Here is a 144179-nt window from a genome sequence, read left to right as displayed (position 1 = left end):
ACATCGCCCCTGGTCAAAGGCCTCAAGTATCACAGCCAATTAGCTACAAACTTCACGATAAACAACACGTACAAAAAGTCACACGGTAGCATTCAGACAAAGTCGCCTGCGGGGGCTGAAACATCAACTCTACAAGGACCAGAAATGTGTTGAAAACATTTTTAAATTTCTCAGAAAATGAACTTTTTGTCACAGTTTCAAAGTCTTTTAGTAAAAATGCATTCAAGTAATGGCACGTTTCTTCTTAAGTGCTTTTACCTAACCAGTGAGTTTATCCAGTGACATTTTTTGTAGCGCAACTACTAGAGCTACACACTTTAGAGATTTGATGCTTTTCTCCATCCCAAATCATTGCAATTTGAGTATATACTTTGTTTTAGGGCTGTGCAATTAATCGTATTTTAATCGCGATTACGATTATGGCTTGCGACGATTAGGAAAACAGCATAATTGACAAAATACGATTATTTTGCTGGGTGCGCTTTCGCCCCTCCCTAAAAGCCCACTCGGCCACGTGGGAGTGACATGTGTTGTGAGTGTTCAGCGCAAGCGAAGATGTCAGAACAAGAGCAGCAACTAGTTAAAAAGAAGGGTCGCGGGGAGATTCCCCAGTCGATCGCGAGATGTGTCTAAAAATAGAACAACAATATTCTGTTTTATCGTTAATGTCCTATAACATAATGTTCCCGTGCCAGAATAATGCACTTGAACGCATCAAAGCTTTGTGATTGGCCGGCCTCACCCCATGTGTCCGGGCGTGGCTGGTGAGCAGTGCACTAGTTCGCTGACGTTGTCCGTGTCAACAGGAGTGACAGTGCGCACGCACACAAGACCGCAATTATGGCAGAAGCAAAAAAGCCCAAAATATATAATTTTCACTCCGAGTGGGAGGATGATTATTTTTGTATCTATTCCAATTCAAAGTCCATCTGTCTCTCATCTGCAATGCGAGCGTGGCTTTACCGAAGAAGGGTCATTTAGGAGCGGCATTTCAAAACAGTGCACAAACGCTACGAGACGGAATTCCCTCCTAATTCTGCCCTACGCTCCAAAAGGGGAGGGGCCTGAGAGGACTGCTAAATGCACAGCAGTCCATTTCCACCAGGCCCAACAACAAGAGCAAGGCTGCTACCAGAGCATCTTATCGTGTCAGTCACGTTCTTGCGAAACACATGAAGTCTTTCAAAGACGGCGAAGTTATGAAAGAAGCATTCTTGGAGGCTGCCGACGCGCTTTTGTGGGACAGTAAAAATAACAGCAGCATTTCAACAGGTTTTTGATATAATAAAAACTCAATTTAGATACCGTTATTAATCTGCTGTAAACAGGCTGGTGTTTCTTGCAAAAAATCTTTAAGAGATGACACGAGCAGCCCTACCAGCATTTGCCATGGTGGCCTAAACATTTTTATTTGGTCTTAAATTGTAGTTCAACATTTATTTCCTGTTACTTCTGGACCATGACGGTTGGCCAGCCTTCAACGTTTAACTGAGTGGAATAATGAATATGTTTTACCAAAATGTTGGCTATATGTTAAGGAGTTTTCAGTAGGTTGTGACAGTGCACTGCAACATGTTTGATTTCATTTATTTTGGTCTAATTTATTTTTATTTAACATATTAATATATGTTTAGTATGGTTTTGGAAGTGCGCTCCAACATATTTGTTGATCTTGTTTATTGGTAAAATATTATTTGTTTTAAAGTTCAATAAATGGTCAATGAATAATCGTCAAAATAATCGTGATATCAATTATTGACCAAATAATCGTGATTATGATTTTTGCCATAATCGCACAGCCCTACTTTGTTTATACTATTACTTTAAGACCAAGTTCCACTGAAACCACATCTGAAACTAAACAGTGAGAGGGACTCTGCAGTTTCCTCCAGCTTTCTGTGAATCAGAAGCAGCTTTGCATAATAACATGAACAGTGTTCTGAATCTCACACCAGACTAGTCTAAATATAAACTATGTGAGCATCTGCAGCCATTCCCGTCTAATATTAGCCGTGATGCGTTCACTGCCTGAAGCCTCTGTGGCTGGATGGGGTTTATCTGAAGAACAGTTGATTATTATTGCTCCGCAGAGCTGCAGGCGGCTCAGATCAACTCTGCAGGGCTCCTATCTGCGGCTGGCAGCGACGCTCTGCCTTCCTCCTTATTCTCTGCTCATTAACTCCTGCTCCGGCCTGAAATGGGGAATTAGGAGTGAGCGGAGCTGCCATCAGAGCAGCTTATATCTGCTGCAGTGCACCCTCACACTCTTCTCACTGCAGACTGGACAGCAGCTGTTCTGGATGCAGTTGACTTCTGCTCTGATCAAGGCTTGCTGGTCGCTATTGTAACGGCTCGGATACATTTAATTGGAGGTCTTTGTTGCTTTAATGAATCGACTACTTGCCAAAACAACGACAAATGGCTCTTGCAAGAGGCCAAAGAGATGTATTTAAATTACCTAAGTTGTTTAAATGACAGTCCAAAACACAACACTTCATAATTAGTAATGGTAAATAAGAGACGTTCCTCACATTTCAGATAACACTTAACGTAACCAGCCAACAACACCTTCTATCAAGCTTGGATGTTTGTTCTTTTAACAAAATGCTCCTTGAAAGTGGTAATTACTTTCTTACTCAGTTGCTCTGGAAATTAGGATGGTTTCATTTCTATATAACAGCGGTTCCCAACCTGTGGGCCGCGGCCCCCTAGTGGTCCGAAGGCATTGTAAGTGGGCCGCCAAATAACATAACCCTTTTTTTTCATAACAATAACATATAGGAGATTACATTCTCATCTCAGACAAAAACACACTTCAACATTTCAACATTTCAACATTTCACAAACAAAAATAGGTTGACAACCAAAAACCACCAAAAACACAACATGGCAAGCATTTTGTTCCTTTAATCCCACTCTTCGTTAGAGATCATTATTTCCCATTTCATGGCGTGTTGAGCCAATCATTTTTTCAAAAAGAAATTGTATTTTGAATCTACTCTTCAAACACCTTAAATTAGGATTACTCCTTGATTGACTTTTAAAAATATGTATTTTAACCAGAAGAATAGTTGTATTTATTAATTGTGTGCGGTCTTCATCTAAAAGCTCAAATAAAATATGAAAGAGTGTAAATGTAAATTCAATGTTTGCTGCCAAATAATTTGCAAAACATTCTGATTTGTGTGGAAACATTTTCATTATTAAGATTTTTTTCCTTTCTCTTTCTCGATCCTCCTTAGCAACGGTCATTATAGTCCTTAGCAACGGTCATTACAGTCCTTGACAGCGGTCTGTACTACTGGATTTACAACGTGTCACATGTTCTGAATTAACCAATCAGACCTTTATTTAGCCTCCGTATTGTTTATGGTTGAATGTGTGCTGCAAAATAGTTTTTGATTCTTAAGTGGGCCCTGAGTTGAAAGCGGTTGGGAACCGCTGCTATATAACAACCTAACATTACTTACACAGAAAAAACATCTTCATTTTCCAAACCGTGAAGTAACTCCCTCCACGTCCCAGCTCTAAGAACATGATAACACTTGTTCACCTGGACTAAAGCACAGTGTACTTCTAAAGATAGCCGCTCCTGTGATGTTAGAGGTCATCCAAGTACCGTGGTACGGAGCTTTGAGAGCTGCGTATTGATTATGTGCTCAGTGTGCTCTCAGCAGATGTCCAGCAGCTGCTCACAAACACTCTGCCGCTGTAATGGAGTCCAGAAGACACCCTGTGCATTTGTAATGAGCCTCGCTGGACCGTACAGTCTTCAGTTGCATAATGAGGGACTTTAGTGAGATAGCATAGCAGTGCTGCCGTCACTGGAAGACCTTTTAGTGGTACTTATGCCAAGGCTGTGCGTGATAATACAAACGTGTGGCCTATACATAAGGGTAAGTGAAATATATTTAAACATTTCCAATATCTGACAATATGTCTTCTTCTGGAAATTGCTCTTGATTTGCAATTTGAGGATGTATGTAATTTATATATATTTTTTTAATTCTTTATTTGGAGTCACATATTATTCACATTACAGTAAACACAATTACCATCAGTGCTATCTATACAGTGATCCATCACCAAACGAAAACAAAACAACCGAATAAAAAGTCATTTATTTAATCGCCACAAACACAGTTTTCTTATTTAGATCCAGCTGTGTCTGTACTTCATGTAATTCCTAACCCTGCGATGTAACTAAGTATGTGAAGTATTGTACCTTTACCTAAGTAATTTCTTTACTGACACTTTCAATACAACTCTAAGGTACATTTTCAAATTTGTATTTTCTAAGAGTTTATCAAATATGATGCTTTGTTATTAAATAAACTAGCCATCAGGTGCTTAAAATATATTGGACAGTATAAAAGTATCGAGGTAACACATGTGTTTTCTTTACAGTACACTACTAGGAAAGTGTTAAAGGCAGTTTTCTACCACATGATTTCAGATAGCAGGAAAGTGTGGTTTTGTGGCCACCACTGAAGTGCGATACTACCCAACTGGCTTTCTAACGGCCGATTGACTCCCAGGACTTCCCCTTTGTCAATCCAGACACTAAATCACATGTTCACTCAGCATTAGGCAGGAAGACAACACTGAGCACGGCATGCAGGAGAAGTATTGAGCAGGGACGATGGCAATAATCCGGTTGAGGAGAAGCTTTTTACGGGCCATCTTACTTCATGAAGAAGATGATGTGTTTACTAGTTGCTCACCACCAGAGGTAATATCTCTACTTGTTTAATTATTGAGATTATCTTTAAAGCTGCGACTTGCTTCACAGTGTACAGATTTGCACAATAGTGTTGCAGAGTGTTTCTGGTAAAAGCAGTCTGTTTGCTAAATGGCTTCACGGTTAAACTTGCAAAGAAAGTTTCCCGGTTTTGTCGCTGACTTTCTTTCAAATGCCGTCTTCTTGTGTTTTTTCAAGTTTAATTAAGACACTGGTGAAGTATGTCACATATTCCTTCTTTGCATATTCATTGGGCTGCACTTTTTTTTTTTTAAATGTTATCAAATTGCAAATAAGGACTCAGAGCGGAGCTGCAGAGAAACCGGGTTTTCTTGCAGTATTCTAATTAAAGCTCCTTGTTTGGTACAGAAAAAACGACACCAATATCATTTGATATATTTCTAAAGATGATGAAAAAACCGTAATAATGATCACATCGTAATTGCAACACCGGTCAAAATGATCGTGTTTTGTTTTTTTCAAATCGTGCAGCTGTAGATTTGATGGGAATAATCTGAAAATATGCTTATTTTGCATAATTTAAAATACTGGTATATCAGTTCAGTATCATTCCCTATTTCCCCTCCCTCTAGTACATCACATCATGATCATTCTAGTATGTTAATCAATTATATGATAAAATGACCATCCCTCTTATATCGGAATTATGATATCAGTCATAATAATTGCATTTCTTGCCGAGGAATGCAGCCCCGTATTTCCACACTTTCCACCTTTATTCAGCGGTTGTTGTGATGCTGTTTCTAGCAGCGAACGTCTTCATGGAGTGCGCTGATTATAGGATTCTCCGGTGCACCTCCAGCTGTTTGCTCGCCTCCTGCATATTTCATCCCTATTGATCCCCGTGTAATAAAAACATCACAGAGCCGGTGTTAGGAGCCTCGGGGCTCTGTGCCCTGCCGCTACGCAGAGAGGCAGCATGAAGTAATCATGACGAGCAGCGGCCCGTTGACTGCATCCGTCTCACGTCAGGGTTTCTGAAGAAGGATGCTCCGTCATTACAGGCGGCTGGATTTACTACGGCTGCTGCTCCACTGGATGCAGGAACCTTTAAATCATAGTATTTCAATTCATACCCACATGCTCCATCCGTCAGCGGCCAACGTTACAGCGTGGTCTCCTATTTTACGGCAGGGGCTCAGTCAGTAGGGGCTTGGACTGTGAGCCGTAGGGTCGCCGGTTCAAGTCCCCGACCAGACCTACATTTGGAGTGTGGACTTCTACTTGGAGAGGTCCCAGTTCACCTCCTGCCCTGCCGTGGTGCCCTTGAGCAAGGCACCGGACAACTCCCTTCCCCCCTCACTCCCAGCGTCCGGGCTTAGCCTGGACAAACCGTCCTGCTAAAGCCTCTTGATATTCAGTTTCACTTCCTTTTTTCTACCTGACTTCGTGTCACTCTGTTATACAACACTTCCTTCCCTCTCCTCGTCCGCATCCCCTTCATTCAACGCTCTGCTCATCGGTGGTCGACAGTGCTTATGTCAGCTTTAAATACATATCGTTTTCTGGCATTCAACCCATTTCCTTTTAGGATTCAACGCCACTCAATACTGCAAATTATAGGAGATTGATTGAAGTGTGTGATGCCTGGTTTTTAAAGTGTCACTACCAATTAACAATTAACTGCTGATGCTCCACTACCTAAGACTGTTCACTGTTTTGAAGACTTTGGTAATGTTAATACTGGCTGCTACTCCATGACCTTTATATGACCACTTGTTTTGATTCTGCTGTTACTTTCGATGCATATTGTAAACATGTGTGCTTGCCTCTTTATTTAATGTTATTCTACTCACTTACGTTTGCTTTCTATCTGTACTGCCCTTGTGCTGTATCAATGTAAACGTCCCGCTGTGGTTGGAAAAAGTGTTTCTCTCTCTGATGTGCAGCTGTTGAACCACACTCTGAACGCTGTGCATTTCGCTCTCTATCGAGGAACTTTCCCCTGATGATATAACAGACTGGAATCCACTCACAGCTCCACTTCCTTGTCTCTCTTCAGACGGTGTCGTCGTCAGGCCACGGCCGCTCCGAGTCTCCGGTCTACACCAACCTGCAGGAGCTGAAGATCACCCAGAGCAGCCTCCCCCCCGCCCCCTCCAGCTCCCCCCTCCACGTGCTGGGAGACTGGGAGACCTACAAGGACCAGAACGGCCGCCACTTCTACTACAACCGCTCCACCCAGGAGAGGACCTGGAAGCCCCCCCGAGCCAGAGAGCCGAGCACCGGGAGCTCCAGAGGAGAGAGCCTGAGCGCCGGAGAGAGCTCCGAGGTACACACACACACACACACACACAATACAAAGGGGCTTTATTGGCATGACCACATTTTAAACATAGTATTGCCAAAGCATTCCGCACAAGGCGTTAAAACAGAACCAAACTAAAATCAACACTAAACATACATGTCCACAATACATGTGGCACAACGGCATCACACGAAACATACTGTATATGCCGTATACACACACACACACACACACACACACACACACACACACACACACACACACACACACACACACACACACACACACAGACATTACTTACAACTGTCTGAACTACACTCATTATCCTAAGTTATCAAGTGGTAGTTGCAAAGGCGGTCAGATAAATCAAAAAGGTCACTATTGCTGGTAAGTTTCATTACACGACAGCAAATCAATTATTCTTTAATAAACAGTTCACACAACGAGTGTTTCCATTAAAGAATTGGAGAAAACAAGTTGAAATAACTCATATCTGAGGTCAGGTGAGTTAAAGTGAGCGATAAGCGTTAAGTAGAAAACCAACAGGCCTTTGAAGCTGTTCCAATATTTGCATTTACTCCTTTAATCATTAAATTCATGGCCAAAGATTATTTATCAAAACTCTCACGGTGTGAATATTTGTGAAAGCAACAATAATGAATATCGTCTCAATATTAAGGTTTATTGTCAGTTATTCAGATATACTGATTTGATCCTCCATATCTCCCGGCCCTAGTGGGAGCTTATAATGATGCCGGTATTCAAACGATAAGATAACAAGAGTTTTAACAAAAGCTCAAGAGATTAAATGTAGTTTTTACAGATAACACACAGGTACCCCTCATTTCTTGTGTGCAAACACCAACAGTAGAGGATGCAGGAATGTCAGTAATGTGGAGATAACGAGTGCAAAGCTCTTGTAACCTTGTCATCTCACACACGTTGAACACCTGGGAGTCCCTGCAGAAAGCAGCTGGGGCTCACCTGTGTGACTCAGACCCCTCCTGTCCGACTGAAGCTTCATAACAAAGGTGTTTGACTAAAAGTTTGGCTCTTAACCTTAATTATAAAGTCAAACTTAATTCTTAGATTGAATCCGTTCATTTTCCAACCCCTTAATTAAATGACCAAAGATGTTGTCACTCTAAACTCAAACAGGTTCTCACAAGTATAGAATTACAAGAACTCACACACACACACACACTTGATTATATTGACTTGCAGCATGAGTCAAAGAGTAATGTGCCAACACTTCTGGTTCTATGATTCTTTGTGCTCTCCATGGTAACGTCTCTTATGTGACTGCCTTGTGATGAACAACACAGTTGGCAGTGTGGAGGCAATGAAGCGTTTGCAAATTGCTCGGCGCTGACAGGTTGTTAGAGGTGACAAAATACTAAAAAGGAAATTAAAGGTGTTTTGGTCTGTTTGACAAAAAGCTTGATTCCACACCAGAATAATAAACAGTGCAGAAATAATCACATTTTAGATTGATTTGATGACCAGTGAATGGTTTCTTTGATGAACTCCCACACAAACACACACCTTGTCCTGACAGATTAGCCTGAATCCTCTGGGAGTCACCTCTGATTTAGAGTTAATTAGATGAACCACACTGCCCCCTACAGGCAGAAAGCCGCCTCTGTTCCTTTAACACTGTCATACAAACCACATCAGATCTGCACCACGTGTCAAAAATGAAGCCTGCACATTTTAGCTTGTTTTTTCTGATTCTCTGTGCTCTAATGAAGTGGTGGTGGGGGGGGGGGGGGGGTTCTGATGATTTGTGGGTGCTTGGCTGTCCTCTCTCCTCTGTGCCTCCCTGGTGAAGACTTCTCTCCTCTCTCTGCACTGACGGTAGACCACTCCCCTCTCGCTCTCGCCGTCTTTCCTTCCCTTCCTGTCGCTCTCCATCGGTCGGCTGCAGCCTCTGTCATCGGAGGACTTCAGTACCTACTCTAGCCAATCAGACAGTCAGTATGGCTCGCCGCCGCGTGGTTGGTCGGAGGAGATGGACGAGCACGGCCACACGCTGTATGTCAGCGACCATACCAACGAGAAGGTACCGTCGTCTCTCTGCTGTCTCTTCATGTGGTGATCTCTCTCTGGGAGTGGAGGCGGGTTCTGGTTCATTAACAGTCACATGTCCTCATATTTTATAACGAGAATGAATACAACTACAAGAGAAAGGGTTAATACAACAAACTGCTTTCTGCTATTTTCCCTAATCAGTGGTGGAAAGTACTGCACTGAAAGTCCTTGTACTTTACCTGAGTATTTTCACTTCCACTCAAAGCCAATATTGCACTTTATAATCCTCTACTTTGATCTGATAGTTTTTATGATTTAGCAGATTAAGATTATTAGCTTCTACAAAACAACTAATAACTAAACATGGACATATTACTATAGGTTAATAAAAATACGCAAAATGAGTACTTTTGGTCCTTTAAGTTTATTTTCCTCATAGTTTTGCACTTTTACTAAAGTAACATGGTAATTCTAGGACTTGTACTTGTACCTGTATTTTCCAAATGTTGTATTGTTCTTTTTACACAAGTATAAGATCTGAGTTCTACAATCAAAGCCATTTTTTTTCATTATCCAGAAATACTTTAAATCACAGCTGCAGATCCACAAAAAGCTTAATTATTAAGAAAAGTGGAGAATGAAAGCATAACGATCTATTTGCAGTATTTGAAATGATGAAAACAGTTTGTGAGTAGGTCAGATAATTCTGCATAAGCAGTTCAGAACTTACCCGAATGTTTTGTGTTTCCTCCGTCTGTGTTCACCTCAGTGGTTAAAACACGTGGATGAGCAGGGCCGACCGTATTACTACAGTGCCGACGGGTCGCGGTCAGAATGGGAGCTGCCGAAGGTAAGACTCTGTCACAATCATTACAAATTATTAAACGTTAGTCCCGGCCTGAAAATAGTTTTCTACAGACTTTACAAAATGTATCTGTTTTATACCTGTCACCTATTGTGCAAAATCCTCTTCTTCATGTCTCTTCTTCATCAACATGTGTCCCCTCTTCTTCATGTCTCTTCTACATCAACATGTGTCCCCTCTTCTTCATGTCCCCTCTACATCAACATGTGTCCTCTTCTTCATGTCTCTTCTACATCAACATGTGTCCCCTCTTCTTCATGTCTCTTCTACATCAACATGTGTCCCCTCTTCTTCATGTCTCTTCTACATCAACATGTGTCCCCTCTTCTTCATGTCTCTTCTACATCAACATGTGTCCCCTCTTCTTCATGTCTCTTCTACATCAACATGTGTCCCCTCTTCTTCATGCCCCTCTACATCAACATGTGTCCCCTCTTCTCATGTCTCTTCTACATCAACATGTGTCCCCTCTTCTTCATGTCTCTTCTACATCAACATGTGTCCCCTCTTCTTCATGTCTCTTCTACAATCACACGTGTCCCCTCTTCTTCATGTCTCTTCTACATCAACACGTGTCCCCTCTTCTTCATATCTCTTCTACATCAACATGTGTCCCCCTCTTCTTCATGTCTCTTCTACATCAAACATGTGTCCCCTCTTCTTCATGTCTCTTCTACATCAACATGTGTCCCCTCTTCTTCATGTCTCTTCTACATCAACATGTGTCCCCTCGTTCTTCATGCCCCTCTACATCAACATGTGTCCCCCTCTTCTTCATGTCTCTTCTACATCAACACGTGGTAGCCCATCTTCTTCATGTCTCTTCTACATCAACATGTGTCCCCTCTTCTTCATGTCTCTTCTACATCAACATGTGTCCCCTCTTCTTCATGTCTCTTCTACATCAACATGTGTCCCCTCTTCTTCATGTCTCTTCTACATCAACATGTGTCCCCCTCTTCTCTCACGTGTCTCTTCTACATCAACATGTGTCCCCCTCTCTTCATGTCTCTTCTACATCAACATGGTGTCCCCTCTTCTTCATGTCTCTTCTACATCAACATGTGTCCCTCTTCGTCATGTCTCTTCTACATCAACAGTGCCCCTCTCTTGCAATGCCCCCTCTACATCAACATGTGTCCCCTCTTCTTCATGGTCTCCTTCTACATCAACATGTGTCCCCTCTTCTTCATGTCTCTTCTACATCAACATGTGTCCCCTCTTCTTCATGTCTCTTCTACATCAACACGTGTCCCCTCTTCTTCATGTCTCTTCTACATCAAACATGTGTCCCCTCTGTCGTCATGTCTCTTTACATCAACATGTGTCCCCTCTTCTTCATGTCTCTTCTACAATCAACATGTGTCCCTCTTCTCCATGTCTCTTCTTCATCAACATGTGTCCCCTCTTCTTCATGTCTCTTCTACATCACATGTGTCCCCTCTTCTTCATGTCTCTTCGTACATCAACATGTGTCCCCTCTTCTTCATGTCTCTTCTACATCAACATGTGTCCCCTCTTCTTCATGTCTCTTCTACATCAACATGTGTCCCCTCTTCTTCATGTCTCTTCTTAATCAACATGTGTCCCCTCTTCTTCATGTCTCTTCTTCATCAACATGTGTCCCCTCTTCTTCATGTCTCTCTTCATCAACATGTGTCCCCTCTTCTTCATGTCTCTCTACATCAACATGTGTCCCCTCTTCTTCACACGTCTCTTCTACATCAACATGTGTCCCCTCTTCTTCACGTCTCTTCTACATCAACATGTGTCCCCTCTTCTTCATGTGTCTTCTACATCAACATGTGTCCCCTCTTCTTCATGTCTCTTCTACCTCAACATGTGTCCCCTCTTCTTCATGTCTCTTCTACATCAACATGTGTCCCCTCTTCTTCATGTCTCTTCTTCATCAACATGTGTCCCCTCTTCTTCATGTCTCTTCTACTCAACATGTGTCCCCTCTTTTCATGTTCTTCTACATCAACATGTGTCCCCTCTTCTTCATGTCTCTTCTACATCAACATGTGTCCCCTCTTCTTCATGTCTCTTCTACATCAACATGTGTCCCTCTTCTTCATGTCTCTCTACATCAACATGTGTCCCCTCTTCTTCATGTCTCTTCTACATCAACATGTGTCCCCTCTTCTTCATGTCTCTTCTACATCAACATGTGTCCCCTCTTCTTCATGTCTCTTCTACATCAACATGTGTCCCCTCTTCTACAGTCAACATGTGTCCCCTCTTCTTCATGTCTCTTCTACAGTCAACATGTGTCCCCTCTTCATTCATGTCCTCTTCTACATCAACATGGTGTCCCCTCTTCTTCATGTCTCTTTCTAAATCAACATGTGTCCCCCTCTTCTCCATGTCTCCTCTACATCAACATGGTGTCCCCTCTTCTTCATGTCTCTCTACAATCAACATGGGTCTCCTCTTCTTCATGTCTCTTCTACAATCAACATGTGTCCCCCGCTGTCTTCATGTCTCTTCTACATCAACATGTGTCCCCCTCTTCTTCATGTCTCTTCTATATCAACATGTGTCCCCTCTCTTCACTGTCTCTTCTACATCAACATGTGTCCCCTCTTCTTCATGTCTCTTCTACATCAATGCTGTCCCCTCTTTTCATGTCTCTTCTACATCAACATGTGTCCCCTCTTCTTCATGTCTCTTCTATATCAACATGTGTCCCCTCTTCTTCATGTCTCTTTCTACATCAACATGTGTCCCCTCTTCTTCATGTCTCTTCTACACTCAACATGTGTCCCCTCTTCTTCATGTCTCTTCTACATCAACATGTGTCCCCTCTTCTTCATGTCTCTTCTACATCAACATGTGTCCCCTCTTCTTCATGTCTCTTCTACATCAACATGTGTCCCCTCTTCTTCATGTCTCTTCTATATCAACATGTGTCCCCTCTTCTTCATGTCTCTTCTACATCAACATGTGTCCCCTCTTCTTCATGTCTTCTTCTACATCAACATGTGTCCCCTCTTCTTCACGTCTCTTCTACATCAAAATGTGTCCCCCTCTTCTTCATGTCTCTTCTACATCAACATGTGTCCTCTTCTCATCAACATGTGTCCCCTCTTCATGTCCTCTTCTACATCAACATGTGTCCCCTCTTCTTCATGTCTCTTCTACATCAACATGTGTCCCCTCTTCTTCAGTCTCTTCTACATCAACATGTGTCCCCTCTTCTTACACGTTGTCTCTTCTACATCAACATGTGTCCCATCTTTTCACTGTCTCTTCTACATCAACATGTGTCCCCCTCTTCTCTGTCTCTCTACACTCAACATGTGTCCCCTCTTCTTCATGTCTCTTCTACATTCAACATGTTGTCCCCTCTTCTTCATGTCTCTTCTACATAAACATGTGTCCCCTCTTCTTCATGTCTCTCTACATCAACATGTGTCCCCTCTTCTTCATGTCTCTTCTACATCAACATGTGTCCCCTCTTCTCATGTCTCTTCTACATCAACATGTGTCCCCTCTTCTTCCATGTCATTCTTCTAACATCAACATGTGTCCCCTCTTCTTCCATGTCTCTTCTACATCACACAGTGTCTCCCCTCTTCTTCATGTCTCTTCTACATCAACACTGTGTCCCCTCTTCTTCATGTCTCTTCACATCAACATGTGTCCCGCTCTTCTCATGTCTCTTCTACATCAACATGTGTCCCCTCTTCTTCATGTCTCTTCTACATCAACATGTGTCCCCTCTTCTTCATGTCTCTTCTACATCAACATGTGTCCCTCTTCTTCATGTCTCATTCTACATCAACAGTGTCCCCTCTTCTTCATGTCTCTTCTACATCACACATGTGTCCCTCCTTCTTCATGTCTCTTGCCGACATCACAGTGTCCCCTTTCATGTCTCCGTCTACATCAACATGTGTCCCTCTTCTCATGTCTCTTCTACATCACATGTGTCCCCTCTTCTTCATGTCTCTCTACATCAACATGTGTCCCCTCTTCTTCATGTCTCTTCTACATCAACATGTGTCCCCTCTTCTTCATGTCTCCTCTACATCAACATGTGTCCCCTCTTCTTCATGTCTCTTCTACATCAACATGTGTCCCCTCTTCTTCATTTCTCTTCTACATCAACATGTGTCCCTCTTCTTCATGTCTCTTCTACATCAACATGTGTCCCCTCTTCTTCATGTCTCTTCTACATCAACATTGTGTCCCCTCTTCTTCAGTGTCTCTTCCTACATCAACATGTGTCCCCCTCTTCTTCATGTCTCTTCTACATCAACATGTGTCCCCTCTTCTTCATGTCTCTTCTACATCAACATGTGTCCCTCTTCTTCATGTCTCTTCTACATCAACATGTGTCCCTCTTCTTCATGTCTCTTCTACATCAACTGTGTCCACTACGTTCTTCATGTCCTCTTCTTCATCATCAAACATGGTCCCCTCTTCTTCATGTCTCTTCTACATCAACATGTGTCCCCTCTTCTCCATGTCTCCTCTACATCACCATGTGTCCCCTCTTCTTCATGTCTCTTCTACATCACCATGTGTCCCCTCTTCTTCATGTCTCTTCTACAATCAACATGTGTCCCCTCTTCTTCATGTCTCTCTACATCACCATGTCCCCCTCTTCTTCATGTCTCTTCTACATCAACATGTGTCCCCTCTTCTTCATGTCTCTTCTACATCAACATGTGTCCCCTCTTCTTCATGTCTCCTCTACATCAACATGTGTCCCCTCTTCTCATGTATCTTCTACATCAACTTGTGTCCTCTCTTCTTCATGGTCTCTTCTACCATCAACATGTGTCCCCTCTTCTTCATGTCTCTTCTACATCAACATGTGTCCCCTCTTCCAGTCTCTTCTACATCAACATGTGTCCCCTCTTCTTCATGTCTCTTCTACATCAACATGTGTCCCCTCTTCTTCATGTCTCTTCTACATCAACATGTGTCCCCTCTTCTTCATGTCTCTTCTACATCAACATGTGTCCCCTCTTCTTCATGTCTCTTCTACATCAACATGTGTCCCCTCTTCTTCATGTCTCTTCTACATCAACATGTGTCCCCTCTTCTTCATGTCTCTTCCTACATCAACATGTGTCCCCTCTTCTTCATGTCTCTTCTACATCAACATGTGTCCCCTCTTCTTCATGTCTCTTCTACATCAACATGTGTCCCCTCTTCTTCATGTCTCTTCTACATCAACATGTTGTCCCCTCTTCTTCATGTCTACTCTACGTCAACATGTGTCCCCTCTTCTTCATGCTCTCTTCTACATCAACATGTGTCCCCTCTTCTTCATGTCTCTTCTACATCAACATGTGTCCCCTCTTCTTCATGTCTCTTCTACATCAACATGTGTCCCCTCTTCTTCATGTCTCTTCTACATCAACATGTGTCCCCTCCTTCTCATGTCTCTTCTATCATCAACACATGTGTCCCCTCTTCTCATGTCTCTTCTATATCAACATGTGTCCCCTCTTCTCATGTCTCTTCTACATCAACATGTGTCCCCCTCTTCTTCATGTCTCTTCTACATCAACATGTGTCCCCTCTTCATGTCTCTTCTACATCAACATGTGTCCCCTCTTCTTCATGTCTCTTCTACATCAACATGTGTCCCCTCTTCTTCATGTCTCTTCTACATCAAACATGTGTCCCCCCTCTTCTTCATGTCTCTTCTACATCAACATGTGTCCCCTCTTCTTCATGTCTCTTCTACGTCAACATGTGTCCCCTCTTCTTCATGTCTCTTCTACGTCAACATGTGTCCCTCTTCTTCATGTCTCTTCTACATCAACATGTGTCCCCTCTTCTTCATGTCTCTTCTACATCAACATGTGTCCCCTCTTCTTCATGTCTCTTCTACATCAACATGTGTCCCCTCTTCTTCATGTCTCTTCTACATCAACATGTGTCCCCTCTTCTCCATGTCTCCTCTACATCACCATGTGTCCCCTCTTCTTCATGTCTCTTCTACATCACCATGTGTCCCCTCTTCTTCATGTCTCTTCTACATCAACATGTGTCCCCTCTTCTTCATGTCTCCTCTACATCACCATGTGTCCCCTCTTCTTCATGTCTCTTCTACATCAACATGTGTCCCCTCTTCTTCATGTCTCTTCTACATCAACATGTGTCCCCTCTTCTTCATGTCTCTTCTACATCAACATGTGTCCTCTCTCTTCATGTCTCTTCTACATCAACATGTGTCCCTCTTCTTCATGTCTCTTCTACATCAACATGTGTCCCCTCTTCATGTCTCTTCTACATCAACATGTGTCCCCTCTTCTTCATGTCTCTTCTACATCAACATGTGTCCCTCTTCTTCATGTCTCTTCTACATCAACATGTGTCCCTCTTCTTCATGTCTCTTCTACATCAACATGTGTCCCCTCTTCTTCATGTCTCTTCTATATCAACATGTGTCCCTACAGTCACATGTGTCCCCTCTTCTCCATGTCTCTTCTACATCAACACGTGTCCCTCTTCTTCATGTCATCCTTCCACATCAACATGCTGTCCCCTCTTCTCATGTCTCTTCTACATCAACATGTGTCCCCTCTCTCATGTCTCTTCTACATCAACATGTGTCCCCTCTTCTTCATGTCTCTTCTACATCAACATGTGTCCCCTCTTCTCCATGTCTCTTCTACATCAACATGTGTCCCTCTTCTTCATGTCTCTTCTACATCAACATGTGTCCCTCTCTTCTTCATGTCTCTTCTACATCAACATGTGTCCCCTCTTCTTCATGTCTCTTCTACATTCAACATGTGTCCCTCTTCTTCATGTCTCTTCTACATCAACATGTGTCCCCTCTGTGGAAAGAGACTCTGAAAGTTTCAGGAACAAAGATTCTCTCTCTTTTTGATCCATTTCTATAAAAACCTGTCTGAAAATGAGCTGATCAGATTTTGGACACTTGATGATGTCATAACGATGTGTTGTCTTGTGTAACCATTAGCCAATCAGCAACCAAGGTAACCCCCCCCTACACACCTTATCACCTGAATCTCCTCCTAGAGCACCATTGAGTTCTTTGTAACCAAATGTCTCTCAGAGGGGCGTGGGGAGGGGCTCCTTATTTTCATCTAAAGTAACAGACAGAGAATCAGCACTTTGGAAACAAGGCTGAAACAGAGGGGATTATGGGTAATGCTGCAATGATCTGTTTGGTGTTTGGAGCCAATCAGAGACAGGTTCTGTATATATCTGAGAGCTGTAATATATTGATGTAAAACAGTATAATAGGGGACCTTTAAAAAGTCCTGGTATGCATTGATTAAAAGTTAGTGATATAATAATACAGTATGATGGCCTGTTTCCCCCCTGCAGTTGAACCACTCCCTCCCCCTGCCTGGAGACGCTCCCAAGAGTCGGAGTCTGGACCGGAGAAGCGTCGAGCCCATCGTCCTCACCAAGTGGAGACACAGCACCTACGTCCAAGACCCCAACGACAAGGTCTGACCCTCTTATTCAATTTAACCTCTAGCTAAAAAGATATATCTCCAGGCAACATGTCCTCTACGGTTCTAGGTTGATAACTCCTTCCTGGACTGTTCAGATGTAGAGCTTGTATTTGATGTGTGCACTGTTGAGATGTATTATTGCGTCACCCCAGAGTCTCAGTTGTAGACTGGTTGCTTTGCAGCGGCTGATAAAAACCCGGCGTTTCCGCGCAGGCTCTGCCCGCCAACACCCGTACAAACACCAAGTCAGTAGCCTGTCAACCGACCAATCAGTGTGCTCTAATCCAAGCAGACGATCAGCGTGCATGATAATAATCACACAGCAGCAGTAATTATCCCCATCTTTATGTCAAATTGTGTTTGGACTGATTCACTGAGCTGATTTGAACAATTTCACCAAAAAACTGAATATTCAATCATCGCCCACACAGGATTTGTCTTCAAAATAAAAAATGCTGAAGATTAAGCCTAGCAGCACTGTGATAAATCCCTGCCTCCACGTCTGATTAATAATCCTCCCGTGCCTCCTGGACCTCTCTCAGGCACTCACTTTGCAGAATCATAATCTCCCTCTAATTGCCATCACACTCGTTCAGCTGTTTGTGTCTTCCTAACCTCTCATCGTCTTCTCATTAACCTTCTGTTGTTCGCCCATGTGACAGTGTGTTTTTATCCCTTTCTCTTCACCAGGACGCTCCTCTGAGCCCAAAGCCCTCCACTCCAGACTCTGACTCCTGCCCTTCGTCTCCCAAGCCCCCCTCCTCTGTTAGTACTCACCCCTCACCTCACCTCCTCTCTTGACCCTGCTGGTATCACATGTTGCAGCTTATTGCAGGGTTTCTGCACAGGTATCGAAAACCTGGAACTCAATAGAGAAAAGGATTGTGTCCCAGGATACACTCCATGCATTGTGATATGTGTTGCAGTGAGGATGTACTGCAACAACTAAATGACTCTAAGCAAGTCACTTTGAATTTGAGCCCGTGTAGATTCCCTGTTAATAAGCAAGAAAGCTGCCGGCATTACTAAACGAATGGATTAGTCAATCACCAGGACGATAATCGCTTACCTGAACCTACAAATGTTCGGGCAGCAAATGCCGTTTTCAGACCCTCAAATCTGGAGATTCTCCTCCTGTTATAAAGTGTCAAGTGAACATTTTGTGGTTTTAAACTAAAGAAAATAAAATTGTTAAATGTTGGCATTTTATAGACCAATTGATTAATCGCCTCATCTAGAAAGTAATCTGGAGATCATGAGAAGATTCCTTGGTTGCGGTGCTGATGGGTAACATGGAGGAATTGCTTGGTTTGTTTCTGGGTGTGTGATCGCTTGTGTTTCGCCAATAATCGCCCTCTTTGGTGACATCTTGGAACTAAAGGTCAGCGGTATATGCTGTTCAGCGAATAAGTGTTGAATCAAGGGTTTCTTTGGAGGTGGAATCATGTTTTTCCTTCAGGCTGAAGCGGTGGCGGGTCTTTTGTGTGGTGCTGATGGTTGTTTACAGTGACCCTCCTTATTGTCTCCCAACATTTGTTTTTGGCACCAGCTTCTCTCTCTGCCATCCTTCTCAATTGATACGTGGTCTTCATGTTTTCTCTTCTCTGCAGCCCTCTGATAAAGTGCGGCGTTCTGAATGTGACAAAGATCACCGAGCACGGCAAGAAAGTACGGTGAGTCTCCCGGACTGATGAAACTTCTACCGGTTTGGACTTTATGCCGTATACCGTAGAGTTTTAAAGGAAGCCTGTGAGGATATTAACTCGAGTCCTGTGGAGTATTTGTAAGTGTATCCCTGCACACAAGCGCACAACTCAATACTGCAGCCTCGCTTTAATGCTTGCCTCCTGATAGTGAGTTAGTATGGAAACAAATGAGAAACCAAGAGGCAAGCAGAAATGCATTGTAGTCAAAGATGTAATCCCTGATAGTTTGAGCACAATGATGATAGCGTGAATACAAACATCACTTTTGTTTATATTAAAACAACTCTTTAGGCTAACTTAAAGATATTGATTCAAAATGTTTTATTATTACGTTTAATAGTTCAAAATAAGAGAAAGAAGCTGACCAATACTTTGGTACTCGACATCATTAACCCCGTACCCATGCCATCATCGTCACTTAGGTTTGATACTGCACTCGGCTGAATAGAGAGAAGTCTCTGCAGATTTCATATGTTTGTTTTGTGTTTTTAAAGTGCTTCTGAACTCTGTGTTGCAGGAAGAACTGGACTTCCTCCTGGACGGTGCTGCAAGGATCCTCGCTGCTGTTCACCAAAAACCAAGGAGGCGGGACCAGCTGGGTGAGTGACAGCAAGCTCTGACATCTACAACACAGCCAGATACTTTCTAGAGAAATAGTGACGCGGCGACCAACACAACTGAGGCGTAAGAAAGGACGACTGTCCGATATGCGAGGATACGATGTTATTGTCAGATCAAGTCAGAAAGGTTTTTTGCATCGCAGCAGCATCAACAAGGACTAATACCAAAACAATAACATTACGATCACTGAAGACACAATACATATTTGTTACTGTAGTATTATATCACTATCATATCACCATGACTGCTCAACAGAGTTAAAGAGCTGCAAGGAACCTCTCTTGTTTTGACCTAAAAGTTGATCAGTTAGGAATCAACCTTTAAATCTACTTGTGTGTTCTTCACTATCAAAGCAGAATATAGTTCTCTCCTCTCTGAAGAGGTTTATTAGTGATGGGAATTACGGCTCTTTGAAAGGAGCCGGATCTTATGGCTCCGTTCCTTTCCGAGAGCCGTTCAAAAGAGACGTTTTTTTTAAGAGGGCGGGGCTAATAGGTTTATCTGCGATGACTGCCAGAAATCTACTTTTACTCACAGAAAAATGTGTAACTTGCTACATCTCTCAGCCAAAGTACTACTCAAGCAGCGTTATGTCCTCATCTACGGCTAATGTGCATTCAGGAAAGCAAGTTGCTTTAAAGGCGAGTGGATTTGTGGCAGGCAGTGAACCAACGATAAAAACAACGGCTCTCACCAAGTACGACTCGGTTCCCTTCGTTCGTACCAAAGAGCCGTTCAAAAGAATCGGATCGCTCGCGAACGTCACATCTCTAATGTTTATATTAACTGTGTTGTGTTTGAATCTCCTTCCTTTGCTCTCTGTTCAGTTCGGAGGCGGTCAGTCTACGCCAGAGTTCACTGTGGACCTGAGGGGGGGCTCGGTGGAGTGGGCCTCCAAGGACAAATCCAGCAAGAAGCACGTTATAGAGGTGGGGAATTTCACTCGCTTGTTGTTATGTATAATTGAAAGAATGCACTGAAAGGCCTCAGAAAAGTAGTTTCCCCTAGGCCTCTTCCCACGCACCAAGGCTGCTTTGAAGACACTTCGCCATCTAATATTCATTCCTTTATTTGTTGGTAATGACATCTAGACCTCATGCATTGTTATGATGATGAATTGATCTGAAAATAGATACGACAAAAACCTTAAGGTGAAGTTAATAAAACAACATTGTTACAACGTTATCATCCCTTTAAGTTTAAAATCTTGAAGGTGCTTCTAATGTTTCTGTTTTCAAACTGACTCTCACCTTTTATTACAACTGTTTTCAAACTAAATGCAAATGTCTTTGGGCTAGATGGTCCCACAGAAAGAACAAGAGAAAACAACAACAATAAAGACTGTTTGAAAACATATAAACGAACCCAGTTAATAATCTTTATTTCTCTGCGTGTTGCAGGTGAAGACTCGGCGGGGCACCGAGCTGCTGATGCAGTCGGATAACGACGGGCTCATGAGCGACTGGTACCGAGCGCTGCTGGACACCATCAGCACCCATGTGAGCATCTCCAACCTGTCCTAAAACGCCTCATATACTTTTATTATCTATCATATAACAATTTAAAAAATCATAATTATAATATGTAGTTTCAATCTTGTTGTAATTAACTGAAATGCAATTGATTTTGAGGACGATCATCGGTCAATGCGTGTCAATCAAATGACTGAGATGAGAGCAGGGTGACGTTTATTTAAATATGGCCTGAATGACACAACCCACCCAGAAAGACTTTCTCCACTACTATTTAAAACACTCAAGATAATTTATAGAAAGCAACTTAACTAATTATAATAATGTAAAACTGAATTGAAATAGAAATGATATTTTAAAAATAGCAAAAACAATAGACTAGTTAGTTAATGTCCCTTTCAGTCAACAGATCAAGGTTGTTGTTTTCCTGCCTTGAGAGTCCAAAGGTAGACGTTTTTAATGTGTGTGTGTGTGTGTGTGTGTGTGTGTGTGTGTGTGTGTGTGTGTGTGTGTGTGTGTGTGTGTGTGTGTGTGTGTGTGTGTGTGTGTGTGTGTGTGTGTGTGTGTGTGTGTGTGTGTGTGTGTGTGTGTGTGTGTGTGTGTGTGTGTGTGTGTGTGTGTGTGTGTGTGTGTGTGTGTGTGTGTGTGTGTGTGTGTGTGTGTGTGTGTGTGTGTGTGTGTGTGTGTGTGTGTGTGTGTGTGTGTGTGTGTGTGTGTGTGGGTGTGTTGTGTGTAGGCTTGTGGTCGGCGTCTGATGAGGAGTCTGATGAGGCCATTGAAGAGGACATGCTGGAGTTGCCCGGTGCAGAGAAAGAACAGAGAGACTCAAAGAAAGGCCGAGGTCTGTCTTCTGTTTAATGGTGTCAACACAAGTACAAACACATACCATGTTTACTCGATTGTTAAGAAAAGTACATTAAAAAGTATATATAAGGGTCAAAGAAATAAAAACATGTGAGCTTAGTAAGTAACAAAAAGCGAATGTGACAGCAGGACTTGGTGGACACATTATGCAACACTGCTTAAAGAGTCATACATCACGTGTTTTGTTGCCCTTATAAAGCGGCTGCATATCAGTTTAATTTCCTCCAAACGTCCACTGCCGTCATGGCGATCAGTGTGTTGAGACGCGTGGTGGATAACGCCCTCCTCTCCCATCTGTCCTCTGCAGCCATGAAGACGTCCAGCAGCATGGACGCCTCGGACAACAAGAAGACGAGACACAAGCTGAAGAAGTTCCTGACGCGCCGGCCCACTCTGCAGGCCGTCAGAGACAAGGGATACATCGAAGGTACCAGAGAGCCATGGGTTATCTAGGAACACAAGTCTGAGTCGTATTTATTACACAATGTATGAAGAGGGTTCAGTCTTTGGAGTCCTGGGGTGTTATGGAGTCCAAAAGGCTGCAGAAACTTTGACTTATTCTTCGTAGAAATCAATAAATGTTCATGACATTTTTAAAGAAGTATTCTATTGCTGCAGGGTTTTAGAAAAAATCTCAACTGTAAAACAAGGCAAGTTTATTTCTGTAGCACATCGAAAGGCAATCCAAAGCTTTTACTTTTGCTATACATTTAAGCAATAGCTCACGACAGGCCGTGGTATATGGCCATTATATCACAGTTAAGGGGCGTGGTTCGGCCCGACGCGAAGCATGCCGTTTGCTTTTCAGCCCAACTGTATACAGTTAAATCGACCGGACTTCTTTCTGCAGGTGTGAGCGTCCTTAACAACTGTCAATAAGTCCTTGCTGGACATTATCCCTTACATGCTTCCATCTTAAGCTTTGTTGGTTAGTTGGTTTCGTAACGGACGTAATGTAACGGTTGTAACGGTTGTAGCTTTTCTCAGACGCGGAGGGATACTGACTTGTTGTGAAAAGCAACTACAATTCTACCCGTGATATACGCTCATTATATCACGGCTAAGAACCAATCAGATTGCTTGATTTGACTTGTCCGTTTTATAAAAAACATTAAAGCATTCAGATAAAGTGCAACAGAGACACATTTAAGTACGACACTAATTAAAAAGCCAAGAGACAACAAATTACAACAAGTTAAACAAATGTAACTTGTTTTGTATACACCTTACAGACATTGGATCACCAGATGTTTTACTATCACTTGCCTCTCAGGTTTCATAAGTAAATAGTATTTAGATTTTCCTAACTTAAATCCAATTGCTTTAACCTAACAATATCCTATCTTGATATTTAATGTGTCTTCCATTGTGCCAGTTTTCCACAGGAATCAGGAAGTCAATGTTTATAGTGATAATATTATATTACATTCTTATATTTGTTGTGTGAAGTCTTAGGCTGACAGAATTCATACTGTTTGACAGAAAGTAATCTGGCACAGCTTCTAGATCAGATTAGGCAAACACTAAGCGAGGACTCTGGACTGTTGTCATGACGCTGGTTGTGTCTCTCCCTGTCTTCAGATCAGGTGTTCGGCTGCAGTCTGTCCACTTTGTGTCAAAGAGAGAACGGCTCCGTGCCAATCTTTGTCACGATGTGCATCGACCACGTGGAGGACAATGGTGGGTTTCACACATGTGCCACTTTACCTTGACCTTTGACCTCAGTTAAGGAAGTTATTTCAGTTTCAGTCATAAAGAAGGTTCATGATAACACAGGTCACATTCAGAGTGGCTTCCAAACCATATCAATAATCGAGATCACTGAACTGATTTACGGTGTCGTCCCATGATCCTTTGCAGGTCTGTGTGTAGACGGGCTGTACAGAGTCAGTGGGAACCTGGCTATCATACAGAAACTACGCTTTGCTATCAATCATGGTAAGTTTCTATTAGTTATATAGAAGAAAACACAAGGGGACAAAGTCAGGAATGAGTCATCATATTATCAAACTTTATTTATATTGCACCTTTCAAACCGAGTTAGGGCCGTAACATAAACACAAGACCTACAACCCCAAAGAAGGGTCTGCGTTTTAGCACTTTCAGTCCCTTCGTCTCAAAGTCAACCGCTTTTTGAGTCAGAAGACTGAAATATTATTATTTTTGAAGAAAAGAATGAAGAAATGAAGAATTACAATCAGACACATGCATATTAACAATAGAAAGATGTATCTGTAGAGTACACATTGTAAAAAATACGCAATACAAAAACATACAGCATCATTTAGAAAACACTATAACAGACTAACCTCCTAGGTCAACTATAAACATAGGATATATACGTTATAAAATGTGCAAGGTGTAGTGGAAAATAAGGTCATATTTGAGGGCATTATGTACAAATTGTTTAGGTTTATTGAAGTTAGATAGAAATCTGTGTGGAATTGAAGTAGTTTATTGCCTCGTGTTTACATTTTTACTTCTGCCGAAAGCATTTACGCTTCACAAGGTGGTTTTAATATGTGGAGATGATCCTGAAGAACGAAACGTGCAAGTATCATAACGTGTGTTAGCCACGTCAAACGACATCATCACTTTATCCCGATTGAAATGTCTGGTGTTGTGAGAAATGTTTCCTCACGTAAGACTTTACCTGCGTCTGTGTCCGGGTCTCTGAGTGAAGGGTTTGTGTTTGCAGATGAGAGGGTGAACCTGTCAGACTCCAAGTGGGAGGACTTCCATGTGATCACTGGAGCGTTGAAGATGTACTTCAGAGAGCTGCCGGAGCCTCTCTTCACCTACGCTCTCTTCCACGACTTCATCAGCGCAATCAGTACGTGAAACACACAGCTGCACCACAACACCATCTGCAGTCATTCACGCATGAACTCTGAAGTCAGTCTACTGTCTGTAACACCAGGAAGCCTCTCTGATGGCGCATTCCCACTGCAGGGCCTCGCACGGCTTAGTCCGGTATAGTTAGGCATTGGTAGGCCAGGCTCACTTTATGCTGCGTTTCCATTACAGTTTAGGAACTGGGGCAGTTACTATAGTAACGCAGTGTAGGCGGAGCCGTGACGTCATCTTCAATGCGAACCACAAAACCAACATCAGCCTTTAGCTGTTAGCACTCAGAGCTCACAGCTCCTCATAACTGTTCAGAAACTTGACAAAAGTTAAACCAGTACAAACCACAGACTGCCTGTGTCATGGTGAATACAGTCGCTGGTTTATTTATGTCTGTAGGCCGTTGTTGTGAGTGTGGACGGTCGGAGCATATACAACGTTAGCGTAGCCAATCTCCATTCAGAAAACACGCATTTTAAAAGGTTCTTCGCCTGCCGTCTGTCTGCAGACTTGTCAAAGCATTAATTCATGGTTTTTACTAACCGGTATCAGTATGTTGTTACTCCGGCATCATTTTGAAACGTGTATTACAATTAAATCACGGTCAAATATGTTCATCTTGTTGTAGTTGTATTATCCTTTTATTTAGAGGAATTTCTTACAGTATGGGATATTTTTGTTACAGATTCTTAAATACTTTATTGAGCATTTATTAGGTACTTTAGCTTTTGCAGGAAGATATTGAATCCTTTTTTTGCTCCAATTAAGTACACTACATCGTCATTGTTTCACTGACTAGGGTCATGTCAACAGCATATTAAGTTTCAATGTTTCATACGCTGATGTTATTCCGATTTGAACAGCTTTCTTTGGACATACAGCACTTTCAGAATATGCGTTTAAATGTTGATGTTTTCACCACATTTTGCAACACAGCCGAGCAAACATCTAGCTTTCTGGTTGTTGTAAAAAAACAGTGATAAAGGAATGGAAGCTCGTTAACTGCAAGTTGATAAGGAGGGGAAGTAAGCATCAATAGCAAGGCTGCATGTAGACTGGATTATTTTAGAAATACTCTTTTTAAATATCTTTGTAAATATCTTTGTAAACAGCGTAGTACTCATATTGTCTTTTATTGGGAATAAGTAAAACAATGTGCATATGTTGTGGATGTGGAAGTAGTCAGTGAAACAACAGAAGGAGGCATGAGACTCTTTGATGAATCCAGATGATTCACTTTGATAAATGTTGTGTTTTCTGTTGTGCAGAGAGTCCAGACTACAAGCAGCGGGTTCAGTCCATTAAAGATCTGGTCCGACAGCTTCCCGTCTGCAACCACGACACCATGCAGACTCTCTTCAAGCACCTCAGGAAGTGAGAAAAACACTCTCTTACTGCTCTATCATTTGTTTTTCCTTTTCTTCAGCTTGCTGTGTATAATGCCTACAAATCAAATCACACTTTGTATGCCTTTCTCTGGCGACATCTGCGGCCTGAGGCATAATATGTTTGAGTTGTCCGTCAGAAATAACTTGAAAGCTAACTGCTAATTAGGACAATTTCACAAATAGGATTAGATAGGCTGATTTGGTTGAGGCATACGATCGTCACTCTGTAATACTAGTATAGCGGATTTATGAGTTGATAATAATTAAAGAATATTGAGTTTTTCCTCCATATTTGTAGGCTTTTTCTCATTCTATAAATGTACACCTATATTTTCAGAAAATGACAAAATAAATCACGAATGAATGTATAAATACGTCTAAGAAATTCTGAGTTGTTTACTCTTTACTCCCCTGCCCAGGTTTGTATATTTCACCTACAACGGCCTAAATAAACCATCATACATATCTGATTATGAAAAATACGACAGCATTACGGAGCAGATTGTAAACAGTAGAGTATTTCTGAGAGAATTCTGTGTTTATTACGTATCAGCAACCACGAATACTGTGAATATTTACTTCATTATGTGACCGTCTGTTTCCTGTAGATATTTAATTGCAGTTTTACTGCACTGTTAGTGTACAGTTTTGTTATTGTGCTGCTGTGTTTATTGTATTTTTGTAACTCTGGTACAACAATTTCCTTCGGGATAAATAAAGTCTTATCTTATGTCAGGATTTATTATCAATTCCAAATGATGTGTCCTCTCCAGGGTGATCGAGCACGGCGAGGAGAACCGTATGACCACTCAGAGCGTGGCCATCGTGTACGGCCCCACGCTGCTGCGCCCCGAACAGGAGACGTGGAACATCGCGGTCCACATGGTGTACCAGAACCAGATCGTGGAGCTCATACTGCTGGAGTACGAGAACATTTTCGGCAGGTAGAGAGAGACGCTGGAGGACGAGCCTCTTGTTTTTCTCTCTCACTCTCCCAACGCAGAGCTCTTCCTAACCCAGCGTGGCCCTGCCGAACACAGCCTGGCTCGGCTCGGCTCGGCTCAGCTTCTCTTCCTCTCAAATTGTAGTCACTGGCTTTCTCCTCTCGTACAACCTCCGGACCAAAGCTACGCAAATGTGTCATAAACCAAACCATAGATGTATCGAACTAGCGACCAAGAAACAGGTTTGCACTTTTCAGTATCTCATGTTCTCCTGCAGCTGCGTTTGTGCCACTTTACTGCAATAGTTGGCGTCCAAATGTCCGACACTGGATTCCTAATACAGGGCCATAAACGCCTCGTCTACTGCACAGAGACCAAAGCATCAGTTGGCTGGAAGTAAGAAGGAGGCGTCAGTATTGGAGGTTGGAGACCGGACTGTATTGTATAACCTGTCACCACTCCTGTAAGAACCACACTGGGGAACCAAGAGAAGGAACTGCTTGTGCTTGGCTTTAGACGTTTAGACACTAAGAGAAGCAACGTGGAGAAGAAGGGATGGAACGCTTTTATTTAGGAATGATATGAACATTTACTGCCCTTTCCGTTCAGGTCTCCCTTTGTCTTTCCTTTTATTTGAGCAGGAATGCTTCACCATCAAAATGACCACTTGTATATCAAATTACTCGACTCGTGTTTTCTTAAGTTTTTGAAGATGATGTCGTTTTTCTTGTATCCCTCTACGGTAAGAAGAATTCAAAAAACTGTTTGATGAATTGACGTAAATTGGGACGTATTTTAAACCCTTTATTTAAAAGCTCTCACATTTTGTGCAGTAAAGCTCAAATATCCCGTCACATGCTAGTAATTCCAATTTTTTTATAAAACCTTACATTATAAAAGACATCAAAGTTTCACATTTGAGCATTATTTGACCCTCCGTGAGACCAGTCATGTGGAAGTGCTTTAAATAGTAAGCTCTTAATGAAGAATTCAAGATAACATGGTGAATAATTGTCATTCCTTTAAACGCTCTTTCCATCTCTCTCTTTGTTCTTCTTCCTGTATTCCTGAAACACTGGACCAGGGTCCTCTGAACACATGAGAGGCTTTCACTCTGTCATATATCTGCACGCCGCCTTCTCCATTTGGCTTTATGAACAAATCACCTTGCAGCAGCCAGAACTTGAAAAACAAACAAATGGTACTCAGCTGTGTCTTTCCTTGACTCGTGGATATTAAATGTTAAGGCCGACCGTCTTTGAACCATGATTCCATTGATACATCTGTACAGTGTTTGTGTGTGTGCATGTGGACGAGGGGGGGTGGACGGATGAATGGACTCGATGACAATATATTGTACAAATAGTGAATATAAATATGTATGCTTGGAATGTTAAAGAATATGATAAGAGGGAGAAATCACTCTTGTTGTGATCGTTGTGAGACCAACAGAGGAATAAAGGTCTGAACTGGGACGTGGAGGTTTACCTGAGGTTCAGGTAAATGAAAGATTGTTTGAATGTAACTTTGGAGAGTAACTGTTGGCTTTACCAAACTGGAATAAAGACCTCTGATAAGAGATATTTCCAAAGGAGATATGTGTTCTTTTACTTATGCAAACATTTACATCTGCGTTACATAAGCTCTATGTATTTCAGTGTGAGGATCAAGAAGGTGACTTGTCTGATGATCATGCGTGTTCAAATATCTGCATGCTGCTCCTGTATTTAATCCTTTAGCTCACAATTAAAAAATAAACCATAAGGGACAAGACACAACATACAATATAGGTCAAACCTTTACAACTTCTCCTTTCACGATTGATTTAGGAAGCAGAAGTTTATAGATATGTTTTAGTTTTTATAATTGACATACACAATTACAATGTGACTACAGTGTAAGACAGTAGGTCACAAGTCTCAGTAACACCTTGACTTCATATTTGATCAATTACACTATATCTCTCATATCTGACTTCCCATTCAATATATTAGATTTATTTTATTCTAAATTGTATTCATCTGTCACACACACACACACACACACACACACACACACACACACACACACACACACACACACACACACACACACCAAAGGCCTTTGCCTCCCTAACCATTGTTTTTATGGGTGAGCCTCCCATTTATTGATGTCAGATATCTCATTTAGTGTTTCTCCACCTCACACTCTCCAAAGCCACACACCCCTTCAAAAGAACATCTGATAACTCCTTCAGCCTACTTTCAGCTGCACAAAATATTCAACTATTAACTTATTCAGCTATTTCAGGACATTGAGGCAATACATTTACAGTAGAGGAAATAAGTATTTGATCCCCTGCAGAATTTGTAAGTTTACCCACTTATTTTACAACTAAAAGCTCTCTTCAAATGTAGAGCAGGTTGAAAGCGAGGCTCCGTTTGTAAATGAGGAAACAGTTCAGAGTGTCAGCGCTGCTCCTCCTCCTGGAATGAGTCAGAGTTTGATAAGCCCTCCCTCTTCTTCCTGCTCTCAGACACAGCCAGCTCCACTCTGTATTTCCTGGTTCCTCCCCTTCAGATCCACACTGAGGAGGATGGGTGTAACCAACACGTGGGTAAAGTAAGAGCTGATAGGCCAAATTCACTGCACACACACATGCTGTTCAGATCACAGCTCACATAGTTTCAGTTCTCAGGAAGTGAAACTCAGACACTCGCTGCCACTGAGAGGAGAAATGGCGCAGAAAGGAGTTCAGCTGGACCGGGAAACCTTCTCTTGTTCGATCTGTCTGGATCTACTGAAGGATCCGGTGGCGACTCCCTGTGGACATAGCTACTGCATGAAGTGTATTAAAGGCTTCTGGGATGGAGAGGATGAGAAGAAGACCCACAGCTGCCCTCAGTGTAGGCAGAGCTTCACACCGAGGCCTGTCCTGCTGAAGAACACCATGTTAGCAGCTTTAGTGGAGGAGCTGAAGAAGAAGACTGGACTCCAAGCTGCTCCTGCTGATCTCTGCTATGCTGGAGCTGAAGATGTGGCCTGTGATGTCTGCACTGGGAGAAAACGGAGAGCCTGTAAGTCCTGCCTCGTGTGTCTGGCCTCTTATTGTGACAAACACCTCCAGCCTCATTATGACGTAGCTCCATTAAAGAAACACAAGCTGGCGGAGCCCTCCAAGAAGCTCCAGGAGAACATCTGCTCTCGTCACGACGAGGTGATGAAGATGTTCTGCCGCACTGATCAGCAGAGTATCTGTTATCTCTGCTCTGTGGACGAACACAAAGGCCACGACACGGTGTCAGCTGCAGCAGAGAGGACTGAGAGGCAGAGAGAGCTGGAGGGGAGTCGACTAAACATCCAGCAGAGAATCCAGGACGGAGAGAAGGAGGTGAAGCTGCTTCAGCAGGAGGTGGAGGCCGTCAATGGCTCTGCTGATAAAGCAGTGGAGGACAGTGAGAAGACGTTCACTGAGCTGATCCGTCTCATGGAGAAAAGAAGCTCTGATGTGAAGCAGCAGGTCAGATCCCAGCAGAAGAGAGAAGTGAGTCGAGTCAGAGAGCTCCAGGAGAAGCTGGAGCAGGAGATCTCTGAGCTGAAGAGGAGAGACGCTGAGCTGAAGCTGCTGTCTCTCACAGAGGATCACAACCAGTTTCTGCACAGCTACCCCTCACTGTCAGCCCTCAGTGAAGCTACACACTCCTCCAGCATCAACATCCGTCCTCTGAGCTACTTTGAGGACGTGACGGCGGCCCTGTCAGCAGTCAGAGACAAACTACAGGACGTCCTGAGAGAGGAATGGACAAACGTCTCACTGACTGAAGTGGATGTTTTACTGTCAGCAGCAGAGCCCACCACCAGAGCTGGGTTCTTAACATATTCACAGGAGATCACACTGGATCCAAACACAGCAAACACACAGCTGTTAATATCTGAGGGGAGCAGAAAAGCAACATACATGAGACAACTACAGTCTTATTCTAGTCATCCAGACAGATTCACTGATTATCCTCAGGTCCTGAGTAGAGAGAGTCTGACTGGACGTTGTTACTTGGAGGTGGAGTGGAAAGGGGGAGCAGTTTATGTAGCAGTCGCATACAAGAATATCAGCAGAGCAGGGGGTGGGGGTAAATGTGGATTTGGACTCAATGACAAATCTTGGTCCTTAGAGTGTTTCCGACACAGTAATTCATTTCGTCACAACAGTATCCACACTAACGTCTCAGGTCCTCAGTCCTCCAGAGTAGGAGTGTACCTGGATCACAGAGCAGGTATTCTGTCCTTCTACAGCGTCTCTGAAACCATGACTCTCCTCCACAGAGTCCAGACCACATTCACTCAGTCGCTACATGCTGGAGTTGGGCTTTGTGATTATGGAACCACAGCTGAGTTTTGTAAACTGAAATAGCCTGAAGTCATTTGAGGAACTCTTCTACTTCTTAAACTCATTGTGTCCATCATTGTTGCTGAGAGCTGATTGTTCATGTCTTCACTGCACAGAGATCAGCTGTCAATCAAACATTATGGGATGTGCTTTAACATCTTCTCATGAGTTGTTCTGTAGATGTTGGAGTTTCTTTAGGCGGCGCTCCTTCCTGTGTCTGTTTAGCCATGGAGGCTGTCACTGCTCAGGAGCATTTCTGTTGACCTCAACTCATATTTCTCTGCATGGAAATGTAAACTTTGCTCTAAATATGTGTTGAATATTGATATATTTGTATGTTGTTGTTTCTCTTGAAGCTTGAGTCCTCAGAGAGAAAGCACCAGAGCTTCTTTCATGTTAGATATTTTATTCTGGCCACTTTCTCAACAATAGAGACATTTATAATCACATGTATTATTTTGACAGATTATATATTATTGTTGCCCAAATTAATGAACAAATGAGTTCCCCAGATGGTTATAACACTTATTTCATCATTACACGTTTATTTAAAATGATATTACTTACTGTCATGATCATAATCAATAAGTCAATCATTTATTATTCTCCTGTCAATAGCTTAGAGTCTTTGTTTGGGAAATACATTGTATAATATTACAGTTATTGTTTTGCAGACTCATTGTTGTTGTTGTTGTTGTTGTTGTTGTTGTTATCCAAATAGAAAGTGGGCACTCTGATGTTTTATAGAACATTAATTATCATGATAATAATCAATAAGTAAATCATTTCTGATTCTGTTTGAAATAGCTGAGATTCAGATTGTGTGGATGAAGTGAAACTGATCATGAAATCATTGAACAGACTTTACTGATGGGATGTGTGATCAAATTAACTGTTTGGATATTAATAAAGGTTTGTCTTTCAAAAACAAAAAAGGATGTTCTTCTTGTATAATGTCCAAGGTGCCATAACATTTAACAATTTTCATTCAAATGATTTCACTTTTCTACATTTCTCCGCTAAGTTCAGCAGTTTGTAGCTAAAAGCAGTCGCCATTCAACTGTTACAATATTCAGCTTCTTCTGCATTTTCTAGTCTAACTTCAACTGCCTTCCTCCATGCAACGACTAGCTTTCTGTGGTGAGTATTTCACTATATTTAAATGTGTATACTTGTGGAAGCCCATCCTCTAAAAAGGAAAGTTGCATAGTTAACAATGGTGAAAGTAACTTAGTACATTTACTCAAGTAATGTAGCCTACTTAGGTATAATTCGGGTACTTTTACTTCCACATCATTAATACAAATCTGCATATGAACTAAAGGTATTAAAGAAATGTAGTGGGGTAGAATTACAAAGTACCTCAAAAATGTACTGGAGAAAATCTACTTTTCACTGTACAATACATTTCAGAGGCTTTTAATGCACTTCATTTATTTGACAAAAGTAGTTGCTTTTTATACAAATTCATGTGTTTATATGATATATATTTTTTACAAATTGACTCAGCACTTTCCAAAATGTGCTCCATATTGACCAAATCCAACATTTAAAAAACTCATGTATTTTCTCATGATGAAAACAAGATATTATAATATTGTATAATAATACAACTCTTATATAAAAGAGTACTTTTACTTTTGATACCTGAGTACATTTAGCTGATAATACTTCTGCCAAATAGACAATAAATAGAACTTCTTTGGAAAGTTCAACAATTTTCTTCCGTGACAGTTTCAACCTGCATGGCACAAAAATAAATATATATCAAAGGTGAACCTGTCAGACTCCAAGTGGGAGGACTTCCATGTGATCACTGGAGCGTTACAGATGTACTTCAGAGAGCTGCGCTCTCTTCCACGACTTCATCAGCGCAATCAGTACGTGAAACACACAGCTGCACCACAACCACAAAACCAACATCAGCCTTTAGCTGTTAGCACTCAGAGCTCACAGCTCCTCATATCTGTTCAGAAACTAGACAAAAGTTAAATAAGTACAAACCACAGACTGTCTGTGTCATGGCGAATACAGTCGCTGGTTTATTTATGTCTGTATAGGCCAGGGGTGCCCAACCAGTCGATCGCGATCGACCGGTCGATCGCGGGGAGATTCCCAGTCGATCGCGAGATGTGTGTACAAATAGAACAACAATATTCAGTTTTATCGTTAATGTCCTGTGACATAATCTTCCTGTGCCAGAATAATGCACTTGAACGCATCAAAGCTTTGTGATTGGCCGGCGTGACCCCATGTGTCGGGGCGTGGCTGGTGAGCAGTGGGCAGTGTGCACTAGTTCGCTAACGTTGTCCGTGTCAACAGGAGTGACAGTCCGCACACACACAAGACCGCAATTATGGCAGAAGCAAAACATATATAATTTTCACTCCGAGTGGGAGGATGATTATTTTTGTATCTATTCCAATTCAAAGTCCATCTATCTCATCTGCAATGCGAGCGTGGCTTTATCGAAGAAGGGTAATTTAGGAGCGGCATTTCAAAACAGTGCACAAACGCTACGAGACGGAATTCCCTCCAAATTCTGCCCTACGCTCCAAAAGGGGAGGGGCCTGAAAGGACAGCTAAATGCACAGCAGGCCATTTTCACCACAAGAGCAAGGCTGCTACCATAGGCATAGCATCTTAACGTGTCAGTCACGTTCTTGCGAAACACATGAAGTCTTCCTGGAGGCTGCCGACACGCTTTTGGGGGACAGTAAAAATAACAGTAGCATTTCAACAGGTTTTTGATATAATAAAAACTCAAGTTAGATACCGTTATTAATCTGCTGTAAGTTTTAGTTTGTTTGAACTTATTCATTATAATTATTGTACACAATGGTATAAGAATGCAAACTTAAATTGATTATAGTCTATTATCAATTCAGGTTAAGAAACTGTTGCTTGCATCCTATTTTAAAGGCATTTCTTTTTATAATCTACTAAAATGCAACAAAAAAAGGTTTGATTCTATTAATTTTGTCTTTTGTATTGCCCTGTTGCAGCAGATTCCTGTGTAGCTTCAGATCTGAGTTGTCTTATTAGTAAGCCTAATTTATACTTTTGTAGCAACACTATTTTTATATAATGGCAAAGAAAGGGTTCAGAGTATTTTCTTTTTTCCCTGTGTCATATGTGGCAGCACTGTTCAATGTTTCTTAAACATTACCCACTGTAGTATGTGACGTGTGAATAAACTCCAACTCTGTATCCACAACACTGTTGTGTAACTTCAGTTAAATACTTGTATGTGTGTAGAATAGAAAGAGGTAAGATAAAGCATCTGCAGTATTTTATTAAGTATTAATCGTACAAAGGTCAGTTTTATACAAGTAGAAGTGTGTATTTACCTGGTAGTAGGCTGTCAGTAATGGCTACGCCTCTCTATTTGGACTGGTAGATCTCGGCAGACTGGCAACTTTAAAAGTAGCTCTCGGTTCAAAAAAGGTTGGGCACCCCTGGTATAGGCCGTTGTTGTGAGTGTGGACGGTCGGAGCATATACAACGTTAGCGTAGCCAAACTCCATTCAGAAAAAAAGGATTAAAAAAGGTTTTTCGCCTGCCGTCTGTCTGCAGACTAATCAAAGCATTAATTCATGGTTTTTACTAACCGGTATCAGTATGTTGTTACTTCGGCATCATTTTGAAACGTGTATTACAATTAAATCACGGTCAAATATGTTCATTTTGTTGTAGTTGTAGCCCCCTTGCCAACAATTCTCTCACTAGTTTAGCATACTCAGCCCGGTTGTTGGCCCGGAAAGAACCTGGGTTTTGGAGAGCCAGAAAACTGTGAAACCGTACCCGTTAGCCTCTTTGTAAACAGCGTAGTATTCATATTGTCTTTTATTGGGAATAAGTAAAACAATGTGCATATGATGTGGAAGTAGTCAGTGAAACAACAGAAGGAGGCATGAGACTCTTTGATGAATCCAGATGATTCACTTTGATAAATGTTGTGTTTTCTGTTGTGCAGAGAGTCCAGACTACAAGCAGCGGGTTCAGTCCATTAAAGACCTGGTCCGACAGCTTCCCGTCTGCAACCACGACACCATGCAGACTCTCTTCAAGCACCTCAGGAAGTGAGAAAAACACTCTCTTACTGCTCTATCATTTGTTTTTCCTTTTCTTCAGCTTTCTGTGTATAATGCCTACAAATCAAATCACACTTTGTATGCCTTTCTCTGGCGACATCTGCGGCCTGAGGCATAATATGTTTGAGTTGTCCGTCAGAAATAACTTCCAAACATATGTCTGTCCGTACGCCTCGTTCTCCCAGGAATGCATAGAGGGAACCTTTTCAGATCTGGCACACATGTGGACTGTGACTTAAAGATGAACTGATCAGAAATGTGCGATGAAAGCAGGGGCGGACTGGGACTAAAATGCAGCCCTGGAAACTGACCCAGTCCGGCCACATGAAATGTCAAATGTTAGAAATCCGCTGTTTATTATTTAAAGTTTTACGTCCGATTCACTCCTTTTTCCCTCTCTGTACACAGCTCCAGTTTGATCATTGGCCTGTCATCAGATTTCATTTTTAGTTGCTGCTGTAGCGGAAGTTTAGTACAATTATTTTTGATGAAATACTCCAAATCTCCACCCTCCATAATTGCACTTGCTTCAGTTGCTTGCTACTTTTTAAGGGCAGTGATGACAGTTACAGTACGAACTGAAATTGATGTGATTTGATTAGATTGTGAGGCATGACGTGAGCCTCATCTGATTGGTCAATCCCTCCATTTTTTTTCACCAAGGGAAGCCAATTGTGGCTGGCCTCGTCTCGCAACAGAGTGCAATCTACTATTTCACCATAACATCTAGAGGGGCGCTGTTTCACTCTTTGTAAAATACTCAATGAGAATGGGGGGAGAGACGGGCCGGCAGAATAATTACCGAAACTAAACGAAGTGTTTTTATTTATTTATTAATATTATAACTACAATGCAAAAAAAACAGGGGAAGCCTGGCTTCCCTTGGCCTCCAGGAGAAAACGTCACTGAGTTCAAGGGATAATTCTCACCCACCTCTTGCTCTTGCTCTGCACTTGTATGTGCCAGTTGAGCTGGTTCTTCCAGCAGCTCAACTCTGTCCCTCATCATGAACGCAGGAGGCTGGCTGTATATCTAAACTCGGGCCCTCATCATTCTCTTCATCATCTTGCACTTGTTCTAAGCTGCTGTTGATAGTGCTTGTAGCGCTGCTGCCAAGAAGGTCTGTCGATTTGCGACATGTATATGCTTCACCTGCGAGTGACTTCACCTTTATTTCTCTTGCCTTCTCGGCCCCACCTTTTCCTTTTCGTTTTCTTTGATTTGTATCCATGTTTTTTCATTCTCCCTGTCTGCCGCGGCGTCTAATCCCTTCTCTTCGGCCCAATCCCAAACCACTCCCTCGACCCTACCCCTCCGTGATGGAGTGAACTCCGTCTGTAGCACACACTCGCAGCTCAACGAGGCTCCCTCCTGTCAGATGGAGGGAGTAAACACAGCAGCAAGCTTTGGGACGGCCTCCCCTCTCTCCGGCAGAAACAGGAAATGCCGTAACTGTATGTAACAACGGTTTCAAATCAGCATCTCTTAGACACAAAGTTTAAATGAATAACTCAAATAAAACTCCAAAACTCTTTCATTGTGTTTCAAAGCTCTTTTAGTTTTAACCCTGATGTTTATAAGCTTCTTAGTTTTTGCAACGGTCTGTAAATATACACAACTTTATAATAAAATGCACACATTTACCTTTTTCTAGACTAAACACAGGTATGATCCTAAGTTAAAAACATATGAGGTTATCATGAGGTTGTTAACATCGCAATTTATCAGTGGATGTTTGCTGGAACTACTTGTAAACAGCGTGTTTCCTGTCGGACACACACAGCGTGACTCCGGTCAGGTAGAGACCGGTCTCAAGTCAGCACCGCTGCAGACTCGCTGTTTGAGGGCTTGATAGCCCACTCCCCCTCCACACTCGTTGCTTTGGAACAGCCCTCAATATGGCGGACCCTCCGCGTGAACGCGCAAACGGAGGGGTAGGGTGTGTCACTACCCGATCTGCAGCTCTGCCCGATCTGCAGTGCGCATGTGCGAGATGGTCCGCCATATTGGACATCTCCGGACGGCAACCCAAGTAGGACAACATTGACACAGTGGCTTTTGGCAAAGCTCAAAAATAAAACGAGAGAGAGATGAGTTATTGTTATTACAACGTGACTTCACTATTATTTAACAACTCTTTTTATTGGGTTCTTTTATTTGGGGTTAAGTACATTGTCAGAATAAGTGAGAAATGAATTTAACTTCTGTTAGACAGCTATATGCCATACATGTTTGCACACATTCACAGTAAATATGTATTCAGTATGATAGCTGTCTAACAGAAGTTAAATCCATTACTCACTTATTCTGACAATGTACTTAACCCTAAATAAAACAACCCAATAAAAATAGTTGTTAAATAATAGTGAAGTCACGTTGTAATAACAATAACTCATCTCTCTCTCGTTTTATTTTTGAGCTTGGCCAAAAGCCACTGTGTCAATGTTGTCCTACTTGGGTTGCCGTCTGGAGATGTCCAATATGGCGGACCATCTCGTACATGCGCACTGCAGATCGGGCAGAGCTGCAGATCGGGTAGTGACAGGGTGTAGGGCAATATGGTCTAGCTGCGGCCGCGGACAGTAAACGACGGTACACGACGGTACACGACACGCCCACCTGACACGACACTACGGTGGCTGAGAGGCATGGCAGATGAAAAGCGAATTGACGACACTACACGACACGCCTCCTACTACGCCGCCCACGGTGGCTGAGAGACCGTACATGGCATGTTATTGTAGCATTTTAAGCAACTATTAGGCAAATAAATTAATAACCTATCCGTTTGAGAACCCCTTGGAACCCCTTATCCCATTTTGATGGTTGACATCTCATTTGAACAGTGAAAGCCAGAATGACAGCAGGGGTGAATTTCATTTTATAATTTTGCAATAAGTCAAAGATATGTTTACTGTATATTATAAAAATGCTTGTCATGTAGGCATACTGGAGGTACCGTTCCAATGATGTATTAATAATAAGATATATATAGCGCCTATATATATATATATATATACACAGTATATATATAATAGCAAAATAAACACAATTACACTGCGCTAAACTGCCACATCGACAAACAAACGAGAACCTAAATAGTATGTAATTATATCTAAACCACAATACGTTTAATAATTACCTGTACTCGGTGCGCCATATTGTTTGTTGTCTGTTGTCTGTAAACCTCCATGTCTCCTTAAATATCTTTGCGTCAGCGTCTCACGTGTGGGGCGTGCTCTCTTCTGACCATATTTGGTAGTACAACTTTCGCGGCCGCAGCTAGACCCTTCTCAGCCACCGTAGTGTCGTGTCAGGTGGGCGTGTCGTGTACCATCGTGTACTGTCCGCGGCCGCAGCTAGACCCTTCTCGTGTAGGGGGCGGTTTGGGAATGGGCCTTTGTGTTGCCGGTCTTTTCTCTTCTTCGTGTGTGATTATTTGACATAAGAACCACACAACTGCATTAGCGGCCGCTGTCGGCCGTCATCGCAATTTAAATGATGACGTTAAACCTTTTCTTTTTAAAGTGCCTGCCGTCCACAGCCCTTGACGACCGGCCGTTCTGTGGTTCTCCAGATTCTACAGATGGCCAGTCCGCCCCTGGATGAAAGCTAACTACTAATTAGGACAATTTCAAAAATAGGATAAAAAATAGGCTGATGACAATTTGGAAGAATTTGTTTGAGGCATACGATCGTCACTCTGTAATACTAGTATAGCGGATTTATGAGTTGATAATAATTAAAGAATATTGAGTTTTTCCTCCATATTTGTAGGCTTTTTCTCATTCTATAAATGTACACCTATATTTTCAGAAAATGACAAAATAAATCACGAATGAATGTATAAATACGTCTAAGAAATTCTGAGTTGTTTACTCTTTACTCCCCTGCCCAGGTTTGTATATTTCACCTACAACGGCCTAAATAAACCATCATACATATCTGATTATGAAAAATACGACAGCATTACGGAGCAGATTGTAAACAGTAGAGTATTTCTGAGAGAATTCTGTGTTTATTACGTATCTGCAACCACGAATACTGTGAATATTTACTTCATCATGTGACCGTCTATGTTTCCTGTAGATATTTAATTGCAGTTTTACTGCACTGTTAGTTTACAGTTTTGTTATTGTGCTGCTGTGTTTATTGTATTTTTGTAACTCTGGCACAACAATTTCCTTCGGGATAAATAAAGTCTTATCTTATGTCAAGATTTATTATCAATTCCAAATGATGTGTCCTCTCCAGGGTGATCGAGCACGGCGAGGAGAACCGTATGACCACTCAGAGCGTGGCCATCGTGTACGGCCCCACGCTGTTGCGCCCCGAACAGGAGACGTGGAACATCGCGGTCCACATGGTGTACCAGAACCAGATCGTGGAGCTCATACTGCTGGAGTACGAGAACATTTTCGGCAGGTAGAGAGAGACGCTGGAGGACGAGCCTCTTGTTTTTCTCTCTCACTCTCCCAACGCAGAGCTCTTCCTAACCCAGCGTGGCCCTGCCGAACACAGCCTGGATCGGCTCGGCTCGGCTCAGCTTCTCTTCCTCTCAAATTGTAGTCACTGGCTTTCTCCTCTCGTACAACCTCCGGACCAAAGCTACGCAAATGTGTCATAAACCAAACCATAGATGTATCGAACTAGCGACCAAGAAACAGGTTTGCACTTTTCAGTATCTCATGTTCTCCTGCAGCTGCGTTTGTGCCACTTTACTGCAATAGTTGGCGTCCAAATGTCCGACACTGGATTCCTAATACAGGGCCATAAACGCCTCGTCTACTGCACAGAGACCAAAGCATCAGTTGGCTGGAAGTAAGAAGGAGGGCGTCAGTATTGGAGGTTGGAGACTGGACTGTATTGTATAACCTGTCACCACTCCTGTAAGAACCACACTGGGGAACCAAGAGAAGGAACTGCTGTGCTTGGCTTTAGACGTTTAGACACTAAGAGAAGCAACGTGGAGAAGAAGGGATGGAACGCTTTTATTTAGGAATGATATGAACATTTACTGCCCTTTCCGTTCAGGTCTCCCTTTGTCTTTCCTTTTATTTGAGCAGGAATGCTTCACCATCAAAATGACCACTTGTATATCAAATTACTCGACTCGTGTTTTCTTAAGTTTTTGAAGATGATGTCGTTTTTCTTGTATCCCTCTACGGTAAGAAGAATTCAAAAAACTGTTTGATGAATTGACGTAAATTGGGACGTATTTTAAACCCTTTATTTAAAAGCTCTCACATTTTGTGCAGTAAAGCTCAATTATCCCGTCACATGCTAGTAATTCCAATTTTTTTATAAAAGCTTACATTATAAAAGACATCAAAGTTTCACATTTGAGCATTATTTGACCCTCCGTGAGACCAGTCATGTGGAAGTGCTTTAAATAGTAAGCTCTTAATGAAGAATTCAAGATAACATGGTGAATAATTGTCATTCCTTTAAACGCTCTTTCCATCTCTCTCTTTGTTCTTCTTCCTGTATTCCTGAAACACTGGACCAGGGTCCTCTGAACACATGAGAGGCTTTCACTCTGTCATATATCTGCACGCCGCCTTCTCCATTTGGCTTTATGAACAAATCACCTTGCAGCAGCCAGAACTTGAAAAACAAACAAATGGTACTCAGCTGTGTCTTTCCTTGACTCGTGGATATTAAATGTTAAGGCCGACCGTCTTTGAACCATGATTCCATTGATACATCTGTACAGTGTTTGTGTGTGTGCATGTGGACGAGGGGGGGTGGACGGATGAATGGACTCGATGACAATATATTGTACAAATAGTGAATATAAATATGTATGCTTGGAATGTTAAAGAATATGATAAGAGGGAGAAATCACTATTGTTGTGATCGTTGTGAGACCAACAGAGGAATAAAGGTCTGAACTGGGGACGTGGAGGTTTACCTGAGGTTCAGGTAAATGAAAGATTGTTTGAATGTAACTTTGGAGAGTAACTGTTGGCTTTACCAAACTGGAATAAAGACCTCTGATAAGAGATATTTCCAAAGGAGATATGTGTTCTTTTACTGATGCAAACATTTACATCTGCGTTACATAAGCTCTATGTATTTCAGTGTGAGGATCAAGAAGGTGACTTGTCTGATGATCATGCGTGTTCAAATATCTGCATGCTGCTCCTGTATTTAATCCTTTAGCTCACAATTAAAAAATAAACCATAAGGGACAAGACACAACATACAATATAGGTCAAACCTTTACAACTTCTCCTTTCACGATTGATTTAGGAAGCAGAAGTTTATAGATATGTTTTAGTTTTTATAATTGACATACACAATTACAATGTGACTACAGTGTAAGACAGTAGGTCAAAAGTCTCAGTAACACCTTGACTTCATATTTGATAAATTACACTATATCTCATATCTGACTTCCCATTCAATATATTAGATTTATTTTATTCTAAATTGTATTCATCTGACACACACACACACACACACACACACACACACACACACACACACACACACACACACACACACACACACACACACACACACACACACACACACACACACACACACACCAAAGGCCTTTGCCTCCCTAACCATTGTTTTTATGGGTGAGCCTCCCATTTATTGATGTCAGATATCTCATTTAGTGTTTCTCCACCTCACACTCTCCAAAGCCACACACCCCTTCAAAAGAACATCTGATAACTCCTTCAGCCTACTTTCAGCTGCACAAAATATTCAACTATTAACTTATTCAGCTATTTCAGGACATTGAGGCTATACATTTACAGTAGAGGAAATAAGTATTTGATCCCCTGCAGAATTTGTAAGTGTACCCACTTATTTTACAACTAAAAGCTCTCTTCAAATGTAGAGCAGGTTGAAAGCGAGGCTCCGTTTGTAAATGAGGAAACAGTTCAGTGTCAGCGCTGCTCCTCCTCCTGGAATGAGTCAGAGTTTGATAAGCCCTCCCTCTTCTTCCTGCTCTCAGACACAGCCAGCTCCACTCTGTATTTCCTGGTTCCTCCCCTTCAGATCCACACTGAGGAGGATGGGTGTAAACAACATGTGGGTAAAATACAAGAGCTGATAGGCCACATTCACTGCACACACACATCCTGTTCAGATCACAGCTCACATAGTTTCAGGTTTCAGGAAGTGAAACTCAGACACTCGCTGCCACTGAGAGGAGAAATGGCGCAGAAAGGAGTTCAGCTGGACCGGGAAACCTTCTCTTGTTCGATCTGTCTGGATCTACTGAAGGATCCGGTGACGACTCCCTGTGGACATAGCTACTGCATGAAGTGTATTAAAGGCTTCTGGGATGGAGAGGATGAGAAGAAGATCCACAGCTGCCCTCAGTGCAGGCAGAGCTTCACACCGAGGCCTGTCCTGCTGAAAAACACCATGTTAGCAGCTTTAGTGGAGGAGCTGAAGAAGACTGGACTCCAAGCTGCTCCTGCTGATCTCTGCTATGCTGGAGCTGAAGATGTGGCCTGTGATGTCTGCACTGGGAGAAAACTGAGAGCCTGTAAGTCCTGCCTCATGTGTCTGGCCTCTTATTGTGACAAACACCTCCAGCCTCATTATGACGTAGCTCCATTAAAGAAACACAAGCTGGTGGAGCCCTCCAAGAAGCTCCAGGAGAACATCTGCTCTCGTCACGACGAGGTGATGAAGATGTTCTGCCGCACTGATCAGCAGTGTATCTGTTCTCTCTGCTCTGTGGACGAACACAAAGGCCACGACACGGTGTCAGCTGCAGCAGAGAGGACTGAGAGGCAGAGAGAGCTGGAGGGGAGTCGACAAAACATCCAGCAGAGAATCCAGGACGGAGAGAAGGAGGTGAAGCTGCTTCAGCAGGAGGTGGAGGCCGTCAATGGCTCTGCTGATAAAGCAGTGGAGGACAGTGAGAAGACGTTCACTGAGCTGATCCGTCTCATGGAGAAGAGAAGCTTTGATGTGAAGCAGCAGCTCAGATCCCAGCAGAAGAGAGAAGTGAGTCGAGTCAGAGAGCTCCAGGAGAAGCTGGAGCAGGAGATCTCTGAGCTGAAGAGGAGAGACGCTGAGCTGAAGCTGCTGTCTCACACAGAGGATCACAACCAGTTTCTGCTCAGCTACCCCTCACCGTCAGCCCTCAGTGAAGCTACACACTCCTCCAGCATCAACCTCCGTCCTCTGAGCTACTTTGAGGACGTGACGGCGGCCCTGTCAGCAGTTAGAGACAAACTACAGGACGTCCTGAGAGAGGAATGGACAAACGTCTCACCGCCTGAAGTGGAAGTTTTACTGCCAGCAGCAGAGCCCACCTCCAGAGCTGGGTTCTTAGAATATTCACAGGAGATCACTCTGGATCCAAACACAGCATACACACTGCTGTTAATATCTGAGGGGGGCAGAAAAGCAACATACATGAGACAACAACAGTCTTATTCTAATCACCCAGACAGATTCACTGATTGTTGTCAGGTCCTGAGTACAGAGAGTCTGACTGGACGTTGTTACTGGGAGGTGGAGTGGAGAGGGGGAGTAGTTTATGTAGCAGTCGCATACAAGAATATCAGCAGAGCAGGGAGTGGGGGTGAAAGTGGATTTGGATACAATGACAAATCTTGGTCCTTAGAGTGTTTCCAAAATAGTTATTCATTTCGTTACAACAGTATCAGCACTCCCGTCTCAGGTCCTCGGTCCTCCAGAGTAGGAGTGTACCTGGATCACAGAGCAGGTATTCTGTCCTTCTACAGCATCATCTCTGAAACCATGACTCTCCTCCACAGAGTCCAGACCACGTTCACTCAGCCGCTACATGCTGGAGTTTTGGTTTATGGTGGAACCACAGCTGAGTTGTGTAAACTGAAATAGCCTGAAGTCATTTGAGGAACTCTTCTACTTCTTAAACTCATTGTGTCCATCATTGTTGCTGAGAGCTGATTGTTCATGTCTTCACTGCACAGAGATCAGCTGTCAATCAAACATTATGGGATGTGCTTTAACATCTTCTCATGAGTTGTTCTGTAGATGTTGGAGTTTCTTTAGGCGGCGCTCCTTCCTGTGTCTGTTTAGCCATGGAGGCTGTCACTGTTCAGGAGGGTTTCTGTTGACCTCTACTCATATTTCTCTGCATGGAAATGTGAACTTTGCTCTAAATATTTGTTGAATATTGATATATTTGTATATTGTTGTTTCTCTTGAAGCTTGAGTCTTCAGAGAGAAAGCACCAGAGCTTCTTTCATTGTAGATATTTTATTCTGGCCACTTTCTCAACAATAGAGACATTTATAATCACATGTATTATTTTGACAGATTATATATTATTGTTGCCCAAATTAATGAACAAATGAGTTCCCCAGATGGTTATAACACTTATTTCATCATTACATGTTTATTTAAAATGATATTACTTACTGTCATGATCATAATCAATAAGTCAATCATTTATTATTCTCCTGTCAATAGCTTAGAGTCTTTGTTTGGGAAATACATTGTATAATATTACAGTTATTGTTTTGCAGACTCATTGTTGTTGTTGTTGTTGTTGTTGTTGTCCAAATAGAAAGTGGGCACTCTGATGTTTTATAGAACATTAATTATCATGATAATAATCAGCAAGTAAATCATTTCTGATTCTGTTTGAAATAGCTGAGATTCAGATTGTGTGGATGAAGTGAAACTGATCATGAAATCATTGAACAGACTTTACTGATGGGATGTGTGATCAAATTAACTGTTTGGATATTAATAAAGGTTTGTCTTTCAAAAACAAAAAAGGATGTTCTTCTTGTATAATGTCCAAGGTGCCATAACATTTAACCATTTTCATTCAAATGATTTCACTTTTCTACATTTCTCCGCTAAGTTCAGCAGTTTGTAGCTAAAAGCAGTCGCCATTCAGCTGTTACAATATTCAGCTTCTTCTGCATTTTCTAGTCTAACTTCAACTGCCTTCCTCCATGCAACGACTAGCTTTCTGTGGTGAGTATTTCACTATAGTTAAATGTGTTTACTTGTGGAAGCCCATCCTCTAAAAAGGAAAGTTGCATAGTTAACAATGGTGAAAGTAACTTAGTACATTTACTCAAGTAATGTAGCCTACTTAAGTATAATTCGGGTACTTTTACTTGCACATCATTAATACAAATCTGCATATGAACTAAAGGTATTAAAGAAATGTAGTGGGGTAGAATTACAAAGTACCTCAAAAATGTACTGGAGAAAATCTACTTTTCACTGTACAATACATTTCAGAGGCTTTTAATGCACTTCATTTATTTGACAAAAGTAGTTGCTTTTTATACAAATTCATGTGTTTATATGATATATATTTTTTACAAATTGACTCAGCACTTTCCAAAATGTGCTCCATATTGACCAAATCCAACATTTAAAAAACTCATGTATTTTCTCATGATGAAAACAAGATATTATAATATTGTATAATAATACAACTCTTATATAAAAGAGTACTTTTACTTTTGATACCTGAGTACATTTAGCTGATAATACTTCTGCCAAATAGACAATAAATAGAACTTCTTTGGAAAGTTCAACAATTGTCTTCCGTGACAGTTTCAACCTGCATGGCACTAAAATAAATATATATCAAAGGTGAACCTGTCAGACTCCAAGTGGTAGGACTTCCATGTGATCACTGGAGCGTTACAGATGTACTTCAGAGAGCTGCGCTCTCTTCCACGACTTCATCAGCGCAATCAGTACGTGAAACACACAGCTGCACCACAACCACAAAACCAACATCAGCCTTTAGCTGTTAGCACTCAGAGCTCACAGCTCCTCATATCTGTTCAGAAACTAGACAAAAGTTAAATAAGTACAAACCACAGACTGTCTGTGTCATGGCGAATACAGTCGCTGGTTTATTTATGTCTGTATAGGCCAGGGGTGCCCAACCAGTCGATCGCGATCGACCGGTCGATCGCGGGGAGATTCCCAGTCGATCGCGAGATGTGTCTACAAATAGAACAACAATATTCAGTTTTATCGTTAATGTCCTGTGACATAATCTTCCTGTGCCAGAATAATGCACTTGACGCATCAAAGCTTTGTGATTGGCCGGCGTGACCCCATGTGTCGGGGCGTGGCTGGTGAGCAGTGGGCAGTGTGCACTAGTTCGCTAACGTTGTCCGTGTCAACAGGAGTGACAGTCCGCACACACACAAGACCGCAATTATGGCAGAAGCAAAACATATATAATTTTCACTCCGAGTGGGAGGATGATTATTTTTGTATCTATTCCAATTCAAAGTCCATCTATCTCATCTGCAATGCGAGCGTGGCTTTATCGAAGAAGGGTAATTTAGGAGCGGCATTTCAAAACAGTGCACAAACGCTCCGAGACGGAATTCCCTCCAAATTCTGCCCTACGCTCCCAAAAGGGGAGGGGCCTGAAAGGACAGCTAAATGCACAGCAGGCCATTTTCACCACAAGAGCAAGGCTGCTACCATAGGCATAGTATGGAAGCAAACAAGAGACAGAAGTATTTGAATTTTATTAGACACCGAATTTATAGCATTGAAAATAATTACTTTGAAAATCATGTATCTGAATGTTTTTGCTCCGAATTTACCTATGTGAAATAAAAATGTAAAAATTCAAGTGAAAAAAATTCGAATGTTCAAATTCAGATCCCAAAAATTCGACGTCAAAAAATTCGGTGTATAAAATTCGATGTCAAAAATTGCGGTGCAGCATCATCCGGGATACTCAGACAGGATAAGCAATCGAGCCCTAATGCAATCAAACTGACTTGGCCTATCAGAGCACGGCTTTGTCAGTCATGTGATCACAACAACCCGGGAGAAAAATGACGGAGAACAGCGGGGCTCGCCGCTCGGGTAAGTTGTCAGTTTGTGCTCTTTATTTTACAAGCAGTGAGGGCTCGACAGCATTTGTATCTTACATTAGCTAGCTAAATGAGTGAAGTAGCCTTGTTGTTAGCAAGCTCCGTAGTTATCATTAATTGAAGTGAATCACAACGTTACCGTGTCCTTTTGTGTGTGTGTGGGGGGGGGTGACGGTTTGCAAAGTAACGTAACGATCACTTCGGTTAGATAGGTCAAGTAGACCATGCTACACTAAACGAAATACTCTCTTACAAAAGCCCTGCATTTAAACATGTTACTTTAGTAAAAGTATGCTAGTATAATTAGGAAAGTGTTGTTAAAGTATTTAAAGTAGACACAAGTTATACTATTATATTATATCATTTGATTTATTGTTATTACCGATGCACGAGTTGACTTAACTGTTGTAGTTGGAGCTCATTTGAACAATGAGCTAACTAATTATTACTTTCATAATGGTTTAATGTGCTGACTATTTTCTACATTAAGAGGTTAATAGATGAAGGTCTGGTTTGTTCAAACTCTCAAAATAGTAGGACCAGAGCCCGAGAGACTCTAGGGCTCTGAGTAGGACATGCTGTCATAATTACCCAGAGTCCGAAGTGACACCTTTACAATGTTAAAGCTGTTGGATAAATGTAGTGACGTAAAAACTAAAGTATTCAAGATAGTGTAGTGAAAAAGAGATAATGTTTTTTTTTAATGTTACTAAAACAACATCTCTTGTTTTGGACTGACAGTAATGATTCAAGAAATAGTAAATAAATAAATACACACACATCAATCTGTTGTGGATGGAACACAACAAATGGTGCTCTTACCTGTGATGCCTCCTCCAAACATTATAACCACACTGTATCATTCAAACTATAAGTAACAGTTCTAGCTACTTGACTTTAGACAAAGAATTCAAAAGACAAAATCAACACAATTTATTGAAAAACCAATCTTTATTTTACGGTGCCTCTCCTTTTGTTTGTATTATTAAACCCTTTCAATCTAAAAAACTGATCAACTCAACAGTTAACTTTATATTTATTATTGTCCAAAGCATCTAATAATAATAATAATAATAATACATGGGACTTTTATATAGCTTTGCATGAAACTCAAAGACTATTACACAATTTTGTTTCCCTCTCATATTCACAGGATGGATGATTAGAGACTTTGGGGGAAACCTCAGCTTTATGAACGTCCTGTCTGTTGGTTTGGCCGGAGAGGGCTGAGGGTCTTTCCCTGCGAGGAGTCCTCCTCGCAGGGAAAGACCCTGCAGGCCTGAGGGAGGAGGACCAGGCCTGAGGGAGAAGGACCAGGCCTGATGGAGGAGGACCTGCACCTACAGAACTTAGCCCATGCTGGGCATAGCTGTTACCACCTGCACAGGCCTAGCCTGTCAATTAACAGATTAACATTTAGTGTAACTTATGTATATTATTTCGTTTTTATTTTGAAAAATAAATGGTGATGGTTCATGCTTGATAACTTTTAGTTCACATTTCAATAAATTGTATTTGCACTCCTTTTGTCCGTTATTCTTACTGAAACTGTTAGATTACACATTCACATCTGACTGAAGATTGGTACCATTTATTTATGACGTTCCAAACTCCGCGGTACAAGGCACAAGTGATATGAAGCTCATAAAGTGAGGCAAATGCATTTGATCAGCTGACTTTTTTTTTTGCCAAACTTTATAGGCCTGACAATAATCACACTGTTTCTGAGGTGCAACGTAAAACACAAAACAACACACAAATGAAGTTCCTGTTGGACTACAAAACTATTCTCTGTCTCTTAATGTCCTGTACTGCTCTTAAATCTCATCACATCAGCTTCTCCTTTCCCTCTTGGATGTTCTTCTGGACCCTCAGAGAAAGAGAACATGGTGAAGCAGTCCTGTCTCTCAGGCCTGTCCTTTCCTAACAGAAATATCAAAAAACATATTATTGCAGAGCAAGTGTGTTATTTAAGAAAGAGGTGTGTTTGTTTCTTCAGGGGCTATAAATATAATGATTTTATTTTTATTTGAATGTGTACTACAAAGATAATCAGGTTATGAATAAACCGTTCTAAATTCATCAACATTGAAATAAATGTATTATTAAAATAATATTTAACTGTTATCAAAACTTAGTGCAACTGTAGAAGCTTGCTCTGTCCGGTTGTCTCACTGAAAGACAAAGGGTCGCAGCTCTCACTATGTGATGTTGCTTGGTAAAATGTAAATGTAACCTTTTGCTAAGAAAGTCCACTCAACATCACTGATGTGTAGGTGATCTAGTATTCAACCATGTTTAATGGCATGTATATCAGTGTATTAGAGTCATTACTTTATGCATTCTTTGTAAAGTATGAAAAAGGTGTACCTTGGAATCCGTGCTGAAGTTCTCTGCTGCTAGAAGTCCAGATCTGTCTCTCCTCCTCTGGTCCAGCCTGTCTGGATCACCTTGAGGACACTTTGAACAAACAGATGTAAAGTTACATGCATGGGTTACAGACTTCTTTACATGCAAACAAATGTTTATCTTCTTTTAAAAACAGGTCATAATCTTATTGTTATACTTAAGAAATGGCTGGATATCACAGTCCTTATACTGTATCAGTTTGATTGAGTATTATTGTGTAGGTCCTTTTTATTTTACTGTTACTTTGGATGAGGTTTTCATGAGTCAGTCAAATTAATTTGTTTTCATGCCATATTCATATGCATCACACACGTAAGGGTTAGACACAAACCTATTGAACAAATGCAATGCAATGGATAAGCTTCATTTCCACTGAAGTCACAGATAACGTCATATATCATATTTAAACAAATCATTTCCTTGTCACTAAAGCATTGACTACGCTATTCATCGTTCTTAAATGCAGGAATTAAGTTACATGTTCCGTTGTACAGCCACGATGAGGCTGTTTCTCAAGTGTGAGGATAATACAATTAAAAGAGGCATTGGTAATAATATTAAAAACAACAATGTTTGGGTCGTTCGTCGGATAGGCGGTTAGCTGCAATAAATAACTCCAGTTCATCAAACCATATTACAATATCTAAGGGAGCGTTATTATCTTGAAATGTGACGTTCATATTTTAAAGATACACATATTTCATTGTGAGGTTGATTTAATATACACTAAGCCTCTCTTCAACAACACGTTGACGTTAGCTAGTCTATTTTATGCTATAGTAGAGCATAGCGAATTTAAATGAACCTTAACAATGCATACAGTAACCTAAATAGCAAACTAACTATCTAACGTACAAGGATGACCTTATTTTAGCAACCTCGCACAGAAGCCTTTTGGTATATAGTAGCATCCCACTTAATGTTTTACACTCTTGGATGCTACGCATAGCATCGTTAGCACAGATGGAGCTACGATTGCTCAAATGCTAACCCAACTCTAAACATTCATTAACGTTAGCTTAATAAAAACACCAGTAACATAACATAAAGTACGCAGGGTTGACTTACCGAAGAAACTGCATTCATGGACGGTCTGTTTCAACGGCAGATAAATCCTATATTTGCAGAACGAATAGTCCACCAGGAACCAACACAACAAACACGGCCGAGTTCAAGTAGTGTTCTCCTCATGAGCTGAGCCGCTGTAGCATCACGGAGCTAACGGAGCTAGCAGAGAGGAGCTAGGAGCAGCAGTCCCGTTGTCATGAAGGGGGAATCTAACTATATACAGAATATGTTTTTGTAGATCCAGGCTAGAAACATGTTCATTTTTTAAGTTGGACATTTTAACAAAGGGTCTACGGGAATTGCTCCCATCTGCATCCATCGCCTACAGTTTGCAGCATTGGGCTTCACCGCACTGTCCCGGGGTTTGCCGCTTGGCTCTGATAGGCCAGAAGACGGTTTGATTGCATTAGGGCTCGATTGCTTATCCTGTCTGAGTAGCTCGGATGAGGCTGCATCGCAATTTTTGACGTCGAATTTTACACACCGAATTTTTTTACATCGAATTTTAAACACCGAAATATTTGACGTCGAATTTTTTTCACTTGAATTTTTGGGATCTGAATGTGAACATTCAAATTGTTTTAACTTGAATTTTTACATTTTTATTTCACATAGATAAATTCGGAGCAAAACAAATTCAGATTCATAATTTTCAAAGTAATTATTTTCAATGCTATAAATTCGGTGTCTAATTAAATTCAAATACTTCTGTCTCTTGTTTGCTTCCATACAGAGCATCTTAACGTGTCAGTCACGTTCTTGCGAAACACATGAAGTCTTCCTGGAGGCTGCCGACACGCTTTTGGGGGACAGTAAAAATAACAGTAGCATTTCAACAGGTTTTTGATATAATAAAAACTCAAGTTAGATACCGTTATTAATCAGCTGTAAGTTTTAGTTTGTTTGAACTTATTCATTATAATTATTGTACACAATGGTATAAGAATGCAAACTTAAATTGATTATAGTCTATCATCAATTCAGGTTAAGAAACTAGTGTTGCTTGCATCCTATTTTAAAGGCATTTCTTTTTATAATCTACTAAAATGCAACAAAAAAAGGTTTGATTCTATTAATTTTGTCTTTTTTATTGCACTGTTGCAGCAGATTCCTGTGTAGCTTCAGATCTGAGTTTTCTTATTAGTAAGCCTAATTTATACTTTTGTAGCAACACTATTTTTATATAATGGCAAAGAAAGGGTTCAGAGTATTTTCTTTTTTCCCTGTGTCATATGTGGCAGCACTGTTCAATGTGTCTTGAAAACATTACCCACTGTAGTATGTGACGTGTGAATAAACTCCAACTCTGTATCCACAACACTGTTGTGTAACTTCAGTTAAATACTTGTATGTGTGTAGAATAGAAAGAGGTAAGATAAAGCATCTGCAGTATTTTATTAAGTATTAATCGTACAAAGGTCAGTTTTATACAAGTAGAAGTGTGTATTTACCTGGTAGTAGGCTGTCAGTAATGGCTACGCCTCTCTATTTGGACTGGTAGATCTCGGCAGACTGGCAACTTTAAAAGTAGCTCTCGGTTCAAAAAAGGTTGGGCACCCCTGGTATAGGCCGTTGTTGTGAGTGTGGACGGTCGGAGCATATACAACGTTAGCGTAGCCAAACTCCATTCAGAAAAAAAGGATTAAAAAAGGTTTTTCGCCTGCCGTCTGTCTGCAGACTAATCAAAGCATTAATTCATGGTTTTTACTAACCGGTATCAGTATGTTGTTACTTCGGCATCATTTTGAAACGTGTATTACAATTAAATCACGGTCAAATATGTTCATTTTGTTGTAGTTGTAGCCCCCTTGCCAACAATTCTCTCACTAGTTTAGCATACTCAGCCCGGTTGTTGGCCCGGAAAGAACCTGGGTTTTGGAGAGCCAGAAAACTGTGAAACCGTACCCGTTAGCCTCTTTGTAAACAGCGTAGTATTCATATTGTCTTTTATTGGGAATAAGTCAAACAATGTGCATATGATGTGGAAGTAGTCAGTGAAACAACAGAAGGAGGCATGAGACTCTTTGATGAATCCAGATGATTCACTTTGATAAATGTTGTGTTTTCTGTTGTGCAGAGAGTCCAGACTACAAGCAGCGGGTTCAGTCCATCAAAGACCTGGTCCGACAGCTTCCCGTCTGCAACCACGACACCATGCAGACTCTCTTCAAGCACCTCAGGAAGTGAGAAAAACACTCTCTTACTGCTCTATCATTTGTTTTTTCCTTTTCTTCAGCTTTCTGTGTATAATGCCTACAAATCAAATCACACTTTGTATGCCTTTCTCTGGCGACATCTGCGGCCTGAGGCATAATATGTTTGAGTTGTCCGTCAGAAATAACTTCCAAACATATGTCTGTCCGTACGCCTCGTTCTCCCAGGAATGCATAGAGGGAACCTTTTCAGATCTGGCACACATGTGGACTGTGACTTAAAGATGAACTGATCAGAAATGTGCGATGAAAGCAGGGGCGGACTGGGACTAAAATGCAGCCCTGGAAACTGACCCAGTCCGGCCACATGAAATGTCAAATGTTAGAAATCCGCTGTTTATTATTTAAAGTTTTACGTCCGATTCACTCCTTTTTCCCTCTCTGTACACAGCTCCAGTTTGATCATTGGCCTGTCATCAGATTTCATTTTTAGTTGCTGCTGTAGCGGAAGTTTAGTACAATTATTTTTGATGAAATACTCCAAATCTCCACCCTCCATAATTGCACTTGCTTCAGTTGCTTGCTACTTTTTAAGGGCAGTGATGACAGTTACAGTACGAACTGAAGTTGATGTGATTTGATTAGATTGTGAGGCATGACGTGAGCCTCATCTGATTGGTCAATCCCTCCATTTTTTTTCACCAAGGGAAGCCAATTGTGGCTGGCCTCGTCTCGCAACAGAGTGCAATCTACTATTTCACCATAACATCTAGAGGGGCGCTGTTTCACTCTTTGTAAAATACTCAATGAGAATGGGGGAGAGACGGGCCGGCAGAATAATTACCGAAACTAAACGAAGTGTTTTTATTTATTTATTAATATTATAACTACAATGCAAAAAAACAGGGGAAGCCTGGCTTCCCTTGGCCTCCAGGAGAAAACGTCACTGAGTTCAAGGGATAATTCTCACCCACCTCTTGCTCTTGCTCTGCACTTGTATGTGCCAGTTGAGCTGGTTCTTCCAGCAGCTCAACTCTGTCCCTCATCATGAACGCAGGAGGCTGGCTGTATATCTAAACTCGGGCCCTCATCATTCTCTTCATCATCTTGCACTTGTTCTAAGCTGCTGTTGATAGTGCTTGTAGCGCTGCTGCCAAGAAGGTCTGTCGATTTGCGACATGTATCCTATATGCTTCACCTGCGAGTGACTTCACCTTTATTTCTCTTGCCTTCTCGGCCCCACCTTTTCCTTTTCGTTTTCTTTGATTTGTATCCATGTTTTTTCATTCTCCCTGTCTGCCGCGGCGTCTAATCCCTTCTCTTCGGCCCAATCCCAAACCACTCCCTCGACCCTACCCCTCCGTGATGGAGTGAACTCCGTCTGTAGCACACACTCGCAGCTCAACGAGGCTCCCTCCTGTCAGATGGAGGGAGTAAATACAGCAGCAAGCTTTGGGACGGCCTCCCCTCTCTCCGGCAGAAACAGGAAATGCCGTAACTGTATGTAACAACGGTTTCAAATCAGCATCTCTTAGACACAAAGTTTAAATGAATAACTCAAATAAAACTCCAAAACTCTTTCATTGTGTTTCAAAGCTCTTTTAGTTTTAACCCTGATGTTTATAAGCTTCTTAGTTTTTGCAACGGTCTGTAAATATACACAACTTTATAATAAAATGCACACATTTACCTTTTTCTAGACTAAACACAGGTATGATCCTAAGTTAAAAACATATGAGGTTATCATGAGGTTGTTAACATCGCAATTTATCAGTGGATGTTTGCTGGAACTACTTGTAAACAGCGTGTTTCCTGTCGGACACACACAGCGTGACTCCGGTCAGGTAGAGACCGGTCTCAAGTCAGCACCGCTGCAGACTCGCTGTTTGAGGGCTTGATAGCCCACTCCCCCTCCACACTCGTTGCTTTGGAACAGCCCTCAATATGGCGGACCCTCCGCGTGAACGCGCAAACGGAGGGGTAGGGTGTGTCACTACCCGATCTGCAGCTCTGCCCGATCTGCAGTGCGCATGTGCGAGATGGTCCGCCATATTGGACATCTCCGGACGGCAACCCAAGTAGGACAACATTGACACAGTGGCTTTTGGCAAAGCTCAAAAATAAAACGAGAGAGAGATGAGTTATTGTTATTACAACGTGACTTCACTATTATTTAACAACTCTTTTTATTGGGTTCTTTTATTTGGGGTTAAGTACATTGTCAGAATAAGTGAGAAATGAATTTAACTTCTGTTAGACAGCTATATGCCATACATGTTTGCACACATTCACAGTAAATATGTATTCAGTATGATAGCTGTCTAACAGAAGTTAAATCCATTACTCACTTATTCTGACAATGTACTTAACCCTAAATAAAACAACCCAATAAAAATAGTTGTTAAATAATAGTGAAGTCACGTTGTAATAACAATAACTCATCTCTCTCTCGTTTTATTTTGAGCTTGGCCAAAAGCCACTGTGTCAATATTGTCCTACTTGGGTTGCCGTCTGGAGATGTCCAATATGGCGGACCATCTCGTACATGCGCACTGCAGATCGGGCAGAGCTGCAGATCGGGTAGTGACAGGGTGTAGGGCAATATGGTCTAGCTGCGGCCGCGGACAGTAAACGACGGTACACGACGGTACACGACACGCCCACCTGACACGACACTACGGTGGCTGAGAGGCATGGCAGATGAAAAGCGAATTGACGACACTACACGACACGCCTCCTACTACGCCGCCCACGGTGGCTGAGAGACCGTACATGGCATGTTATTGTAGCATTTTAAGCAACTATTAGGCAAATAAATTAATAACCTATCCGTTTGAGAACCCCTTGGAACCCCTTATCCCATTTTGATGGTTGACATCTCATTTGAACAGTGAAAGCCAGAATGACAGCAGGGGTGAATTTCATTTTATAATTTTGCAATAAGTCAAAGATATGTTTACTGTATATTATAAAAATGCTTGTCATGTAGGCATACTGGAGGTACCGTTCCAATGATGTATTAATAATAAGATATATATAGCGCCTATATATATATATATATACACAGTATATATATAATAGCAAAATAAACACAATTACACTGCGCTAAACTGCCACATCGACAAACAAACGAGAACCTAAATAGTATGTAATTATATCTAAAACCACAATACGTTTAATAATTACCTGTACTCGGTGCGCCATATTGTTTGTTGTCTGTTGTCTGTAAACCTCCATGTCTCCTTAAATATCTTTGCGTCAGCGTCTCACGTGTGGGGCGTGCTCTCTTCTGACCATATTTGGAAGTACAAACTTTCGCGGCCGCAGCTAGACCCTTCTCAGCCACCGTAGTGTCGTGTCAGGTGGGCGTGTCGTGTACCATCGTGTACTGTCCGCGGCCGCAGCTAGACCCTTCTCGTGTAGGGGGCGGTTTGGGAATGGGCCTTTGTGTTGCCGGTCTTTTCTCTTCTTCGTGTGTGATTATTTGACATAAGAACCACACAACTGCATTAGCGGCCGCTGTCGGCCGTCATCGCAATTTAAATGATGACGTTAAACCTTTTCTTTTTAAAGTGCCTGCCGTCCACAGCCCTTGACGACCGGCCGTTCTGTGGTTCTCCAGATTCTACAGATGGCCAGTCCGCCCCTGGATGAAAGCTAACTACTAATTAGGACAATTTCAAAAATAGGATAAAAATAGGCTGATGACAATTTGGAAGAATTTGTTTGAGGCATACGATCGTCACTCTGTAATACTAGTATAGCGGATTTATGAGTTGATAATAATTAAAGAATATTGAGTTTTTCCTCCATATTTGTAGGCTTTTTCTCATTCTATAAATGTACACCTATATTTTCAGAAAATGACAAAATAAATCACGAATGAATGTATAAATACGTCTAAGAAATTCTGAGTTGTTTACTCTTTACTCCCCTGCCCAGGTTTGTATATTTCACCTACAACGGCCTAAATAAACCATCATACATATCTGATTATGAAAAATACGACAGCATTACGGAGCAGATTGTAAACAGTAGAGTATTTCTGAGAGAATTCTGTGTTTATTACGTATCTGCAACCACGAATACTGTGAATATTTACTTCATCATGTGACCGTCTATGTTTCCTGTAGATATTTAATTGCAGTTTTACTGCACTGTTAGTTTACAGTTTTGTTATTGTGCTGCTGTGTTTATTGTATTTTTGTAACTCTGGCACAACAATTTCCTTCGGGATAAATAAAGTCTTATCTTATGTCAGGATTTATTATCAATTCCAAATGATGTGTCCTCTCCAGGGTGATCGAGCACGGCGAGGAGAACCGTATGACCACTCAGAGCGTGGCCATCGTGTACGGCCCCACGCTGTTGCGCCCCGAACAGGAGACGTGGAACATCGCGGTCCACATGGTGTACCAGAACCAGATCGTGGAGCTCATACTGCTGGAGTACGAGAACATTTTCGGCAGGTAGAGAGAGACGCTGGAGGACGAGCCTCTTGTTTTTCTCTCTCACTCTCCCAACGCAGAGCTCTTCCTAACCCAGCGTGGCCCTGCCGAACACAGCCTGGCTCGGCTCGGCTCGGCTCAGCTTCTCTTCCTCTCAAATTGTAGTCACTGGCTTTCTCCTCTCGTACAACCTCCGGACCAAAGCTACGCAAATGTGTCATAAACCAAACCATAGATGTATCGAACTAGCGACCAAGAAACAGGTTTGCACTTTTCAGTATCTCATGTTCTCCTGCAGCTGCGTTTGTGCCACTTTACTGCAATAGTTGGCGTCCAAATGTCCGACACTGGATTCCTAATACAGGGCCATAAACGCCTCGTCTACTGCACAGAGACCAAAGCATCAGTTGGCTGGAAGTAAGAAGGAGGCGTCAGTATTGGAGGTTGGAGACCGGACTGTATTGTATAACCTGTCACCACTCCTGTAAGAACCACACTGGGGAACCAAGAGAAGGAACTGCTGTGCTTGGCTTTAGACGTTTAGACACTAAGAGAAGCAACGTGGAGAAGAAGGGATGGAACGCTTTTATTTAGGAATGATATGAACATTTACTGCCCTTTCCGTTCAGGTCTCCCTTTGTCTTTCCTTTTATTTGAGCAGGAATGCTTCACCATCAAAATGACCACTTGTATATCAAATTACTCGACTCGTGTTTTCTTAAGTTTTTGAAGATGATGTCGTTTTTCTTGTATCCCTCTACGGTAAGAAGAAAAAAACTGTTTGATGAATTGACGTAAATTGGGACGTATTTTAAACCCTTTATTTAAAAGCTCTCACATTTTGTGCAGTAAAGCTCAAATATCCCGTCACATGCTAGTAATTCCAATTTTTTTATAAAAGCTTACATTATAAAAGACATCAAAGTTTCACATTTGAGCATTATTTGACCCTCCGTGAGACCAGTCATGTGGAAGTGCTTTAAATAGTAAGCTCTTAATGAAGAATTCAAGATAACATGGTGAATAATTGTCATTCCTTTAAACGCTCTTTCCATCTCTCTCTTTGTTCTTCTTCCTGTATTCCTGAAACACTGGACCAGGGTCCTCTGAACACATGAGAGGCTTTCACTCTGTCATATATCTGCACGCCGCCTTCTCCATTTGGCTTTATGAACAAATCACCTTGCAGCAGCCAGAACTTGAAAAACAAACAAATGGTACTCAGCTGTGTCTTTCCTTGACTCGTGGATATTAAATGTTAAGGCCGACCGTCTTTGAACCATGATTCCATTGATACATCTGTACAGTGTTTGTGTGTGTGCATGTGGACGAGGGGGGGGTGGACGGATGAATGGACTCGATGACAATATATTGTACAAATAGTGAATATAAATATGTATGCTTGGAATGTTAAAGAATATGATAAGAGGGAGAAATCACTATTGTTGTGATCGTTGTGAGACCAACAGAGGAATAAAGGTCTGAACTGGGGACGTGGAGGTTTACCTGAGGTTCAGGTAAATGAAAGATTGTTTGAATGTAACTTTGGAGAGTAACTGTTGGCTTTACCAAACTGGAATAAAGACCTCTGATAAGAGATATTTCCAAAGGAGATATGTGTTGTTTTACTTATGCAAACATTTACATCTGCGTTACATAAGCTCTATGTATTTCAGTGTGAGGATCAAGAAGGTGACTTGTCTGATGATCATGCGTGTTCAAATATCTGCATGCTGCTCCTGTATTTAATCCTTTATAGCTCACAATTAAAAAATAAACCATAAGGGACAAGACACAACATACAATATAGGTCAAACCTTTACAACTTCTCCTTTCACGATTGATTTAGGAAGCAGAAGTTTATAGATATGTTTTAGTTTTTATAATTGACATACAAAATTACAATGTGACTACAGTGTAAGACAGTAGGTCACAAGTCTCAGTAACACCTTGACTTCATATTTGATAAATTACACTTCATATCTCATATCTGACTTCCCATTCAATATATTAGATTTATTTTATTCTAAATTGTATTCATCTGTCACACACACACACACACACACACACACACACACACACACACACACACACACACACACACACACACACACACACACACACACACACACACACACACACACACACACACACACACACACACACACACACACCAAAGGCCTTTGCCTCCCTAACCATTGTTTTTATGGGTGAGCCTCCCATTTATTGATGTCAGATATCTCATTTAGTGTTTCTCCACCTCACACTCTCCAAAGCCACACACCCCTTCAAAAGAACATCTGATAACTCCTTCAGCCTACTTTCAGCTGCACAAAATATTCAACTATTAACTTATTCAGCTATTTCAGGACATTGAGGCTATACATTTACAGTAGAGGAAATAAGTATTTGATCCCCTGCAGAATTTGTAAGTTTACCCACTTATTTTACAACTAAAAGCTCTCTTCAAATGTAGAGCAGGTTGAAAGCGAGGCTCCGTTTGTAAATGAGGAAACAGTTCAGAGTGTCAGCGCTGCTCCTCCTCCTGGAATGAGTCAGAGTTTGATAAGCCCTCCCTCTTCTTCCTGCTCTCAGACACAGCCAGCTCCACTCTGTATTTCCTGGTTCCTCCCCTTTAGATCCACACTGAGGAGGATGGGTGTAACCAACACGTGGGTAAAGTAAGAGCTGATAGGCCAAATTCACTGCACACACACATGCTGTTCAGATCACAGCTCACATAGTTTCAGTTCTCAGGAAGTGAAACTCAGACACTCGCTGCCACTGAGAGGAGAAATGAAGCAGAAAGGAGTTCAGCTGGACCGGGAAACCTTCTCTTGTTCGATCTGTCTGGATCTACTGAAGGATCCGGTGGCGACTCCCTGTGGACACAGCTACTGCATGAAGTGTATTGAAGGCTTCTGGGATGGAGAGGATGAGAAGAAGACCCACAGCTGCCCTCAGTGTAGGCAGAGCTTCACACCGAGGCCTGTCCTGCTGAAAAACACCATGTTAGCAGCTTTAGTGGAGGAGCTGAAGAAGAAGACTGGACTCCAAGCTGCTCCTGCTGATCTCTGCTATGCTGGAGCTGAAGATGTGGCCTGTGATGTCTGCACTGGGAGAAAACGGAGAGCCTGTAAGTCCTGCCTCGTGTGTCTGGCCTCTTATTGTGACAAACACCTCCAGCCTCATTATGACGTAGCTCCATTAAAGAAACACAAGCTGGCGGAGCCCTCCAAGAAGCTCCAGGAGAACATCTGCTCTCGTCACGACGAGGTGATGAAGATGTTCTGCCGCACTGATCAGCAGAGTATCTGTTATCTCTGCTCTGTGGAGGAACACAAAGGCCACGACACGGTGTCAGCTGCAGCAGAGAGGACTGAGAGGCAGAGAGAGCTGGAGGGGAGTCGACTAAACATCCAGCAGAGAATCCAGGACGGAGAGAAGGAGGTGAAGCTGCTTCAGCAGGAGGTGGAGGCCGTCAATGGCTCTGCTGATAAAGCAGTGGAGGACAGTGAGAAGACGTTCACTGAGCTGATCCGTCTCATGGAGAAAAGAAGCTTTGATGTGAAGCAGCAGGTCAGATCCCAGCAGAAGAGAGAAGTGAGTCGAGTCAAAGAGCTTCAGGAGAAGCTGGAGCAGGAGATGGTTGAGCTGAAGAGGAGAGACGCTGAGCTGAAGCTGCTGTCTCACACAGAGGATCACAACCAGTTTCTGCACAGCTACCCCTCACTGTCAGCCCTCAGTGAAGCTACACACTCCTCCAGCATCAACATCCGTCCTCTGAGCTACTTTGAGGACGTGACGGCGGCCCTGTCAGCAGTCAGAGACAAACTACAGGACGTCCTGAGAGAGGAATGGACAAACGTCACACTGACTGAAGTGGATGTTTTACTGCCAGCAGCAGAGCCCACCTCCAGAGCTGGGTTCTTAACATATTCACAGGAGATCACACTGGATCCAAACACAGCAAACACACAGCTGTTAATATCTGAGGGGGGCAGAAAAGCAACATACATGAGACAACTACAGTCTTATTCTAGTCATCCAGACAGATTCACTGATTATCCTCAGGTCCTGAGTAGAGAGAGTCTGACTGGACGTTGTTACTTGGAGGTGGAGTGGAAAGGGGGAGCAGTTTATGTAGCAGTCGCATACAAGAATATCAGCAGAGCAGGGGGTGGGGGTAAATGTGGATTTGGACTCAATGACAAATCTTGGTCCTTAGAGTGTTTCCGACACAGTAATTCATTTCGTCACAACAGTATCCACACTAACGTCGCAGGTCCTCTGTCCTCCAGAGTAGGAGTGTACCTGGATCACAGAGCAGGTATTCTGTCCTTCTACAGCGTCTCTGAAACCATGACTCTCCTCCACAGAGTCCAGACCACATTCACTCAGCCGCTTCCTTCTGGAGTTTGGCTTTATTATGGAACCACAGCTGAGTTTTGTAAACTGAAATAGCCTGAAGACATTTGAGGAACTCTTCTACTTCCTAAACTCATTGTGTCCATCATTGTTGCTGAGAGCTGATTGTTCATGTCTTCACTGCACAGAGATCAGCTGTCAATCAAACATTATGGGATGTGCTTTAACATCTTCTCATGAGTTGTTCTGTAGATGTTGGAGTTTCTTTAGGCGGCGCTCCTTCCTGTGTCTGTTTAGCCATGGAGGCTGTCACTGCTCAGGAGGGTTTCTGTTGACCTCTACTCATATTTCTCTGCATGGAAATGTAAACTTTGCTCTAAATATGTGTTGAATATTGATATATTTGTATGTTGTTGTTTCTCTTGAAGCTTGAGTCTTCAGAGAGAAAGCACCAGAGCTTCTTTCATTGGAGATATTTTATTCTGGCCACTTTCTCAACAATAGAGACATTTATAATCACATGTATTATTTTGACAGATTATATATTATTGTTGCCCAAATTAATGAACAAATGAGTTCCCCAGATGGTTATAACACTTATTTCATCATTACATGTTTATTTAAAATGATATTACTTACTGTCATGATCATAATCAATAAGTCAATCATTTATTATTCTCCTGTCAATAGCTTAGAGTCTTTGTTTGGGAAATACATTGTATAATATTACAGTTATTGTTTTGCAGACTCATTGTTGTTGTTGTTGTTGTTGTTGTTGTTGTTGTTGTCCAAATAGAAAGTGGGCACTCTGATGTTTTATAGAACATTAATTATCATGATAATAATCAATAAGTAAATCATTTCTGATTCTGTTTGAAATAGCTGAGATTCAGATTGTGTGGATGAAGTGAAACTGATCATGAAATCATTGAACAGACTTTACTGATGGGATGTGTGATCAAATTAACTGTTTGGATATTAATAAAGGTTTGTCTTTCAAAAACAAAAAAGGATGTTCTTCTTGTATAATGTCCAAGGTGCCATAACATTTAACAATTTTCATTCAAATGATTTCACTTTTCTACATTTCTCCGCTAAGTTCAGCAGTTTGTAGCTAAAAGCAGTCGCCATTCAGCTGTTACAATATTCAGCTTCTTCTGCATTTTCTAGTCTAACTTCAACTGCCTTCCTCCATGCAACGACTAGCTTTCTGTGGTGAGTATTTCACTATATTTAAATGTGTATACTTGTGGAAGCCCATCCTCTAAAAAGGAAAGTTGCATAGTTAACAATGGTGAAAGTAACTTAGTACATTTACTCAAGTAATGTAGCCTACTTAAGTATAATTCTGGTACTTTTACTTCCACATCATTAATACAAATCTGCATATGAATTAAAGGTATTAAAGAAATGTAGTGGGGTAGAATTACAAAGTACCTCAAAAATGTACTGGAGAAAATCTACTTTTCACTGTACAATACATTTCAGAGGCTTTTAATGCACTTCATTTATTTGACAAAAGTAGTTGCTTTTTATACAAATTCATGTGTTTATATGATATATATTTTTTACAAATTGACTCAGCACTTTCCAAAATGTGCTCCATATTGACCAAATCCAACATTTAAAAAACTCATGTATTTTCTCATGATGAAAACAAGATATTATAATATTGTATAATAATACAACTCTTATATAAAAGAGTACTTTTACTTTTGATACCTGAGTACATTTAGCTGATAATACTTCTGCCAAATAGACAATAAATAGAACTTCTTTGGAAAGTTCAACACTTTTCTTCTGTGACAGTTTCAACCTGCATGGCACAAAAATAAATATATATCAAAGGTGAACCTGTCAGACTCCAAGTGGGAGGACTTCCATGTGATCACTGGAGCGTTACAGATGTACTTCAGAGAGCTGCGCTCTCTTCCACGACTTCATCAGCGCAATCAGTACGTGAAACACACAGCTGCACCACAACCACAAAACCAACATCAGCCTTTAGCTGTTAGCACTCAGAGCTCACAGCTCCTCATAACTGTTCAGAAACTAGACAAAAGTTAAACCAGTACAAACCACAGACTGTCTGTGTCATGGCGAATACAGTCGCTGGTTTATTTATGTCTGTAGGCTATAGGCCGTTGCTGTGAGTGTGGACGGTCGGAACATATACAACGTTAGCGTAGCCAAACTCCATTCAGAAAAAAAGGATTAAAAAAGGTTTTTAGCCTGCCGTCTGTCTGCAGACTAATCAAAACATTAATTCATGGTTTTTACTAACCGGTATCAGTATGTTGTTACTTCGGCATCATTTTGAAACGTGTATTACAATTAAATCACGGTCAAATATGTTCATTTTGTTGTAGTTGTAGCCCCCTGGCCAGCGATTCTCTCACTAGTTTAGCATACTCAGCCCGGTTGTTGGCCCGGAAAGAACCTGGATTTTGGAGAGCCAGAAAACTGTGAAACCGTACCCGTTAGCCTCTTTGTAAACAGCGTAGTATTCATATTGTCTTTTATTGGGAATAAGTAAAACAATGTGCATATGATGTGGAAGTAGTCAGTGAAACAACAGAAGGAGGCATGAGACTCTTTGATGAATCCAGATGATTCACTTTGATAAATGTTGTGTTTTCTGTTGTGCAGAGAGTCCAGACTACAAGCAGCGGGTTCAGTCCATTAAAGATCTGGTCCGACAGCTTCCCGTCTGCAACCACGACACCATGCAGACTCTCTTCAAGCACCTCAGGAAGTGAGAAAAACACTCTCTTACTGCTCTATCATTTATTTTTCCTTTTCTTCAGCTTGCTGTGTATAATGCCTACAAATCAAATCACACTTTGTATGCCTTTCTCTGGCGACATCTGCGGCCTGAGGCATAATATGTTTGAGTTGTCCGTCAGAAATAACTTCCAAACATATGTCTGTCCGTACGCCTCGTTCTCCCAGGAATGCATAGAGGGAACCTTTTCAGATCTGGCACACATGTGGACTGTGACTTAAAGATGAACTGATCAGAAATGTGCGATGAAAGCAGGGGCGGACTGGGACTAAAATGCAGCCCTGGAAACTGACCCAGTCCGGACACATGAAATGTCAAATGTTAGAAATCCGCTGTTTATTATTTAAAGTTTTACGTCCGATTCACTCCTTTTTCCCTCTCTGTACACAGCTCCAGTTTGATCATTGGCCTGTCATCAGATTTCATTTTTAGTTGCTGCTGTAGCGGAAGTTTAGTACAATTATTTTTGATGAAATACTCCAAATCTCCACCCTCCATAATTGCACTTGCTTCAGTTGCTTGCTACTTTTTAAGGGCAGTGATGACAGTTACAGTACGAACTGAAGTTGATGTGATTTGATTGGATTGTGAGGCATGACGTGCGCCTCATCTGATTGGTCAATCCCTCAATTTTTTTTTCACCAAGGGAAGCCAATTTTGGCTGGCCTCCTCTCGCAACAGAGAGTGCAATCTACTGTTTCACCATAACATCTAGAGGGGCGCTGTTTCACTCTTTGTAAAATACTCAATGAGAATGGGGGAGAGACGGGCCGGCAGAATAATTACCGAAACTAAACGAAGTGTTTTTATTTATTTATTAATATTATAACTACAATGCAAAAAAACAGGGGAAGCCTGGCTTCCCTTGGCCTCCAGGAGAAAACGCCACTGAGTTCAAGGGATAATTCTCACCCACCTCTTGCTCTTGCCCTGCACGTGTATGTGCCAGTTGAGCTGGTTCTTCCAGCAGCTCAACTCTGTCCCTCATCATGAACGCAGGAGGCTGGCTGTATATCTGAACTCGTGCCCTCATCATTCTCTTCATCATCTTGCACTTGTTCTAAGCTGCTGCTGATAGTGTTTGTAGCGCTGCTGCCAAAAAGGTCTGTCGATTTGCGACATTTATAAGCTTCACCTGCGAGTGACTTCACCTTTATTTCTCTTGCCTTCTCGGCTACCCACCTTTTCCTTTTCGTTTTCTTTGATTTGTATCCATGTTTTTTCATTCTCCCTGTCTGCCGCGGCGTCTAATCCCTTCTCTTCGGCCCAATCCCAAACCACTCCCTCGACCCTACCCCTCCGTGATGGAGTGAACTCCGTCTGTAGCACACACTCGCAGCTCAACGAGGCTCCCTCCTGTCAGATGGAGGGAGTAAACACAGCAGCAAGCTTTGGGACGGCCTCCCCTCTCTCCGGCAGAAACAGGAAATGCCGTAACTGTGTGTAACAACGGTTTCAGATCAGCATCTCTTAGACAAAAAGTTTAAATGAATAACTCAAATAAAACTCCAAAACTCTTTCATTGTGTTTCAAAGCTCTTTTAGTTTTAAACCTGATGTTTATAAGCTTCTTAGTTTTTGCAACGGTCTGTAAATATACACAACTTTATAATAAAATGCACACATTTACATTTTTCTAAACTAAACACAGGTATGATCCTAAGTTAAAAACATATGAGGTTATCATGAGGTTGTTAACATCGTAGTTTATCAGTGGATGTTTGCTGGAATTACTTGTAAACAGCGTGTTTCCTGTCGGACACACACAGCGTGACTCCGGTCAGGTAGAGACCGGTCTCAAGTCAGCACCGCTGCAGACTCGCTGTTTGAGGGCTTGATAGCCCACTCCCCCTCCACACTCGTTGCTTTGGAACAGCCCTCAATATGGCGGACCCTCCGCGTGAACGCGCAAACGGAGGGGTAGGGTGTGTCACTACCCGATCTGCAGCTCTGCCCGATCTGCAGTGCGCATGTGCGAGATGGTCCGCCATATTGGACAACTCCGGACGGCAACCCAAGTAGGACAACATTGACACAGTGGCTTTTGTTAAAGCTCAAAAGGAAAACTCGTGAGAGATGAGTTATTGTTATTACAACGTGACTTCACTATTATTTAACAACTCTTTTTATTGGGTTCTTTTATTTGGGGTTAAGTACATTGTCAGAATAAGTGAGTAATGAATGTAACTTCTGTTAGACAGCCATATGCCATACATTTTTGCACACATTCACAGTAAATATGTATTCAGTATGATAGCTGTCTAACAGAAGTTAAATCCATTTCTCACTTATTCTGACAATGTAGTTAACCCCAAATAAAAGAACCCCATAATGAAGATGAAAAGCGAATTGACGACACTACACGACACGCCCCCTACTACGCCACCCACGGTGGCTGAGAGACCGTACATGGCATGTTATTGTAGCATTTTAAGCAACTATTAGGCAAATAAATTAATAACCTATCCGTTTGAGAACCCCTTGGAACCCCTTATCCCATTTTGATGGTTGACATCTCATTTGAACAGTGAAAGCCAGAATGACAGCAGGGGTGAATTTCATTTTATAATTTTGCAATAAGTCAAAGATATGTTTACTGTATATTCTAAAAATGCTTGTCATGTAGGCATACTGGAGGTACCGTTCCAATGATGTATTAATAATAAGATATATATAGCGCCTATATATATATATATATATATATATATATATATAATAGCAAAATAAACACAATTACACTGCGCTAAACTGCCACATCGACAAACAAACAAGAACCTAAATAGTATGTAATTATATCTAAAACCACAATACGTTTAATAATTGCCTGTACTCGGTGCGCCATATTGTTTGTTGTCTGTTGTCTGTAAACCTCCATGTCTCCTTAAATATCCTTGCGTCAGCGTCTCACGTGTTGGGCGTGCTCTCTTCTGACCATATTTGGAAGTACAACTTTCGCGGCCGCAGCTAGACCCTTCTCAGCCACCGTAGTGTCGTGTCAGGTGGGCGTGTCGTGTACCATCGTGTACCATCGTGTACCATCGTGTACCATCGTGTACTGTCCGCGGCCGCAGCTAGACCCTTCTCGTGTAGGGGGCGGTTTGGGAATGGGCCTTCGTGTGGCCGGTCTTTTCTCTTCTTTGTGTGTGATTATTTGACATAAGAACCACACAACTGCATTAGCGGCCGCTGTCGGCCGTCAGCGCAATTTAAATGATGACGTTAAACCTTTTCTTTTTAAAGTGCCTGCCGTCCACAGCCCTTGACGACCGGCCGTTCTGTGGTTCTCCAGATTCTACAGATGGCCAGTCCGCCCCTGGATGAAAGCTAACTACTAATTAGGACAATTTCAAAAATAGGATAAAAATAGGCTGATGACAATTTGGAAGAATTTGGTTGAGGCATACGATCGTCACTCTGTAATACTAGTATAGCGGATTTATGAGTTGATAATAATTAAAGAATATTGAGTTTTTCCTCCATATTTGTAGGCTTTTTCTCATTCTATAAATGTACACCTATATTTTCAGAAAATGACAAAATAAATCACGAATGAATGTATAAATACGTCTAAGAAATTCTGAGTTGTTTACTCTTTACTCCCCTGCCCAGGTTTGTATATTTCACCTACAACGGCCTAAATAAACCATCATACATATCTGATTATGAAAAATACGACAGCATTACGGAGCAGATTGTAAACAGTAGAGTATTTCTGAGAGAATTCTGTGTTTATTACGTATCTGCAACCACGTTTTTTGCACTACTAAATACTGTGAATATTTACTTCATTATGTGACCGTCTATGTTTCCTGTAGATATTTAATTGCAGTTTTACTGCACTGTTAGTTTACAGTTTTGTTATTGTGCTGCTGTGTTTATTGTATTTTTGTAACTCTGGCACAACAATTTCCTTCGGGATAAATAAAGTCTTATCTTATGTCAGGATTTATTATCAATTCCAAATGATGTGTCCTCTCCAGGGTGATCGAGCACGGCGAGGAGAACCGTATGACCACTCAGAGCGTGGCCATCGTGTACGGCCCCACGCTGTTGCGCCCCGAACAGGAGACGTGGAACATCGCGGTCCACATGGTGTACCAGAACCAGATCGTGGAGCTCATACTGCTGGAGTACGAGAACATTTTCGGCAGGTAGAGAGAGACGCTGGAGGACGAGCCTCTTGTTTTTCTCTCTCACTCTCCCAACGCAGAGCTCTTCCTAACCCAGCGTGGCCTTGCCGAACACAGCCTGGCTCGGCTCGGCTCGGCTCAGCTTCTCTTCCTCTCAAATTGTAGTCACTGGCTTTCTCCTCTCGTACAACCTCCGGACCAAAGCTACGCAAATGTGTCATAAACCAAACCATAGATGTATCGAACTAGCGACCAAGAAACAGGTTTGCACTTTTCAGTATCTCATGTTCTCCTGCAGCTGCGTTTGTGCCACTTTACTGCAATAGTTGGCGTCCAAATGTCCGACACTGGATTCCTAATACAGGGCCATAAACGCCTCGTCTACTGCACAGAGACCAAAGCATCAGTTGGCTGGAAGTAAGGAGGCGTCAGTATTGGAGGTTGGAGACCGGACTGTATTGTATAACCTGTCACCACTCCTGTAAGAACCACACTGGGGAACCAAGAGAAGGAACTGCTGTGCTTGGCTTTAGACGTTTAGACACTAAGAGAAGCAACGTGGAGAAGAAGGGATGGAACGCTTTTATTTAGGAATGATATGAACATTTACTGCCCTTTCCGTTCAGGTCTCCCTTTGTCTTTCCTTTTATTTGAGCAGGAATGCTTCACCATCAAAATGACCACTTGTATATCAAATTACTCGACTCGTGTTTTCTTAAGTTTTTGAAGATGATGTCGTTTTTCTTGTATCCCTCTACGGTAAGAAGAATTCAAAAAACTGTTTGATGAATTGACGTAAATTGGGACGTATTTTAAACCCTTTATTTAAAAGCTCTCACATTTTGTGCAGTAAAGCTCAAATATCCCGTCACATGCTAGTAATTCCAATTTTTTTATAAAACCTTACATTATAAAAGACATCAAAGTTTCACATTTGAGCATTATTTGACCCTCCGTGAGACCAGTCATGTGGAAGTGCTTTAAATAGTAAGCTCTTAATGAAGAATTCAAGATAACATGGTGAATAATTGTCATTCCTTTAAACGCTCTTTCCATCTCTCTCTTTGTTCTTCTTCCTGTATTCCTGAAACACTGGACCAGGGTCCTCTGAACACATGAGAGGCTTTCACTCTGTCATATATCTGCACGCCGCCTTCTCCATTTGGCTTTATGAACAAATCACCTTGCAGCAGCCAGAACTTGAAAAACAAACAAATGGTACTCAGCTGTGTCTTTCCTTGACTCGTGGATATTAAATGTTAAGGCCGACCGTCTTTGAACCATGATTCCATTGATACATCTGTACAGTGTTTGTGTGTGTGCATGTGGACGAGGGGGGGGTGGACGGATGAATGGACTCGATGACAATATATTGTACAAATAGTGAATATAAATATGTATGCTTGGAATGTTAAAGAATATGATAAGAGGGAGAAATCACTCTTGTTGTGATCGTTGTGAGACCAACAGAGGAATAAAGGTCTGAACTGGGGACGTGGAGGTTTACCTGAGGTTCAGGTAAATGAAAGATTGTTTGAATGTAACTTTGGAGAGTAACTGTTGGCTTTACCAAACTGGAATAAAGACCTCTGATAAGAGATATTTCCAAAGGAGATATGTGTTGTTTTACTTATGCAAACATTTACATCTGCGTTACATAAGCTCTATGTATTTCAGTGTGAGGATCAAGAAGGTGACTTGTCTGATGATCATGCGTGTTCAAATATCTGCATGCTGCTCCTGTATTTAATCCTTTAGCTCACAATTAAAAAAATAAACCATAAGGGACAAGACACAACATACAATATAGGTCAAACCTTTACAACTTCTCCTTTCACGATTGATTTAGGAAGCAGAAGTTTATAGATATGTTTTAGTTTTTATAATTGACATACACAATTACAATGTGACTACAGTGTAAGACAGTAGGTCAAAAGTCTCAGTAACACCTTGACTTCATATTTGATCAATTACACTATATCTCTCATATCTGACTTCCCATTCAATATATTAGATTTATTTTATTCTAAATTGTATTCATCTGTCACACACACACACACACACACACACACACACACACACACACACACACACACACACACACACACACACACACACACACACACACACACACACACACCAAAGGCCTTTGCCTCCCTAACCATTGTTTTTATGGGTGAGCCTCCCATTTATTGATGTCAGATATCTCATTTAGTGTTTCTCCACCTCACACTCTCCAAAGCCACACACCCCTTCAAAAGAACATCTGATAACTCCTTCAGCCTACTTTCAGCTGCACAAAATATTCAACTATTAACTTATTCAGCTATGTCAGGACATTGAGGCAATACATTTACAGTAGAGGAAATAAGTATTTGATCCCCTGCAGAATTTGTAAGTTTACCCACTTATTTAACAACTAAAAGCTCTCTTCAAATGTAGAGCAGGTTGAAAGCGAGGCTCCGTTTGTAAATGAGGAAACAGTTCAGAGTGTCAGCGCTGCTCCTCCTCCTGGAATGAGTCAGAGTTTGATGAGCCCTCCCTCTTCTTCCTGCTCTCAGACACAGCCAGCTCCACTCTGTATTTCCTGGCTCCTCCCCTTTAGATCCACACTGAAGAGGATGGGTGTAACCAACACGTGGGTAAAATACAAGAGCTGATAGGCCACATTCACTGCACACACACATGTTGTTCAGATCACAGCTCACATAGTTTCAGTTCTCAGGAAGTGAAACTCAGACACTCGCTGCCACTGAGAGGAGAAATGGCGCAGAAAGGAGTTCAGCTGGACCGGGAAACCTTCTCTTGTTCGATCTGTCTGGATCTACTAAAGGATCCGGTGGCTATTCCCTGTGGACACAGCTACTGCATGAAGTGTATTAAAGGCTTCTGGGATGGAGAGGATGAGAAGAAGACCCACAGCTGCCCTCAGTGCAGGCAGAGCTTCACACCGAGGCCTGTCCTGCTGAAAAACACCATGTTAGCAGCTTTAGTGGAGGAGCTGAAGAAGACTGGACTCCAAGCTGCTCCTGCTGATCTCTGCTATGCTGGAGCTGAAGATGTGGCCTGTGATGTCTGCACTGGGAGAAAACTGAGAGCCTGTAAGTCCTGCCTCATGTGTCTGGCCTCTTATTGTGAGAAACACCTCCAGCCTCATTATGACGTAGCTCCATTAAAGAAACACAAGCTGGTGGAGCCCTCCAAGAAGCTCCAGGAGAACATCTGCTCTCGTCACGACGAGGTGATGAAGATGTTCTGCCGCACTGATCAGCAGTGTATCTGTTATCTCTGCTCTGTGGACGAACACAAAGGCCACGACACGGTGTCAGCTGCAGCAGAGAGGACTGAGAGGCAGAGAGAGCTGGAGGGGAGTCGACTAAACATCCAGCAGAGAATCCAGGACGGAGAGAAGGAGGTGAAGCTGCTTCAGCAGGAGGTGGAGGCCGTCAATGGCTCTGCTGATAAAGCAGTGGAGGACAGTGAGAAGACGTTCACTGAGCTGATCCGTCTCATGGAGAAAAGAAGCTCTGATGTGAAGCAGCAGGTCAGATCCCAGCAGAAGAGAGAAGTGAGTCGAGTCAAAGAGCTCCAGGAGAAGCTGGAGCAGGAGATCTCTGAGCTGAAGAGGAGAGATGCTGAGCTGAAGCTGCTGTCTCACACAGAGGATCACAACCAGTTTCTGCACAGCTACCCCTCACTGTCAGCCCTCAGTGAAGCTACACACTCCTCCAGCATCAACATCCGTCCTCTGAGCTACTTTGAGGACGTGACGGCGGCCCTGTCAGCAGTTAGAGACAAACTACAGGACGTCCTGAGAGAGGAATGGACAAACGTCTCACCGCCTGAAGTGGATGTTTTACTGCCAGCAGCAGAGCCCACCACCAGAGCTGGGTTCTTAACATATTCACAGGAAATCACACTGGATCCAAACACAGCAAACACACAGCTGATAATATCTGAGGGGGGCAGAAAAGCAACAGTCATGGAACAACTACAGCCTTATTCTAGTCATCCAGACAGATTCACAAATTGGCGTCAGGTCCTGAGTAGAGAGAGTCTGACTGGACGTTGTTACTGGGAGGTGGAGTGGAGAGGGGGAACAGTTCATGCAGCAGTCACATACAAGAATATCAGCAGAAGAGGGGGTGGGGGTAAATGTGGATTTGGACTCAATGACAAATCTTGGTCCTTAGTGTGTTTCCAACACAGTTATTCATTTTTTTACAACAATATCAACACTCCCGTCTCAGGTCCTCAGTCCTCCAGAGTAGGAGTGTACCTGGATCACAGAGCAGGTATTCTGTCCTTCTACAGCATCATCTCTGAAACCATGACTCTCCTCCACAGAGTCCAGACCACATTCACTCAGCCGCTACATGCTGGAGTTGGGCTTGGTTATGGTTATGGAGACACAGCTGAGTTTTGTAAACTGAAATAGCCTGAAGTCATTTGAGGAACTCTTCTACTTCTTAAACTCATTGTGTCCATCATTGTTGCTGAGAGCTGATTGTTCATCACTGCACAGAGATCAGCTGTCAATCAAACATTATGGGATGTGCTTTAACATCTTCTCATGAGTTGTTCTGTAGATGTTGGAGTTTCTTTAGGCGGCGCTCCTTCCTGTGTCTGTTTAGCCATGGAGGCTGTCACTGCTCAGGAGGGTTTCTGTTAACCTCTACTCATATTTCTCTGCATGGAAATGTGAACTTTGCTCTAAATATGTGTTGAATATTGATATATTTGTATATTGTTGTTTCTCTTGAAGCTTGAGTCTTCAGAGAGAAAGCACCAGAGCTTCTTTCATGTTAGATATTTTATTCTGGCCACTTTCTCAACAATAGAGACATTTATAATCACATGTATTATTTTGACAGATTATATATTATTGTTGCCCAAATTAATGAACAAATGAGTTCCCCAGATGGTTATAACACTTATTTCATCATTACATGTTTATTTAAAATGATATTACTTACTGTCATGATCATAATCAATAAGTCAATCATTTATTATTCTCCTGTCAATAGCTTAGAGTCTTTGTTTGGGAAATACATTGTATAATATTACAGTTATTGTTTTGCAGACTCATTGTTGTTGTGGTTGTTGTTGTTGTTGTTGTTGTCCAAATAGAAAGTGGGCACTCTGATGTTTTATAGAACATTAATTATCATGATAATAATCAGCAAGTAAATCATTTCTGATTCTGTTTGAAATAGCTGAGATTCAGATTGTGTGGATGAAGTGAAACTGATCATGAAATCATTGAACAGACTTTACTGATGGGATGTGTGATCAAATTAACTGTTTGGATATTAATAAAGGTTTGTCTTTCAAAAATAAAAAAGGATGTTCTTCTTGTATAATGTCCAAGGTGCCATAACATTTAACCATTTTCATTCAAATGATTTCACTTTTCTACATTTCTCCGCTAAGTTCAGCAGTTTGTAGCTAAAAGCAGTCGCCATTCAGCTGTTACAATATTCAGCTTCTTCTGCATTTTCTAGTCTAACTTCAACTGCCTTCCTCCATGCAACGACTAGCTTTCTGTGGTGAGTATTTCACTATATTTAAATGTGTATACTTGTGGAAGCCCATCCTCTAAAAAGGAAAGTTGCATAGTTAACAATGGTGAAAGTAACTTAGTACATTTACTCAAGTAATGTAGCCTACTTAAGTATAATTCGGGTACTTTTACTTCCACATCATTAATACAAATCTGCATATGAACTAAAGGTATTAAAGAAATGTAGTGGGGTAGAATTACAAAGTACCTCAAAAATGTACTGGAGAAAATCTACTTTTCACTGTACAATACATTTCAGAGGCTTTTAATGCACTTCATTTATTTGACAAAAGTAGTTGCTTTTTATACAAATTCATGTGTTTATATGATATATATTTTTTACAAATTGACTCAGCACTTTCCAAAATGTGCTCCATATTGACCAAATCCAACATTTAAAAAACTCATGTATTTTCTCATGATGAAAACAAGATATTATAATATTGTATAATAATACAACTCTTATATAAAAGAGTACTTTTACTTTTGATACCTGAGTACATTTAGCTGATAATACTTCTGCCAAATAGACAATAAATAGAACTTCTTTGGAAAGTTCAACAATTTTCTTCCGTGACAGTTTCAACCTGCATGGCACTAAAATAAATATATATCAAAGGTGAACCTGTCAGACTCCAAGTGGGAGGACTTCCATGTGATCACTGGAGCGTTACAGATGTACTTCAGAGAGCTGCGCTCTCTTCCACGACTTCATCAGCGCAATCAGTACGTGAAACACACAGCTGCACCACAACCACAAAACCAACATCAGCCTTTAGCTGTTAGCACTCACAGCTCACAGCTCCTCATATCTGTTCAGAAACTAGACAAAAGTTAAATAAGTACAAACCACAGACTGTCTGTGTCATGGCGAATACAGTCGCTGGTTTATTTATGTCTGTATAGGCCGTTGCTGTGAGTGTGGACGGTCGGAGCATATACAACGTTAGCGTAGCCAAACTCCATTCAGAAAAAAAGGATTTTAAAAAGGTTTTTAGCCTGCCGTCTGTCTGCAGACTAATCAAAACATTAATTCATGGTTTTTACTAACCGGTATCAGTATGTTGTTACTTCGGCATCATTTTGAAACGTGTATTACAATTAAATCACGGTCAAATATGTTCATTTTGTTGTAGTTGTAGCCCCCTTGCCAACGATTCTCTCTCTAGTTTAGCATACTACTCAGCCCGGTTGTTGGCCCGGAAAGAACCTGGGTTTTGGAGAGCCAGAAAACTGTGAAACCGTACCCGTTAGCCTCTTTGTAAACAGCGTAGTATTCATATTGTCTTTTATTGGGAATAAGTAAAACAATGTGCATATGATGTGGAAGTAGTCAGTGAAACAACAGAAGGAGGCATGAGACTCTTTGATGAATCCAGATGATTCACTTTGATAAATGTGTGTTTTCTGTTGTGCAGAGAGTCCAGACTACAAGCAGCGGGTTCAGTCCATTAAAGATCTGGTCCGACAGCTTCCCGTCTGCAACCACGACACCATGCAGACTCTCTTCAAGCACCTCAGGAAGTGAGAAAAACACTCTCTTACTGCTCTATCATTTGTTTTTCCTTTTCTTCAGCTTGCTGTGTATAATGCCTACAAATCAAATCACACTTTGTATGCCTTTCTCTGGCGACATCTGCGGCCTGAGGCATAATATGTTTGAGTTGTCCGTCAGAAATAACTTTCAAACATATGTGTGTCCGTACGCCTCGTTCTCCCAGGAATGCATAGAGGGAACCTTTTCAGATCTGGCACACATGTGGACTGTGACTTAAAGATGAACTGATCAGAAATGTGCGATGAAAGCAGGGGCGGACTGGGACTAAAATGCAGCGCTGGAAACTGACCCAGTCCGGCCACATGAAATGTCAAATGTTAGAAATCCGCTGTTTATTATTTAAAGTTTTACGTCCGATTCACTCCTTTTTCCCTCTCTGTACACAGCTCCAGTTTGATCATTGGCCTGTCATCAGATTTCATTTTTAGTTGCTGCTGTAGCGGAAGTTTAGTACAATTATTTTTGATGAAATACTCCAAATCTCCACCCTCCATAATTGCACTTGCTTCAGTTGCTTGCTACTTTTTAAGGGCAGTGATGACAGTTACAGTACGAACTGAAGTTGATGTGATTTGATTGGATTGTGAGGCATGACGTGCGCCTCATCTGATTGGTCAATCCCTCAATTTTTTTTTCACCAAGGGAAGCCAATTGTGGCTGGCCTCGTCTCGCAACAGAGTGCAATCTACTATTTCACCATAACATCTAGAGGGGCGCTGTTTCACTCTTTGTAAATACTCAATGAGAATGGGGGAGAGACGGGCCGGCAGAATAATTACCGAAACTAAACGAAGTGTTTTTATTTATTTATTAATATTATAACTACAATGCAAAAAAACAGGGGAAGCCTGGCTTCCCTTGGCCTCCAGGAGAAAACGTCACTGAGTTCAAGGGATAATTCTCACCCACCTCTTGCTCTTGCCCTGCACTTGTATGTGCCAGTTGAGCTGGTTCTTCCAGCAGCTCAACTCTGTCCCTCATCATGAACGCAGGAGGCTGGCTGTATATCTAAACTCGGGCCCTCATCATTCTCTTCATCATCTTGCACTTGTTCTAAGCTGCTGTTGATAGTGCTTGTAGCGCTGCTGCCAAGAAGGTCTGTCGATTTGCGACATGTATATGCTTCACCTGCGAGTGACTTCACCTTTATTTCTCTTGCCTTCTCGGCCCCACCTTTTTCTTTTCGTTTTCTTTGATTTGTATCCATGTTTTTTCATTCTCCCTGTCTGCCGCGGCGTCTAATCCCTTCTCTTCGGCCCAATCCCAAACCACTCCCTCGACCCTACCCCTCCGTGATGGAGTGAACTCCGTCTGTAGCACACACTCGCAGCTCAACGAGGCTCCCTCCTGTCAGATGGAGGGAGTAAATACAGCAGCAAGCTTTGGGACGGCCTCCCTCTCTCCGGCAGAAACAGGAAATGCCGTAATTGTATGTAACAACGGTTTCAAATCAGCATCTCTTAGACAAAAAGTTTAAATGAATAACTCAAATAAAACTCCAAAACTCTTTCATTGTGTTTCAAAGCTCTTTTAGTTTTAAACCTGATGTTTATAAGCTTCTTAGTTTTTGCAACGGTCTGTAAATATACACAACTTTATAATAAAATGCACACATTTACCTTTTTCTAGACTAAACACAGGTATGATCCTAAGTTAAAAACATATGAGGTTATCATGAGGTTGTTAACATCGCAATTTATCAGTGGATGTTTGCTGGAATTACTTGTAAACAGCGTGTTTCCTGACGGACACACACAGCGTGACTCCGGTCAGGTAGAGACCGGTCTCAAGTCAGCACCGCTGCAGACTCGCTGTTTGAGGGCTTGATAGCCCACTCCCCCTCCACACTCGTTGCTTTGGAACAGCCCTCAATATGGCGGACCCTCCGCGTGAACGCGCAAACGGAGGGGTAGGGTGTGTCACAACCCGATCTGCAGCTCTGCCCGATCTGCAGTGCGCATGTGCGAGATGGTCCGCCATATTGGACATCTCCGGACGGCAACCCAAGTAGGACAACATTGACACAGTGGCTTTTGGCAAAGCTCAAAAAGAAAACGAGAGAGAGAGATGAGTTATTGTTATTACAACGTGACTTCACTATTATTTAACAACTCTTTGTATGGGGTTCTTTTATTTGGGGTTAAGTTCATTATCAGAATAAGTGAGACATGAATTTAACTTCTGTTAGACAGCCATATGCCATACATGTTTGCATACATTCACAGTAAATATGTATTCAGTATGATAGCTGTCTAACAGAAGTTAAATCCATTTCTCACTTATTCTGATAATGTACTTAACCCCAAATAAAACAACCCAATAAAAATAGTTGTTAAATAATAGTGAAGTCACGTTGTAATAACAATAACTCATCTCTCTCTCGTTTTATTTTTGAGCTTTGCCAAAAGCCACTGTGTCAATGTTGTCCTACTTGGGTTTGCCGTCTGGAGATGTCCAATATGGCGGACCATCTCGTACATGCGCACTGCAGATCGGGCAGAGCTGCAGATCGGGTAGTGACAGGGTGTAGGGCAATATGGTCTAGCTGCGGCCGCGGACAGTAAACGACGGTACACGACGGTACACGACACGCCCACCTGACACGACACTACGGTGGCTGAGAGGCATGGCAGATGAAAAGCGAATTGACGACACTACACGACACGCCCCCTACTACGCCACCCACGGTGGCTGAGAGAGACCGTACATGGCATGTTATTGTAGCATTTTAAGCAACTATTAGGCAAATAAATTAATAACCTATCCGTTTGAGAACCCCTTGGAACCCCTTATCCCATTTTGATGGTTGACATCTCATTTGAACAGTGAAAGCCAGAATGACAGCAGGGGTGAATTTCATTTTATAATTTTGCAATAAGTCAAAGATATGTTTACTGTATATTATAAAAATGCTTGTCATGTAGGCATACTGGAGGTACCGTTCCAATGATGTATTAATAATAAGATATATATAGCGCCTATATATATATATATATATATATATATACAGTATATATATATAATAGCAAAATAAACACAATTACACTGCGCTAAACTGCCACATCGACAAACAAACGAGAACCTAAATAGTATGTAATTATATCTAAAACCACAATACGTTTAATAATTACCTGTACTCGGTGCGCCATATTGTTTGTTGTCTGTTGTCTGTAAACCTCCATGTCTCCTTAAATATCTTTGCGTCAGCGTCTCACGTGTGGGGCGTGCTCTCTTCTGACCATATTTGGTAGTACAACTTTCGCGGCCGCAGCTAGACCCTTCTCAGCCACCGTAGTGTCGTGTCAGGTGGGCGTGTCGTGTACCATCGTGTACCATCGTGTACTGTCCGCGGCCGCAGCTAGACCCTTCTCGTGTAGGGGGCGGTTTGGGAATGGGCCTTCGTGTGGCCGGTCTTTTCTCTTCTTCGTGTGTGTGATTATTTGACATAAGAACCACACAACTGCATTAGCGGCCGCTGTCGGCCGTCATCGCAATTTAAATGATGACGTTAAACCTTTTCTTTTTAAAGTGCCTGCCGTCCACAGCCCTTGACGACCGGCCGTTCTGTGGTTCTCCAGATTCTACAGATGGCCAGTCCGCCCCTGGATGAACTCTAACTACTAATTAGGACAATTTCAAAAATAGGATAAAAATAGGCTGATGACAATTTGGAAGAATTTGGTTGAGGCATACGATCGTCACTCTGTAATACTAGTATAGCGGATTTATGAGTTGATAATAATTAAAGAATGTTGAGTTTTTCCTCCATATTTGTAGGCTTTTTCTCATTCTATAAATGTACACCTATATTTTCAGAAAATGACAAAATAAATCACGAATGAATGTATAAATACGTCTAAGAAATTCTGAGTTGTTTACTCTTTACTCCCCTGCCCAGGTTTGTATATTTCACCTACAACGGCCTAAATAAACCATCATACATATCTGATTATGAAAAATACGACAGCATTACGGAGCAGATTGTAAACAGTAGAGTATTTCTGAGAGAATTCTGTGTTTATTACGTATCTGCAACCACGAATACTGTGAATATTTACTTCATTATGTGACCGTCTATGTTTCCTGTAGATATTTAATTGCAGTTTTACTGTACTGTTAGTTTACAGTTTTGTTATTGTGCTGCTGTGTTTATTGTATTTTTGTAACTCTGGTACAACAATTTCCTTCGGGATAAATAAAGTCTTATCTTATGTCAGGATTTATTATCAATTCCAAATGATGTGTCCTCTCCAGGGTGATCGAGCACGGCGAGGAGAACCGTATGACCACTCAGAGCGTGGCCATCGTGTACTGCGCCCCGAACAGGAGACGTGGAACATCGCGGTCCACATGGTGTACCAGAACCAGATCGTGGAGCTCATACTGCTGGAGTACGAGAACATTTTCGGCAGGTAGAGAGAGACACTGGAGGACGAGCCTCTTGTTTTTCTCTCTCACTCTCCCCAACGCAGAGCTCTTCCTAACCCAGCGTGGCCCTGCCGAACACAGCCTGGCTCGGGCTCGGCTCGGCTCAGCTTCTCTTCCTCTCAAATTGTAGTCACTGGCTTTCTCCTCTCGTACAACCTCCGGACCAAAGCTACGCAAATGTGTCATAAACCAAACCATAGATGTATCGACTAGCGACCAAGAAACAGGTTTGCACTTTTCAGTATCTCATGTTCTCCTGCAGCTGCGTTTGTGCCACTTTACTGCAATAGTTGGCGTCCAAATGTCCGACACTGGATTCCTAATACAGGGCCATAAACGCCTCGTCTACTGCACAGAGACCAAAGCATCAGTTGGCTGGAAGTAAGGAGGCGTCAGTATTGGAGGTTGGAAGACCGGACTGTATTGTATACCTGTCACCACTCCTGTAAGAACCACACTGGGAACCAAGAGAAGGAACTGCTGTGCTTGGCTTTAGACGGTTAGACACTAAGAGAAGCAACGTGGAGAAGAAGGGATGGAACGCTTTTATTTAGGAATGATATGAACATTTACTGCCCTTTCCGTTCAGGTCTCCCTTTGTCTTTCCTTTTATTGAGCAGGAATGCTTCACCATCAAAATGACCACTTGTATATCAAATTACTCGACTCGTGTTTTCTTAGGTTTTTGAAGATGATGTCGTTTTTTCTTGTATCCCTCTACGGTAAGAAGAATTCAAAAAACTGTTTGATGAATTGACGTAAATTGGGACGTATTTTAAACCCTTTATTTAAAAGCTCTCACATTTGTGCAGTAAAGCTCAATTATCCCGTCACATGCTAGTAATTCAATTTTTTATAAAACCTTACATTATAAAAGACATCAAAGTTTCACATTTGAGCATTATTTGACCCTCCGTGAGACCAGTCATGTGGAAGTGCTTTAAATAGTAAGCTCTTAATGAAGAATTCAAGATAACATGGTGAATAATTGTCATTCCTTTAAACGCTCTTTCCATCTCTCTCTTTTGTTCTTCTTCCTGTATTCCTGAAACACTGGACCAGGGTCCTCTGAACACATGAGAGGCTTTCACTCTGTCATATAGCACGCCGCCTTCTCCATTTGGCTTTATGAACAAATCACCTTGCAGCAGCCAGAACTTGAAAAACAAACAAATGGTACTCAGCTGTGTCTTTCCTTGACTCGTGGATATTAAATGTTAAGGCCCGACCGTCTTTGAACCATGATTCCATTGATACATCTGTACAGTGTTTGTGTGTGTGCATGTGGACGAGGGGGGGGGTGGACGGATGAATGGACTCGATGACAATATATTGTACAAATAGTGAATATAAATATGTATGCTTGGAATGTTAAAGAATATGATAAGAGGGAGAAATCACTATTGTTGTGATCGTTGTGAGACCAACAGAGGAATAAAGGTCTGAACTGGGGACGTGGAGGTTTACCTGAGGTTCAGGTAAATGAAAGATTGTTTGAATGTAACTTTGGAGAGTAACTGTTGGCTTTACCAAACTGGAATAAAGACCTCTGATAAGAGATATTTCCAAAGGAGATATGTGTTGTTTTACTGATGCAAACATTTACATCTGCGTTACATAAGCTCTATGTATTCAGTGTGAGGATCAAGAAGGTGACTTGTCTGATGATCATGCGTGTTCAAATATCTGCATGCTGCTCCTGTATTTATCCTTTATAGCTCACAATTAAAAAATAAACCATAAGGGACAAGACACAACATACAATATAGGTCAAACCTTTACAACTTCTACTTTCACGATTGATTTAGGAAGCAGAAGTTTATAGATATGTTTTAGTTTTTATAATTGACATACAAAATTACAATTGTGACTACAGTGTAAGACAGTAGGTCAAAAGTCTCAGTAACACCTTGACCTTCATATTTGATCAATTACACTATATATCTCATATCTGACTTCCCATTCAATATATAGATTTATTTTTATTCTAAATTGTATTCATCTGACACACACCACACACACACACACACACACACACACACACACACACACACACACACACACCAAAGGCCTTTGCCTCCCTAACCATTGTTTTTATGGGTGAGCCTCCCATTTATTGATGTCAGATATCTCATTTAGTGTTTCTTCACCTCACACTCTCCAAAGCCACACACCCCTTCAAAAGAACATCTGATAACTCCTTCAGCCTACTTTCAGCTGCACAAAAATATTCAACTATTAACTTATTTCAGCTATTTCAGGACATTGAGGCAATAACATTACAGTAGAGGAAATAAGTATTTGATCCCCTGCAGAATTTGTAAGTGTACCCACTTATTTTACAACTAAAAGCTCTCTTCAAATGTAGAGCAGGTTGAAAGCGAGGCTCCGTTTGTAAATGAGGAAACAGTTCAGAGTGTCAGCGCTGCTCCTCCTCCTGGAATGAGTCAGAGTTTGATAAGCCCTCCCTCTTCTTCCTGCTCTCAGACACAGCCAGCTCCACTCTGTATTTCCTGGTTCCTCCCCTTTAGAATCCACACTGAAGAGGATGGGTGTAAACCAACATGTGGGTAAAATACAAGAGCTGATAGGCCACATTCACTGCACACACACATGTTGTTCAGATCACAGCTCACATAGTTTCAGTTCTCAGGAAGTGAAACTCAGACACTCGCTGCCACTGAGAGGAGAAATGGCGCAGAAAGGAGTTCAGCTGGACCGGGAAACCTTCTCTTGTTCGATCTGTCTGGATCTACTAAAGGATCCGGTGACGACTTCCTGTGGACATAGCTACTGTATGAAGTGTATTGAAGGCTTCTGGGACGGAGAGGATGAGAAGAAGATCCACAGCTGCCACTCAGTGCAGGCAGAGCTTCACACCCGAGGCCTGTCCTGCGAAGAACACCATGTTAGCAGCTTTAGTGGAGGAGCTGAAGAAGACTGGACTCAAGCTGCTCCTGCTGATCTCTGCTATGCTGGAGCTGAAGATGTGGCCTGTGATGCTCTGCACTGGGAGGAAACTGAGAGCCTGTAAGTCCTGCCTCGTGTGTGGGCCTCTTATTGTGACAACACCTCCAGCCTCATATGAGGTAGCTCCATTAAAGAAACACAAGCTGGTGGAGCCCTCCAAGAAGCTCCAGGAGAACATCTGCTCTCGTCACGACGAGGTGATGAAGATGTTTCTGCCGCACTGATCAGCAGTGTCTGTTATCTCTGCTCTGTGGACGAACACAAAGGCCACGACACGGTGTCAGCTGCAGCAGAGAGGACTGAGAGGCAGAGAGAGCTGGAGGGGAGTCGACAAAACATCCAGCAGAGAATCCAGGACGGAGAGAAGGAGGTGAAGCTGCTTCAGCAGGAGGTGGAGGCCGTCAATGGCTCTGCTGATAAGCAGTGGAGGACAGTGAGAAGATGTTCACTGAGCTGATCCGTCTCATGGAGAAAAGAAGCTCTGACGTGAAGCAGCAGGTCAGATCCCAGCAGAAGAGAGAAGTGAGTCGAGTCAGAGAGCTCCAGGAGAAGCTGGAGCAGGAGATCTCTGAGCTGAAGAGAGAGAGAGACGCTGAGCTGAAGCTGCTGTCTCACACAGAGGATCACAACCAGTTTCTGCACAGCTACCCCTCACTGTCAGCCCTCAGTGAAGCTACACACTCCTCCAGCATCAACATCCGTCCTCTGAGCTACTTTGAGGACGTGACGGCGGCCCTGTCAGCAGTCAGAGACAAACTACAGGACGTCCTGAGAGAGGAATGGACAAACGTCTCACCGCCTGAAGTGGAAGTTTTACTGCCAGCAGCAGAGCCCACACCAGAGCTGGGTTCTTAAATATTCACAGGAGATCACACTGGATCCAAACACAGCACACACACAGCTGTTATATCTGAGGGGGCAGAAAAGCAACATACAGGAACAACAACAGTCTTATTCTAATCACCCAGACAGATTCACTGTTGGCGTCAGGTCCTGAGTACAGAGAGTCTGACTGGACGTTGTTACTGGGAGGTGGAGTGGAGAGGGGGAGCATTTATGTAGCAGTCGCAGACAAGAATATCAGCAGAGCAGGGGTGGGGGTAAATGTGGATTTGGACTCAATGACAAATCTTGGTCCTTAGAGTGTTTCCAACACAGTTATTTATTTCGTCACAACAGAATCAACATCCGTCTCAGGTCCTCAGTCCTCCAGAGTAGGAGTGTACCTGGATCACAGAGCAGGTATTCTGTCCTTCTACAGCATCATCTCTGAAACCATGACTCTCCTCCACAGAGTCCAGACCACATTCACTCAGCCGCTACATGCTGGAGTTTGGCTTTGTTATGGAACCACAGCTGAGTTTTGTAAACTGAAATAGCCTGAAGTCATTTGAGGAACTCTTCTACTTCTTAAACTCATTGTGTCCATCATTGTTGCTGAGAGCTGATTGTTCATGTCTTCACTGCACAGAGATCAGCTGTCAATCAAACATTATGGGATGTGCTTTAACATCTTCTCATGAGTTGTTCTGTAGATGTTGGAGTTTCTTTAGGCGGCGCTCCTTCCTGTGTCTGTTTAGCCATGGAGGCTGTCACTGTTCAGGAGGGTTTCTGTTGACCTCTACTCATATTTCTCTGCATGGAAATGTGAACTTTGCTCTAAATATGTGTTGAATATTGATATATTTATGTTGTTGTTTCTCTTGAAGCTTGAGTCTTCAGAGAGAAAGCACCAGAGCTTCTTTCATTGTAGATATTTTATTCTGGCCACTTTCTCAACAATAGAGACATTTATAATCACATGTATTATTTTGACAGATTATATATTATTGTTGCCCAAATTAATGAACAAATGAGTTCCCCAGATGGTTATAACACTTATTTCATCATTACATGTTTATTTAAAATGATATTACTTACTGTCATGATCATAATCAATAAGTCAATCATTTATTATTCTCCTGTCAATAGCTTAGAGTCTTTGTTTGGGAAATACATTGTATAATATTACAGTTATTGTTTTGCAGACTCATTGTTGTTGGTTGTTGTTGTTGTTGTTTGTTATCCAAATAGAAAGTGGGCACTCTGATGTTTTATAGAACATTAATTATCATGATAATAATCATAAGTAAATCATTTCTGATTCTGTTTGAAATAGCTGAGATTCAGATTGTGTGGATGAAGTGAAACTGATCATGAAATCATTGAACAGACTTTACTGATGGGATGTGTGATCAAATTAACTGTTTGGATATTAATAAAGGTTTGTCTTTCAAAAAAAAAAAGGATGTTCTTCTTGTATAATGTCCAAGGTGCCATAACATTTAACATTTTCATTCAAATGATTTCACTTTTCTACATTTCTCCGCTAAGTTCAGCAGTTTGTAGCTAAAAGCAGTCGCCATTCACTGTTACAATATTCAGCTTCTTCTGCATTTTCTAGTCTAACTTCAACTGCCTTCCTCCATGCAACACTAGCTTTCTGTGGTGAGTATTTCACTATATTTAAATGTGTATACTTGTGGAAGCCCATCCTCTAAAAAGGAAAGTTGCATAGTTAACAATGGTGAAAGTAACTTAGTACATTTACTCAAGTAATGTAGCCTACTTAAGTATAATTCGGGTACTTTTACTTCCACATCATTAATACAAATCTGCATATGAATTAAAGGTATTAAAGAAATGTAGTGGGGTAGAATTACAAAGTACCTCAAAAATGTACTGGAGAAAATCTACTTTTCACTGTACAATACATTTCAGAGGCTTTTAATGCACTTCATTTATTTGACAAAAGTAGTTGCTTTTTATACAAATTCATGTGTTTATATGATATATATTTTTTACAAATTGACTCAGCACTTTCCAAAATGTGCTCCATATTGACCAAATCCAACATTTAAAAAACTCATGTATTTTCTCATGATGAAAACAAGATATTATAATATTGTATAATAATACAACTCTTATATAAAAGAGTACTTTTACTTTTGATACCTGAGTACATTTAGCTGATAATACTTCTGCCAAATAGACAATAAATAGAACTTCTTTGGAAAGTTCAACAATTTTCTTCCGTGACAGTTTCAACCTGCATGGCACTAAAATAAATATATATCAAAGGTGAACCTGTCAGACTCCAAGTGGTAGGACTTCCATGTGATCACTGGAGCGTTACAGATGTACTTCAGAGAGCTGCGCTCTCTTCCACGACTTCATCAGCGCAATCAGTACGTGAAACACACAGCTGCACCACAACCACAAAACCAACATCAGCCTTTAGCTGTTAGCACTCAGAGCTCACAGCTCCTCATATCTGTTCAGAAACTAGACAAAAGTTAAACCAGTACAAACCACAGACTGTCTGTGTCATGGCGAATACAGTCGCTGGTTTATTTATGTCTGTATAGGCCAGGGGTGCCCAACCAGTCGATCGCGATCGACCGGTCGATCGCGGGGAGATTCCCAGTCGATCGCGAGATGTGTCTACAAATAGAACAACATATTCAGTTTTATCGTTAATGTCCTGTGACATAATCTTCCTGTGCCAGAATAATGCACTTGAACGCATCAAAGCTTTGTGATTGGCCGGCGTGACCCATGTGTCGGGGCGTGGCTGGTGAGCAGTGGCAGTGTGCACTAGTTCGCTAACGTTGTCCGTGTCAACAGGAGTGACAGTCCGCACACACACAAGACCGCAATTATGGCAGAAGCAAAACAATATAATTTTCACTCCGAGTGGGAGGATGTTTATTTTTGTATCTATTCCAATTCAAAGTCCATCTATCTCATCTGCAATGCGAGCGTGGCTTTATCGAAGAAGGGTAATTTAGGAGCGGCATTTCAAAACAGTGCACAAACGCTACGAGACGGAATTCCCTCCAAATTCTGCCCTACGCTCCCAAAAGGGGAGGGGCCTGAAAGGACGCTAAATGCACAGCAGGCCATTTTCACCACAAGAGCAAGGCTGCTACCATAGGCATAGCATCTTAACGTGTCAGTCACGTTCTTGCGAAACACATGAAGTCTCCTGGAGGCTGCCGACACGCTTTTGGGGGACAGTAAAAATAACAGTAGCATTTCAACAGGTTTTTGATATAATAAAAACTCAAGTTAGATACCGTTATTAATCTGCTGTAAGTTTTAGTTTGTTTGAACTTATTCATTATAATTATTGTACACAATGGTATAAGAATGCAAACTTAAATTGATTATAGTCTATCATCAATTCAGGTTAAGAAACTAGTGTTGCTTGCATCCTATTTTAAAGGCATTTCTTTTTATAATCTACTAAAATGCAACAAAAAAAGGTTTGATTCTATTAATTTTGTCTTTTGTATTGCCCTGTTGCAGCAGATTCCTGTGTAGCTTCAGATCTGAGTTGTCTTATTAGTAAGCCTAATTTATACTTTTGTAGCAACACTATTTTTATATAATGGCAAAGAAAGGGTTCAGAGTATTTTCTTTTTTCCCTGTGTCATATGTGGCAGCACTGTTCAATGTTTCTTAAACATTACCCACTGTAGTATGTGACGTGTGAATAAACTCCAACTCTGTATCCACAACACTGTTGTGTAACTTCAGTTAAATACTTGTATGTGTGTAGAATAGAAAGAGGTAAGATAAAGCATTGCAGTATTTTATTAAGTATTAATCGTACAAAGGTCAGTTTTATACAAGTAGAAGTGTGTATTTACCTGGTTGTAGGCTGTCAGTAATGGCTACGCCTCTCTATTTGGACTGGTAGATCTCGGCAGACTGGCAACTTTAAAAGTAGCTCTCGGTTCAAAAAAGGTTGGGCACCCCTGGTATAGGCCGTTGTTGTGAGTGTGGACGGTCGGAGCATATACAACGTTAGCGTAGCCAAACTCCATTCAGAAAAAAAGGATTTAAAAAGGTTTTTCGCCTGCCGTCTGTCTGCAGACTAATCAAAGCATTAATTCATGGTTTTTACTAACCCGGTATCAGTATGTTGTTACTTCGGCATCATTTTGAAACGTGTATTACAATTAAATCACGGTCAAATATGTTCATTTTGTTGTAGTTGTAGCCCCCTTGCCAACAATTCTCTCACTAGTTTAGCATACTCAGCCCGGTTTGTTGGCCCGGAAAGAACCTGGGTTTTGGAGAGCCAAAACTGTGAAACCGTACCCGTTAGCCTCTTTGTAAACAGCGTAGTATTCATATTGTCTTTTATTGGGAATAAGTAAAACAATGTGATATGTTGTGGATGTGGAAGTAGTCAGTGAAACAACAGAAGGAGGCATGAGACTCTTTGATGAATCCAGATGATTCACTTTGATAAATGTTGTGTTTTCTGTTGTGCAGAGAGTCCAGACTACAAGCAGCGGGTTCAGTCCATCAAAGACCTGGTCCGACAGCTTCCCGTCTGCAACCACGACACCATGCAGACTCTCTTCAAGCACCTCAGGAAGTGAGAAAAACACTCTCTTACTGCTCTATCATTTGTTTTTTCCTTTTCTTCAGCTTTCTGTGTATAATGCCTACAAATCAAATCACACTTTGTATGCCTTTCTCTGGCGACATCTGCGGCCTGAGGCATAATATGTTTGAGTTGTCCGTCAGAAATAACTTTCCAAACATATGTGTGTCCGTACGCCTCGTTCTCCCAGGAATGCATAGAGGGAACCTTTTCAGATCTGGCACACATGTGGACTGTGACTTAAAGATGAACTGATCAGAAATGTGCGATGAAAGCAGGGGCGGACTGGGACTAAAATGCAGCCCTGGAAACTGACCCAGTCCGGCCACATGAAATGTCAAATGTTAGAAATCCGCTGTTTATTATTTAAAGTTTTACGTCCGATTCACTCCTTTTTCCCTCTCTGTACACAGCTCCAGTTTGATCATTGGCCTGTCATCAGATTTCATTTTTAGTTGCTGCTGTAGCGGAAGTTTAGTACAATTATTTTTGATGAAATACTCCAAATCTCCACCCTCCATAATTGCACTTGCTTCAGTTGCTTGCTACTTTTAAGGGCAGTGATGACAGTTACAGTACGAACTGAAGTTGATGTGATTTGATTAGATTGTGAGGCATGACGTGAGCCTCATCTGATTGGTCAATCCCTCCATTTTTTTTTCACCAAGGGAAGCCAATTGTGGCTGGCCTCGTCTCGCAACAGAGTGCAATCTACTATTTCACCATAACATCTAGAGGGGCGCTGTTTCACTCTTTGTAAAATACTCAATGAGAATGGGGAGAGACGGGCCGGCAGAATAATTACCGAAACTAAACGAAGTGTTTTTATTTATTATTAATATTATAACTACAATGCAAAAAAACAGGGGAAGCCTGGCTTCCCTTGGCCTCCAGGAGAAAACGTCACTGAGTTCAAGGGATAATTCTCACCCACCTCTTGCTCTTGCCTGCACTTGTATGTGCCAGTTGAGCTGGTTCTTCCAGCAGCTCAACTCTGTCCCTCATCATGAACGCAGGAGGCTGGCTGTATATCTAAACTCGGGCCCTCATCATTCTCTTCATCATCTTGCACTTGTTCTAAGCTGCTGTTGATAGTGCTTGTAGCGCTGCTGCCAAGAAGGTCTGTCGATTTGCGACATGTATATGCTTCACCTGCGAGTGACTTCACCTTTATTTCTCTTGCCTTCTCGGCCCCACCTTTTCTTTTCGTTTTCTTTGATTTGTATCCATGTTTTTTCATTCTCCCTGTCTGCCGCGGCGTCTAATCCCTTCTCTTCGGCCCAATCCCAAACCACTCCCTCGACCCTACCCCTCCGTGATGGAGTGAACTCCGTCTGTAGCACACACTCGCAGCTCAACGAGGCTCCCTCCTGTCAGATGGAGGGAGTAAATACAGCAGCAAGCTTTGGGACGGCCTCCCCTCTCCGGCAGAAACAGGAAATGCCGTAACTGTATGTAACAACGGTTTCAAATCAGCATCTCTTAGACACAAAAGTTTAAATGAATAACTCAAATAAAACTCCAAACTCTTTCATTGTGTTTCAAAGCTCTTTTAGTTTTAACCTGATGTTTATAAGCTTCTTAGTTTTTGCAACGGTCTGTAAATATACACAATTTATAATAAATGCACACACATTTACCTTTTTCTAGACAAACACAGGTATGATCCTAAGTTAAAAACATATGAGGTTATCATGAGGTTGTTACAACTCGCAATTTATCAGTGGATGTTTGCTGGAACTACTTGTAAACAGCGTGTTTCCTGTCGGACACCACACAGCGTGACTCCGGTCAGGTAGAGACCGGTCTCAAGTCAGCACCGCTGCGACTCGCTGTTTGAGGGCTTGATAGCCCACTCCCCCTCCACACTCGTTGCTTTGGAACAGCCCTCAATATGGCGGACCCTCCGCGTGAACGCGCAAACGGAGGGGTAGGGTGGTCACTACCCGATCTGCAGCTCTGCCCGATCTGCAGTGCGCATGTGCGAGATGGTGCTCCATATTGGACATCTCCGGACGGCAACCCAAGTAGGACAACATTGACACAGTGGCTTTTGGCAAAGCTCAAAAATAAAACGAGAGAGAGATGAGTTATTGTTATTACAACGTGACTTCACTATTATTTAACAACTCTTTTTATTGGGTTCTTTTATTTGGGGTTAAGTACATTGTCAGAATAAGTGAGAAATGAATTTAACTTCTGTTAGACAGCTATATGCCATACATGTTTGCACACATTCACAGTAAATATGTATTCAGTATGATAGCTGTCTAACAGAAGTTAAATTCATTACTCACTTATTCTGACAATGTACTTAACCCTAAATAAAACAACCCAATAAAATAGTTGTTAAATAATAGTGAAGTCACGTTGTAATAACAATAACTCATCTCTCTCTCGTTTTATTTTTGAGCTTGGCCAAAAGCCACTGTGTCAATATTGTCCTACTTGGGTTGCCGTCTGGAGATGTCCAATATGGCGGACCATCTCGTACATGCGCACTGCAGATCGGGCAGAGCTGCAGATCGGGTAGTGACAGGGTGTAGGGCAATATGGTCTAGCTGCGGCCGCGGACAGTAACGACGGTACACGACGGTACACGACACGCCCACCTGACACGACACTACGGTGGCTGAGAGGCATGGCAGATGAAAAGCGAATTGACGACACCTACACGACACGCCCTACTACGGCCGCCCGGTGGCTGAGAGACCGTACATGGCATGTTATTGTAGCATTTTAAGCAACTATTAGGCAAATAAATTATAACCTATCCGTTTTAGAACCCCTTGGACCCCTTATCCATTTTGATGGTTGACATCTCATTTGAACAGTGAAAGCCAGAATGACAGCAGGGGTGAATTTCATTTTATAATTTTGCAATAAGTCAAAGATATGTTTACTGTATATTATAAAAATGCTTGTCATGTAGGCATACTGGAGGTACCGTTCCAATGATGTATTAATAATAAGATATATATAGCGCCTATATATATATATATATAAGTAATATATATAATAGCAAAATAACACAATTACAACTGCGCTAAACTGCCACATCGACAAACAACGAGAACCTAAATAGTATGTAATTATATCTAAAACCACAATACGTTTAATAATTACCTGTACTCGGTGCGCCAATATGTTTGTTGTCTGTTGTCTGTAAACCTCCATGTCTCCTTAAATATCTTGCGTCAGCGTCTCACGTGTTGGGGCGTGCTCTCTTCTGACCATATTTGGAAGTACAACTTTCGCGGCCCAGCTAGACCCTTCTCAGCCACCGTAGTGTCGTGTCAGGTGGGCGTGTCGTGTACCATCGTGTACTGTCCGCGGCCGCAGCTAGACCCTTCTCGTGTAGGGGGCGGTTTGGGAATGGGCCTTTTGTGTGCCGGTCTTTTCTCTTCTTCGTGTGTGATTATTTGACATAAGAACCACACAACTGCATTAGCGGCCGCTGTCGGCCGTCATCGCAATTTAAATGATGACGTTAAACCTTTTCTTTTTAAAGTGCCTGCCGTCCACAGCCCTTGACGACCGGCCGTTCTGTGGTTCTCCAGATTCTACAGATGGCCAGTCCGCCCCTGGATGAAAGCTAACTACTAATTAGGACAATTTCAAAAATAGGATAAAATAGGCTGATGACAATTTGGAAGAATTTGGTTGAGGCATACGATCGTCACTCTGTAATACTAGTATAGCGGATTTATGAGTTGATAATAATTAAAGAATATTGAGTTTTTCCTCCATATTTGTAGGCTTTTTCTCATTCTATAAATGTCACCTATTTTTCAGAAAATGACAAAATAAATCACGAATGAATGTATAAATCTAAGAAATTCTGAGTTGTTTACTCTTTACTCCCCTGCCCAGGTTTGTATATTTCACCTACAACGGCCTAAATAAACCATCATACATATCTGATTATGAAAAATACGACAGCATTACGGAGCAGATTGTAAACAGTAGAGTATTTCTGAGAGAATTCTGTGTTTATTACGTATCTGCAACCACGAATACTGTGAATATTTACTTCATTATGTGACCGTCTATGTTTCCTGTAGATATTTAATTGCAGTTTTACTGCACTGTTAGTTTACAGTTTTTTTATTGTGCTGCTGTTTTATTGTATTTTTGTAACTCTGGCACAACAATTTCCTTCGGGATAAATAAAGTCTTATCTTATGTCAGGATTTATTATCAATTCCAAATGATGTGTCCTCTCCAGGGTGATCGAGCACGGCGAGGAGAACCGTATGACCACTCAGAGCGTGGCCATCGTGTACGGCCCCACGCTGTTGCGCCCCGAACAGGAGACGTGGAACATCGCGGTCCACATGGTGTACCAGAACCAGATCGTGGAGCTCATACTGCTGGAGTACGAGAACATTTTCGGCAGGTAGAGAGAGACGCTGGAGGACGAGCCTCTGTTTTTCTCTCTCACTCTCCCAACGCAGAGCTCTTCCTAACCCAGCGTGGCCCTGCCGAACACAGCCTGGCTCGGCTCGGCTCGGCTCAGCTTCTCTTCCTCTCAAATTGTAGTCACTGGCTTTCTCCTCTCGTACAACCTCCGGACCAAAGCTACGCAAATGTGTCATAAACCAAACCATAGATGTATCGAACTAGCGACCAAGAACAGGTTTGCACTTTTCAGTATCTCATGTTCTCCTGCAGCTGCGTTTGTGCCACTTTACTGCAATAGTTGGCGTCCAAATGTCCGACACTGGATTCCTAATACAGGGCCATAAACGCCTCGTCTACTGCACAGAGACCAAAGCATCAGTTGGCTGGAAGTAAGAAGGAGGCGTCAGTATTGGAGGTTGGAGACCGGACTGTATTGTAAACCTGTCACCACTCCTGTAAGAACCACACTGGGGAACCAAGAGAAGGAACTGCTGTGCTTGGCTTTAGACGTTTAGACACTAAGAGAAGCAACGTGGAGAAGAAGGGATGGAACGCTTTTATTTAGGAATGATATGAACATTACTGCCCTTTCCGTTCAGGTCTCCCTTTGTCTTTCCTTTTATTTGAGCAGGAATGCTTCACCATCAAAATGACCACTTGTATATCAAATTACTCGACTCGTGTTTTCTTAAGTTTTTGAAGATGATGTCGTTTTTCTTGTATCCCTCTACGGTAAGAAGAATTCAAAAAACTGTTTGATGAATTGACGTAAATTGGGACGTATTTTAAACCCTTTATTTAAAAGCTCTCACATTTTGTGCAGTAAAGCTCAAATTCCCGTCACATGCTAGTAATTCCAATTTTTTTATAAAACCTTACATTATAAAGACATCAAAGTTTCACATTTGAGCATTATTTGACCCTCCGTGAGACCAGTCATGTGGAAGTGCTTTAAATAGTAAGCTCTTAATGAAGAATTCAAGATAACATGGTGAATAATTGTCATTCCTTTAAACGCTCTTTCCATCTCTCTCTTTGTTCTTCTTCCTGTATTCCTGAAACACTGGACCAGGGTCCTCTGAACACATGAGAGGCTTTCACTCTGTCATATATCTGCACGCCGCCTTCTCCATTTGGCTTTATGAACAAATCACCTTGCAGCAGCCAGAACTTGAAAAACAAACAAATGGTACTCAGCTGTGTCTTTCCTTGACTCGTGGATATTAAATGTTAAGGCCGACCGTCTTTGAACCATGATTCCATTGATACATCTGTACAGTGTTTGTGTGTGTGCATGTGGACGAGGGGGGGGTGGACGGATGAATGGACTCGATGACAATATATTGTACAAATAGTGAATATATATGTATGCTTGGAATGTTAAAGAATATGATAAGAGGGAGAAATCACTATTGTTGTGATCGTTGTGAGACCAACAGAGGAATAAAGGTCTGAACTGGGGACGTGGAGGTTTACCTGAGGTTCAGGTAAATGAAAGATTGTTTGAATGTAACTTTGGAGAGTAACTGTTGGCTTTACCAAACTGGAATAAAGACCTCTGATAAGAGATATTTCCAAAGGAGATATGTGTTGTTTTACTTGCAAACATTTACATCTGCGTTACATAAGCTCTATGTATTTCAGTGTGAGGATCAAGAAGGTGACTTGTCTGATGATCATGCGTGTTCAAATATCTGCATGCTGCTCCTGTATTTAATCCTTTATAGCTCACAATTAAAAAATAAACCATAAGGGACAAGACACAACATACAATATAGGTCAAACCTTTACAACTTCTCCTTTCACGATTGATTTAGGAAGCAGAAGTTTATAGATATGTTTTAGTTTTTATAATGACATACACAATTACAATGTGACTACAGTGTAAGACAGTAGGTCAAGTCTCAGTAACACCTTGACTTCATATTTGATCAATTACACTATATCTCATATCTGACTTCCCATTCAATATATTAGATTTATTTTATTCTAAATTGTATTCATCTGTCACACACACACACACACACACACACACACACACACACACACACACACACACACACACACACACACACACACACACACCACACACACACACACACACACACACACACACACACACCAAAGGCCTTTGCCTCCCTAACCATTGTTTTTATGGGTGAGCCTCCCATTTATTGATGTCAGATATCTCATTTAGTGTTTCTCCACCTCACACTCTCCAAAGCCACACACCCCTTCAAAAGAACATCTGATAACTCCTTCAGCCTACTTTCAGCTGCACAAATATTCAACTATTAACTTATTCAGCTATTTCAGGACATTGAGGCATACATTTACAGTAGAGGAAATAAGTATTGATCCCTGCAGAATTTGTAAGTTTACCCACTTATTTTACAACTAAAAGCTCTCTTCAAATGTAGAGCAGGTTGAAAGCGAGGCTCCGTTTGTAAATGAGGAAACAGTTCAGAGTGTCAGCGCTGCTCTCCTCCTGGAATGAGTCAGAGTTTGATAGCCCTCCCTCTTCTTCCCTGCTCTCAGACACAGCCAGCTCCACTCTGTATTTCCTGGTTCCTCCCCTTTAGATCCACACTGAGGAGGATGGGTGTAACCAACACGTGGGTAAAGTACAAGAGCTGATAGGCCAAATTCACTGCACACACACATGTGTTCAGATCACAGCTCACATAGTTTCAGTTCTCAGGAAGTGAAACTCAGACACTCGCTGCCACTGAGAGGAGAAATGGCGAAAAGGAGTTCAGCTGGACCGGGAAACCTTCTCTTGTTCGATCTGTCTGGATCTACTGAAGGATCCGGTGGCGACTCCCTGTGGACACAGCTACTGCATGAAGTGTATTAAGGCTTCTGGGATGGAGAGGATGAGAAGAAGACCCACAGCTGCCCTCAGTGCAGGCAGAGCTTCACACCGAGGCCTGTCCTGCTGAAAACACCATGTTAGCAGCTTTAGTGGAGGAGCTGAAAGAAGACTGGACTCCAAGCTGCTCCTGCTGATCTCTGCTATGCTGGAGCTGAAGATGTGGCCTGTGATGTCTGCACTGGGAGAAAACTGAGAGCCTGTAAGTCCTGCCTCGTGTGTCTGGCCTCTTATTGTGACAAACACCTCCAGCCTCATTATGACGTAGCTCCATTAAAGAAACACAAGCTGGTGGAGCCCTCCAAGAAGCTCCAGGAGAACATCTGCTCTCGTCACGACGAGGTGATGAAGATGTTCTGCCGCACTGATCAGCAGAGTATCTGTTATCTCTGCTCTGTGGACGAACACAAAGGCCACGACACGGTGTCAGCTGCAGCAGAGAGGACTGAGAGGCAGAGAGAGCTGGAGGGGAGTCGACTAAACATCCAGCAGAGAATCCAGGACGGAGAGAAGGAGGTGAAGCTGCTTCAGCAGGAGGTGGAGGCCGTCAATGGCTCTGCTGATAAAGCAGTGGAGGACAGTGAGAAGACGTTCACTGAGCTGATCCGTCTCATGGAGAAAAGAAGCTCTGATGTGAAGCAGCAGGTCAGATCCCAGCAGAAGAGAGAAGTGAGTCGAGTCAAGAGCTCAGGAGAAGCTGGAGCAGGAGATCTCTGAGCTGAAGAGGAGAGACGCTGAGCTGAAGCTGCTGTCTCACACAGAGGATCACAACCAGTTTCTGCACAGCTACCCCTCACTGTCAGCCCTCAGTGAAGCTACACACTCCTCCAGCATCAACCTCCGTCCTCTGAGCTACTTTGAGGACGTGACGGCGGCCCTGTCAGCAGTCAGAGACAAACTACAGGACGTCCTGAGAGAGGAATGGACGAACGTCTCACCGCCTGAAGTGGAAGTTTTACTGTCAGCAGCAGAGCCCACCACCAGAGCTGGGTTCTTAGGATATTCACAGGAGATCACCCTGGATCCAAACACAGCAAACACACATCTGTTAATATCTGAGGGGGGCAGAAAAGCAACATACATGGGACAACAGCAGTCTTATTCTAATCATCCAGACAGATTCACTGATTGTTGTCAGGTCCTGAGTAGAGAGAGTCTGACTGGACGTTGTTACTGGGAGGTGGAGTGGAGAGGGGCAGCAGTTTATGTAGCAGTCGCAGACAAGAATATCAGCAGAGCAGTGGGTGGGGGTGAATGTGGATTTGGACTCAATGACAAATCTTGGTCCTTAGATTGTTTCCAACACAGTTATTTATTTCGTCACAACAATATCAACACTCCCCTCTCAGGTCCTCGGTCCTCCAGAGTAGGAGTGTACCTGGATCACAGAGCAGGTATTCTGTCCTTCTACAGCATCATCTCTGAAACCATGACTCTCCTCCACAGAGTCCAGACCACATTCACTCAGCCGCTACATGCTGGAGTTGGGCTTTATTATGGAACCACAGCTGAGTTTTGTAAACTGAAATAGCCTGAAGTCATTTGAGGAACTCTTCTACTTCTTAAACTCATTGTGTCCATCATTGTTGCTGAGAGCTGATTGTTCATGTCTTCACTGCACAGAGATCAGCTGTCAATCAAACATTATGGGATGTGCTTTAACATCTTCTCACGAGTTGTTCTGTAGATGTTGGAGTTTCTTTAGGCGGCGCTCCTTCCTGTGTCTGTTTAGCCATGGAGGCTGTCACTGCTCAGGAGGGTTTCTGTTGACCTCTACTCATATTTCTCTGCATGGAAATGTGAACTTTGCTCTAAATATGTGTTGAATATTGATATATTTGTATGTTGTTGTTTCTCTTGAAGCTTGAGTCTTCAGAGAGAAAGCACCAGAGCTTCTTTCATTTCAGATATTTTATTCTGGCCACTTTCTCAACAATAGAGACATTTATAATCACATGTATTATTTTGACAGATTAAATATTATTGTTGCCCAAATTAATGAACAAATGAGTTTCCCCAGATGGTTATAACACTTATTTCATCATTACATGTTTATTTAAAATGATATTACTTACTGTCATGATCATAATCAATAAGTCAATCATTTATTATTCTCCTGTCAATAGCTTAGAGTCTTTGTTTGGGAAATACATTGTATAATATTACAGTTATTGTTTTGCAGACTCATTGTTGTTGTTGTTGTTGTTGTTGTTGTTGTTGTTGTTGTTGTTGTTGTTATCCAAATAGAAAGTGGGCACTGATGTTTTATAGAACATTAATTATCATGATAATAATCAATAAGTAAATCATTTCTGATTCTGTTTGAAATAGCTGAGATTCAGATTGTGTGGATGAAGTGAAACTGATCATAAAATCATTGAACAGACTTTACTGATGGGATGTGTGATCAAATTAACTGTTTGGATATTAATAAAGGTTTGTCTTTCAAAAATAAAAAAGGATGTTCTTCTTGTATAATGTCCAAGGTGCCATAACATTTAACCATTTTCATTCAAATGATTTCACTTTTCTACATTTCTCCGCTAAGTTCAGCAGTTTGTAGCTAAAAGCAGTCGCCATTCAGCTGTTACAATATTCAGCTTCTTCTGCATTTTCTAGTCTAACTTCAACTGCCTTCCTCCATGCAACGACTAGCTTTCTGTGGTGAGTATTTCACTATATTTAAATGTGTATACTTGTGGAAGCCCATTCTCTAAAAAGGAAAGTTGCATAGTTAACAATGGTGAAAGTAACTTAGTACATTTACTCAAGTAATGTAGCCTACTTAAGTATAATTCGGGTACTTCTACTTCCACATCATTAATACAAATCTGCATATGAATTAAAGGTATTAAAGAAATGTAGTGGGGTAGAATTACAAAGTACCTCAAAAATGTACTGGAGAAAATCTACTTTTCACTGTACAATACATTTCAGAGGCTTTTAATGCACTTCATTTATTTGACAAAAGTAGTTGCTTTTTATACAAATTCATGTGTTTATATGATATATATTTTTTACAAATTGACTCAGCACTTTCCAAAATGTGCTCCATATTGACCAAGTCCAACATTTAAAAAACTCATGTATTTTCTCATGATGAAAACAAGATATTATAATATTGTATAATAATACAACTCTTATATAAAAGAGTACTTTTACTTTTGATACCTGAGTACATTTAGCTGATAATACTTCTGCCAAATAGACAATAAATAGAACTTCTTTGGAAAGTTCAACACTTTTCTTCCGTGACAGTTTCAACCTATATGGCACAAAAATAAATATATATCAAAGGTGAACCTGTCAGACTCCAAGTGGGAGGACTTCCATGTGATCACTGGAGCGTTACAGATGTACTTCAGAGAGCTGCGCTCTCTTCCACGACTTCATCAGCGCAATCAGTACGTGAAACACACAGCTGCACCACAACCACAAAACCAACATCAGCCTTTAGCTGTTAGCACTCAGAGCTCACAGCTCCTCATATCTGTTCAGAAACTAGACAAAAGTTAAACCAGTACAAACCACAGACTGTCTGTGTCATGGCGAATACAGTCGCTGGTTTATTTATGTCTGTATAGGCCGTTGTTGTGAGTGTGGACGGTCGGAGCATATAGCCTACAACGTTAGCGTAGCCAAACTCCATTAGAAAAAAAGGATTTAAAAAGGTTTTTCGCCTGCCGTCTGTCTGCAGACTAATCAAAGCATTAATTCATGGTTTTTACTAACCGGTATCAGTATGTTGTTACTTCGGCATTATTTTGAAACGTGTATTACAATTAAATCACGGTCAAATATGTTCATTTTGTTGTAGTTGTAGCCCCCTTGCCAACGATTCTCTCACTAGTTTAGCATGCTCAGCCCGGTTGTTGGCCCGGAAAGAACCTGGGTTTTGGAGAGCCAGAAAAACTGTGAAACCGTACCCGTTAGCCTCTTTGTAAACAGCGTAGTATTCATATTGTCTTTTATTGGGAATAAGTAAAACAATGTGCATATGATGTGGAAGTAGTCAGTGAAACAACAGAAGGAGGCATGAGACTCTTTGATGAATCCAGATGATTCACTTTGATAAATGTTGTGTTTTCTGTTGTGCAGAGAGTCCAGACTACAAGCAGCGGGTTCAGTCCATTAAAGATCTGGTCCGACAGCTTCCCGTCTGCAACCACGACACCATGCAGACTCTCTTCAAGCACCTCAGGAAGTGAGAAAAACACTCTCTTACTGCTCTATCATTTATTTTTCCTTTTCTTCAGCTTGCTGTGTATAATGCCTACAAATCAAATCACACTTTGTATGCCTTTCTCTGGCGACATCTGCGGCCTGAGGCATAATATGTTTGAGTTGTCCGTCAGAAATAACTTCCAAACATATGTCTGTCCGTACGCCTCGTTCTCCCAGGAATGCATAGAGGGAACCTTTTCAGATCTGGCACACATGTGGACTGTGACTTAAAGATGAACTGATCAGAAATGTGCGATGAAAGCAGGGCGGACTGGGACTAAAATGCAGCCCTGGAAACTGACCCAGTCCGGACACATGAAATGTCAAATGTTAGAAATCCGCTGTTTATTATTTAAAGTTTTACGTCCGATTCACTCCTTTTTCCCTCTCTGTACACAGCTCCAGTTTGATCATTGGCCTGTCATCAGATTTCATTTTTAGTTGCTGCTGTAGCGGAAGTTTAGTACAATTATTTTTGATGAAATACTCCAAATCTCCACCCTCCATAATTGCACTTGCTTCAGTTGCTTGCTACTTTTTAAGGGCAGTGATGACAGTTACAGTACGAACTGAAGTTGATGTGATTTGATTGGATTGTGAGGCATGACGTGCGCCTCATCTGATTGGTCAATCCCTCAATTTTTTTTCACCAAGGGAAGCCAATTTTGGCTGGCCTCCTCTCGCAACAGAGAGTGCAATCTACTGTTTCACCATAACATCTAGAGGGGCGCTGTTTCACTCTTTGTAAAATACTCAATGAGAATGGGGGAGAGACGGGCCGGCAGAATAATTACCGAAACTAAACGAAGTGTTTTTATTTATTTATTAATATTATAACTACAATGCAAAAAAACAGGGGAAGCCTGGCTTCCCTTGGCCTCCAGGAGAAAACGCCACTGAGTTCAAGGGATAATTCTCACCCACCTCTTGCTCTTGCCCTGCACGTGTATGTGCCAGTTGAGCTGGTTCTTCCAGCAGCTCAACTCTGTCCCTCATCATGAACGCAGGAGGGGCTGTATATCTGAATCGTGCCCTCATCATTCTCTTCATCATCTTGCACTTGTTCTAAGCTGCTGCTGATAGTGTTTGTAGCGCTGCTGCCAAAAAGGTCTGTCGATTTGCGACATTTATAAGCTTCACCTGCGAGTGACTTCACCTTTATTTCTCTTGCCTTCTCGGCTACCCACCTTTTCCTTTTCGTTTTCTTTGATTTGTATCCATGTTTTTTCATTCTCCCTGTCTGCCGCGGCGTCTAATCCCTTCTCTTCGGCCCAATCCCAAACCACTCCTCGACCCTACCCCCCTCCGTGATGGAGTGAACTCCGTCTGTAGCACACACTCGCAGCTCAACGAGGCTCCCTCCTGTCAGATGGAGGGAGTAAACACAGCAGCAAGCTTTGGGACGGCCTCCCTCTCTCTCCGGCAGAAACAGGAAATGCCGTAACTGTGTGTAACAACGGTTCATCAGATCAGCATCTCTTAGACAAAAAGTTTAAATGAATAACTCAAATAAAACTCCAAAACTCTTTCATTGTGTTTCAAAGCTCTTTTAGTTTTAAACCTGATGTTTATAAGCTTCTTAGTTTTTGCAACGGTCTGTAAATACACAACTTTATAATAAATGCACACATTTACATTTTTCTAACTAAACACAGGTATGATCCTAAGTTAAAAACATATGAGGTTATCATGAGGTTGTTAACATCGTAGTTTATCAGTGGATGTTTGCTGGAATTACTTGTAAACAGCGTGTTTCCTGTCGGACACACACAGCGTGACTCCGGTCAGGTAGAGACCGGTCTCAAGTCAGCACCGCTGCAGACTCGCTGTTTGAGGGCTTGATAGCCCACTCCCCCTCCACACTCGTTGCTTTGGAACAGCCCTCAATATGGCGGACCCTCCGCGTGAACGCGCAAACGGAGGGGTAGGGTGTGTCACTACCCGATCTGCAGCTCTGCCCGATCTGCAGTGCGCATGTGCGAGATGGTCCGCCATATTGGACACTCCGGACGGCAACCCAAGTAGGACAACATTGACACAGTGGCTTTTGTTAAAGCTCAAAAGGAAAACTCGTGAGAGATGATGTTATTGTTATTACAACGGACTTCACTATTATTTAACAACTCTTTTTATTGGGTTCTTTTATTTGGGGTTAAGTACATTGTCAGAATAAGTGAGTAATGAATGTAACTTCTGTTAGACAGCCATATGCCATACATTTTTGCACACATTCACAGTAAATATGTATTCAGTATGATAGCTGTCTAACAGAAGTTAAATCCATTTCTCACTTATTCTGACAATGTAGTTAACCCCAAATAAAAAACCCCATAATGAAGATGAAAAGCGAATTGACGACACTACACGACCGCCCCCTACTACGCCACCCACGGTGGCTGAGAGACCGTACATGGCATGTTATTGTAGCATTTTAAGCAACTATTAGGCAAATAAATTAATAACCTATCCGTTTGAGAACCCCTTGGAACCCCTTATCCCATTTTGATGGTTGACATCTCATTTGAACAGTGAAAGCCAGAATGACAGCAGGGGTGAATTTCATTTTATAATTTTGCAATAAGTCAAAGATATGTTTACTGTATATTCTAAAAATGCTTGTCATGTAGGCATACTGGAGGTACCGTTCCAATGATGTATTAATAATAAGATATATATAGCGCCTATATATATATATATATATATATATATATATAATAGCAAAAAATAAACACAATTACACTGCGCTAAACTGCCACCATCGACAAACAAACAAGAACCTAATAGTATGTAATTATATCTAAAACCACAATACGTTTAATAATTGCCTGTACTTCGGTGCGCCATATTGTTTGTTGTCTGTTGTCTGTAACCTCCATGTCTCCTTAAATATCCTTGCGTCAGCGTCTCACGTGTTGGGCGTGCTCTCTTCTGACCATATTTGGAAGTACAACTTTCGCGGCCGCAGCTAGACCCTTCTCAGCCACCGTAGTGTCGTGTCAGGTGGGCGTGTCGTGGTACCATCGTGTACCATCGTGTACCATCGTGTACCATCGTGTACTGTCCGCGGCCGCAGCTAGACCCTTCTCGTGTAGGGGGCGGTTTGGGAATGGGCCTTCGTGTGGGCCGGTCTTTTCTCTTCTTGTGTGTGATTATTTGACATAAGAACCACACAACTGCATTAGCGGCCGCTGTCGGCCGTCAGCGCAATTTAAATGATGACGTTAAACCGTTTCTTTTTAAAGTGCCTGCCGTCCACAGCCCTTGACGACCGGCCGTTCTGTGGTTCTCCAGATTCTACAGATGGCCAGTCCGCCCCTGGATGAAAGCTAACTACTAATTAGGACAATTTCAAAAATAGGATAAAAATAGGCTGATGACAATTTGGAAGAATTTGGTTGAGGCATACGATCGTCACTCTGTAATACTAGTATAGCGGATTTATGAGTTGATAATAATTAAAGAATATTGAGTTTTTCCTCCATATTTGTAGGCTTTTTCTCATTCTATAAATGTACACCTATATTTTCAGAAAATGACAAAATAAATCACGAATGAATGTATAAATACGTCTAAGAAATTCTGAGTTGTTTACTCTTTACTCCCCTGCCCAGGTTTGTATATTTCACCTACAACGGCCTAAATAAACCATCATACATATCTGATTATGAAAAATACGACAGCATTACGGAGCAGATTGTAAACAGTAGAGTATTTCTGAGAGAATTCTGTGTTTATTACGTATCTGCAACCACGTTTTTTGCACTACTAAATACTGTGAAATATTTACTTCATTATGTGACCGTCTATGTTTCCTGTAGATATTTAATTGGCAGTTTTACTGCACTGTTAGTTTACAGTTTTGTTATTGTGCTGCTGTGTTTATTGTATTTTGTAACTCTGGCACAACAATTTCCTTCGGGATAAATAAAGTCTTATCTTATGTCAGGATTTATTATCAATTCCAAATGATGTGTCCTCTCCAGGGTGATCGAGCACGGCGAGGAGAACCGTATGACCACTCAGAGCGTGGCCATCGTGTACGGCCCCACGCTGTTGCGCCCCGAACAGGAGACGTGGAACATCGCGGTCCACATGGTGTACCAGAACCAGATCGTGGAGCTCATACTGCTGGAGTACGAGAACATTTTCGGCAGGTAGAGAGAGACGCTGGAGGACGAGCCTCTTGTTTTTCTCTCTCACTCTCCCAACGCAGAGCTCTTCCTAACCCAGCGTGGCCTTGCCGAACACAGCCTGGCTCGGCTCGGCTCGGCTCAGCTTCTCTTCCTCTCAATTGTAGTCACTGTGCTTTCTCCTCTCGTACAACCTCCGGACCAAAGCTACGCAAATGTGTCATAAACCAAACCATAGATGTATCGAACTAGCGACCAAGAAACAGGTTTGCACTTTTCAGTATCTCATGTTCTCCTGCAGCTGCGTTTGTGCCACTTTACTGCAATAGTTGGCGTCCAAATGTCCGACACTGGATTCCTAATACAGGGCCATAAACGCCTCGTCTACTGCACAGAGACCAAAGCATCAGTTGGCTGGAAGTAAGGGAGGCGTCAGTATTGGAGGTTGGAGACCGACTGTATTGTATAACCTGTCACCACTCCTGTAAGAACCACACTGGGGAACCAAGAGAAGGAACTGCTGTGCTTGGCTTTAGACGTTTAGGACACTAAGAGAAAGCAACGTGGAGAAGAAGGGATGGAACGCTTTTATTTAGGAATGATATGAACATTTACTGCCCTTTCCGTTCAGGTCTCCCTTTGTCTTTCCTTTTATTTGAGCAGGAATGCTTCACACATCAAAATGACCACTTGTATATCAAATTACTCGACTCGTGTTTTCTTAAGTTTTTGAAGATGATGTCGTTTTTCTTGTATCCCTCTACGGTAAGAAGAATTCAAAAAAACTGTTTGATGAATTGACGTAAATTGGGACGTATTTTAAACCCTTTATTTAAAAGCTCTCACATTTGTGCAGTAAAGCTCAAATATCCCGTCACATGCTAGTAATTCCAATTTTTTTATAAAACCTTACATTATAAAAGACATCAAAGTTTCACATTTGAGCATTAATTTGACCCTCCGTGAGACCAGTCATGTGGAAGTGCTTTAAATAGTAAGCTCTTAATGAAGAATTCAAGATAACATGGTGAATAATTGTCATTCCTTTAAACGCTCTTTCCATCTCTCTCTTTGTTCTTCTTCCTGTATTCCTGAAACACTGGACCAGGGTCCTCTGAACACATGAGAGGCTTCACTCTGTCATATATCTGCACGCCGCCTTCTCCATTTGGCTTTATGAACAAATCACCTTGCAAGCAGCCAGAACTTGAAAAACAAACAAATGGGTACTCAGCTGTGTCTTTCCTTGACTCGTGGATATTAAATGTTAAGGCCGACCGTCTTTGAACCATGATTCCATTGAATACATCTGTACAGTGTTTGTGTGTGTGCATGTGGACGAGGGGGGGGTGGACGGATGAATGGACTCGATGACAATATATTGTACAAATAGTGAATATAAATATGTATGCTTGGAATGTTAAAGAATATGATAAGAGGGAGAAATCACTCTTGTTGTGATCGTTGTGAGACCAACAGAGGAATAAAGGTCTGAACTGGGGACGTGGAGGTTTACCTGAGGTTCAGGTAAATGAAAGATTGTTTGAATGTAACTTTGGAGAGTAACTGTTGGCTTTACCAAACTGGAATAAAGACCTCTGATAAGAGATATTTCCAAAGGAGATATGTGTTGTTTTACTTATGCAAACATTTACATCTGCGTTACATAAGCTCTATGTATTTCAGTGTGAGGATCAAGAAGGTGACTTGTCTGATGATCATGCGTGTTCAAATATCTGCATGCTGCTCCTGTATTTAATCCTTTAGCTCACAATTAAAAAATAAACCATAAGGGACAAGACACAACATACAATATAGGGTCAAACCTTTACAACTTCTCCTTTCACGATTGATTTAGGAAGCAGAAGTTTATAGATATGTTTAGTTTTTATAATTGACATACACAATTACAATGTGACTACAGTGTAAGACAGTAGGTCAAAAGTCTCAGTAACACCTTGACTTCATATTTGATCAATTACACTATATCTCTCATATCTGACTTCCCATTCAATATATTAGATTTATTTTATTCTAAATTGTATTCATCTGTCACACACACACACACACACACCACACACACACACACACACAACACACACACACACACACACACACACACACACACACACACACACACACACACACCAAAGGCCTTTGCCTCCCTAACCATTGTTTTTATGGGTGAGCCTCCCATTTATTGATGTCAGATATCTCATTTAGTGTTTTCTCCACCTCACACTCTCCAAAGGCCACACACCCCTTCAAAAGAACATCTGATAACTCCTTCAGCCTACTTTCAGCTGCACAAAATATTCAACTATTAACTTATTCAGCTATGTCAGGACATTGAGGCAATACATTTACAGTAGAGGAAATAAGTATTTGATCCCCTGCAGAATTTGTAAGTTTTACCCCACTTATTTAACAACTAAAAGCTCTCTTCAAATGTAGAGCAGGTTGAAAGCGAGGCTCCGTTTGTAAATGAGGAAACAGTTCAGAGTGTCAGCGCTGCTCCTCCCCTGGAATGAGTCAGAGTTTGATGAGCCCTCCCTCTTCTTCCTGCTCTCAGACACAAGCCAGCTCCACTCTGTATTTCCTGGCTCCTCCCCTTTAGATCCACACTGAAGAGGATGGGTGTAACCAACACGTGGGTAAAATACAAGAGCTGATAGGCCACATTCACTGCACACACACATGTTGTTCAGATCACAGCTCACATAGTTTCAGTTCTCAGGAAGTGAAACTCAGACACTCGCTGCCACTGAGAGGAGAAATGGCGCAGAAAGGAGTTCAGCTGGACCGGGAAAACCTTCTCTTGTTCGATCTGTCTGGATCTACTAAAGGATCCGGTGGCTATTCCCTGTGGACACAGCTACTGCATGAAGTGTATTAAAGGCTTCTGGGATGGAGAGGATGAGAAGAAGACCCACAGCTGCCCTCAGTGCAGGCAGAGCTTCACACCGAGGCCTGTCCTGCTGAAAAAACACCATGTTAGGCAGCTTTAGTGGAGGAGCTGAAGAAGACTGGACTCCAAGCTGCTCCTGCTGATCTCTGCTATGCTGGAGCTGAAGATGTGGCCTGTGATGTCTGCACTGGGAGAAAACTGAGAGCCTGTAAGTCCGGCCTCATGTGTCCTGGCCTCTTATTGTGAGAAACACCTCCAGCCTCATTATGACGTAGCTCCATTAAGAAACCACAAGATGGTGGAGCCCTCCAAGAAGCTCCAGGAGAACATCTGCTCTCGTCACGACGAGGTGATGAAGATGTTTCTGCCGCACTGATCAGCAGTGTATCTGTTATCTCTGCTCTGTGGACGAACACAAAGGCCACGACACGGTGTCAGCTGCAGCAGAGAGGACTGAGAGGCAGAGAGAGCTGGAGGGGAGTCGACTAAACATCCAGCAGAGAATCCAGGATGGAGAGAAGGAGGTGAAGCTGCTTCAGCAGGAGGTGGAGGCCGTCAATGGCTCTGCTGATAAAGCAGTGGAGGACAGTGAGAAGACGTCACTGAGCTGATCCGTCTCATGGAGAAAAGAAGCTCTGATGTGAAGCAGCAGGTCAGATCCCAGCAGAAGAGAGAAGTGAGTCGAGTCAAAGAGCTCCAGGAGAAGCTGGAGCAGGGAATCTCTGAGCTGAAGAGGAGAGATGCTGAGCTGAAGCTGCTGTCTCACACAGAGGATCACAACCAGTTTTCTGCACAGCTACCCCCTCACTGTCAGCCCTCAGTGAAGCTACACACTCCTCCAGCATCAACATCCGTCCTCTGAGCTACTTTGAGGACGTGACGGCGGCCCTGTCAGCAGTTAGAGACAAACTACAGGACGTCCTGAGAGAGGAATGGACAAACGTCTCACCGCCTGAAGTGGATGTTTTACTGCCAGCAGCAGAGCCCACCACCAGAGCTGGGTTCTTAACATATTCACAGGAAATCACACTGGATCCAAACACAGCAAACACACAGCTGATAATATCTGAGGGGGGCAGAAAAGCAACAGTCATGGAACAACTACAGCCTTATTCTAGTCATCCAGACAGATTCACAAATTGGCGTCAGGTCCTGAGTAGAGAGAGTCTGACTGGACGTTGTTACTGGGAGGTGGAGTGGAGAGGGGGAACAGTTCATGCAGCAGTCACATACAAGAATATCAGCAGAAGAGGGGGTGGGGGTAAATGTGGATTTGGACTCAATGACAAATCTTGGTCCTTAGTGTGTTTCCAACACAGTTATTCATTTTTTTACAACAATATCAACACTCCCGTCTCAGGTCCTCAGTCCTCCAGAGTAGGAGTGTACCTGGATCACAGAGCAGGTATTCTGTCCTTCTACAGCATCATCTCTGAAACCATGACTCTCCTCCACAGAGTCCAGACCACATTCACTCAGCCGCTACATGCTGGAGTTGGGCTTGGTTATGGTTATGGAGACACAGCTGAGTTTTGTAAACTGAAATAGCCTGAAGTCATTTGAGGAACTCTTCTACTTCTTAAACTCATTGTGTCCATCATTGTTGCTGAGAGCTGATTGTTCATCACTGCACAGAGATCAGCTGTCAATCAAACATTATGGGATGTGCTTTAACATCTTCTCATGAGTTGTTCTGTAGATGTTGGAGTTTCTTTAGGCGGCGCTCCTTCCTGTGTCTGTTTAGCCATGGAGGCTGTCACTGCTCAGGAGGGTTTCTGTTAACCTCTACTCATATTTCTCTGCATGGAAATGTGAACTTTGCTCTAAATATGTGTTGAATATTGATATATTTGTATATTGTTGTTTCTCTTGAAGCTTGAGTCTTCAGAGAGAAAGCACCAGAGCTTCTTTCATGTTAGATATTTTATTCTGGCCACTTTCTCAACAATAGAGACATTTATAATCACATGTATTATTTTGACAGATTATATATTATTGTTGCCCAAATTAATGAACAAATGAGTTCCCCAGATGGTTATAACACTTATTTCATCATTACATGTTTATTTAAAATGATATTACTTACTGTCATGATCATAATCAATAAGTCAATCATTTATTATTCTCCTGTCAATAGCTTAGAGTCTTTGTTTGGGAAATACATTGTATAATATTACAGTTATTGTTTTGCAGACTCATTGTTGTTGTGGTTGTTGTTGTTGTTGTTGTTGTCCAAATAGAAAGTGGGCACTCTGATGTTTTATAGAACATTAATTATCATGATAATAATCAGCAAGTAAATCATTTCTGATTCTGTTTGAAATAGCTGAGATTCAGATTGTGTGGATGAAGTGAAACTGATCATGAAATCATTGAACAGACTTACTGATGGGATGTGTGATCAAATTAACTGTTTGGATATTAAATAAAGGTTTGTCTTTCAAAAATAAAAAAGGATGTTCTTCTTGTATAATGTCCAAGGTGCCATAACATTTAACCATTTTCATTCAAATGATTTCACTTTTCTACATTTCTCCGCCTAAGTTCAGCAGTTTGTAGCTAAAAGCAGTCGCCATTCAGCTGTTACAATATTCAGCTTCTTCTGCATTTTCTAGTCTAACTTCAACTGCCTTCCTCCATGCAACGACTAGCTTTCTGTGGTGAGTATTTCACTATATTTAAATGTGTATACTTGTGGAAGCCCATCCTCTAAAAGGAAAGTTGCATAGTTAACAATGGTGGAAAGTAACTTAGTACATTTACTCAAGTAATGTAGCCTACTTAAGTATAATTCGGGTACTTTTACTTCCACATCATTAATACAAATCTGCATATGAACTAAAGGTATTAAAGAAATGTAGTGGGGTAGAATTACAAAGTACCTCAAAAATGTACTGGAGAAAATCTACTTTTCACTGTACAATACATTTCAGAGGCTTTTAATGCACTTCATTTATTTGACAAAAGTAGTTGCTTTTTATACAAATTCATGTGTTTATATGATATATATTTTTTACAAATTGACTCAGCACTTTCCAAAATGTGCTCCATATTGACCAAATCCAACATTTAAAAACTCATGTATTTTCTCATGATGAAAACAAGATATTATAATATTGTATAATAATACAACTCTTATATAAAAGAGTACTTTTACTTTTGATACCTGAGTACATTTAGCTGATAATACTTCTGCCAAATAGACAATAAATAGAACTTCTTTGGAAAGTTCAACAATTTTCTTCCGTGACAGTTTCAACCTGCATGGCACTAAAATAAATATATATCAAAGGTGAACCTGTCAGACTCCAAGTGGGAGGACTTCCATGTGATCACTGGAGCGTTACAGATGTACTTCAGAGAGCTGCGCTCTCTTCCACGACTTCATCAGCGCAATCAGTACGTGAAACACACAGCTGCACCACAACCACAAAACCAACATCAGCCTTTAGCTGTTAGCACTCACAGCTCACAGCTCCTCATATCTGTTCAGAACTAGACAAAAGTTAAATAAGTACAAACCACAGACTGTCTGTGTCATGGCGAATACAGTCGCTGGTTTATTTATGTCTGTATAGGCCGTTGCTGTGAGTGTGGACGGTCGGAGCATATACAACGTTAGCGTAGCCAAACTCCATTCAGAAAAAAAGGATTTAAAAAGGTTTTTAGCCTGCCGTCTGTCTGCAGACTAATCAAAACATTAATTCATGGTTTTTACTAACCGGTATCAGTATGTTGTTACTTCGGCATCATTTTGAAACGTGTATTACAATTAAATCACGGTCAAATATGTTCATTTTGTTGTAGTTGTAGCCCCCTTGCCAACGATTCTCTCTCTAGTTTAGCATACTACTCAGCCCGGTTGTTGGCCCGGAAAGAACCTGGGTTTTGGAGAGCCAGAAAACTGTGAAACCGTACCCGTTAGCCTCTTTGTAAACAGCGTAGTATTCATATTGTCTTTTATTGGGAATAAGTAAAACAATGTGCATATGATGTGGAAGTAGTCAGTGGAAACAACAGAAGGAGGCATGAGACTCTTTGATGAATCCAGATGATTCACTTTGATAAATGTTGTGTTTTCTGTTGTGCAGAGAGTCCAGACTACAAGCAGCGGGTTCAGTCCATTAAAGATCTGGTCCGACAGCTTCCCGTCTGCAACCACGACACCATGCAGACTCTCTTCAAGCACCTCAGGAAGTGAGAAAAAACACTCTCTTACTGCTCTATCATTTGTTTTTCCTTTTCTTCAGCTTGCTGTGTATAATGCCTACAAATCAAATCACACTTTGGTATGCCTTTCTCTGGCGACATCTGCGGCCTGAGGCATAATATGTTTGAGTTGTCCGTCAGAAATAACTTTCAAACATATGTGTGTCCGTACGCCTCGTTCTCCCAGGAATGCATAGAGGGAACCTTTTCAGATCTGGCACACATGTGGACTGTGACTTAAAGATGAACTGATCAGAAATGTGCGATGAAAGCAGGGGCGGACTGGGACTAAAATGCAGCGCTGGAAACTGACCCAGTCCGGCCACATGAAATGTCAAATGTTAGAAATCCGCTGTTTATTATTTAAAGTTTTACGTCCGATTCACTCCTTTTTCCCTCTCTGTACACAGCTCCAGTTTGATCATTGGCCTGTCATCAGATTTCATTTTTAGTTGCTGCTGTAGCGGAAGTTTAGTACAATTATTTTTGATGAAATACTCCAAATCTCCACCCTCCATAATTGCACTTGCTTCAGTTGCTTGCTACTTTTTAAGGGCAGTGATGACAGTTACAGTACGAACTGAAGTTGATGTGATTTGATTGGATTGTGAGGCATGACGTGCGCCTCATCTGATTGGTCAATCCCTCAATTTTTTTTTCACCAAGGGAAGCCAATTGTGGCTGGCCTCGTCTCGCAACAGAGTGCAATCTACTATTTCACCATAACATCTAGAGGGGCGCTGTTTCACTCTTTGTAAAATACTCAATGAGAATGGGGGAGAGACGGGCCGGCAGAATAATTACCGAAACTAAACGAAGTGTTTTTATTTATTTATTAATATTATAACTACAATGCAAAAAAAACAGGGGAAGCCTGGCTTCCCTTGGCCTCCAGGAGAAAACGTCACTGAGTTCAAGGGATAATTCTCACCCACCTCTTGCTCTTGCCCTGCACTTGTATGTGCCAGTTGAGCTGGTTCTTCCAGCAGCTCAACTCTGTCCCTCATCATGAACGCAGGAGGCTGGCTGTATATCTAAACTCGGGCCCTCATCATTCTCTTCATCATCTTGCACTTGTTCTAAGCTGCTGTTGATAGTGCTTGTAGCGCTGCTGCCAAGAAGGTCTGTCGATTTGCGACATGTATATGCTTCACCTGCGAGTGACTTCACCTTTATTTCTCTTGCCTTCTCGGCCCCACCTTTTTCTTTTCGTTTTCTTTGATTTGTATCCATGTTTTTTCATTCTCCCTGTCTGCCGCGGCGTCTAATCCCTTCTCTTCGGCCCAATCCCAAACCACTCCCTCGACCCTACCCCTCCGTGATGGAGTGAACTCCGTCTGTAGCACACACTCGCAGCTCAACGAGGCTCCCTCCTGTCAGATGGAGGGAGTAAATACAGCAGCAAGCTTTGGGACGGCCTCCCTCTCTCCGGCAGAAACAGGAAATGCCGTAATTGTATGTAACAACGGTTTCAAATCAGCATCTCTTAGACAAAAAGTTTAAATGAATAACTCAAATAAAACTCCAAAACTCTTTCATTGTGTTTCAAAGCTCTTTTAGTTTTAAACCTGATGTTTATAAGCTTCTTAGTTTTTGCAACGGTCTGTAAATATACACAACTTTATAATAAAATGCACACATTTACCTTTTTCTAGACTAAACACAGGTATGATCCTAAGTTAAAAACATATGAGGTTATCATGAGGTTGTTAACATCGCAATTTATCAGTGGATGTTTGCTGGAATTACTTGTAAACAGCGTGTTTCCTGACGGACACACACAGCGTGACTCCGGTCAGGTAGAGACCGGTCTCAAGTCAGCAACCGCTGCAGACTCGCTGTTTGAGGGCTTGATAGCCCACTCCCCCTCCACACTCGTTGCTTTGGAACAGCCCTCAATATGGCGGACCCTCCGCGTGAACGCGCAAACGGAGGGGTAGGGTGTGTCACAACCCGATCTGCAGCTCTGCCCGATCTGCAGTGCGCATGTGCGAGATGGTCCGCCATATTGGACATCTCCGGACGGCAACCCAAGTAGGACAACATTGACACAGTGGCTTTTGGCAAAGCTCAAAAATAAAACGAGAGAGAGATGAGTTATTGTTATTACAACGTGACTTCACTATTATTTAACAACTCTTTTTATTGGGTTCTTTTATTTGGGGTTAAGTACATTGTCAGAATAAGTGAGAAATGAATTTAACTTCTGTTAGACAGCCATATGCCATACATGTTTGCACACATTCACAGTAAATATGTATTCAGTATGATAGCTGTCTAACAGAAGTTAAATCCATTACTCACTTATTCTGACAATGTACTTAACCCTAAATAAAACAACCCAATAAAAATAGTTGTTAAATAATAGTGAAGTCACGTTGTAATAACAATAACTCATCTCTCTCTCGTTTTATTTTTGAGCTTTGCCAAAAGCCACTGTGTCAATGTTGTCCTACTTGGGTTGCCGTCTGGAGATGTCCAATATGGCGGACCATCTCGTACATGCGCACTGCAGATCGGGCAGAGCTGCAGATCGGGTAGTGACAGGGTGTAGGGCAATATGGTCTAGCTGCGGCCGCGGACAGTAAACGACGGTACACGACGGTACACGACACGCCCACCTGACACGACACTACGGTGGCTGAGAGGCATGGCAGATGAAAAGCGAATTGACGACACTACACGACACGCCCCCTACTACGCCACCCACGGTGGCTGAGAGAGACCGTACATGGCATGTTATTGTAGCATTTTAAGCAACTATTAGGCAAATAAATTAATAACCTATCCGTTTGAGAACCCCTTGGAACCCCTTATCCCATTTTGATGGTTGACATCTCATTTGAACAGTGAAAGCCAGAATGACAGCAGGGGTGAATTTCATTTTATAATTTTGCAATAAGTCAAAGATATGTTTACTGTATATTATAAAAATGCTTGTCATGTAGGCATACTGGAGGTACCGTTCCAATGATGTATTAATAATAAGATATATATAGCGCCTATATATATATATATATATATATATATACAGTATATATATATAATAGCAAAATAAACACAATTACACTGCGCTAAACTGCCACATCGACAAACAAACGAGAACCTAAATAGTATGTAATTATATCTAAAACCACAATACGTTTAATAATTACCTGTACTCGGTGCGCCATATTGTTTGTTGTCTGTTGTCTGTAAACCTCCATGTCTCCTTAAATATCTTTGCGTCAGCGTCTCACGTGTGGGGCGTGCTCTCTTCTGACCATATTTGGTAGTACAACTTTCGCGGCCGCAGCTAGACCCTTCTCAGCCACCGTAGTGTCGTGTCAGGTGGGCGTGTCGTGTACCATCGTGTACCATCGTGTACTGTCCGCGGCCGCAGCTAGACCCTTCTCGTGTAGGGGGCGGTTTGGGAATGGGCCTTCGTGTGGCCGGTCTTTTCTCTTCTTCGTGTGTGTGATTATTTGACATAAGAACCACACAACTGCATTAGCGGCCGCTGTCGGCCGTCATCGCAATTTAAATGATGACGTTAAACCTTTTCTTTTTAAAGTGCCTGCCGTCCACAGCCCTTGACGACCGGCCGTTCTGTGGTTCTCCAGATTCTACAGATGGCCAGTCCGCCCCTGGATGAACTCTAACTACTAATTAGGACAATTTCAAAAATAGGATAAAAATAGGCTGATGACAATTTGGAAGAATTTGGTTGAGGCATACGATCGTCACTCTGTAATACTAGTATAGCGGATTTATGAGTTGATAATAATTAAAGAATGTTGAGTTTTTCCTCCATATTTGTAGGCTTTTTCTCATTCTATAAATGTACACCTATATTTTCAGAAAATGACAAAATAAATCACGAATGAATGTATAAATACGTCTAAGAAATTCTGAGTTGTTTACTCTTTACTCCCCTGCCCAGGTTTGTATATTTCACCTACAACGGCCTAAATAAACCATCATACATATCTGATTATGAAAAATACGACAGCATTACGGAGCAGATTGTAAACAGTAGAGTATTTCTGAGAGAATTCTGTGTTATTACGTATCTGCAACCACGAATACTGTGAATATTTACTTCATTATGTGACCGTCTATGTTTCCTGTAGATATTTAATTGCAGTTTTACTGTACTGTTAGTTTACAGTTTTGTTATTGTGCTGCTGTGTTTATTGTATTTTTGTAACTCTGGTACAACAATTTCCTTCGGGATAAATAAAGTCTTATCTTATGTCAGGATTTATTATCAATTCCAAATGATGTGTCCTCTCCAGGGTGATCGAGCACGGCGAGGAGAACCGTATGACCACTCAGAGCGTGGCCATCGTGTACTGCGCCCCGAACAGGAGACGTGGAACATCGCGGTCCACATGGTGTACCAGAACCAGATCGTGGAGCTCATACTGCTGGAGTACGAGAACATTTTCGGCAGGTAGAGAGAGACACTGGAGGACGAGCCTCTTGTTTTTCTCTCTCACTCTCCCAACGCAGAGCTCTTCCTAACCCAGCGTGGCCCTGCCGAACACAGCCTGGCTCGGCTCGGCTCGGCTCAGCTTCTCTTCCTCTCAAATTGTAGTCACTGGCTTTCTCCTCTCGTACAACCTCCGGACCAAAGCTACGCAAATGTGTCATAAACCAAACCATAGATGTATCGAACTAGCGACCAAGAAACAGGTTTGCACTTTTCAGTATCTCATGTTCTCCTGCAGCTGCGTTTGTGCCACTTTACTGCAATAGTTGGCGTCCAAATGTCCGACACTGGATTCCTAATACAGGGCCATAAACGCCTCGTCTACTGCACAGAGACCAAAGCATCAGTTGGCTGGAAGTAAGGAGGCGTCAGTATTGGAGGTTGGAGACCGGACTGTATTGTATAACCTGTCACCACTCCTGTAAGAACCACACTGGGGAACCAAGAGAAGGAACTGCTGTGCTTGGCTTTAGACGTTTAGACACTAAGAGAAGCAACGTGGAGAAGAAGGGATGGAACGCTTTTATTTAGGAATGATATGAACATTTACTGCCCTTTCCGTTCAGGTCTCCCTTTGTCTTTCCTTTTATTTGAGCAGGAATGCTTCACCATCAAAATGACCACTTGTATATCAAATTACTCGACTCGTGTTTTCTTAGGTTTTTGAAGATGATGTCGTTTTTCTTGTATCCCTCTACGGTAAGAAGAATTCAAAAAACTGTTTTGATGAATTGACGTAAATTGGGACGTATTTTAAACCCTTTATTTAAAAGCTCTCACATTTTGTGCAGTAAAGCTCAATTATCCCGTCACATGCTAGTAATTCAATTTTTTTATAAAACCTTACATTATAAAAGACATCAAAGTTTCACATTTGAGCATTATTTGACCCTCCGTGAGACCAGTCATGTGGAAGTGCTTTAAATAGTAAGCTCTTAATGAAGAATTCAAGATAACATGGTGAATAATTGTCATTCCTTTAAACGCTCTTTCCATCTCTCTCTTTGTTCTTCTTCCTGTATTCCTGAAACACTGGACCAGGGTCCTCTGAACACATGAGAGGCTTTCACTCTGTCATATAGCACGCCGCCTTCTCCATTTGGCTTTATGAACAAATCACCTTGCAGCAGCCAGAACTTGAAAAACAAACAAATGGTACTCAGCTGTGTCTTTCCTTGACTCGTGGATATTAAATGTTAAGGCCGACCGTCTTTGAACCATGATTCCATTGATACATCTGTACAGTGTTTGTGTGTGTGCATGTGGACGAGGGGGGGGTGGACGGATGAATGGACTCGATGACAATATATTGTACAAATAGTGAATATAAATATGTATGCTTGGAATGTTAAAGAATATGATAAGAGGGAGAAATCACTATTGTTGTGATCGTTGTGAGACCAACAGAGGAATAAAGGTCTGAACTGGGGACGTGGAGGTTTACCTGAGGTTCAGGTAAATGAAAGATTGTTTGAATGTAACTTTGGAGAGTAACTGTTGGCTTTACCAAACTGGAATAAAGACCTCTGATAAGAGATATTTCCAAAGGAGATATGTGTTGTTTTACTGATGCAAACATTTACATCTGCGTTACATAAGCTCTATGTATTTCAGTGTGAGGATCAAGAAGGTGACTTGTCTGATGATCATGCGTGTTCAAATATCTGCATGCTGCTCCTGTATTTAATCCTTTATAGCTCACAATTAAAAAATAAACCATAAGGGACAAGACACAACATACAATATAGGTCAAACCTTTACAACTTCTACTTTCACGATTGATTTAGGAAGCAGAAGTTTATAGATATGTTTTAGTTTTTATAATTGACATACAAAATTACAATGTGACTACAGTGTAAGACAGTAGGTCAAAAGTCTCAGTAACACCTTGACTTCATATTTGATCAATTACACTATATATCTCATATCTGACTTCCCATTCAATATATTAGATTTATTTTATTCTAAATTGTATTCATCTGACACACACACACACACACACACACACACACACACACACACACACACACACACACACACACACCAAAGGCCTTTGCCTCCCTAACCATTGTTTTTATGGGTGAGCCTCCCATTTATTGATGTCAGATATCTCATTTAGTGTTTCTTCACCTCACACTCTCCAAAGCCACACACCCCTTCAAAAGAACATCTGATAACTCCTTCAGCCTACTTTCAGCTGCACAAAATATTCAACTATTAACTTATTCAGCTATTTCAGGACATTGAGGCAATACATTTACAGTAGAGGAAATAAGTATTTGATCCCCTGCAGAATTTGTAAGTGTACCCACTTATTTTACAACTAAAAGCTCTCTTCAAATGTAGAGCAGGTTGAAAGCGAGGCTCCGTTTGTAAATGAGGAAACAGTTCAGAGTGTCAGCGCTGCTCCTCCTCCTGGAATGAGTCAGAGTTTGATAAGCCCTCCCTCTTCTTCCTGCTCTCAGACACAGCCAGCTCCACTCTGTATTTCCTGGTTCCTCCCCTTTAGATCCACACTGAAGAGGATGGGTGTAACCAACATGTGGGTAAAATACAAGAGCTGATAGGCCACATTCACTGCACACACACATGTTGTTCAGATCACAGCTCACATAGTTTCAGTTCTCAGGAAGTGAAACTCAGACACTCGCTGCCACTGAGAGGAGAAATGGCGCAGAAAGGAGTTCAGCTGGACCGGGAAACCTTCTCTTGTTCGATCTGTCTGGATCTACTAAAGGATCCGGTGACGACTTCCTGTGGACATAGCTACTGTATGAAGTGTATTGAAGGCTTCTGGGACGGAGAGGATGAGAAGAAGATCCACAGCTGCCCTCAGTGCAGGCAGAGCTTCACACCGAGGCCTGTCCTGCTGAAGAACACCATGTTAGCAGCTTTAGTGGAGGAGCTGAAGAAGACTGGACTCCAAGCTGCTCCTGCTGATCTCTGCTATGCTGGAGCTGAAGATGTGGCCTGTGATGTCTGCACTGGGAGGAAACTGAGAGCCTGTAAGTCCTGCCTCGTGTGTCTGGCCTCTTATTGTGACAAACACCTCCAGCCTCATTATGAGGTAGCTCCATTAAAGAAACACAAGCTGGTGGAGCCCTCCAAGAAGCTCCAGGAGAACATCTGCTCTCGTCACGACGAGGTGATGAAGATGTTCTGCCGCACTGATCAGCAGTGTATCTGTTATCTCTGCTCTGTGGACGAACACAAAGGCCACGACACGGTGTCAGCTGCAGCAGAGAGGACTGAGAGGCAGAGAGAGCTGGAGGGGAGTCGACAAAACATCCAGCAGAGAATCCAGGACGGAGAGAAGGAGGTGAAGCTGCTTCAGCAGGAGGTGGAGGCCGTCAACGGCTCTGCTGATAAAGCAGTGGAGGACAGTGAGAAGATGTTCACTGAGCTGATCCGTCTCATGGAGAAAAGAAGCTCTGACGTGAAGCAGCAGGTCAGATCCCAGCAGAAGAGAGAAGTGAGTCGAGTCAGAGAGCTCCAGGAGAAGCTGGAGCAGGAGATCTCTGAGCTGAAGAGGAGAGACGCTGAGCTGAAGCTGCTGTCTCACACAGAGGATCACAACCAGTTTCTGCACAGCTACCCCTCACTGCCAGCCCTCAGTGAAGCTACACACTCCTCCAGCATCAACATCCGTCCTCTGAGCTACTTTGAGGACGTGACGGCGGCCCTGTCAGCAGTCAGAGACAAACTACAGGACGTCCTGAGAGAGGAATGGACAAACGTCTCACCGCCTGAAGTGGAAGTTTTACTGCCAGCAGCAGAGCCCACCACCAGAGCTGGGTTCTTAAAATATTCACAGGAGATCACACTGGATCCAAACACAGCACACACACAGCTGTTATTATCTGAGGGGAGCAGAAAAGCAACATACAAGGAACAACAACAGTCTTATTCTAATCACCCAGACAGATTCACTGGTTGGCGTCAGGTCCTGAGTACAGAGAGTCTGACTGGACGTTGTTACTGGGAGGTGGAGCGGAGAGGGGGAGGAATTTATGTAGCAGTCGCAGACAAGAATATCAGCAGAGCAGGGGGTGGGGGTAAATGTGGATTTGGACTCAATGACAAATCTTGGTCCTTAGAGTGTTTCCAACACAGTTATTTATTTAGTCACAACAGAATCAAAACTCGCGTCTCAGGTCCTCAGTCCTCCAGAGTAGGAGTGTACCTGGATCACAGAGCAGGTATTCTGTCCTTCTACAGCATCATCTCTGAAACCATGACTCTCCTCCACAGAGTCCAGACCACATTCACTCAGCCGCTTCATGCTGGAGTTGGGCTTTATTATTATGGAACCACAGCTGAGTTTTGTAAACTGAAATAGCCTGAAGTCATTTGAGGAACTCTTCTACTTCTTAAACTCATTGTGTCCATCATTGTTGCTGAGAGCTGATTGTTCATGTCTTCACTGCACAGAGATCAGCTGTCAATCAAACATTATGGGATGTGCTTTAACATCTTCTCATGAGTTGTTCTGTAGATGTTGGAGTTTCTTTAGGCAGTGCTCCTTCCTGTGTCTGTGTAGCCATGGAGGCTGTCACTGCTCAGGAGGGTTTCTGTTAACCTCTACTCATATTTCTCTGCATGGAAATGTGAACTTTGCTCTAAATATGTGTTGAATATTGATATATTTATATGTTGTTGTTTCTCTTGAAGCTTGAGTCTTCAGAGAGAAAGCACCAGAGCTTCTTTCATTGTAGATATTTTATTCTGGCCACTTTCTCAACAATAGAGACATTTATAATCACATGTATTATTTTGACAGATTATATATTATTGTTGCCCAAATTAATGAACAAATGAGTTCCCCAGATGGTTATAACACTTATTTCATCATTACATGTTTATTTAAAATGATATTACTTACTGTCATGATCATAATCAATAAGTCAATCATTTATTATTCTCCTGTCAATAGCTTAGAGTCTTTGTTTGGGAAATACATTGTATAATATTACAGTTATTGTTTTGCAGACTCATTGTTGTTGGTGTTGTTGTTGTTGTTGTTATCCAAATAGAAAGTGGGCACTCTGATGTTTTATAGAACATTAATTATCATGATAATAATCAGCAAGTAAATCATTTCTGATTCTGTTTGAAATAGCTGAGATTCAGATTGTGTGGATGAAGTGAAACTGATCATGAAATCATTGAACAGACTTTACTGATGGGATGTGTGATCAAATTAACTGTTTGGATATTAATAAAGGTTTGTCTTTCAAAAATAAAAAAGGATGTTCTTCTTGTATAATGTCCAAGGTGCCATAACATTTAACAATTTTCATTCAAATGATTTCACTTTTCTACATTTCTCCGCTAAGTTCAGCAGTTTGTAGCTAAAAGCAGTCGCCATTCAACTGTTACAATATTCAGCTTCTTCTGCATTTTCTAGTCTAACTTCAACTGCCTTCCTCCATGCAACTACTAGCTCTCTGTGGTGAGTATTTCACTATATTTAAATGTGTATACTTGTGGAAGCCCATCCTCTAAAAAGGAAAGTTGCATAGTTAACAATGGTGAAAGTAACTTAGTACATTTACTCAAGTAATGTAGCCTACTTAAGTATAATTTGGGTACTTTTACTTGCACATCATTAATACAAATCTGCATATGAATTAAAGGTATTAAAGAAATGTAGTGGGGTAGAATTACAAAGTACCTCAAAAATGTACTGGAGAAAATCTACTTTTCACTGTACAATACATTTCAGAGGCTTTTAATGCACTTCATTTATTTGACAAAAGTAGTTGCTTTTTATACAAATTCATGTGTTTATATGATATATATTTTTTACAAATTGACTCAGCACTTTCCAAAATGTGCTCCATATTGACCAAATCCAACATTTAAAAAACTCATGTATTTTCTCATGATGAAAACAAGATATTATAATATTGTATAATAATACAACTCTTATATAAAAGAGTACTTTTACTTTTGATACCTGAGTACATTTAGCTGATAATACTTCTGCCAAATAGACAATAAATAGAACTTCTTTGGAAAGTTCAACAATTTTCTTCCGTGACAGTTTCAACCTGCATGGCACTAAAATAAATATATATCAAAGGTGAACCTGTCAGACTCCAAGTGGTAGGACTTCCATGTGATCACTGGAGCGTTACAGATGTACTTCAGAGAGCTGCGCTCTCTTCCACGACTTCATCAGCGCAATCAGTACGTGAAACACACAGCTGCACCACAACCACAAAACCAACATCAGCCTTTAGCTGTTAGCACTCACAGCTCACAGCTCCTCATATCTGTTCAGAAACTAGACAAAAGTTAAACCAGTACAAACCACAGACTGTCTGTGTCATGGCGAATACAGTCGCTGGTTTATTTATGTCTGTATAGGCCAGGGGTGCCCAACCAGTCGATCGCGATCGACCGGTCGATCGCGGGGAGATTCCCAGTCGATCGCGAGATGTGTCTACAAATAGAACAACAATATTCAGTTTTATCGTTAATGTCCTGTGACATAATCTTCCTGTGCCAGAATAATGCACTTGAACGCATCAAAGCTTTGTGATTGGCCGGCGTGACCCCATGTGTCGGGGCGTGGCTGGTGAGCAGTGGGCAGTGTGCACTAGTTCGCTAACGTTGTCCGTGTCAACAGGAGTGACAGTCCGCACACACACAAGACCGCAATTATGGCAGAAGCAAAACATATATAATTTTCACTCCGAGTGGGAGGATGTTTATTTTTGTATCTATTCCAATTCAAAGTCCATCTATCTCATCTGCAATGCGAGCGTGGCTTTATCGAAGAAGGGTAATTTAGGAGCGGCATTTCAAAACATTGCACAAACGCTACGAGACGGAATTCCCTCCAAATTCTGCCCTACGCTCCCAAAAGGGGAGGGGCCTGAAAGGACCGCTAAATGCACAGCAGGCCATTTTCACCACAAGAGCAAGGCTGCTACCATAGGCATAGCATCTTAACGTGTCAGTCACGTTCTTGCGAAACACATGAAGTCTTCCTGGAGGCTGCCGACACGCTTTTGGGGGACAGTAAAAATAACAGTAGCATTTCAACAGGTTTTTGATATAATAAAAACTCAAGTTAGATACCGTTATTAATCTGCTGTAAGTTTTAGTTTGTTTGAACTTATTCATTATAATTATTGTACACAATGGTATAAGAATGCAAACTTAAATTGATTATAGTCTATCATCAATTCATGTTAAGAAACTAGTGTTGCTTGCATCCTATTTTAAAGGCATTTCTTTTTATAATCTACTAAAATGCAACAAAAAAAGGTTTGATTCTATTAATTTTGTCTTTTGTATTGCCCTGTTGCAGCAGATTCCTGTGTAGCTTCAGATCTGAGTTGTCTTATTAGTAAGCCTAATTTATACTTTTGTAGCAACACTATTTTTATATAATGGCAAAGAAAGGGTTCAGAGTATTTTCTTTTTTCCCTGTGTCATATGTGGCAGCACTGTTCAATGTTTCTTAAACATTACCCACTGTAGTATGTGACGTGTGAATAAACTCCAACTCTGTATCCACAACACTGTTGTGTAACTTCAGTTAAATACTTGTATGTGTGTAGAATAGAAAGAGGTAAGATAAAGCATCTGCAGTATTTTATTAAGTATTAATCGTACAAAGGTCAGTTTTATACAAGTAGAAGTGTGTATTTACCTGGTTGTAGGCTGTCAGTAATGGCTACGCCTCTCTATTTGGACTGGTAGATCTCGGCAGACTGGCAACTTTAAAAGTAGCTCTCGGTTCAAAAAAGGTTGGGCACCCCTGGTATAGGCCGTTGTTGTGAGTGTGGACGGTCGGAGCATATACAACGTTAGCGTAGCCAAACTCCATTCAGAAAAAAAGGATTTAAAAAGGTTTTTTCGCCTGCCGTCTGTCTGCAGACTAATCAAAGCATTAATTCATGGTTTTTACTAACCGGTATCAGTATGTTGTTACTTCGGCATCATTTTGAAACGTGTATTACAATTAAATCACGGTCAAATATGTTCATTTTGTTGTAGTTGTAGCCCCCTTGCCAACAATTCTCTCACTAGTTTAGCATACTCAGCCCGGTTGTTGGCCCGGAAAGAACCTGGGTTTTGGAGAGCCAGAAAACTGTGAAACCGTACCCGTTAGCCTCTTTGTAAACAGCGTAGTATTCATATTGTCTTTTATTGGGAATAAGTAAAACAATGTGCATATGTTGTGGATGTGGAAGTAGTCAGTGAAACAACAGAAGGAGGCATGAGACTCTTTGATGAATCCAGATGATTCACTTTGATAAATGTTGTGTTTTCTGTTGTGCAGAGAGTCCAGACTACAAGCAGCGGGTTCAGTCCATCAAAGACCTGGTCCGACAGCTTCCCGTCTGCAACCACGACACCATGCAGACTCTCTTCAAGCACCTCAGGAAGTGAGAAAAACACTCTCTTACTGCTCTATCATTTGTTTTTCCTTTTCTTCAGCTTTCTGTGTATAATGCCTACAAATCAAATCACACTTTGTATGCCTTTCTCTGGCGACATCTGCGGCCTGAGGCATAATATGTTTGAGTTGTCCGTCAGAAATAACTTTCAAACATATGTGTGTCCGTACGCCTCGTTCTCCCAGGAATGCATAGAGGGAACCTTTTCAGATCTGGCACACATGTGGACTGTGACTTAAAGATGAACTGATCAGAAATGTGCGATGAAAGCAGGGGCGGACTGGGACTAAAATGCAGCCCTGGAAACTGACCCAGTCCGGCCACATGAAATGTCAAATGTTAGAAATCCGCTGTTTATTATTTAAAGTTTTACGTCCGATTCACTCCTTTTTCCCTCTCTGTACACAGCTCCAGTTTGATCATTGGCCTGTCATCAGATTTCATTTTTAGTTGCTGCTGTCGCGGAAGTTTAGTACAATTATTTTTGATGAAATACTCCAAATCTCCACCCTCCATAATTGCACTTGCTTCAGTTGCTTGCTACTTTTTAAGGGCAGTGATGACAGTTACAGTACGAACTGAAGTTGATGTGATTTGATTAGATTGTGAGGCATGACGTGAGCCTCATCTGATTGGTCAATCCCTCCATTTTTTTTCACCAAGGGAAGCCAATTGTGGCTGGCCTCGTCTCGCAACAGAGTGCAATCTACTATTTCACCATAACATCTAGAGGGGCGCTGTTTCACTCTTTGTAAAATACTCAATGAGAATGGGGGAGAGACGGGCCGGCAGAATAATTACCGAAACTAAACGAAGTGTTTTTATTTATTTATTAATATTATAACTACAATGCAAAAAAACAGGGGAAACTTGGCTTCCCTTGGCCTCCAGGAGAAAACGTCACTGAGTTCAAGGGATAATTCTCACCCACCTCTTGCTCTTGCCCTGCACTTGTATGTGCCAGTTGAGCTGGTTCTTCCAGCAGCTCAACTCTGTCCCTCATCATGAACGCAGGAGGCTGGCTGTATATCTAAACTCGGGCCCTCATCATTCTCTTCATCATCTTGCACTTGTTCTAAGCTGCTGTTGATAGTGCTTGTAGCGCTGCTGCCAAGAAGGTCTGTCGATTTGCGACATGTATATGCTTCACCTGCGAGTGACTTCACCTTTATTTCTCTTGCCTTCTCGGCCCCACCTTTTTCTTTTCGTTTTCTTTGATTTGTATCCATGTTTTTTCATTCTCCCTGTCTGCCGCGGCGTCTAATCCCTTCTCTTCGGCCCAATCCCAAACCACTCCCTCGACCCTACCCCTCCGTGATGGAGTGAACTCCGTCTGTAGCACACACTCGCAGCTCAACGAGGTTCCCTCCTGTCAGATGGAGGGAGTAAATACAGCAGCAAGCTTTGGGACGGCCTCCCCTCTCTCCGGCAGAAACAGGAAATGCCGTAATTGTATGTAACAACGGTTTCAAATCAGCATCTCTTAGACAAAAAGTTTAAATGAATAACTCAAATAAAACTCCAAAACTCTTTCATTGTGTTTCAAAGCTCTTTTAGTTTTAAACCTGATGTTTATAAGCTTCTTAGTTTTTGCAACGGTCTGTAAATATACACAACTTTATAATAAAATGCACACATTTACCTTTTTCTAGACTAAACACAGGTATGATCCTAAGTTAAAAACATATGAGGTTATCATGAGGTTGTTAACATCGCAATTTATCAGTGGATGTTTGCTGGAACTACTTGTAAACAGCGTGTTTCCTGTCGGACACACACAGCGTGACTCCGGTCAGGTAGAGACCGGTCTCAAGTCAGCACCGCTGCAGACTCGCTGTTTGAGGGCTTGATAGCCCACTCCCCCTCCACACTCGTTGCTTTGGAACAGCCCTCAATATGGCGGACCCTCCGCGTGAACGCGCAAACGGAGGGGTAGGGTGTGTCACTACCCGATCTGCAGCTCTGCCCGATCTGCAGTGCGCATGTGCGAGATGGTCCGCCATATTGGACATCTCCGGACGGCAACCCAAGTAGGACAACGTTGACACAGTGGCTTTTGGCAAAGCTCAAAAATAAAACGAGAGAGAGATGAGTTATTGTTATTACAACGTGACTTCACTATTATTTAACAACTCTTTTTATTGGGTTCTTTTATTTGGGGTTAAGTACATTGTCAGAATAAGTGAGAAATGAATTTAACTTCTGTTAGACAGCTATATGCCATACATGTTTGCACACATTCACAGTAAATATGTATTCAGTATGATAGCTGTCTAACAGAAGTTAAATCCATTACTCACTTATTCTGACAATGTACTTAACCCTAAATAAAACAACCCAATAAAAATAGTTGTTAAATAATAGTGAAGTCACGTTGTAATAACAATAACTCATCTCTCTCTCGTTTTATTTTTGAGCTTGGCCAAAAGCCACTGTGTCAATATTGTCCTACTTGGGTTGCCGTCTGGAGATGTCCAATATGGCGGACCATCTCGTACATGCGCACTGCAGATCGGGCAGAGCTGCAGATCGGGTAGTGACAGGGTGTAGGGCAATATGGTCTAGCTGCGGCCGCGGACAGTAAACGACGGTACACGACGGTACACGACACGCCCACCTGACACGACACTACGGTGGCTGAGAGGCATGGCAGATGAAAAGCGAATTGACGACACTACACGACACGCCTCCTACTACGCCGCCCACGGTGGCTGAGAGACCGTACATGGCATGTTATTGTAGCATTTTAAGCAACTATTAGGCAAATTAATTAATAACCTATCCGTTTGAGAACCCCTTGGAACCCCTTATCCCATTTTGATGGTTGACATCTCATTTGAACAGTGAAAGCCAGAATGACAGCAGGGGTGAATTTCATTTTATAATTTTGCAATAAGTCAAAGATATGTTTACTGTATATTATAAAAATGCTTGTCATGTAGGCATACTGGAGGTACCGTTCCAATGATGTATTAATAATAAGATATATATAGCGCCTATATATATATATATATATACACAGTATATATATAATAGCAAAATAAACACAATTACACTGCGCTAAACTGCCACATCGACAAACAAACGAGAACCTAAATAGTATGTAATTATATCTAAAACCACAATACGTTTAATAATTACCTGTACTCGGTGCGCCATATTGTTTGTTGTCTGTTGTCTGTAAACCTCCATGTCTCCTTAAATATCTTTGCGTCAGCGTCTCACGTGTGGGGCGTGCTCTCTTCTGACCATATTTGGTAGTACAACTTTCGCGGCCGCAGCTAGACCCTTCTCAGCCACCGTAGTGTCGTGTCAGGTGGGCGTGTCGTGTACCATCGTGTACTGTCCGCGGCCGCAGCTAGACCCTTCTCGTGTAGGGGGCGGTTTGGGAATGGGCCTTTGTGTTGCCGGTCTTTTCTCTTCTTCGTGTGTGATTATTTGACATAAGAACCACACAACTGCATTAGCGGCCGCTGTCGGCCGTCATCGCAATTTAAATGATGACGTTAAACCTTTTCTTTTTAAAGTGCCTGCCGTCCACAGCCCTTGACGACCGGCCGTTCTGTGGTTCTCCAGATTCTACAGATGGCCAGTCCGCCCCTGGATGAAAGCTAACTACTAATTAGGACAATTTCAAAAATAGGATAAAAATAGGCTGATGACAATTTGGAAGAATTTGTTTGAGGCATACGATCGTCACTCTGTAATACTAGTATAGCGGATTTATGAGTTGATAATAATTAAAGAATATTGAGTTTTTCCTCCATATTTGTAGGCTTTTTCTCATTCTATAAATGTACACCTATATTTTCAGAAAATGACAAAATAAATCACGAATGAATGTATAAATACGTCTAAGAAATTCTGAGTTGTTTACTCTTTACTCCCCTGCCCAGGTTTGTATATTTCACCTACAACGGCCTAAATAAACCATCATACATATCTGATTATGAAAAATACGACAGCATTACGGAGCAGATTGTAAACAGTAGAGTATTTCTGAGAGAATTCTGTGTTTATTACGTATCTGCAACCACGAATACTGTGAATATTTACTTCATCATGTGACCGTCTATGTTTCCTGTAGATATTTAATTGCAGTTTTACTGCACTGTTAGTTTACAGTTTTGTTATTGTGCTGCTGTGTTTATTGTATTTTTGTAACTCTGGCACAACAATTTCCTTCGGGATAAATAAAGTCTTATCTTATGTCAGGATTTATTATCAATTCCAAATGATGTGTCCTCTCCAGGGTGATCGAGCACGGCGAGGAGAACCGTATGACCACTCAGAGCGTGGCCATCGTGTACGGCCCCACGCTGTTGCGCCCCGAACAGGAGACGTGGAACATCGCGGTCCACATGGTTGTACCAGAACCAGATCGTGGAGCTCATACTGCTGGAGTACGAGAACATTTTCGGCAGGTAGAGAGAGACGCTGGAGGACGAGCCTCTTGTTTTTCTCTCTCACTCTCCCAACGCAGAGCTCTTCCTAACCCAGCGTGGCCCTGCCGAACACAGCCTGGCTCGGCTCGGCTCGGCTCAGCTTCTCTTCCTCTCAAATTGTAGTCACTGGCTTTCTCCTCTCGTACAACCTCCGACCAAAGCTACGCAAATGTGTCATAAACCAAACCATAGATGTATCGAACTAGCGACCAAGAAACAGGTTTGCACTTTTCAGTATCTCATGTTCTCCTGCAGCTGCGTTTGTGCCACTTTACTGCAATAGTTGGCGTCCAAATGTCCGACACTGGATTCCTAATACAGGGCCATAAACGCCTCGTCTACTGCACAGAGACCAAAGCATCAGTTGGCTGGAAGTAAGAAGGAGGCGTCAGTATTGGAGGTTGGAGACTGGACTGTATTGTATAACCTGTCACCACTCCTGTAAGAACCACACTGGGGAACCAAGAGAAGGAACTGCTGTGCTTGGCTTTAGACGTTTAGACACTAAGAGAAGCAACGTGGAGAAGAAGGGATGGAACGCTTTTATTTAGGAATGATATGAACATTTACTGCCCTTTCCGTTCAGGTCTCCCTTTGTCTTTCCTTTTATTTGAGCAGGAATGCTTCACCATCAAAATGACCACTTGTATATCAAATTACTCGACTCGTGTTTTCTTAAGTTTTTGAAGATGATGTCGTTTTTCTTGTATCCCTCTACGGTAAGAAGAATTCAAAAAACTGTTTGATGAATTGACGTAAATTGGGACGTATTTTAAACCCTTTATTTAAAAGCTCTCACATTTTGTGCAGTAAAGCTCAATTACCCCGTCACATGCTAGTAATTCCAATTTTTTTATAAAACCTTACATTATAAAAGACATCAAAGTTTCACATTTGAGCATTATTTGACCCTCCGTGAGACCAGTCATGTGGAAGTGCTTTAAATAGTAAGCTCTTAATGAAGAATTCAAGATAACATGGTGAATAATTGTCATTCCTTTAAACGCTCTTTCCATCTCTCTCTTGTTCTTCTTCCTGTATTCCTGAAACACTGGACCAGGGTCCTCTGAACACATGAGAGGCTTTCACTCTGTCATATATCTGCACGCCGCCTTCTCCATTTGGCTTTATGAACAAATCACCTTGCAGCAGCCAGAACTTGAAAAACAAACAAATGGTACTCAGCTGTGTCTTTCCTTGACTCGTGGATATTAAATGTTAAGGCCGACCGTCTTTGAACCATGATTCCATTGATACATCTGTACAGTGTTTGTGTGTGTGCATGTGGACGAGGGGGGGGTGGACGGATGAATGGACTCGATGACAATATATTGTACAAATAGTGAATATAAATATGTATGCTTGGAATGTTAAAGAATATGATAAGAGGGAGAAATCACTCTTGTTGTGATCGTTGTGAGACCAACAGAGGAATAAAGGTCTGAACTGGGGACGTGGAGGTTTACCTGAGGTTCAGGTAAATGAAAGATTGTTTGAATGTAACTTTGGAGAGTAACTGTTGGCTTTACCAAACTGGAATAAAGACCTCTGATAAGAGATATTTCCAAAGGAGATATGTGTTCTTTTACTGATGCAAACATTTACATCTGCGTTACATAAGCTCTATGTATTTCAGTGTGAGGATCAAGAAGGTGACTTGTCTGATGATCATGCGTGTTCAAATATCTGCATGCTGCTCCTGTATTTAATCCTTTAGCTCACAATTAAAAAAATAAACCATAAGGGACAAGACACAACATACAATATAGGTCAAACCTTTACAACTTCTCCTTTCACGATTGATTTAGGAAGCAGAAGTTTATAGATATGTTTTAGTTTTTATAATTGACATACACAATTACAATGTGACTACAGTGTAAGACAGTAGGTCACAAGTATCAGTAACACCTTGACTTCATATTTGATCAATTACACTATATCTCTCATATCTGACTTCCCATTCAATATATTAGATTTATTTTATTCTAAATTGTATTCATCTGTCACACACACACACACACACACACACACACACACACACACACACACACACACACACACACACACACACACACACACACACACACACACACACACACACACACACACCAAAGGCCTTTGCCTCCCTAACCATTGTTTTTATGGGTGAGCCTCCCATTTATTGATGTCAGATATCTCATTTAGTGTTTCTCCACCTCACACTCTCCAAAGCCACACACCCCTTCAAAAGAACATCTGATAACTCCTTCAGCCTACTTTCAGCTGCACAAAATATTCAACTATTAACTTATTCAGCTATTTCAGGACATTGAGGCAATACATTTACAGTAGAGGAAATAAGTATTTGATCCCCTGCAGAATTTGTAAGTGTACCCACTTATTTTACAACTAAAAGCTCTCTTCAAATGTAGAGCAGGTTGAAAGCGAGGCTCCGTTTGTAAATGAGGAAACAGGTCAGAGTGTCAGCGCTGCTCCTCCTCCTGGAATGAGTCAGAGTTTGATGAGCCCTCCCTCTTCTTCCTGCTCTCAGACACAGCCAGCTCCACTCTGTATTTCCTGGTTCCTCCCCTTTAGATGCACACTGAGGAGGATGGGTGTAACCAACACGTGGGTAAAGTACAAGAGCTGATAGGCCAAATTCACTGCACACACACATCCTGTTCAGATCACAGCTCATAGTTTCAGGTTTCAGGAAGTGAAGCTCAGACACTCGCTGCCACTGAGAGGAGAAATGGCGCAGAAAGGAGTTCAGCTGGACCGGGAAACCTTCTTGTTCGATCTGTCTGGATCTACTGAAGGATCCGGTGGCGACTCCCTGTGGACACAGCTACTGCATGAAGTGTATTAAAGGCTTCTGGGATGGAGAGGATGAGAAGAAGACCCACAGCTGCCCTCAGTGCAGGCAGAGCTTCACACCGAGGCCTGTCCTGCTGAAGAACACCATGTTAGCAGCTTTAGTGGAGGAGCTGAAGAAGACTGGACTCCAAGCTGCTCCTGCTGATCTCTGCTATGCTGGAGCTGAAGATGTGGCCTGTGATGTCTGCACTGGGAGAAAACTGAGAGCCTGTAAGTCCTGCCTCGTGTGTCTGGCCTCTTATTGTGACAAACACCTCCAGCCTCATTATGACGTAGCTCCATTAAAGAAACACAAGCTGGTGGAGCCCTCCAAGAAGCTCCAGGAGAACATCTGCTCTCGTCACGACGAGGTGATGAAGATGTTCTGCCGCACTGATCAGCAGAGTATCTGTTATCTCTGCTCTGTGGACGAACACAAAGGCCACGACACGGTGTCAGCTGCAGCAGAGAGGACTGAGAGGCAGAGAGAGCTGGAGGGGAGTCGACTAAACATCCAGCAGAGAATCCAGGACGGAGAGAAGGAGGTGAAGCTGCTTCAGCAGGAGGTGGAGGCCGTCAATGGCTCTGCTGATAAAGCAGTGGAGGACAGTGAGAAGATGTTCACTGAGCTGATCCATCTCATGGAGAAAAGAAGCTCTGATGTGAAGCAGCAGGTCAGATCCCAGCAGAAGAGTGAAGTGAGTCGAGTCAGAGAGCTTCAGGAGAAGCTGGAGCAGGAGATCTCTGAGCTGAAGAGGAGAGACGCTGAGCTGAAGCTGCTGTCTCTCACAGAGAATCACAACCAGTTTCTGCACAGCTACCCCTCACTGTCAGCCCTCAGTGAAGCTACACACTCCTCCAGCATCAACATCCGTCCTCTGAGCTACTTTGAGGACGTGACGGCGGCCCTGTCAGCAGTCAGAGACAAACTACAGGACGTCCTGAGAGAGGAATGGACAAACGTCACACTGACTGAAGTGGATGTTTTACTGTCAGCAGCAGAGCCCACCACCAGAGCTGGGTTCTTAGAATATTCACAGGAGATCACTCTGGATCCAAACACAGCAAACACACATCTGTTAATATCTGAGGGGGGCAGAAAAGCAACAGTCATGGAACAACAGCAGTCTTATTCTCGTCACCCAGACAGATTCACTGATTGGCGTCAGGTCCTGAGTAGAGAGAGTCTGACTGGACGTTGTTACTGGGAGGTGGAGTGGAGAGGGGGAGGAGTTTATGTAGCAGTCGCATACAAGAATATCAGCAGAGCAGGGGGTGGGGGTAAATGTGGATTTGGATACAATGACAAATCTTGGTCCTTAGAGTGTTTCCAACACAGTTATTTATTTCGTCACAACAATATCATCACTCCCCTCTCAGGTCCTCGGTCCTCCAGAGTAGGAGTGTACCTGGATCACAGAGCAGGTATTCTGTCCTTCTACAGCATCATCTCTGAAACCATGACTCTCCTCCACAGAGTCCAGACCACATTCACTCAGTCGCTACATGCTGGAGTTGGGCTTTGTGATTATGGAACCACAGCTGAGTTTTGTAAACTGAAATAGCCTGAAGTCATTTGAGGAACTCTTCTACTTCTTAAACTCATTGTGTCCATCATTGTTGCTGAGAGCTGAGTGTTCATGTCTTCACTGCACAGAGATCAGCTGTCAATCAAACATTATGGGATGTGCTTTAACATCTTCTCATGAGTTGTTCTGTGGATGTTGGAGTTTCTTTAGGCGGCGCTCCTTCCTGTGTCTGTTTAGCCATGGAGGCTGTCACTGCTCAGGAGGGTTTCTGTTAACCTCTACTCATATTTCTCTGCATGGAAATGTGAACTTTGCTCTAAATATGTGTTGAATATTGATATATTTGTATATTGTTGTTTCTCTTGAAGCTTGAGTCCTCAGAGAGAAAGCACCAGAGCTTCTTTCATTGTAGATATTTTATTCTGGCCACTTTCTCAACAATAGAGACATTTATAATCACATGTATTATTTTGACAGATTATATATTATTGTTGCCCAAATTAATGAACAAATGAGTTCCCCAGATGGTTATAACACTTATTTCATCATTACATGTTTATTTAAAATGATATTACTTACTGTCATGATCATAATCAATAAGTCAATCATTTATTATTCTCCTGTCAATAGCTTAGAGTCTTTGTTTGGGAAATACATTGTATAATATTACAGTTATTGTTTTGCAGACTCATTGTTGTTGTTGTTGTTGTTGTTGTTGTTGTTGTCCAAATAGAAAGTGGGCACTCTGATGTTTTATAGAACATTAATTATCATGATAATAATCAATAAGTAAATCATTTCTGATTCTGTTTGAAATAGCTGAGATTCAGATTGTGTGGATGAAGTGAAACTGATCATGAAATCATTGAACAGACTTTACTGATGGGATGTGTGATCAAATTAACTGTTTGGATATTAATAAAGGTTTGTCTTTCAAAAACAAAAAAGGATGTTCTTCTTGTATAATGTCCAAGGTGCCATAACATTTAACCATTTTCATTCAAATGATTTCACTTTTCTACATTTCTCCGCTAAGTTCAGCAGTTTGTAGCTAAAAGCAGTCGCCATTCAGCTGTTACAATATTCAGCTTCTTCTGCATTTTCTAGTCTAACTTCAACTGCCTTCCTCCATGCAACTACTAGCTTTCTGTGGTGAGTATTTCACTATATTTAAATGTGTATACTTGTGGAAGCCCATCCTCTAAAAAGGAAAGTTGCATAGTTAACAATGGTGAAAGTAACTTAGTACATTTACTCAAGTAATGTAGCCTACTTAGGTATAATTCTGGTACTTCTACTTCCACATCATTAATACAAATCTGCAAATCAACAAAAGGTATTAAAGAAATGAAGTGCAGTAAAAGTACACAATTGACCTCTAATATGTAGTGGGGTAGCAATACATTTACGCAAGTAAAGTAAAAGTACCTAAAAAATGTACTCAAATGTTGAATTAATGTGTTTATATGATATATATATATATATATTTACTATTAATTTACTCACTTTCCAAAATGTGCTCCATATTGACGAATTCTAACATTAAAGGTCACCTATCGTGCTATTTTTAGGCACTAGCATAGGTCTCAGATATATAAAAATATATAAAAAACATGTCTATGAAGTGTTTTGCTCAAAAAACCAAACAGATCATTCTAGCCATGCCTCATATCCTCTATTTCACTTCCTGTTTCAAAAGTGCTTATTTGGGTATAAAGCTTTAATAAAAAAGGAGGGGGCTGAGCTCATGCGGGACCCGGCAGCTACTGTCTAAACTAAATGCTGCCGTGATGAAACTCCATATCATGGATTATTAAGGATTCTCTCTGAAACAGTTTGGAGCTCAAAGTTTTTCTCTCTTGCCGGTTATACCACAAGGTGAGTTCCTTTTTACTTCCTGCTTCTTCACACACATGCTCTCCAGTACAGGTTAGCTCTGAGTGTTAGCGATGCTAATGTAAACACCGACCAGATTACGTCCAGAACAGTCGGGCATTGTTTCTGATAGCAACGTTTCTGATTGGGCCGTGGGTCCACATTTCAGATGTTACGTCATATCGGACGCAAATCTGGATCAGCTCTGTTGTTCCCCGTTTTTAGAGATTTGGGTACGGAGGAAAAGAGAGAGGGTTTTATTTTCTGACGCTGCGTGAGTTCCCTGACGCACCGGGGACACATCTTTATGTATAAAAGACATCACAAAGTGCATTTTGCATGATAGGAGACCTTTAAACAACTCATATGTATTTTCTAATGATACAAACAGGATAATATCATATTTTATAATAATACAACTCTTACATAAGAGGCATTCTGCACTAAGAGTACTTTTACTTTTGATACCTGAGTACATTTAGCTGATAATACTTCTGCCCAATAGACAATAAATAGATAAGTCTTTGTAAAGTTCAACACTTTTCTTCTGTGGCAGTCTCAACCTGCATGGCACTAAAATAAATATATTAAAACTCTTGAACTTTTTAAAAGCAAAAAAATAAAATGTTCAGGATTCGATTCCAATCAAAAATCTCATTAAAGGCAACGTTTGCAATGCAGATGCTCGAAGAGGCAACGATATTGAGGCGCATTGATTCAGATGAGATCTTGATGTGTTTTTTTTGGGTTAAACCTTGATAATAGATTTCTTTTTTTTACCAGAGACTTCCTGGTGATATGAGGAAAATGAAAAGCAATTTGCAGGGGGCAAAGGTTTCTTTTTATGCCTCAGTGAAAATATCTTCTATTTTGGAGAAATCACAAACGTTTGACTTTTCTGCCCGCTGTTTTCTGGCATCTAATTTAGCATTGTATTACTCCTATGCATTGTATCCACAGAAAAGTCTATATGAAATGCAGATCAAATCTATCAGATATCTAGGCATTTTATTTACAACAGGCGTACTCCCAAGCTGATTCGTTGTATTACTTCAAACCTTTAATCAAAATAAGCCCTGATGGAAAGTTATCTTCTAAAATGCAATGCTGCCTATTTCTTGGACTTAACATCCCGCTATCACAGCATTCGAGGAAGCACACGTACTGTTTGTGAGATCAGACAGATCCATGAGGCTCAGATGCTCTGATGTTACTGACATGTTGTGCAGACTTCTATATGTCTTTCTCAAATCCCCAGAAAGCTTTTCATGTCAGAAAACCTTGACTCAATCCACAGATCAACATTTGATACGATGTTTTCCTCAGAAACACAGACCGAAGAGATTTCTCTTGTTGGATGCAACTTTATGGGCAGCAGCACTGATCATCAAAGTAGGCTTGGTTTGTACAGTCACTCAGCATGCTATCCACTACAGTGAAAAAAAACACAGATGGATTTGTATCTGTTCTCAGTTACAGATTTGTATGTTGTCCATTCACTGACGTCAGAGTGAGAAAACAACCAAAGAGACTCTGTTGATCACTTGTTTGTTAGTGTTTAAAATGAGGGATCAAACACACTCACCAGGCCTGGTTCCACTGGTCTACTGATTGATACTCATGTGCACAAAATAATAATTAAAAACTGGCTAAAAAAAATGAAAGTAGGCAGAAGAAAGGTACCGCTATAATTGCTACTTTTGTGTGAAAATGACCAAATTATCTCAGCGTTAAATTATTATATGCAGTGCAGTGTTGCCCCACCCCCCCGGCAAGAAAAGCCAAAGGCCCCTTAACTACTATAGACAACGTTCTTGTTGCTCTGTGTTGCGTTGTTAATGAGTCAGACACACCGGAGTTGAGGATCTGTGGGGTTTATTCTCCCAAAAATATAATTTACAATTATTCTAATTCTAATTATGACGCCTCATTCCAAACTGACTTACAATGACCAATTAGGGGGGCTGTGGCTCAGTGGATAGTGTGCTGGACTTCGAATCAGGGGATAGCAAGTTGGAGTCCCACTTGTTATCTGTGTTGGTTATTCTCGCGTCCAGGAGAGAAGCTTTAAAAAAGGAGACTAATTGAGTCTCTGTGAAAGTTCAAATGGGTACTTTAATTAAAAATATGGCGCGGTAATGTTACAAACAGGAGAATGATCAGACAGAAAAGCAGCTGTGTCTCTGGCTCTCAGGTGAAGAAAGAGAGGAGCTCCCCCTCTCCAGCTGTTATATCCCCTCTGCTGGCTCCTCCTTGTGTGCCGGTCGGCACTGCTAGGGGCCGGCCCTCCACGTATTTAATGTCCGTTGGTAAGCATATCAGAGGATACAGACATTGTACATTCAATATATATCTAAACACGCCTTTTCTCCTCCTTAACTCTTTCATGACTTTTCATTGAACACATTCTAAACGCTGTATTCAATACTCCAAAAAAAAATACAGGAAATACTTCACGGCAGTTTGGTTCCGGTCGTTCCGGATGTTGTCACATGCTACCCACATCTGTAAACAATAACGTACTCAAATAAACTGTACCTTCATTTAATATTCAACAATAATAATATCTCGACGTCTATAGTTGTAGTGTCGAAATCAGTAGGTTTCGGTGTGCAACATCATATCATATCGCTACTAAATTCACCTCTATAGTAAATGGTATTTTAGCCTCATGCTAAATGCTAACCGGAGATGAAGGATTTTCAGAATAAAAGCTTAACAACTGGTTGTGTACAAGAACTTCTGGTTTTTCAGTATAAAACAGCATTTAAACTGACGGTATGTTTAAGGTACTTTATGCCATTAAAAACATTGATTTTAATTTCTAACACACTGCAGTCAGCATTTCGTTGTGTCCCTGAGACATTTCACCCCAAGTTGCTCCTGTGGGGATTGCTCACAGTACTGAATGTATGTAAGTCGCTTTGGATAAAAGCGTCTAACAAGTAGCATGTAATGTAATGTAATGTAATGTAATGTAATGTAATTACAGGGACGTTCTCCCTGGAGTATACCTGAGGGCTAAGTGCCTTACTCAAGGGCACACTAGTAGTGGTGTTCCAGGCGGGATTTGAACTCGCAACCTTCCGATCATCAGCCCACCTCACTATCCAATTAGACCACCAAAAAAAAAATGCATATGTGGCGGACGATATTTAATTGTGGCGGGTAAGGGAAACACTGCAGTGTTATCCAAATTATATCGTGTGTGTGTTTGTTGGCTGGGAATCAGGTCACGGTTAAAAGAGCCCAGTCATTAAAATCATATTAGATTACTTTCCTCTGGTGGAATAAAGCCATTAATTCCTAGTTTGGATATAATTGGTCAACACAAATACACTGAATAGGTAGAGGATTAGTTTGGAGCTCCGAGTGATATCTGGGGATTATACCGCAAAGACATCTTATATTAAAAAAGGCTGTGGTGAAGCTACAACACAGAAGTTACATTTAGTTAATTTCAGAGCTGTGATAAGAATAATAATCCTGCTGTCTGTATCTCTTCCTGTTTTAGTTTAGCTGTCCAAGGCGCTGATTTGAAGCCACTGATCTTTATCAAGTTATATGAATGTTAAATATACCTCAAAGAAGATGTCAGCTATTCTTTTTCTCATCAACATTGTTTCTTATTATGTACACAGTAACTATTGTTAATTTAAATTGGTTTACAGCCTGTATTACATCTCAAACTATGTAGTATATAGAGCTTACATACAAAACAACCTGTTATCCTACACTAAATACACTGATCATCACAGGAGATTCTACATCTCAAAAGCACCTAATGATATCCAACTATTGTTTCTTTTAAATAGAAGTATTCAGAGGTAGCTGTCACAAACAAGTGTAGTGTTAAGGCGCACTGGACAGACCTGCTGTTATCCAATGGGCCTGTCTCACAATATGTCACCTTCATTTATCCAGAAAAAGCTTTGCTGAGTGTGCATGCTCCTTTTGAGGACTGCCCTACTTTAAATCGCTCCAGTTCCACCCGGTACATGAGGTCAGGACAAACACTGTTCCTCTGGTAGGCACTGACGGGAAAGACATTAGCCAATCACAATGCATGTTCTAATGTTATAGGGGCTTCGACTTAATATTATTCTCCTTGATTCATTCATTAAATGTAATTAAAGATTGATTGATAGGTTGATACTTTACTTTTGCCAGCCAACAGTTCAGTTGGTCATTGTTTTTGCTACAGCACAGCCCATTTCCAGAGCAAAGATTAAATAAATAAACAGACACCATAACCAGCACAACAAGCTGTAATAGTTCAAGTAAATACAATAAAATAGAATATAATAGAAACAGTGCAGAAGAGTCTCTATTCACCATAACCAGCACAACAAGCGCTAAAACATTGAGGCAGTATGGGCCAAAAGGACAAGCTCACATAATAATTTATTTGCATTTCTTTAAATAGAGACTAGCCCTCATATTTTCAAAAGTAAAAATCAGTTGATGTTTGACAGTTTAGAGTAGTTTGGTCTTCAGTTACGAACCAGGCTCAACCCGAATATTAAACTCACCATTTAAAGTGTTTTACATTAATACAGTTCATTTGAATATATTCCTAATTTTAACAAGTTGAGGGTCCAGACTTCAGGCACCTACGAGGAAACTTTTTCTCATTTTTTTTCCTTCACAAGATTGACCTTGCAGTCCCCGCTCTGAATTCTGATCGACCTAAATGTAAAAGTTAATAATATCAATATTCTGTGAACTCGGGCTGTAGAGAACGAGGGATTTCTTTCCTAAATGAACATTTCACGGTGGCTGTTGCTGCTGCTGGTCCTAACGCAGAGAGGCTGTCGTGGCACCGCCCCCCGGCCCAGAGTCACACTCCGTCAGCGGGGACAATCATTAGCTTTCCCCCCCGAGGAATGGTTCCCCCCCCTCAGCGTCCGCTCCTCTTCACCCTCAGCTCTTTGTGGCTCCTGTTGATAAGGCCCAGCTGATATCTGCTCTGGCTGCATGGCAGACGATGAGCCCAGTCTCACAAAAAAACGACATGGATACAATATTTGTGTCCTATTCATTTCTAACGACCAGTGTCCATGTCACGTGATCGCAAACTTTCCCAGTGAGAAAAAAAAACATGGCGGACACCCGATTTATTTGTAGTGGAAAATCCTAAATTGATGATAGTTTGGCCATTAACATTTTTTTGATTACATTTCTAGCGAGAAGTGTATACTTTTAGAATCTACGTCCAGTGGATGTGTAGGATCCATAGTTTGATAGATATTACGAAGATTATTTGAGCTCCATGTTTTTTTTTTACAAAATATTGTATCCATGTCACGTCTTGAGAGGGTTATTTGTGAATATACTACGCTTTGCCCTGTCGACCAACGTAGAACGTACACAGTACAACGTACACAACGTACATAGTTTTTGTGAGACTATGTTGGAGGATACACACACTGAGCTGTTGTCATACACACACCGAGCTGCTGTCACACACACACTGAGCTGCTGCCCACACCATCAGGACAAAAGAAACTGGATCCAACTCCAAAAATGTAATTTGATATAATCTCTCTCTATATATATATATATCTGAATTAGTTAATAATAATAATAATAATAATAATACATTTAATTTCAAAGCGCTTTTCCAGGTGCTCAAAGACGCTTTACAGTGGTTTGATAAAACATGATAAAATAGAAAAAAATTAAAATAATAAATAAATAAATATTAAAACAGCAGCACAGCATAATTCACAAATTCTGAAGAGGTGTGTTTTGGTCAGTGTTTTGAAAGTGGGGGGGTCGGTGCAGTCTCTGATGTGTTGTGGAAGGGAGTTCCAGAGGGTGGGGGCAGCGATGGAGAAGGTGTAACATCCCGTCATGTCTGCTAAATTATTCATGTCATGTTAATCAGGTTCATGTTATTGTTTCACGTTTAGTTCATAGCCCAGGTTAGATTTATGTTTAGTCAAGTCTTTTTGCTCACCTGTCTAGTCCTGTCATTGCACTTCCTGTTTTATTTTGTACTTACCTCTTGTCTCTCATTTCAGGTCCCCTTACTTCCTCCCTTTGTGTGTTTTCCTGCCATCGTCAGCGTCTGATTGTTTCCACCTGTTCCCCCTTACCTCATGTATACATAGTCATGTCTCCCTTTGTCCTATGCTAGTTCGTCTTGTGCCTTGTGCCATTAAGAGAGCCAGCTTGTCAGGCCAAGAGATTTTGTACTTTGTGATCATAGTCAAGTTTATTTAGTTTGTAGTTTGCCTTGCTACGTTTAGCCTCTCAGGAGTGATTTTTGTTTGAACTTTATACTTATCCAACGTAAAGACCTTTTGAACAACAAACTTTCTTTTGAGTCGTGCGTTTGAGTCCAAGTGTCGGTCAAGGTTCTTAACAGAAGGCTCTGTCCCCCCAGGTTCGGGGCTTGGTTCATGTGGGGATAGAGAGGAGGTTCGCTTCTGATGAACGAAGGCTGCGGGAGGGGGTGTAGTGGTGGATCAGGTCGGTGAGGTAGGGGGGGGCCTGGTTATTGAGAACTTTGTGTGTTAGCAGAAGGATTTTGAAGTGTATTCGTTGACGGACAGGGAGCCAGTGCAGGTTTTGAAGGACGGGGGTGATGTGGTCTCTGGAGCGGGTGTGGGTGAGGAGGCGGGCAGCGCAGTTCTGGATGTATTGTAGTTTATTTAGAATGTTGGATGATGAACCATAGAGGATGCTGTTGCATAGTAACCTGTGCAGCCCATGTATTGATTCCATCTGATAGCTAATACAAAACAACACTTCTGCCTGCTCTCCACAATGATCAATGACAGTGAACGGATGGTCAAAGTAAGGTACAAATAAACAGAATCACACGAAGCCTGGTTAGTGTTGCCTGACTTTATAAAGTGTGTTTTTTTATAAGTGTGTAGTTGCGTTCTAGTCACTTTGCTCAGCGCTACTGTTTTTACAACTTTCATTTTCCGTACTCGCCATAAACTGTTATTATGGCTCAGGTTAATCTCGCCCCCTTCCGACGTGAGCGTGGTTCTTGGTTCTTGCCGGGCAGCCAAGTGGGGTCAGCTAAGAACCGGTTTTTGGTGTTGAGCCGGCGGCTGAAACAGGAAGAACCAGAGCTAAATCCGGCTGTGGCCCGGAACTGGCTCGGGACTCAGAACCAGAGAAGAACCAGTTAAGCACCAGAAAAGCACAAGGACGGTTCTTGAACCGGAACCGGTTTGGTTTATTGGCAGTTTGCAAACCACTTAAGAGTACTGGAGTGTGAAACAAGAGCTATTGAGTCAGTGTTGTGGTGCTGTTGCTTTGGTCTAGATCTGTAAGCTAACCACCCCCCGCCATTTGCATATAAGAAGTGGAAATGTGTCATTATGAAATACATAATAAATAAATAACATGTTCTTCAAAGCAGATTCGATTTGTTTTCTTTTGATCAAAGTGACTAATCGTTTCATCCCAAAAATAAATGATAGAGACTCCGTTAGACATTGAAAGCAACACATGATGTTTTTGGTATTGAGATTTCATTATGAAGTTCTTGCACACCAGACGATAGATCTTATTAACTTTATTAACTTCTCGTTCAAATGCTTCAGACTTCAAAGAGTGTCAAAACCAGCATTTACATTCATGCTCTCCAAACCTCCAATGGCTGTGTGTTTCCTTAATGAGATGTCAGAATAAATTCATTCATACAAGATGTCTACATTCATTTAGGATTCATCATCAAGCACCCGAGTGACATCAGGCCTCAGAGGGCGAGGAGACGTGAGCGGCAGAACATGGATGGAGTCACATGAGGGGCATCTACAATCACACACACACACACACACACACGCACACCATCTGCACACATGTAAATCCAGACAAGACCTCCTCTGTGTCTCTTGCTACAGACTCTGCATGGCAATTACACTCTCCCCTGTTATTCAAACACACACACACTCGAACACACACTCACGTAGGAGGCCGACAGGGTTCCTCTCTGCCTCCTGCCTGCAGCGCTGCATGATGATTTCGCTCCCCACAGTCCTCTCTGTTGCCAACACCTCTCCGCTCTTAACCTCGACTCGGCGCTCACACACAGCTGGGCCGAGTGTGTTGACTTGCTCTTCACTCTGCATGCAGACCAGCCACTTCACACTGTGGAGCTTTGCTTTATTGAGCATTACTTGAAGAGCAGTTTTCCGCTCAGTCACTAAGCTACCATCAAAAGGGCTCAGTGAATAGATACTCATGGATACTTGAAACAAATGAGCAAACAGACCAACAAAGAGAGAGCTGGTTGTGGCTGAAAGGGTGCAAAATAAACAGATTAGTTTGATGATGAAGAGATATCTTTTTTTCAGGCTTTTTCGTGTTTGTTTAATTTGATGAAAAACACTAATAGGCGCATTCACACCGCAGTACTTTTCCCACAAAGGTTCATGAGAACTTAGTTCATGAGAACTCTTTAGTTCTCATGAACTAATAGTCCATGGGCCAGACCAAATATCGGTACCACCCGAGGTGGCAAAACATTTGTGGTACCATTTTGTTCATAGGGTCCATATAAGTACATTAAGCCATGATAGACTTTCCAACTGAGTAGCTTAGCGGAGTTACATGCTACCCCATTATTGATCAAATAACGCATTTTGTCACTTACAAAGTTTGGCGGTATGTTCTGTGTTTGTCCCTGCTATGTGGAAAATGGTAATGAAACTTGCCTGAATGAATATTATATAAGCTTTGTATGTTCTATTTGGAATATATTTTCAGATTTTTGGGGAAGAAGCTCATTTTGTTGCTTTTCAGATAATGTTATTGGGGCTGCATGTTATTGCCATTTTACATGTTATCGGACACTGCGTCTGATGTACCGGTATGTAGACATACATTTTTAGTAAAGATGTATAGTTAAGATTAAGTTAATATTTCAGTCCCAGAGGCAGGACCCAGCGGCATGGCACCAAAGCGGCCACGCCTGGAGTGCCTCATCCATTGCACATCTCAAGATGAAGACTCAACCCTGGTATCACCAAAAGACATCGGTTCCTGGAAAACCCTGCTGAGAGCAGC

At 41.8% G+C, this 144179-nt stretch overlaps 10 protein-coding genes, 4 long non-coding RNA genes and 2 pseudogenes across 16 annotated transcripts; all 16 read left to right on the top strand.

Moving 5' to 3' along the window:
* Nucleotides 1-4574: 4574 nt before the first annotated feature.
* On the top strand, nucleotides 4575-27696 carry LOC117533483 (rho GTPase-activating protein 12-like). Its single transcript, XM_034197264.1, has 18 exons — nucleotides 4575-4732; nucleotides 6765-7034; nucleotides 8872-9072; nucleotides 9811-9891; nucleotides 17230-17355; nucleotides 17546-17608; nucleotides 18054-18124; nucleotides 18971-19036; nucleotides 19587-19668; nucleotides 20518-20619; nucleotides 21091-21189; nucleotides 21922-22003; nucleotides 22334-22453; nucleotides 23608-23706; nucleotides 23887-23964; nucleotides 24725-24859; nucleotides 26142-26247; nucleotides 27035-27696. The coding sequence occupies exons 1-18, from the start codon at nucleotides 4643-4645 to the stop codon at nucleotides 27207-27209; spliced, it is 2046 nt and encodes a 681-aa protein (XP_034053155.1). The 5' UTR covers nucleotides 4575-4642; the 3' UTR covers nucleotides 27210-27696.
* Nucleotides 27697-29821: 2125 nt separating this feature from the next.
* LOC117533481 (tripartite motif-containing protein 16-like) lies at nucleotides 29822-32503 on the top strand. The gene has a single exon (XM_034197261.1). It carries the CDS (start codon nucleotides 29922-29924, stop codon nucleotides 31590-31592), a length of 1671 nt encoding a protein of 556 aa, XP_034053152.1. The 5' UTR covers nucleotides 29822-29921; the 3' UTR covers nucleotides 31593-32503.
* A 2986-nt stretch (nucleotides 32504-35489) lies between these two features.
* LOC117533482 (rho GTPase-activating protein 12-like) lies at nucleotides 35490-40491 on the top strand. The gene is made up of 2 exons (XM_034197262.1): nucleotides 35490-35650; nucleotides 39917-40491. The coding sequence occupies exons 1-2, from the start codon at nucleotides 35505-35507 to the stop codon at nucleotides 40089-40091; spliced, it is 321 nt and encodes a 106-aa protein (XP_034053153.1). The 5' UTR covers nucleotides 35490-35504; the 3' UTR covers nucleotides 40092-40491.
* Nucleotides 40492-42801: 2310 nt separating this feature from the next.
* On the top strand, nucleotides 42802-45411 carry LOC117533487 (tripartite motif-containing protein 16-like). Its single transcript, XM_034197266.1, has one exon. It carries the CDS (start codon nucleotides 42839-42841, stop codon nucleotides 44504-44506), a length of 1668 nt encoding a protein of 555 aa, XP_034053157.1. The 5' UTR covers nucleotides 42802-42838; the 3' UTR covers nucleotides 44507-45411.
* Nucleotides 45412-60373: 14962 nt separating this feature from the next.
* On the top strand, nucleotides 60374-62961 carry LOC117533498 (tripartite motif-containing protein 16-like). Its single transcript, XM_034197276.1, has one exon. The coding sequence runs from the start codon at nucleotides 60380-60382 to the stop codon at nucleotides 62045-62047; it is 1668 nt and encodes a 555-aa protein (XP_034053167.1). The 5' UTR covers nucleotides 60374-60379; the 3' UTR covers nucleotides 62048-62961.
* An 893-nt stretch (nucleotides 62962-63854) lies between these two features.
* Nucleotides 63855-70478, top strand: LOC117533480. The gene is made up of 3 exons (XR_004567057.1): nucleotides 63855-63906; nucleotides 64601-64706; nucleotides 68716-70478. It is a non-coding gene; the product is annotated as an uncharacterized LOC117533480 (long non-coding RNA).
* Nucleotides 70479-71536: 1058 nt separating this feature from the next.
* LOC117533491 (tripartite motif-containing protein 16-like) lies at nucleotides 71537-74209 on the top strand. Its single transcript, XM_034197271.1, has 2 exons — nucleotides 71537-73411; nucleotides 73444-74209. Exon 1 carries the CDS (start codon nucleotides 71630-71632, stop codon nucleotides 73301-73303), a length of 1674 nt encoding a protein of 557 aa, XP_034053162.1. The 5' UTR covers nucleotides 71537-71629; the 3' UTR covers nucleotides 73304-73411; nucleotides 73444-74209.
* Nucleotides 74210-75088: 879 nt separating this feature from the next.
* On the top strand, nucleotides 75089-80390 carry LOC117533493. The gene is made up of 3 exons (XR_004567059.1): nucleotides 75089-75154; nucleotides 75847-75952; nucleotides 80241-80390. It is a non-coding gene; the product is annotated as an uncharacterized LOC117533493 (long non-coding RNA).
* A 2716-nt stretch (nucleotides 80391-83106) lies between these two features.
* Nucleotides 83107-84446, top strand: LOC117533486 (E3 ubiquitin-protein ligase TRIM11-like). The gene is given in 5 exon segments (XM_034197265.1): nucleotides 83107-83444; nucleotides 83508-83800; nucleotides 83803-84227; nucleotides 84229-84361; nucleotides 84364-84446. Coding segments are annotated over 5 exon segments (1272 nt in total).
* A 2107-nt stretch (nucleotides 84447-86553) lies between these two features.
* LOC117533485 lies at nucleotides 86554-98085 on the top strand (annotated as a pseudogene).
* Nucleotides 98086-99452: 1367 nt separating this feature from the next.
* On the top strand, nucleotides 99453-104555 carry LOC117533492. Its single transcript, XR_004567058.1, has 3 exons — nucleotides 99453-99504; nucleotides 100199-100304; nucleotides 104308-104555. It is a non-coding gene; the product is annotated as an uncharacterized LOC117533492 (long non-coding RNA).
* Nucleotides 104556-106938: 2383 nt separating this feature from the next.
* On the top strand, nucleotides 106939-109740 carry LOC117533484 (annotated as a pseudogene).
* Nucleotides 109741-110695: 955 nt separating this feature from the next.
* Nucleotides 110696-115910, top strand: LOC117533494. The gene is made up of 3 exons (XR_004567060.1): nucleotides 110696-110761; nucleotides 111454-111559; nucleotides 115849-115910. It is a non-coding gene; the product is annotated as an uncharacterized LOC117533494 (long non-coding RNA).
* Nucleotides 115911-118635: 2725 nt separating this feature from the next.
* LOC117533488 (E3 ubiquitin/ISG15 ligase TRIM25-like) lies at nucleotides 118636-121292 on the top strand. Of its 2 annotated transcripts, XM_034197268.1 has the most exons (2): nucleotides 118636-119678; nucleotides 119752-119831. In XM_034197268.1, exons 1-2 carry the CDS (start codon nucleotides 118714-118716, stop codon nucleotides 119762-119764), a joined length of 978 nt encoding a protein of 325 aa, XP_034053159.1. In that variant the 5' UTR covers nucleotides 118636-118713; the 3' UTR covers nucleotides 119765-119831. The 2 variants fall into 2 exon arrangements, with proteins under 2 accessions (XP_034053159.1, XP_034053158.1); XM_034197267.1 differs by having other exon boundaries at nucleotides 118636-121292.
* Nucleotides 121293-122179: 887 nt separating this feature from the next.
* On the top strand, nucleotides 122180-129058 carry LOC117533490 (rho GTPase-activating protein 12-like). 2 transcript variants are annotated; one of them, XM_034197270.1, is made up of 3 exons: nucleotides 122180-122237; nucleotides 124345-124450; nucleotides 128715-129058. In XM_034197270.1, exons 1-3 carry the CDS (start codon nucleotides 122188-122190, stop codon nucleotides 128955-128957), a joined length of 399 nt encoding a protein of 132 aa, XP_034053161.1. In that variant the 5' UTR covers nucleotides 122180-122187; the 3' UTR covers nucleotides 128958-129058. The 2 variants fall into 2 exon arrangements, with proteins under 2 accessions (XP_034053161.1, XP_034053160.1); XM_034197269.1 differs by lacking the exon at nucleotides 122180-122237 and having other exon boundaries at nucleotides 124123-124450.
* A 2580-nt stretch (nucleotides 129059-131638) lies between these two features.
* LOC117533497 (tripartite motif-containing protein 16-like) lies at nucleotides 131639-134218 on the top strand. Its single transcript, XM_034197275.1, is given in 2 exon segments — nucleotides 131639-131676; nucleotides 131678-134218. Coding segments are annotated over 2 exon segments (1668 nt in total). The 3' UTR covers nucleotides 133308-134218.
* Nucleotides 134219-144179: the final 9961 nt, after the last annotated feature.

The sequence above is a fragment of the Gymnodraco acuticeps genome, unplaced genomic scaffold, assembly GCF_902827175.1.
Source record: "Gymnodraco acuticeps unplaced genomic scaffold, fGymAcu1.1, whole genome shotgun sequence".
In the NCBI taxonomy this organism is placed as follows: Eukaryota; Metazoa; Chordata; class Actinopteri; order Perciformes; family Bathydraconidae; genus Gymnodraco; species Gymnodraco acuticeps.
The sequence above is the reverse complement of the archived record's forward strand: the minus strand, read 5'-3'. Positions and strand labels throughout refer to the sequence as shown.

Bases quoted from the DNA above. Each gene is read 5' to 3' on its own strand.
- LOC117533490 (XM_034197269.1), top strand. From the start codon at position 124,305: ATGATTCACTTTGATAAATGTTGTGTTTTCTGTTGTGCAGAGAGTCCA. The intron at 124,451-128,714 runs GTGAGAAAAACA...TGTCCTCTCCAG, and splicing joins CTCTTCAAGCACCTCAGGAA to GGTGATCGAGCACGGCGAGG.
- LOC117533498 (XM_034197276.1), top strand. From the start codon at position 60,380: ATGAAGCAGAAAGGAGTTCAGCTGGACCGGGAAACCTTCTCTTGTTCG.
- LOC117533488 (XM_034197267.1), top strand. From the start codon at position 118,714: ATGGCGCAGAAAGGAGTTCAGCTGGACCGGGAAACCTTCTCTTGTTCG.
- LOC117533491 (XM_034197271.1), top strand. From the start codon at position 71,630: ATGGCGCAGAAAGGAGTTCAGCTGGACCGGGAAACCTTCTCTTGTTCG.
- LOC117533482 (XM_034197262.1), top strand. From the start codon at position 35,505: ATGATTCACTTTGATAAATGTTGTGTTTTCTGTTGTGCAGAGAGTCCA. The intron at 35,651-39,916 runs GTGAGAAAAACA...TGTCCTCTCCAG, and splicing joins CTCTTCAAGCACCTCAGGAA to GGTGATCGAGCACGGCGAGG.
- LOC117533487 (XM_034197266.1), top strand. From the start codon at position 42,839: ATGGCGCAGAAAGGAGTTCAGCTGGACCGGGAAACCTTCTCTTGTTCG.
- LOC117533483 (XM_034197264.1), top strand. From the start codon at position 4,643: ATGGCAATAATCCGGTTGAGGAGAAGCTTTTTACGGGCCATCTTACTT. The intron at 17,356-17,545 runs GTCTGACCCTCT...GTTGCTTTGCAG, and splicing joins TCCAAGACCCCAACGACAAG to CGGCTGATAAAAACCCGGCG. The intron at 26,248-27,034 runs GTGAGAAAAACA...TGTCCTCTCCAG, and splicing joins CTCTTCAAGCACCTCAGGAA to GGTGATCGAGCACGGCGAGG.
- LOC117533481 (XM_034197261.1), top strand. From the start codon at position 29,922: ATGGCGCAGAAAGGAGTTCAGCTGGACCGGGAAACCTTCTCTTGTTCG.